Source organism: Canis lupus, chromosome 33, assembly GCF_048164855.1.
Source record: "Canis lupus baileyi chromosome 33, mCanLup2.hap1, whole genome shotgun sequence".
NCBI lineage: Eukaryota > Metazoa > Chordata > Mammalia > Carnivora > Canidae > Canis > Canis lupus.
This window is the reverse complement of record NC_132870.1, coordinates 27637236-27781414: the sequence shown is the minus strand read 5'-3', so window position 1 is coordinate 27781414 and position 144179 is coordinate 27637236. Positions and strand designations below refer to the sequence as shown.

The 144179-nt window shown below is 36.2% G+C and overlaps 1 protein-coding gene across 1 annotated transcript; it reads left to right on the top strand.

The window, feature by feature from the left end:
• Nucleotides 1–44953: 44953 nt before the first annotated feature.
• DKK2 (dickkopf WNT signaling pathway inhibitor 2) lies at nt 44954–143514 on the top strand. Its single transcript, XM_072810763.1, has 4 exons — nt 44954–45863; nt 137025–137175; nt 138391–138546; nt 141169–143514. The coding sequence occupies exons 1-4, from the start codon at nt 45642–45644 to the stop codon at nt 141417–141419; spliced, it is 780 nt and encodes a 259-aa protein (XP_072666864.1). The 5' UTR covers nt 44954–45641; the 3' UTR covers nt 141420–143514.
• Nucleotides 143515–144179: the final 665 nt, after the last annotated feature.

Below are 144179 nucleotides of genomic sequence, written 5' to 3'. Positions count from 1 at the left end.
TCTCTTTGTAGATATATGTAGATAATCAATTGATAGATAGAGGTACAGATAGATATAGCTATTCCTTAACCATTTAAGGGTAAGTTATTCACATCATACACTTTTTAAAATCTCTAAATACTTCAGTATATATATATTTAAGAGCAAGTAAATCCCTTTACATAATCACACTGCAGTTTCCACTTTAGGAATTTTACATTGATACAGCATTTCTGTGTACCATCATATTCCAATTTTTTCAATTGATCCAATAATGTCCTTTGCAACATTTTTTCCCCTCTAGAACTGGATCCATTTCCAGGATCATGTATTGCTTTTCATTATATATCCCTTTAGTCTCCTTTCATCTGAAACGGTTCCTCGGAGTGTTGTCACTGTCTTCTTCTTTGTACGTATGTATATATGTATGTATGTATGTATGTATGTATGTATGTATTTTTAAAGAATATGGTTTCTTCTCCTCCTTTTTATAATAGAATATTTTCCATTCGGGATTTTCTGGCATTTTGCCCTGATTAGATTCAGGTTATGCATCCCAGGTTATAACATCACATAAGTGATGTTGTGTCCTTCCCAGGGTATTGCATTCAGAGGCAAATGATGTCCACCCACCTCTCATGGATGATGTTTATTTTGATCACCTCATCAGGGCATTGTCTCATTTTCCCACAGGATAGTTACTCTTTCCTCTTTGCAATTATAAGCACTTTATGAAGAGACACTCCAGGACATACAAATAAACATATGCTCTTCATTAAAATTTCTCTCCTCCATAATTTATCATCCATTGATGATTTTTGCATGAACCAGTTTTTACTATGTTGCTTACAAAATGACTTTCCAATTCCAGTGCTCCCTTCACATTTATCAGTTGGCATTGTACACAAAGAAGCCTCCTTCTCCCCCAAGCAATTGATTTACTTTTGACCTATTATATCTAAGGATCTGTAGATTCCTCTTTTTCAGTAGTTAATAATTCATTGCCATCTTTAATTATCTTGATTCTCAAATTGTCCCATATTTGGCCAGCTTAAGTTTTTGTTGTCAGCTAGTACATGTGAATTCTACTTTTACTGATATTTATTTTAGAGCCTAGCCTTCTTTTTATAAGTTTTTTTTTAAAGATTGATTATTTATTTTAGAGAGAAAGAGAGAGAGAACCCATAGAGGAGCAGAGGGAGGGGATAAGGAGAGAAGCTAATTCCATGCTGAGCATGGGGTCCAACGAGGGACTCCATCCCATAACCCAGGTGATCATGACCTCAGCAGAAATCAAGAGTTGTCTGATTAATGGACTGAGCCACCCAGGCACCCCTAAAGCTTGGATTTTAATGTGAAATTCTTTGTGACGCTGACTCCTACTGATGAATTCAGTTGTGTACTTGAGTTTTAGTTGTCTGTAGGACATAGAAGTGGAGATGTCCAAAAAAAAAAAAAAAAAAAAAAAAAGAAGAAGTGGAGATGTCCAAGAGATTGTTGGATTTAGGGATCTAGAAGTTAAGAGCATAGTTTAGACTGAAACAATTGCCTTGAGAGTTCTCAACTACATTGATAGTAATTGAAGTCTTAAAGGTAGAAAAGATTGCTGAGTATCGGAGTAGGCAGCAGTAAAGAGCAAACAATAATAACAGTAACCAGTACTGAGTTTATTTTAAATTATAGAAGTAGTATATATTTACAGTAGTAACTTTAAAAAAATCGAATAATGAAACTAGAGGCCTTTAAGAGACGTTTTCCGTGTTGCCTAATAAGTAGTGGCACAGTCAATGTGAGAATTCTACGTTACTTATTCTTTCTTTCTTTTGCTTATTGTGTATTTCCCACTGAATGTTACCTTAAGATGTGCTTGGAAGAAGCTTGCCTGTAATATTTGTACCGATCCAAATTGAGTCTAAACTTACCTCAAAGAATCATGTTGAAATATTTAAGATTCAAACCAAATATCAAGAGCAGCAGAACTCACATCTGAGAGCTGAAAGTAAATACTTCCCAGTCTGTCTGTTGAAATGCTATCTTTTACTGCTCCTTGTGGAATGGCAGAAATCAGGTGCTCTCTGAAGCTGCATTTAACGATGTCCAAGAAGCACTAGGAATGAAAGGCAATGTGTTTAATGGAAGTTCCTCTAAAGTAGGCTCCACAAAAATTAAAATGAAATAAAATCATTAACTTTGGTGATTATAAATTTTATGCCTGTATTTATTTACCCATGGGGAGGAGGTGAACAACTTATGCCGTGTGAGGCTGAGAAACTTGAGGTTAGGAGAGAGTAAATTCATGGTACACACACGATAAAGCACTCCTATGGAAAATGAACTGGCTGTAAGGGTAAGAAAGAAATCAGCAGAACATGTGTTTTTAGTCATGTGACTGAAAAACCACAAAAGTTTAGAAAGAGAGACAAATTATACTCCTCAGAGGAATTCACAGAATTCTTGGGCTGGTTGTCATTCTCAGATGAGTTGATGGATTGATATGGCAGAGGTAATATTAGATTGAATCAGCATTCCAGTTCAAACCTCCCAGAGAGTGATGGTGTGAGTCAATAATAGTTGTCCTTAATGTGCCTTATAAATCTGTCACTTAAAGTGCTTTGTAATTATAGTTATCATGGTGAGCATTTCATGATGCATAGAATCATAGAATCACTATGTTGTACACCTTTAACTAGTATATTATATGTCAACCCTCTTGCAATTAAAAATTAAAAAATAAAGTGCTCTATATTTGTAAAAAGAGATTACTTTTCTTAAGAATTCACCATGTGCTTGAAACAGTTCCAAGCGCTTCACATGTGTTGAATTATTTAATTTTCAGAAGAACTTCTAAATTATGCATTATTGTCATTTCCATTTTTCAGATGAAAAGACTGAGCTAGAGAAAGGTTGAGTAGTTTGCCAAAAATTGTGCCACTGGTCAGGTAAATGCTATCCTGATTGATAGAGCTTCTTTTCAAAGAAGTAAACAGAATAATTAACTATGTTCTAAAACTTATGTAAATGAATTGATTAATTCATGCTTGGCCAGTCATTTTATAGCTCAGTTAACTCTCCAATAAACAGTACTAACATGTTCCACATCTATTTTGAAACACAAATTGTCTAATCTGATAGTGCAGTATAAATTCATATAGAAGGATCAATGTATTTTTATTTTTGCACACTGCAGAACATACAGGAACTGTGTCAATTCTCAGAGAGTGGCACAATTTATATATAATGTAAATTTGCTGAGAAAACTAGTGATAATTATCTCCATACTAATTAAATGAATCTAATTTACCTGTAGTTTTAGAGCAATGCCATTTAACTTTTCAACATATCTTGGAGATATGTCACATTATTTCTTAATACTACAATTTAATTTTAAAACTTTAACCAATTGAATAAAAACCTACAATAATATCAAATTTGTTACAAAAATTCAATGAAAAATGTTTTCTATAAAGTGTGTTTTGGGGCAGCCCGGGTGGCTCGGCGATTTAGTGCCTGCCTTTGGCCCAGGGTGTGATCCTGGAGTCCCAGAGTTGAGTCCCACATCAGGCTCCCTGCATGGAACCTGCTTCTCCCTCTGCCTGTGTCTCTGCCTCTCTCTTTGTGTGTCTTTCATGAATAAATAAATTAAATTAAATTAAATTAAATTAAAAAGTGTGTTTTGGAGAGCCCCTTAATTCCATATGCAGAGTATAATATTTAAATTATTCTCCAGTATCTACAGTTTATAATCATTATTCACAGAATCATCTTAATTTCTTTACTAAAACTAATAATAATATTCATTATTTTGTGGACCCTCTCACAAAGATTCTTGGAGACCAATTGTTGCTATACATAATGCAGTGAATTGTTAAAACATCTGTTGCTACTTTTTAAAAAGTTGGTCATATACATAAATTGCCTGTCAACCATAGCCTAGGCTCCATCTATTGCACAATGTATACCACTGGGAAATGTATATTTTCCAAGAATTAATTTTTAAGGCTTCCAAACATAAGTGACCCTTTTGTATAACATTGTATGTAATTTTGAACAAAAGAGATCTATTAATACTTTTGCATTTCTTATGAACTTTACATTATGAGCTATGAAACCTCATTATCAAACAGGATGGTTTAATCCATGGTAATCAAAATTTGCTTGACTGTAGTTCATTACTTAGTTAATTTTATCTACCTTTCTTCTTTTTTTTTTTAAATATATACCTTTCTTAATGTTCATCTTTCTTCAAAAAGAATCATGGCTTACAGAGGGAAGAAATATTTCATTTTTTTCATTATCCTACTTAAAACTCTCATTCACATATTAATTTTACTTTAGTGTAAAGTAAACACATTTTTTAAAGATTTTATTTGTGTATTTGAGATAAAGAAAATGCAAGAGAGAGCAGAGACAGGGGATGGGTTGAAAGAGAAGGGGAAGCAGACTTCCCACTGAGCAGGGAGCCCCACTCAGGGCTTGATCCTGGGATCATGACCTGAACCAAAGGCAGATGCTTAACCACTGAGCAACCCAGGTGTCCTTCCTATCACATTTTGTAATCATTTGTATTCTTCTGTAGGAAACAACTAATTAAAAGACTTTAAAAATAAACCCAATCTTTGTGCTGTGACTTTCAGAGTTTCTCTCTGAATCTCAAATAATATGATACACATTTGCCAATTTTAATTTTTAGATTTTTCCTGTCAACAGTTCCTTCCTTTCTTTCTTCTGCTTTTCCTTCCTTCCTTCTTTCCTTCCTTCCTCTCTCTTTATTTCCTTTTATCTCTTAAAAACTCTGTGTACAAGTAACAAAATAATAAAAACAAGTGGAACAACATCAAACTAAAAAGCTTCTGCTCAGCAAAAGAAACAAAGTGAAAAGACAATCTACAAAGTGGGAAAAAAAGATTTGCAAACCATATATTTGATCAGGGGTTGATATCCAAAATATATAAAGAACTCAAACAAATCAATAGCAAACAAAACAAAACAATCCATATAAAAAGTGGGCAAAGGTCCCAAACAGGACCATTAAAAAATTTTTTTTGAAGATGATATATGAATGGCCAGCAGGTACATGAAAAGGAAAATGCAAATCAAAACCACAATGAGATATCACCTCACTCCTGTTAGAATGGCCTTTATCAAACAGACAAGAGAGAACAACTACCAGCGTAGTTGTGGAGACATGGAAATCCTTATGCACAGTTGGTGGGAATGCAAATTGGTACAGCCCCTATGGAAAATAGTAGGAATCTTCTAAAAAAATTAGAACTATCATATGATCCAGCAATTTCACTTTTGGGAATATATCCAAAGAAATGTAACACTAACTCAAAAAAATATCTGCACTCCCGTGTTGATTGCAGCATTATTTACAATAGCCACGACATGGGAACAACCTAAGTGTTCATCAGTGATTGAATGGTTAAAGAAGTTGTGGTATACATACAATGATATTATTCAACCTTTAAAACAGAGGAAATCCTACCATTTGCAAGAACAATGCATCTTAAAATCATTACACTAAGTGAAATAAGCCAGACAGAGGAAGACAGATACTGTATAATCTCACTGTGGAATCTTAAAAAATAAATAAATAAAACCCAACAAAACTCATATTAAAAGATATTAGATTTGTGATTAGCAGAGATGGGGTGGAGAGGGGGAATGAGAGGAAGGTGGTCCAAGGTACAATCTCCAGTTATAAGATAAATAAGTACTAGGGATATAATGTACAACATGATGACTATAGCTAAAACTGCTGTATGATATAAAGAAAAGTTGTTATGAGAATAAATTCTGAGAGTTCTCTCATAAGAGAAAATTCTTTTCTTTTTATTGTATCTGTATGAGATAATGGATGTTAACTAAACCTATTTTAGTAATCATTTCATAATATATGTAACTTAAACCATCTTCTTGTACACCTTAAATTTATACAATGATGTATGTCAGTTATTTCTCAATAAAACTGGAAATAATATTTGCATTTACAGAAAGCAAAAATAAAATGGAAAATAGAAACAAAAACAAATAAACTGTTTATAGAGGTGAGCCATGTTTAATTTAACTCATCCTCCAAAATAATTGTTTAAATGTATCTTAGGTTTTGCTACAAAAATTAACATCATCTTAAATGTATCTTTGCAGATTTTCTTAAAGTAAATTTATTAAAAATTCCCAAATGTAGGATTTTTTGCCACAAGGGACATATACATGTCTTTGTATTAGGGTGGAGATACTTGAATAGGGCTCTCACTGGTGAACAGATTTCTAAATTCTCCTATTTTCCTTCTTCCTCATTTTTGGTAGTGTTTAAAAACATTCTTTAATTATACAAATGACACATAGATATTTTTATGAAAAATTGTCTGGAGAAGAAAATGTTATTCCCTTTTTAATCTCCGCCAAACCACCTGGGGCAGGACATGCATACATAAACACTGATACAGATTAATTTCCTTCCTATGTAATGTAAATTACACGATACAAATTCCACTATGAATATGTCGGTTCGTTAGGTCAAATATTTTTATGTTTTCTTTTTAAACTCAATGATATACAATAAAAGGCAATCATTTAAAATGTACAATTTGATGAGTTTTAACAATGTTTACACCCATGTAACCATCACCATAATCAAGATTTGGAACATTTCCACTACCCTTTGAAGCTCCTTTGTATTCCTTTGCATTTAATCCCTTTCACACCGCTGGTGCCATGCAATCGCTGCTCTAATTTTTATCATTCTAGGTTTGTTTTGCCAGATTTTTAATTTCACCTAAATAGAATCATGCAGTAAGTAGTCTCCTGTATTCGGCATCTTTTATGATACCGGGCATTCCTTTTCAGAGAGTCATTCATGTTGTATGTGTCAGTACTTCATTCCTTTTATTACTGAGTATATATATCTGTATATGCATTTGTTTATGTACTTACCTCCGATGGACATTTGAGTGTCTAGTTTTTGGCTATTATTAACAAAGCTGCACTGTACATTCAAATACATTTTTTTTGAAGGGAACATTATTATCATTCATTTTGGGTAAATACTAGGAGTGGAATGGCTGTGTTATATTCTAGGCACATGTAAAGATTGTGAAGTTACTTTCTTTGCAAAGTAATCTTTTCTTAACCTAAGGGATGAAGATTTTGTTTTTTTTTTCTATAAGTTCTATAGTTTTAGCTTTAACTTTTAGATTTAAAGTCATTTTAAGTTAATTTCAGTATATATTGTCAGATAAGCACAGAGCTTCACTTTTTTCCTAAAGGAATGTCCAATATTTTGGCACTATTTTTCTTTCTTTCTTTCTTTCTTTCTTTCTTTCTTTCTTTCTTTCTTTCTTTCTTTCTTCTTTCTTTCTTTCTTTCTTTCTTTTTCTTTCTTTCTTTCTCTTTCTTTCTTCTTTCTTTCTTTCTTTCTTTCTTTCTTTCTTTCTTCTTTTTTCTTCTTTCTTTCTTTCTTTCTTTCTTTCTTTCTTTCTTTCTTTCTTTCTTTCTTCTTTCTTTCTTCTTTCTCTCTTCTTTCTTTCTTTCTTTTCCTCTTTCTTTTTTTCTTCCTTTTGAGAGAGTGAGTGAGGGAGAGGGGCAGAGAGAGAGAGAATCTTAAACAAGCTCCATGCCCAGTGTGGAGCCTGACACTACAACCCGGAGATCATGACCTGAGTGGAGACCAAGAGTCAGATGCTTAACCAACTGAGTCACCCAGGTGCCCCTATTTGTTTTTACACATTTTGCTTAATTGAACTTCTACGTACTTTTGTTGAATATCAGTTGACCAGATACATGTGTGTTTATTTCTGGACTCTATTCAGTTTCATTGATCTATATGTGTATTCTTAAGTCAACCTGCTCTGTTTGCTAATAGCTTTGAAAGAGCTTAAAGCCTTCAACTTTGCTTTTTTCAGAATGTTTTTGCTATCCTAGATTTTTTGCCTTTTCCTATAAATTTTAGAATCAGCTTGTCTTCTTAAAAAAAAAAAAACCTAATGGAACTTGGATTTTCTATCACTGGTTTTCAAAAATTTAATTATAATTTCTTTTAGTATAGTGTGGTGTGTGTGTGTGTGTGTTTGCGCATGCACAGACATGTTTATTCTGCTTTGGACTATTTGTGCTGCTTGGATCCATGATTTATACTTTTCATCAAAATTCATAAGGTGCTGTCCATAATTCCTTCAAATATTTTTCCAGCCCACCTCATCTTAGGATGCAAATTGTACATTTTAAGACCCTTTGATATTGCCTCACATGTATTGAGGCTTTATTCATTTTTTTCAGACTACCCCACAATTCCCCATCCTTTAGTTCAAGTGTTTTCTATTGAACTTTTTTAATCTTTATTTTTCTTGCATTGTCAAATCTGATGTTAAGTCTGTCTAGTGAATTTTTTAATTTCAGGTATTATACTTTTTGCTTCTAGAAGTTTCACTTGGTTTTTAAAAAATGGTTCCTCAAAAAAATAAAAAAAAATAAATAAAAAATGGTTCCTCTCCTCATTTTATTCATATTTTATTTAAATCCTTGATCATATTATGATAGTTATTTAAAGCCTATTTCTGCTAATTCTACCATATTTGCCATCTTTAGTCTGATTCCAGTACTGATTTTTTTTTCTTTCTGGTTTAAGTCACATTTTTCTGCTTTTTGGCATTCACTAACTTATTATTATTATTATTATTATTATTATTATTATCGATACTGGTGATTGTGAACATTACATTGTTGAGAATGTTTTCCTTTGTCTTCATTTACAGAACATATCTTTTATTCAGGCAGGCAGATAAGTTACTTGCAGATAACTTGATTCTTTCAAGTGTTTTTTATTTTGTTAGGGATCGTGTACACAACAGTCTATGTACTAGGTCTAGTTCAGCCTTTTCTTCTGGGGTCTGTGGTGAATATACTGGTTATTCAACAAGGTGACCCCACTCTTGCTCACGTACATGTGTATATCTCAGTCTTGTTTATCCTGAGTCATATGTCTGGCTTCTTTGGGGTTTCACCCTTTTCATAGCAGCTTTAAATTCTTCCAAATACTCAAGGAGACCCCCCTTTTTAAAGATTTATTTATTTATGAGTGAGAGAATGAGAGAGAGAAAGAGAGAGAGAGAGAGAGAGAGAGAAAGCAGGCTCCATCAGGGAGCCTGATGTGGGACTCGATCCCAGCCTGGGATCACATCCTGAGCCAAAGGCAGACACTAAACTGCTGAGCCATCCAGGCATCCCTCAAGGAGACCCTTAATCAGACTGCCAAAATTCTTCTGGGTAGCTCCCTCCTTTCCCTCCCTCCTTTACTGATCTGCCTCCCAAATTTCAGCCACCTCAGCCTCCCTGCCACTCTGACTTCTGCTTTCACTCAGAATATCACCATGTTCCTCCTGCACCAAGACCCAGGGAAGTACCTCCAGGCCCAATACCCAGGTGTCCTTACTGATCACTTCAGTTCTTTCCTTTTTCTTGAAGATCAGTCCTGTGTTGGCTTCCATCCAGTATCTGAAAGCATTCACTTCATAAATTTTGTACAGTTTTTCTATTTGTTTCACTGGGTGGGCCTATCTGATACCAGTTAGACTATCTTTGCTAGAAGTAGAGTAATGAGCACATTTTATTTTGGTAAATCTTCTCAAATATCCCTTCAAATAGATTGTACCAGTGATAACTTCCACCAATTCTGTATAAAAATGGGCATTTATTTTTCTATTCATTATCGAAGCTGAGTTTCATTCAATGTTTTAATATTCGTCTGTTTGATAGGTAGTAAATGTCACTCTATATTATTTTTATTTACAGTTCTTTGAATATGAGTTAGGTTCAGTCATTTTTATATATACCATCATCCATTTGCATTTATTTTTATTTTTTGCCTATTTATGGGCCTTAGTCATTTTCCCATTTATATTGCTACTTTTTAATTAAATTTTTAGTATTATTTGCATATTCATTCAGCTATTCTTTCATTTAATCTTTCAACAAGTTTTTATTGCATACCAGCCATGTTCCAGACTTTCTTCTATGGCAGTAAGTTGATTCTACACCGATAAGGTTTATGTTCTAATGAGTAATGAAGAGTGAGAGAATTAACACAGCAGAAACACATTTGATATATCACGTGGTGATAAGTAAGTAAAGAAAAAAATAAAGCAGGGTATGGGAAATTCAGTACCATGGAAATATATTATTGGATGGGGTGGCTTCTGTTTTATAGAATATCTTTACAGAAAGATTCCTTGATAGATGATATTTAAGTGAAGACTTGAATGGATAGAGGGAGTAAGCCATGTGGATGTCTGGAGGAGGAACATTCCAGTTAAATGAAACAGCTTGAGCAAAGGCCCAGTGATAATTGTTGCTCAAATGTCGGAGGAAGTGGAAAGAGGCCATGGTGGCTGAAAGGGAGATGGGAGAGGTGTGGCAGCAGTTGTGGTCAATGAGATAGTTGGGGAAGGTGTCTAGATTACGCAGAAATTGACAGGAACTTAGGAATTCATTTTTAATTCATTCATGTGAGATGGAAAGCCATTGGAGGGTAATGCACAGAAGATGGACATAACTCATTTTCATTCATAAAGAATCCTTCTAGCAGCTTTGTGAAGATACTATAAAAGAGCAAAATGGAAACAGAACAGCAGTCATGTGTCTCAACCTATTATTGATTAATGTATTATTAATTGTTGTGAGTTGTAGTGTTACCTTGATTTTACATTAAATTCTTAGATGCATTTGGCTTCTGTGGTTCTTCTCCTTTAACTTGTCTGCCATTGTCAGTATTAAACTTCATCTTGCTATTTGTAGGTCTATAAGTAGGGTGATCACACTACCAGGAAACCAGGAAAGTCCCAGTTGGTTAATACCTGTTAATTACTTTTAATGTGTGTCTTCCCATCAAATGTCCTGGTTTGGATGATGAGCTACGTGCTTACTCTATAATCTCATTCTCTGTTTTCATTCCTTGGTTTCTAGATCTTCTTGTATATTTATTAAACAAATAAAACCCCTATGGTTTATTTTCTATCATATCAGTAAAAGGTCAAGCTCATGTTTTGTTTGGGTTAAAACTGAATTTTAAAATACATTTTAGCATAATTATTATTTTTGTAATATTTGCCTTTTCCTAACCCCAAAAAGACTTCTGCATTTTTAAATATTGAAGTCTTCTATACTCTTCAGTATATTTTAAGGCTTTTAAATATGATTTTTGTACAATTTTTAATACTTGGGTCATTTCATAATATGTTTTCTTATGAAATTATTTTTAGAGATGGAAAAGTAATGATTATACAATATTGGTCCCATATAATCACCACCCAGCTTCAACTATCATAAACATTTTCCTAATTTTCTAGTTGTTTTAACATTTTTATTGCTATTATTATTGAAGTATTTTTTATGGGTGTATTTTCTAAATAATTGTTCAAATACTATTATAAATTGCCATATTTATGAAATCTTTTATTGTTTAAAAATATTTTTTGCTTATGGTATTGTCAGGTGTAAATCATGTCAATTACAAATGATAAATCTGATTTCCTTCTCTCATTATTTATACCAGTCCTTTGGTATTCTCATCTTAGGTTAACTGATTTCTTATTAACTGGCATAGATTTAAAAATAACACTATAAAACTTATCCTAATAACATTATTCATGTTTTAAGGAAACATGCTGATAGAAACTTTCAGACTTTCAAGAACTACAAAATATTTTTTGCTGAAATTAGGTCGTTAAATTTGCCAGCATTTTGATACAGATTTTTTGTAAATATCAACAATTTTAATATTATAAGAGCAACATCTGTTTATTTTGCAAATGTTGAAAAATATGGACAATTATAAGAAAAAATCCAAATTTTGCCACTGAATATAAGTGTAAATTTTGGTATGTCTCTTTAGAGATTTTTATGAATTTAAAAATTTATATCAAATTTCTTAATACATGATCATTTGAATCCAGATTTGGTACCCTTAACTTTATAAAGTAAGCAGCCTTACACATTTTAAGAGATCTTCATAAATTTTCAATAATGCTTAATATTCCATTGGCTCCTTATATCACTCTGTGATAGGCTATTACCTCCGGCACTGTGGGAAGGATTTCGCTCAATTGCAGTGTGCGTAGTGAGACCACGAAGCCAAATCATACCAAGCTACAAACCACCTAAGTAGAATCTGCATGCCTGACCTTCTTTAGATCACATTCTATTCTATAAGTTACAGTTAAGCTGCCCACCAATCTCCTACTTTTGAACCTTAAGCAGTCTTATTTATTTTTCCTACAACAATACTGTATTGAATTTCTGTGTCCTGAGATCAAGAATGGATTATCTTTTTTGTAAATGGTCTTTCTCCATCAGTATCCTGCTGATACTCTAAGAGTATCAGCAAGGCTCCCCTAGTACTCTCAGGGCTCATACTAGAGGCTGTTCCTAAATAACCTAGGTGGTGTACGTATTCCCCTCCCAGTCTGAAAAAAAGACAACCTAGAGCCAGAGCTGCTCCAGAACTACAAAGGCTCAACCTTCCCCATTTTTTTCTAATAGGTTCTGAAGATCTGTCTATCTGTTTGACTAGACATAGTTTCATATTTTTTGGTCATTTTTATTTCCAGTATTGATGACTTACCCATGTTTTCTTGGGTGTTTGTATTTTTCTTATTGATTTATAGAAGTATGATTTTGAATAAGGCATATCAACCATTTTATCTTCATATATATTATTCCTCCAGTTTGTCTTGTTTTGTTGTTTGGAAGTTATAATTAGTAAGTTCATAAATCTTTTCCTGAACAGCAAAAGTTTCCATAAAGCTTTGTCTATGGTTTCTCATTTGTTCTTTAGTAGAGACGCAGTAGAGTCTAGTGCCAGGCATCTGCATCCAAATCTTGGAGCTGTTCTTACCAGCTTCTGCCCTGGGGGGTATGGATCCTGCTCTCATTCCTCACCTCTTGCCTCCTCACGCTTTGTGCTCCAATCCTCTTCTCTGTGTTAAAATTTCACTTGCCATGAGGCCTTTGTACGTTACGCAACACTTTCTTCCAACGTTTCACCTTATGATTCCTCAAGTCTTCAGTACTTTCTGATCCAAAAACAAAGGGTAAATATTGGGGCCAGGGACTTTAAATTAGCTCACCCACAAACCATTTCCAAACCCCTTCACATTTGCCTTCCTTTAACGTAGAGAAGGGGTTATCAAAGTGTGATTTTGGGACCAGCAGTGGCAGCAGTTTTTTTTGAAGACTTGTTAAAATTGCAAATTTCCAGGCCCCTTCTCCATACCTGCTCAGTCTGACCTCTGAGAGTGAGGTCCAGCAATTAGTGTTCCACTTCCAACCCAAGTGCTATTGAAAGTGGAATACTAAATACCCATTCTCCAGCATTCCTTGATCCTAAAAGTGACCATGTGATGCAGTTCTGGTTAGTGAGAATTAAGAAAACTCAGTTGCAGTCCTGGGAAGGATTTTTCTGTCTTTAAAATGGAAGGAAGGAAGGAAGGAGGGAGGGAAGGAAGGAAGGAAGGAAGGAAGGAAGGAAGGAAGGAAGATCTATCTTGGGATGCCTGTTTGCTTTTCAAACTCTTTACTGTCTGGAACATGTTTGAAATGAAACTAAATTAGTGGCTGAGAAAAGTTTACAGTGTCAAAGGCAATAAAATGCAAATGTTATTGTCATTATATCCGTGACCCCATTTAATTATTGCTAAAAATGTATGACTTAGTGCTGAGACCTCCTTCCACGTTAGAATAGATAGTAATGTGGGGAGTTTGGGTATATATTTCTTTTCTATTTGTTCAGGATAAATCTTCATTGTCTTGGTAGAGAAGAATAAACCCAATAAATGTTTCAAAAATATCAACTATACTTTCAGGTTATACTCACTTATGTGCCTTACTCCAAACACTAAATTTTGATAGTTGATGGTTTCACAGTATCACAATAAAAGTCCGGGTGGGCTTAAGAAAAAAAAATGAAACTTTCAGAATGAACATTTGTTATTGATTATGAGAATGTGTTAGATATGTGTGTGGGGAAGAGGGGAGGGTGAATGGTGGGTAGCTGCATGATCTATTAATAAGAAACAGTTTAATGTAGGAGATCACTAAAGTATGGCTAATTCTGAAGCCAAAACCCACACATTCTTAACTTTCCCCCCAGCTTTCGAACCAGTCTCCACACACTCATGTACAGGAACTGGAACATTATTCTTTGAAAGCAAAGCCAGTGTTTAGAAAATCTGAAGTCGAGCTAACAACACAGCATATAGAAATCACACAGGATGTTATTTTAAACTGTAATGCAGAAATGTCAGTTCATTTGATATCTTTATTTGTTACATATGGGCTTGAAGAAAGCATGTTATGTACATTTTTGCTTTACAGATACTCTTTTACAGGGTATATTCAACTGTCAGGGAAGTTTGAGGTCCATCAAGGAGACAAGATCTTTACTAAGAAGATTTTGGAGCTTGGAGAAAAGAATATATGATGATTTCTCTGATCACCTACCCTGGAACAATATGTATTTAAAAATATCGTTCAGGATTCATTCAGAGAGGATGTTTGGGTGAATCCATTGAAATGGTTATGCAATTTAATCATCTAACTCCTATTCTATCAACATTCTCGCTCTCCATTGCACATAATTTAAATATTTAAACACAATTGGATCTGAAGAAAGAGGTAATGAACACCATGCTTAACTGGTTGCACTTGACTAATGCTTGTGCTATCTTATAAACACTACAGTCAAAACATCTCATGTAAACCACATCCTACAATTACATTTTCTTTTTTTCCTTCATTACCAGCTTTATTTGACTACTTCCCAAATGTTAAATCAGATGGTTAATTGGTGACCTTCTACTAATTGATTAGCTGAAGAAATGAAAAAAAAATGGAATGTGAAGTTTTCTATCAATAGCACATGCTTTCATGTTCACAGCAGTCTGGAGATTATACATCTTTGTTTTGTAGAATTAGATTAAAAATTAGTTGAAATTTTTTATGACTCTATACTAGAGATGAGCAGAAAATTCTTTTGGATACAACATTAAAAGCAATCCTTAGGAATCTGTTTGGAATTGTTTCCAAAGGAAAATGAAAAGAACAAACTTAATTTTTTCTCTAGCAAAGATTAAAATAAGATAATAACAAGAGAAAAACGATGGAGTGAGAAAGGACCTTACTTTTATCAGTAGAAAAGTTAAAAAGAGTGTCTGTAACTATAGCTATATCTGTACATTGTAGCGGTAGGGAAACTGGAAACTATAGTTGAATAATGAGCCTTCCAAGTGGTGGTAGTGGTCTTGCATCTTGTTGGAGGCCACACGAAGGGATGTGTGAGGGATCAGAGTACATTGGAGATAATGTACTACAATATCTCTCCACTCCAATTTCACTAAAAGGAACTACATATCAGTATAGATACTTCCAAATGGGAGATGGGATTTTTAAAGTATTATATCATTTTTAAACTTTATTACCATTAACAAAAGATCTTTTTTTAAATAATAAATTTATTTTCTATTGGTGTTCAATTTGCCAACATACAGAATAACACCCAGTGCTCATCCCGTCAAGTGCCCCCCTCAGTGCCCATCACCCATTCACCCCCACCCCCCACCCTCCTCCCCTTCCACCACCCCTGTTCGTTTCCCAGAGTTAGGAGTCTTCATGTTCGGTCTCCCTTTCTGATATTTCCTACCCATTTCTTCTTCCTTCCCTTCTATTCCCTTTCACTATTATTTATATTCCCCAAATGAATGAGAACATACAATGTTTGTCCTTCTCCGACTGACTTACTTCACTCAGCATAATACCCTCCAGTTCCATCCACGTTGAAGCAAATAAATGGTGGGTATTTGTCATTTCTAATGGCTGAGTAAAAGATCTTGATAGAACTACATCTCTTTTATAATAGTTACCAGAGCAGGAATGTAATAATTAATGTGGAGAGATTCTATAACTATATATATTCAAAAAAGTAAGCACACCTCTTTCAATATGACTGTCTTGATTAAAAACTACGCAAAGCTAAAGATATTGAACAAACTTTATTAAAAAAATTTTAACCTGTGAAATAGGAGAGGAAGGTGTTGTATACTCCCACAAGTGCATGTTGCAAAAAACTAGGGTAGCACTCAGAAACCATTTTGTTGACAACCATTGAGTTCTTTGTATTTTTAAAAAAGATTTTATTTTTAACTAATCTCTACACCCAGTGTATGGCTCAAACCCAGAACCTTGAGATCAGGAGTCACACATTCTGTGACTGAGTCACCCTTGTCACCCTTGTCACCCTTTCATTGATGTTCTATATTTCTATGTTTTCACTTGTATCTAATTATCATTTACAATGATGTGGATGGTATTTTATTATGATTTAAATGACAGCAGGCTATATAAATCCCCTCTGAAAAATACCTTTTGACAGTGAATGCATATTTATCCAAGAATCTAAGCAACTCTTGTCTTTAACATTATTTTATTGGGGTGCCTGTGTGGCTCAGGTTGAGTGTCTGCCTTTGGCTCAGGGTTCACACCTACACTCCTGGGGTCCTGGGATCAAGTCCCTGTGGGGAGCCTGCTTCTCTCTCTGCCTTTGTCTCTGCCTCTCTCTGTGTCTCTCACAAATAAATACATAAATAAGTAAAATCTTTTTTAAAAATGATGGAACAGTGGAATGACATTCCAAGCAAAGGAGACCACAGAGATAGAGTGGGAAGGACTTACTTTTAGTGTAAGAAAAGATCTGGGTAGCTGAAAGAACAAAGTAAAAGAGGTGGAGTGTGGTGGGAGTGTGGAAGAAGATGTAGGCAGAAGCCAGGTCATGCAGGCCATCTTGTGGATTTAGCACTTTATTCTAAGAACAAAGAGATACCATTGAAAGGATTTACTTAGAGGAGCAACTGGAATAAAAATAGCTTGAAAAGTCCAGTCTGGCCACATTGTGTGGAATGGTTTGGAAGAGAACAAGGAAACTAATATGGGAATTAGAATAGACCAAGAGAACCATCAAGGACTGAAGTAGGATAAAATGAATAAAATAACCAATAATGGACAAAGCTAGGATTAATTTAAGAATAGAAATGAGCTGGTCTGCAAGAGGTGGGAGGCCATAACCCTATGGCTAGCAGATGAAACTAACAAAGTTTGTTTTTATAGGTAAACTCATTAGTAAGAAGTAGTAAAGTAGAGGGAGATGACACTCAAGGAATTCAATAATAAACTGAGATTGTCAGTTGAGGATAAGACAGGACAAGATTAATAAGAGATCTCAGGAGAATGATAACACTTGAAATAGTTACCAATGTAAAGAAAAATGACAACAGCTCACGATTTTGGGGCACTAGAGATTGTTTCAAGTGCCTAATTTTTTAAAAATTCAGAGCGGCTGTATAAGTCAGGGAATTTTACCAGGTCTACTTTGGGAATGAAGGAATTTAGATACCAGAAAAAAAAATTCCACAGTTGATAGTTGGTAGCACCAAGATCAAAATCCAGGCAGTCTGGTGCCAGACTCTGTGTGCTGAACTACTCTACGTGGGCAGCACAACTAATCAACCGTGGCAACACCACCAAGAGTCCACATCATAAGTGTGTAGCAGGGCATATCTGCCATGACAGTGCCAACATAGCCTGGGGTGATTCTTATGCTTCCTGAGTGTTTTCTTTTCACATTGAATTAAAATATTAAAATGGGTCACATTTTCTGAAGCTGTGTTCTCCTTTCACCCTTAGTCCTCTCAATTTCTGTATCTAGGATCTCTCTTACTGTTTTCCTATGAAAGATTCTCAAAAGTAATACAGTGTATTTTATTTTATCATATAATTTGTGAGTTAAATGTACATATGTATATGTAAATATGTATATATATGAATATATATATACATATATGTAAAATTCTCTGTCTCTGTCTCTATTGCTTTCTCTCTGTCTCTCCCTCTGTGTCTCTTTGTCTCTCAAAACTTCCATGCTTTGGGGGGAATCCCTGGGTGGCTCAGGGGTTTAGAGCCTGCCTTTGGCTTAGGGCATGATCCTGGAGCTCCAGGATAGAGTCCCACATTGGGCTTCCTGCATGGAGCCTGCTTCTCCCTCTGCCTGTATCTCTGCCTCTCTCTGTGCGTGTCTCTTGTGAAAAAAGAAATAAAATCTTAAAAACAAACAAACAAACAAACTCCATGCTTTGGCAAAGTCCATGAACAGCTGAAAATGTAGTCAATGATACCATGATCTATTGGGTTGTTGAAGGGGACCTTGAAGAAGGCCAGGATTTCAAAACTTTTCTCTCTGAAAAAAAAAAAAAAAAAAGTAAGGTGTTAATTCAGAGAAGGTTTTATACATGACTTATTTGTACTTCCCACCAAGTTTTTGCAGTGTGTATGTAACAGTTATATGGCTTACAATCACAAACTCAAATATGCAAAAACTGAGCTTTTTAAAATTGACCTCTGACTATGAATTTAACTCCCATACTCATGTTCAGTGAAGGTGGGAAACTGAAGTCTTGTTCAAATCAAAGTAAACTCAATCATTGCTAGATATTTTTCAAAAAATCAAGGGAGTGGTTTTAATATAGAAAACATGAAGAGCTCACAAACTATCTAAAAGATGAAAAATTTAGTCATGTGATTGTTTGTTCTCTTCTGAACAACCTGAAATCCCCCCACCAAGACATGAACCCCTGGAAATGACTGACAACAAACTCATCAAAATACATTAATGAGAGAATGTTCTAGTCCCTGTGCTCAAACACTGCCTAGAATATCCAGGTCATTCAACATATATTTGTCAGATTCATAAGTAGATGAATAAATAAAATAATGTTACTTTTTTAAAGATTTTATTTATTTATTTATTCATAAGAGAACCACTAAAATCACACTTACTTCTGTTGAAATTAATTGGAATGCATGGATGGTCATGTTGTGAAGAGGCTCCGAGGAGTATCTGAGCCCTGGTTACCAACAAGGTCAGCTATAATTGACATTCTGGAGCTATAAAGTTAGGGTGACAACCCAAGAGGCAACCCTGCTTTTGCGTTTATATTTGTGCAAGAGCAAAGAGCTAAGAAGTGGGATTAACATCACATAGGCCAGAAGTCACAATTATTCTTAGGAGAAGTCCCCAGACCTGTTCCTGTGATAGAACCTTAAGACAGAAAGGAAAAACTAGGTGTAGATATTACTGGTGCCACTTGCATCTGTATTCACTACATGTCCCCTCCACCCTTGGAAAATAAAAATTTAAAAGGCCTATTTGCTAAGTGCTATGAGCTGAACAAAGTTTGTGTGTCCCTCAAATTTATATAATGAGACCCTAATCCCTATTGTGATGGTATTTGGAGGCTGAACTTTTGGGAGCTAATTAGATTATGAGAGTGGGGACTTCATGAGGATTAGTTCCTTTATAAAAAGAGGAAGAGACATAGACTCTTTCTTTACATGCATGCACCAAGGAAAGGCCATGTGAAGACATAACCAAGAACGGGCCCTTCACCAAGATCTTGACCCTGCTGGCACCCTGATCTCCAGCTTCCAGCCTCCAAAATCATGACAAGTAAATGTTTGCTGGTTAAGCCATCAACAGCCCAGATTGACTAAAATACTAAGTTTCTAAGATGGCCCTATTCAAACTATCAAGATCATTTTGAGGGTAACTGCATTTCCAATTGTTGAGTTTCTTGGGAGCCATTCTGAAACTGTCTCAGTTGGATGAATGAAAATGTTAGACTGAAACCTAGCCTTGAAGAATATTGGAGAAGTCTGAGTGTACACCACGGTGGAGAGTAGGAGGTGGTGCAAATGACATTTGTCAGGGTTTCTTACCGCTAAATAAGTTCTACAATGGAGTTCCAAGGGTCATGGCTGCACAGCACAGTCATCCACAAGAATTTACAAGACAGAAAATGCAACTGTTACAAAAACTGTGGGATTTGGAACTGACCTTGCCAGCTCTCCAATCCTGTTCCAACACTTAGAATTTATGTTGATTAAAAGCAATCTAAGTAAAAACTTAAATAGCAAAATGTGGAAATTGATGGGAAGAGAGCGCAAGCGTATTTTTTATTATAATAACTTATCACTTCATAAAATGTTTAATTAGAGAATCCTTGTTAAAAGAGAATGCAAACATAAAATTACAAATACTGAATGTTTTAGTAATGAATCTATTGTCTATTGTGAGATTCTTTCTCTTGTGCAAAAATATTCACCTTCCTATAAAAATTAAGAATAATAACTCCCAACCAACACATTTCAATTCTATCCCATGAAATTGTGGAGTTTGAATAACAATTTAAAGAGGTTCATTGAAATACAATGTGGTCACAGAAGGCATGCTTTCACATCACCCCTCTGGGGGCTTGATGCAGACAATGAAAGTACAAGAGGGAGAGAAATAAAACTGTCTTCTCTGGTTTGGGGAATTTAGAGTTGTGTTAGGGAAACAGTTACTAATTTATAGCAGGTATTTAGAGAAGAGATAGTCTGTCAAAATAAATGTGTCTTTCCTCTCTTCTTGAGAGAAAGCAAGCTGTTTTATGGATTTCCTTGAAATCCTAAAAAATAGCAGAAAGAGAAATATTTCCATTATTCATGGAATGCTTTATACCTTCAGGTTGAACAGGCCAAATATTTATACTTGTGTAGGTGAAACTCAAAAACTCCACATCATGCCTGCTATTGAGCTCTTTGTGTAGGATCCGTACCCACAGCTTATATACCCTTTATACAGGATCCTTCAGCTTCCACAGTCAGTGTCTGACTTTAGTCTTACGTGGACTTTGAAAATTAGGAAAGTCAAACACAGTGGGGAGGAGAGCAGGGCATAGAGTGATCTGACTGTAATTGCCTAAGAGTGCTTGCTGTCTTTCTGGGTCGAAAAAATGCTGCTGGGCAGCATTTACACTTCAAATTCCTTGGTCATCTTTCTTTAGGCTATTTAATCTACATGTAAAGTTCCTCCATTTTTCATTCCCCCATCCTGATGAATTTAATCTAAAGGCAAGTAAATCTGAGGTTCATTTTCCCTCTCATCTGTAAATTGGATATAGTATCAGTTACCTGCAGGGATGTGATAAAGATTGAATGAAAAAATCGTATGTAGCCCTTAATAAAATGCCTGATGCCATACATAATAGACACTCCATAAACGATAAATTTAAATCAAAGATATAAAGCCCTGCATCCATATTCTTTGGATGATTGTCGTAGCAATATTATCCAAAAATGATTTTTCCCTTATTTTCAGTTACTTCAGTGAGTACTGTGTATACTTTTCTTCCTATGATCATACAGATTATCTGTAAAAAGTTTTACCTTAAATTTGTTCTGTGATCATGTATTTTTCTAGTGTGGTTATAAGTTTAATTAGGTTGAAAAGTAATCAGTCGACTTTATTTTATCCTCAGAGGCTATCTTAGGCACACAGTAGGAGAGCATGTGATAGGTGCTTGATTCTGAAACTAAATTTTGAATATTTAATATTAAAATGAATTAAAATGAATTTTGAATGCATACCAGTCATGCTCCTGACTATGTATCGAAAGAGAGACAGCTTACATAAACAATTTTCACTCTACTAGAAACAAATGTGCAGGATAAATTTGTGTGATTGTATTTGGCAACTTTAGATTCTTTTGGAAGATAAGGAGGAAAATAATGCTTCATAATGATTGATTGTAAATTCAATTTAAAATTGATTTAAATGTCTTCCTCTTTGGTTGTTATGACTGTTTAAGTTCTGGCGCTCCTCTTTTAATTACCATGATTTCTGGCCCCTTGTACTCCTCCTTTATTTCTTGCCAAGGAATAAAATCAAACCCCGCTGTGATGATCCTTTTTAATTTTCCCAAACAAGCATGATCTTTTCAGAAATACAGAGAGTGAAGTAGGGGAAAGTGAACTTCTGGTTGAACCACTCAGCTTAGAGCTCCCCTCCTCTGGGAAGCCTTTCTCTACACCTTCCTTTCCCCAGATCCCCATAGAAGTAATTACTCTTCATTGTGACTGTTCTGTACTATCTCTGTACCCTGTGCGTATTGTGAATCTTTCACTTTACTGTCCCACACTGTAACTTATTTCTTTGCACACCTGCCTCCCTCTCGAGACTGTGAGCTACTTGGGAGTAAAGACTGTGCTGTAAACACCTTTGTATTCTGAGCTGCTGTTTGAATTATCTGTGGCAATTACTTCTTGAACTGAACTGTTGACTTCTTGAATCATTACTATTATTTTTGGTTGACACCTTTTGAAAACATGCCTACCTGTCTATGTCCACAGTAAGTGATCAATGAAAATTATTTGGCTAAGCCATGATTTTGAAAAAGTTTTCTTTGTAAAATGCTCACATTTTACTTTTTGAAGTTAATGTTATGGTTTTTAATTGTTAAACACTTGGCAGTGAATTACCTCTGCTTTACTGTGCAGCGTTAAGATCTTGGTGAAAGGTTTCCTGCCTATCCTGCCTTTTCTGATGAATGTTTTCCTGTTAAGTGTGTTTCAGTTATTTACTTTTCCTGTAATGACACATTCTATCCAACTATATGGTGCCTCTCCATATAGAAATATCCCATATTTAATTGCCCCTTAAGGAACTAGTCTAATAATTAAAAGATTGATTTTCTCTTGGTTGTTCCTCTGATAAATAAATTTGGCAAATACAGAAAGGCTGTTCTTTGGAATATTATGTACCATGTTTTGTTTAACCACCTTTTATTTTGGAAAAGATAAAGATGAGAATATATAAATTAATAACTGAATTCTGTTTATCGCTCTTCCTTATCTTCAACTTCTTATTTTGATTTTTCACTTTATAAACTTCTAAATGTAACTGCATTAGAATATTAATACTTTTTTCTATATTCATAAGAGAGAGAATAAAGTAAGATATATATCAAATATATATATTTATATATAATATCAAAATGATTAATAATATGACCACATAGTAATAATAACAGTCAAATAATTTTCTACATGCAGTTTGGGCAAAAGGGCAAATTAATTTCCCCATCCAGAACTAAATTATGTCCTGAATCATAGCAAAAAAGTGAGATGAGTAAATATTTTGTAAATGCTTAAAATTATATTTAAAGTAAAATGATCTCTGCACAGTTGTATTACAGATTTTAAGGGGCTATTAATGTTAATTGTCATTTTAAAGATGAGGTTACTTGTCCAGGGTCACATACCGAGTTAGTAGCCATGTGCTCTTGATATGCAGACCAAGATCCTGTTATTTTTAGGCAAATAAATCAGGAAGACATGTTGACTCATGAATGATCAGTGTGTTTCCATTCTCTCCTTATTAACCATGAAAATTATATAATGGGTAATATTTTTATTAATTTTCAATGCAGGTCCTACTATAAATATGGAAAAAAGATGCTGCTTAGAGTTTGTTTCCTTCTATATTCATTTAACACTTTTTTTAGTATCTTCAGTGTTCCGTATGGTATTAGGAGCTAGGGATAGCTACTTGCTGAGACATATCCATGCCCTGGGAAGGCATTCTTTTAGCAGAAGAGCCAGCCACCTGAGCACATGCTCTGAACATAAGAAGTTCCTTTAATATTTGGTGAAGAATGCGTTTGGGCAAGAACACATGATATTCTTAGCTTTGTCCATATTTAAGGATATATAACTTTTAGAGGGACATAACTAGACACAGCTGAAGCTGGGGAAGAGGTCTGTGGGGCTCTCTTGCCCAGTCCTGAGAGACTGTTTCCCTAGGATTTCTGCTTTTACAGCCACCTCTCATTTGGCCCTGCAGGTTCTGTGTTCCATCTGCTCAGCAGTCCTTGCTGTTTGTTCACTTCCTGTATGCAGCTCGACATCTCTTGTTTCTGTGGCCTGTCACCTTCCTCCGATTCGCTATTCATTCCTTAAACTGCAGGTCAAATGTCATCTCTGCTTGTAAGCACCTCTTGGCCCTCCAAAAACTATTACTCAGTCTTTTGAAATATTTTATCTTGTTAAAGTGACCACTACTATAAAATTTTGAAATATCTACCTGTGCTTTATTGCAGTCTTGCATTTTATTATAACTGGTCACATTTTTCAAGCCTATAAAAGATAGGTGGCATTCATTAGAAAAAATAGATCCTCTTCCTCAGAAATTGAATTGTCATCATTTAAACAGATCACGGGTTATTGCCTACAGTGATTATTTAAATGCTCACCTTAGTATGGAAAGAGTTTACTACAGAGGTTTCTTAATTTTCTGACTTGTCATTATAGGGATGAATCAATTCCTTCCTATCTCTCAGTGTGGTCTCTGAAAACATTGATCTAAAAAGATCAAGGAAATCAAAGAGTGCATGCAGTATGTGCTTCAAGGAATAAGAAATTTGAAACTACTTTAACCAATCTATTGCTTAAAAATTTTATCTATTTTTAGACATAAGAATCTTTTTATGTTCAAATCAAATTGCCAACTTTCTTTATTAATAAAATATTGTTATAAACACCTTTGTAAGTTTAACATACCAAGCAGTATAGGAACCCTAATCAGTTATAACAAGTATGAAGCAGTCTGTTTTACATGGTTTATATGACTGATTCCTCAGTATGTCCTTTGCCTCTTTCATCTTCTGAACTTATATCGTTTACTCAATTGCCTCATCAGTACTCATTTTAGTAGAGATTATTTCAATATGTCACACTTCAGAAAAAATACCAGATCTTAGGGAGCTTGAATTTTTTTGCTTTAGTTTCCTCCAAAATTGTTTTGTATATTAGGTCATAAAGATTTCCTAAAACTAAATCAGACACATTCAATTTTGTATGGTTATAATTTCTTTGCTTTAGATAAATGTTATCTCTAGTAATATGAATATGTTTTAAATTACTTTATGATGTCTTGAGAAATTATGTCCATTGTAACATCAGAAACAATTTCAAATTTTTCAATTGATCTTATAGGTTAGTCGTTGATGTTTTTCCATTTCCCTTTTTCCCCTTTCCCCCTGCCGCCTGTCCAGAGCTTTCCAGTGAAACCAACATCACTAAACAATTATCAGAGTGAATGTAATCTCTGGTTTGTTTCAAAAATCTTTATCAAGTTCTGAATATATTTATACCACATACCAATGAATGCTAAACAGGTGATACTGTTGTAAGACATAATGGGCTGAATAATTTCAAACATGTGTAATCAGTCTTCTAAGATATTTTAGTTGACTCAATACAAACCAAGGTCCTCTGTCTGGAATACAAATCATTCAATCATACTCTTGAAGAATGCATTTATGATTCAAATCATTATGATTTATTTCTTGATGCCATCTCTTATGATTTTATTGTTTCCCCAGTGAAAAAGAATATGTAAGTATTCCTGTGGTCATCAGATAGCTTTTATATTACTTTTTGCCAGAGAAAAACTAATCATTATCTCTCTGCTCATGTTCTTTCTGAAAAGTACCTGTTCCCATTCAAAGCTTCCACTATGGGGGCCGGTGAGCCCAGGTAGCTCCTTTGTACCAGGTAACTCTGCCCCTGAAGGGATCCAAACAGATTTCTTTTAGCCAGGAATTTGGAATTTAGAATGATCAAACTGAGTGAATCATCCAGCTAAGAAAAACTGAGTCCCAAGATCATAAAGAGATGTGAACGGAAGTTGGCTCTAAAGAAAAGCCAGATCTGGTTATAGAGAGAAGACAGCTACAAGTCAGCAAAGAAAGGTGGTTTTCAGAGAGGGAGTAGTGGTCTGGTTCTTAGCTCTAAAGTCTGGATGGTGGAAGCAAGCTAAGATAGGCTTTGTTTTTTACCCTCAGATGCTGGGGGGACTGCCTGTTGTGCTCTTACTAATACATTTCTTCCACTACCTGCTTCAAATTTTCTGTGCACACTTGAGTAAATTTTTGTTAATTGCAACCTAACAATCCTGAGAACTTTTTAAAAATCCAAAGGTATTTGTAGATTTAATAATACCTGAGAGGTCTTAGAAGTCAAAAGAGTAAAAGAGAATCTCTTATAGTTCCATTTCATTTAAAACGACCAGATCCAAAGTATGTGAATAATAAAATATATGCATATATGACCACGCTGCTGAAAAAGAACCTTTCAATCTTCAGATATACTTCCATATTAGAAAACTATAATCACTTTTTCTACATGATATCTATCAAGCAAGATGATCATGTCAGTTATTCTCTAATAAATTCTCAAATACCTTCTTGTCTCCAGTCAAGCCCAAACTCTGGCATGCGTTAAGCCCAAAATTAATGGAAAGTAGGCTTATTTGTTTCTAGACTGGGATTTTTCCTAATAGTGTTCTTATTTATTCTAAATTTAGTATAATACATTTTTACGTATTAGGAATCTTATGGTTGTAAGTGAAAAAACCCCAACCTTGAAATGGCTTAGGAAAAGGAAATTTATTTGCTCTTTTTTTTTTAAATTTTTGTTTATTTATGATAGTCACACACAGAGAGAGAGAGGCAGAGACATAGGCAGAGGGAGAAGCAGGCTCCATGCACCAGGAGCCCGACGTGGGATTCGATCCCGGGTCTCCAGGATCACACCCTGGGCCAAAGGAAGGGGCTAAACCGCTGCGCCACCCAGGGTTCGCTCTTATAATAGAATTCTCTAATCTAGGTTTCAGGTCTGGCTCAAACAATATGTAGTAATCTTTCTCTTGTCTCTTGACTTCACTTTCCCCTGTAGAGCTTTCTTTCTCATGTAGATATTCCCCTATCTTATATCCTGCCAGTTAAGAAATCTTGGCAGAAGAAGAATTTCTTTCTTAATGTTCCTAGTAAATGTCTGACCATGCTGCTAAGAAGCAACTTCTGTGACCAGGGTTAGAATGCTCTGAGTTACTAGGTCTGGGTCCATTTGTCTGCCAGGGAGGTCACATGAAGTAAGAATAGGGCAATCGGGGTGAATGGTTTCACAAAAGATAACCCAGATGCTTTTACTAAAAGGAGGACAGATGGTGCAAAGTAAAGATAAGTAAAGGCATAAGTAAAGATATCTCCTAGATCTACCCAACATTTCATCCATTTCCATCTTTATTCTGACTTTGCCTGCCTTCTTCAGTTATTATAGTCAGTTGTTGTCAGTTATGGCCTGCTGACCTGTAAGTTCTTAGGCATTGATAATCATTATCTTCCAATGGGATCCTCTGATTAAAAAATCATTCATCTAGCACATAAAAAGTCTTAAGACCTGAAGACTTTTTATAAGCTATGACTCAGAGTGCCTGGCAATTTCCTATTTATTACAAATATTCCCTCCTACTACCTAACACAGAAATGTATTTTTTTGGATCCCAAGGGTCTTGGAGTTTTCTAGTTTTATTTAAATACAAATATCCCCTTAGAGCAGTAGTATCTTAAGCTCTTCAGGTTTGGTGCTCTAGCAGGGATTAGTTGATGGCTAGTGATAAAACAGTTTTCTGAGGGGCAATGTCAAAGGAAGGTAAAATATTAGATGATTTTTGTTGGCACAGCATCAAAGATTTACTTGGTCTAATGTCACAATTTTGCTATGGTTATTCCGGCTCTAAGTCATCTTTTATATTTCTGCAAATCCAATGGCAAAACACAAGTAAATTAAAATGGATATAAGGGAAGAGAAAAAAAATGACAAAAGGATTTCTTATTCATAGATGTTGAGAAACTAAAGGTATTTCAAGTTGCAAATGACATGAAAGATAAAATATGATAGCTACCCATCAGTGTTTGTGGAGTAAGACTCTATGTCAAAGAGAGTTAATGTTATTATCTTCGTACGTTTTTCTGGGTAGGAAAATCTCACATCAGTAGTAGGTACTGCAATCATAAAAAATATTATTAAATTCAAGTACAAAGCAATGTTTTATTGAACTGAATTCATGAGGATTTAATTAAGTCTTTAAACAGTTAGTATCATTTAAGCATAGACACTGATCTAGGTGTTTGGGATACACTGATCTACAAAATAGACTAAAATCCTCATCCCCACTGAGCTTACATGTTAATAGAGGACATAAAAAATAATCCACATAATATAAAAATAAAATACATTGAATAATAGAAATTTATAAATGCCATAGGAAAAACAAAATATAGAGTAAGTTAACAGAAACAAGGAGGGCTATGTGGTGCAATTTTAAGTACAGCAAACTTGACTGGGAAGTTGACATTTGGGCAAAGACTTGAAACCACTGAGGGAATGAGATACATGGATGTTGGCAGGAAGTTGTGGGCACAGTGACCAGCCAGTGAGGAGTTCTTAGGTGAGAATGTGTCTTGTCGGTTGAGCAACAGCAGTGACATTGGTGTGTTGAGATAAATGAAAGAAGGAGAGTAGGGCAAAGGAGAACACAGAATGTCATTATATATTTTCCACCAAAATGCTTTAGTACAAATTGATTATATCCTCTGAAGCTTTAAAATTTTAGCTATTATTTTTAGAAATGTATTTTGCTTTGCAAATATGATTATATTAACAAGGTCTGAATTGTGGTCTACTTTGGTTAGATATTATTTTTACCTATTTTAATAATAAATCTAAATTTATTTCCATTTAGAATCTGATTTTATAAATGAATGTGAACTATTTTCTAAACTGGTGTCTGCCATGTATATTAAAAGAGTGTTTTTACGAATATTCTTGCATTTTCTTGATAGGACCTTAAGATAGAAGCTGCCACATATAACTGTATAGAGCCACAGACTCGATGATGATAAAAGGACATAGCCATGCTAAGAAATATGCCTGAAAGGCAAACAATCTCCCTCTAGTGTCCAAGAAGGAAAATGTGCAGGCCTTTATTGAGTGGAATTTGTTGGAAACAATGCTCAAGTGAAATCCGAAGGTGGAGTTCAGTTTCTGCCTTTCCACTGATGTGGAAAGCGACTGCAAACCATTTATTGATCAGAATCTTCAATAAGTGAAGAGATTTTATTGCATCATTGTAAGCAACTTAGTAGCTGATAAAATTTATTAGAGATCAGTGTTTATTAGTGTGCTTGCCAAATGGCAATTGTAATTCTATGTATGATCATTTTTTCTATAAACATTTGTCAGCATCAAACCCTGTGGATGGAGCTAAGGTATTTGGGGAAAAAAATTACAAAAACAGAAAATCGGAGTCTTTACTCTTGATAACGACAATATATTTTAGGTTTTCTGTCCTGACTATTTATTCCCAGCCATGCCTCTGCCACTAAGTGAAACAATTTATGGCTTCTTTCTTCCAGGGAATGTGAATGCTTAGAGAATAGCAATTCATTTAGTGTCAGCTTAAGTAAACACAAGAAAGCAGTCTATGAAAGGAAATAAAATATTACATTCTGAAAATGGGTCTTGTGCTATTACATGTCTTTTTTAGTGGTAAAGTTGAGAATTGATAGAATTTTTTTAATTGATCTAATTTTAAATCTTTTACTGAATACTTTTAAAGTTAGATTTTTTTCCCCTTTAGGCTTTGAGTTCTTGTTCAGTGTTTCCTGGATATCAATATTTTGTTTAATTCTTATTTATTTATGATAGTCACAGAGAGAGAGAGAGAGAGGCAGAGACATAGGCAGAGGGAGAAGCAGGCTCCATGCACCGGGAGCCCGATGTGGGACTCCATCCCAGGTCTCCAGGATTGCGCCCTGGGCCAAAGGCAAGCGCCAAACTGCTGCGCCACCCAGGGATCCCTATATCAATATTTTTAAACTTGGTTTTTCTCCTTGCTCGTGTAATACTTGAATATATCTTTACATTTACATAAATGAAACAAAAATACAAATAAGCTGTACAAAAATTAAATATTATTGGAATATATGTAATAAAAAATCTACTTGTCACCAATCTTATTCCTTCACATACTCCTATCTCCCTGCCCATGGTAAGCCAGCATTAAGAGTTTGAATTTTATTTAATATTCAAACTGTATACATATGTGGTTACACACATGGTTATACTACATTTATCTGCATTATGCTTTTCTCATTTAACTGTGTAACTTGGAGATATTTACATGTTATAGCTATTCATTTATCTCTATTTCTCCATCTATACCTCTCTCTTTATATCAGCTTACCTATTTATCCATCCTTCCATCCATCCATTCAATCATTTCTATCATCATCTAATAAACCTCCTCTCTCCATCATTTATCTCCACCTCTTTCTGCTCATCTGCTTCAATCTCTCTCACTGAAGACTGACTTTCTTTCCTTCCTGTCAACAAGGCAGAAAATACTACCAACAGATTCTTATATCAAGAACAGAGGTAGACTTAGACTGTTATTTCTAGTGCTAATTCCAAGTTTCACAGGGAAGGAAGCAGGCTCAATGGCTTTATTGGGTCAGATGTGACACCAAATCATCTACTGTAGTTTGGGAGACAGATGGTGTTTTAGCAACATGACCACCAGAGACCTTGCCCTGCAGCTAAGAAAGCTGTGAATGAGAGGTAATTCTCAGGCAAAAGGGGCCTCTGAGAAAGATGTGGGGGTCTGAGCATCCAACTGACTATGTTTGCACTTATAAACTTCTTCTTAAAAAATTCAATTCAATGGGAAAACAAACTCTAATGCCAATAGCAATTACTTTGGACATTTGTATAGAAATGATCTTCATATACAACTCATATACAACTATTTCTGGGACATCCTCTTATTTTTCTCCAGTTTTTGAACCTGCATTACCATTACTGTTTGATACTATAAAATGCACTGCCTTGGGATCTAAGCCAATAAAAGTATACTGACTATTTTTCCCCAAAAAATAAATCAGGGCATATCATCTGAAGTGTTATTATTGAAATAAAAAGATAGAATTTTTGAAATCAAATGCCATATAAAAGGAGTCAAAACATGTTTATTCTAGGTTTATCTCCTAGTAAGAAATATATCTGGATAGTGGCACTGAAGCCAACTTACTGCAGAAGAGTTTAAAAGAAGTTAATTCCTTAAGAGGCCTTTAGGACATTTATAGATCCAATGTGTTAATGTTTTCAACTCTCTTGAAGACTTTAGAGGAATATAAAATGCCATAACCAATATTCACGAAGACATTTTGCTTCAAAGGCCACCTGCTTGTATAATTGGAGGGTTTGCCTTAAAATTGTTATTTTATTGTTGTTAATAATAAAAAAAATTTATTGTTGTTTCACTTCTATTTATAGACATTTTCAAAGCGATAAAAATAGAGAAGCATATAATAATCCACATATACACATTATCCAGGTTCAACAATTACTATTTTGTGACCAACCAGCTTTAACTTATACCCCAACACACTCACTCCTCCCCCAGATTATTTTGTAACAAATCTCAGACATAAAGCCATCTCATCTTGTAAGTATTCCAATACATATATTCTTGAGAGATAAGAATTTTCTAAGAAAATTCATTCACAGGAACCATGATCACACCTTAAATTTCAAAATTTATCAAATATTTGTCATGTAAGTTTTTCAATTTATTTGCTTGAATAAAATTCATACATGATCCATACATTACAACTGTTTAATGTGTCTCTTAATTGTCTTTTATTTTATGGGTTTCTTCCTCATCACCTTTCTTTCCTTGCATTTTGTTGTCCTTGCCACTATTTATAAAAACTGAGTCATTTATTCTGTAGAGTTTTGCACATTATAAGGATTTTACTGATTTCATCTCTGTGTGCTTTTAAAGAATGTTCCTCCATTTCCTGTATATCTGAAAATCCTTACTTTGATTTGGAGGCTTAGTTAGATTCAGGTTCAGTTTTTTGACCAGACAACTTCCATCAAGCAGCACATGTGTTCGGTTGCCTCAATTTCTGTATTTTTGTCAAACATTGCTGATGATTCCCTAGATTCTATAATTCCTTAGGGATTGCCAAATGATGATATTCTATCATTTATTTTTCATATATTAACCCCTATATGAAGATAATCTCTTGACAATTTATTTGGTTATCCTGAGATATAGTAAGAATAGGAAAAACAGAACAAATCCTTATTTTTTCTTTTTTATCAATTTTCAAAATAATAACCTGGTTACTTTGCATCATCTAGAGGTGACCAGTGATTTTTTTTAAATTGTTATGAATTGATGGGTCCAAATCTACTTTATGAGTTTCAGTATATTGCAATTAATTTCCTCATTGATGCACATTTGTCGGTGGAGAATCTTTTGGACTCCTAAATCCTTTGGACATCCTAATGTTTTATAATTTCCTTGTTATCTGATTTTTCAAGGTGATAAGGCTGATTTTGTATATTTCCTACTTCAGAATTGCAATTCATGTTTTCTGCAAAGAGTCTTGGATCCTTTCAGTAGGAAGTTAATAGAGATACTGCAAATTTAAATTCCAGTGTATAAAGTTCCTTTATACTTAACCTCATGGATCTTACATCTGTTTTCCTTCCTCCAATATCAAAAAGTCTGGTCCTCCATCATGCAAAAGTAATTACAGTACTATAGAAGCAAGCAGCACAGTCTCAAGATAATGATACCAACCCTAACACTAAGAATCTGGTTATTGAAAATAATTAAATAATGAATAATTATTTTATAATATGTAAAATATTTATATGGTTACATAGTGAACTTTATGAAATAAAACTAGTTTATATCCATGGTCCTTTCCATCTTATTCCTATTCTCTATTTTGTTTTTGCGGTAATTTGTCTTTATTTAAAAATCTTAGGCAAGGACTTAGAGATAAAGTCACAGATATGTATTTGTATCCTGCCCTTTCTTAGTTTAAATGACAGTACACCTTTTTCCATCTTGCTTTTTTTTTCACTTACTTCTATATCTTGGAGATTAAAGTAATATAAAAATATATTTTAATTCCTTTTTATAGATATATAGAACTTCATTGTGGATATGTCCTGAGTTTGTTCAACCAAGGCCCTCCAAATGGACATTTAGATTCCTTCTAGACCCTTGATATTATAGTGACTTAATAAATACTTACTTCTGTGTCTATGTCTTTTCTTATTTTTACTAGGATATCTTTGGAATAGATTCCTCAAAATGGGATTACTCACGGAGTCAAGGGTAACATGCATGTGTAATGTTGCTAGATTGCCAAATATCCCTCCATATGGGATAATGCCATTTTGTATTCCCATTAACAAAGTATGATGGTGCTTTGTTTTCTGGCAGCATTGCTGTAGAGTAATTGTCAAACATTTGGATTTTTGCCATCTTAGAGATAAGAAATAATATATTGGCATAGTTTTTAATTTGGATTTCTTTTATTATAGATAAGCATTTTTCCACATTTTTAAGAGCCATTTAATTTTTTCTCTAAACTCTTTCTTCTTTAGGTTATTTTCTTTATAGAGTTATTGGATTTTTTCTTTTCCATTTTTAGAAATTCTTTATACATTAGGGATAGTCACCATTTGCTTCTGATATGAGATGTAAAATTTTTTTTCCTGTTTGCCATTAATCTGGCTTTACTTAAAATGATTTTTCATATAAAAAATTGTCTTTATGAAATCGAATTTTCCAATCATTCCCTTTATTAGTCCTTGATTTTAAATTAGAAGAGTATTTCCCTGGTTATGGAAAAATCATTTTATGAAGGAGTTCATCTACGCATTTTCTAAACCCTCACATCATTTTATTTATTTTTACAATTAAATTTTCAATCCATTTGGAGTTTATCTGTTAGAGTGTGAAGAATAGATCCAGTTTTAGTTTTTTTTCCAGATGACTATCTGTTTAAACAATGATTAAAAAGTCTATTTTTTAAGCCACAGATTTGAGATGCTGTTCTTTTCATATACTAAATGTCCATATACAATTGAGTATACTGTTGAGTTTTCTATTGTGTCACATTGGTCTGTATGTCTGTTTATGAACCAATAACAAATTATTGCCTATTTTAGAGGTTTTAATTTATGGTAGGTTTATCCCCATGTTTCTAACTATTTCTCTTTTTCAGAGGTTTCCTGACCATTCTTGTTTACTCTCCCAAAAGAATTTTGATTCAATCTAATGCATTTTTTAAATCAACTTTCCCAATCTCAGGGGAAAAGAAACGTGACATATTTTTATGGAGATTATATTAAGTTTATTAATTAATTCAGGTATAACTGACATAATGCTGAATCTTCTGCTCTAAGAATATTGTATAACTTTTCATTTGATTCAGCCTACTTTTTAAAATCTTTCTGGAGTAGTTTTAGTTGTTTTCACTTAGATTTTGTACATTTTAGGTTATGTTCATACCTAAGAATTGTATTATTTGTTTTTGGCTACTGACAAGAGGCCTTTTCTTCTATGACAACTTCTAAATGATTTGTTGTTAATTATATGGACTAGTGATTATGTGATATTAGGGTTAAAAACCACTACTTTAGTAAATTCTGCTTCAGAGATTTTCCAGTTATATACTTGTATTATATGCAAATAGAAATAGTTTAACTTTTAAAATTCTTGTGGCTATAATTGATTTCTGTTGCTCAATTGAATAGCTATTACTAATAACACAGTGCTCAAATAACTGGAGATTTGGTCATTCCTGTCTTATTTCTGATTTTCTTTTTTAAGCATCAAATAATTCTCTATTACGTAAAGGTGCTAACTTGTGTGGTATATATGATATATATACATATATTATATAATATAATGTAAAATATATAATTATATTTTTTTCCTATTTTATTTAGTAATTTTAATGTGAATGGTATTGGTTTAGTGTTGCCAAATGCTTTTTCTGCATCAATGAAGATGATTATATTATTTTTCTCTTAGTTCAATCATACTGATAGAACATGTTAATGGATTTCCTAAAATTTAATTTCTGAATAAACTCCATTTAGTCAAAGTAATTGTTTAAAAGGACATTTGGATTTTGTTTACTGCTACTTTAATTTCTTTACATCAATTTTCACAAGATTTGTCTGTTATCTCTCTCTTTTTGTCTCCTTCAACCTCTCCCTTATATAATCTGTTACTACATATAGCCATTATATAATAGTTTCTCTGAGACTATCAGGTAGTCTTAATTTCATAGATAACTGCCTATTTAGTACCGCCATCATTGGGTTTGTCTAAATCTTATTTTCTGGTAAGTTTCTAAGGGAGGGCTTATGTAATAATATTCTCTGACTTTTTGGATTCACAAACTCTTTTGTCTGGAACCTTTGTACATGAAGGTTAGTTTAGCTGGATTCAACAAACTTGGTTCACATTTTCTTTCTTTGATCATCTTAAATATTTTGCCTAATTGTATCCTCACATAAAATTCATTGTTGAAATTGGCATGATCTTTTTCCTACTAGCAAAGGATATTTTCTTCAAGTCCAATAATTTAGAACAGGTTATTGCATTGTCCATTCTGGATTGACTTTCTCCTGTGTAATTTTATGATATATATTTTCAAATCTTTTTGGTTTTGTTCATTTTATTTTCAAACATTTTCTTAAATTATTTTATTTAGTGGGTTTGTTGTTGTTGTCTTTGTTGTTCCATAGTTTGAGTTTCTTATTTGGGGAAAACTGTTATAAACTTGTTGGATCTTCTTTTCCTATTTTTTGTATTTATTATTTTTCTTGAACTATTTTTACTCATTTCCTTATATCTTCTTATTTATTGAATGCCTCTCTTTTTCATCTGATATTTCTCCAAAAGCATTATATGTTGCTCTGTTTTTCTTTCCAATTCAGTATCATTTCTGAAATAATTTTTCTTTTTTTAAAAAAGATTTTATTTATTTATTCATGAGAGACATGGAGAGAGAGAGAGGCAGAGAGACAGAGGCAGAGGGAGAAACAGGCTTCATACAGGGAGCCCAATGTGATACTCGATCCTGGACCCTGGGATCACGCCCTGAGCCAAAAGCAGATAGATACTCAACTGCTAAGCCATCCAGGCGTCCCTGAAATAATTTGTCTTGTCATCTTTTGTTTTTCAGATCTTTCTTTTCTTGAAACATATATTAGAGTTTGTCTAATTCTGTTTTATGATATTCTTTCATAGATTAAATTTTTAAAATTTCCTTTATCATGTTTTAGGAGATTAGTACACTGTTTTATGTGTTTATTGGAAATTGCTTTTTGGCTATTCTAGTACTTATTCTCTTTTTTTCATATATTAAATTTGCACAGGACTGGGCCACAATCTTCTTTTATTGCTTATTTTTTAAGTCAAGTAAGTTTTTCTTTGCTGTTCAAGAGAGGATTGGGCCAAGATAACCTTTCCAGCTACATTGCTCTAGCACTCCCCTTCTACTGTGTTTATAAAGCGATTTAAGAAATGCCCTATATTGTTGATATGTACTTCTTTCCTTTGCTCATTTTCACCTAGGCTTTTCTTTTTGTCCCAATTGTTCCTGGCCAGCTCAATTTGGATTCTATTTCCTAAGTTTTTCTTCATTGTGGAACTTTGTTATTTGATTTAGAGGCTGCAGCACCCATTCCTTCCTGGTTATGTCTACTGTTCTTAGATTGGCTGTACTCTTGCCAAATAGGACCTGATGGAGACTTTGGAGTTCTCTGTTTTTAGAGCCTCATTTCTTCCCTCAAAATCAGTTTTCACAGAAATTGATATTATGTGGGCCTTATATCCCTTGGTGATTTTGTTCACTCAGCTTATTGCCTGATTTTGCTCTAGATGTCATCTGTGAAGCTTATTATTGTGGTTGGGGTGGTGGTTGGTTTCTTTGGTTTGGGTTTGGTATTTTAAGCGTCTTTTTTTTTGGTTTTGTATAGCAGGAGTTTGAAAACTATGCCATCATATATTTATTCCTAGACTCTACCTTCAAATTTTTACCTATAGGCTTTTTGAAGAACACTAACCCCTTGTGAGGGCTTATTTGTTTGATGTTTATTGCAAGCAATAGAACATGGGACAAAATCAGGACAGAGTGAATGAAGAGGGAAGCAGTTTGTTGAAGCACCATTTTAGAGAGCCAGGAAAAAAGATGCAAATATTGTTATGGTGGTAAGCAGTCACAGAAGCTAAAAGAAGGGTAAGAACTGAGGTCCTTGGATTTTGTTGCAATTTTTTTTCAGCTAGGCAGAGACAGTTTGAAAATAAAGTGGTAGTAAGATTAAATTGTGTGGCTCATTTCCAAAGCATTCTGCACATTCATTAGACTATTCATGACACTGTTTATCTGCCTTTGTTTCTGAGTGGTTTGGAAACGTTTTTACAGTAGGCTTTGTTGCCACATAAGCAACCTCTGCAGGACGTTAACAAAGAGAGATGGCTCCTGTATGGAGTTGGGTAAGGGAGAACTTTTGTTTTTGTTTTTAAATCCTTGCAAACTAGGAGTAAGAAGTATTACAGCATCTGCATGGGAAGAATAGATGAATTCTTTTGTCAGGTATCTCCCACTCAGTTAACATTGGTATAGGAAAGGTCTTTAAACAATTTTCTCCAGAAAAGTTATTTTGTAATAATCTCTAATTCTTCATCTTTCTTACTATTGATAAGTATACATTACTGCCCTCTGCTGCATGAACTTAGACTTTTTCTAGTCTTTGGATTTTGATAATAACTGTGTAAGATCACTGATTTTTTTTAATCCATTTCTAATAGTTGACAGGAATTCTTCTCTTGTCAGAGAATAATATCATGATGGGTCACAATTTGCATTCCCCATATTTTTGGATTTACTTAAAGACATTACTTAGAGTGGTTTCCTTAGAGACATTTTCGTATTAAGTGGCCATTGAAAAAGAAAAGCAGATGATCATGTCTGCTATATTCAGAAAATGGTTTACAAATGAGTGGCAGATAGTATACAAATTAACTTATAATTAGCGGTCTTAGTATCTACAATTGACTAAAAAGAATGAAAAGTGGTTGACTTTCATAAGCATAACTTTTAACCAGAACTTACAACTGTGGGCTTTTTAAATGAATCATCTCCTGGAATTATGCAAATATGTAGAAAGAAAATCAGATAATTCTGTAAGTTTGAAAGTAGTACTCAGGAGATTAGAATTATATCTTGCCTTTTCATGTTAGAAAGGGACCATGTTAGCTCCAGTATTAAGTACAGGAAAGAAATATATTCAATATTGTAGAAAAAAAAGGATAGTTTTCAAAATTTAAATAATTCTATTCCATGCTAAGATCTTATTTATAGAATACATTTTGATACCTAATGGGCCAAATGAGAAGAGACTTGAGAATTTCATTTTCTTATTAATTAAAATACAACACTGACATTGGAAAACAAGGCTAACCCAATTTTAGAATATGGAAATAGTTGTTAAGTTCTTAATCTTATTCGATTTTAGATATATACAAATCTGCACATATATTCTTGACACTGACAACAAAAATAGCATTTAGTGGATTTCAGAAAGAACAATAACCAAAACTAAACCAAATCTGAGCTTATTCTCAGATTTCTTGATAATTTAAAAGCTAAGTGGTCAAAGTGCACATATATTAAAGTATGATTTCATGAGCAGTTTCAGTGAAATTAGATATTCCCTCTGCTTCCACATATTTAGCACTGCCTTGAATTAATTAAAGGTACTGTGATTCCAGCTGACTATTAATTTACTGAGTAAATGGAACAAATCAAATTAAATAAATGGACAAATTAAGTTAGTAACAGAACAACTTGCTGATTGCTAGACCACTCTATTTTTGATTGCCGCTTCCTTTTTCTTTGATCTACAATGATTTCATTTTTGTATCATATACTCCTGTATCTTATTGTTTCCATCTTTCATTAACAAAGTGCTCCTTTTGAATGTAAAAATGACCTTATCTTCTTGGCAAATAGCTTGTATTCTTTGTTTTCTTTTTCAGGGCCCCAGGGGAATCTTGACAATCATATTCAAACTCAGTCAGCTGGGTTCATATTCAGCCATAATTCACACACAGAAGGATGGTGAGGAAGTTAATATCATTAACAAGGCCAAAGGTAAAATGTAATAGGACAAATTTAAATAACATTTTTAAGTAGACCTATGACACATCTCCCACATTAAGTTTAGGAACTCTGGTAGAGTTCCAGAAATGTTACTCCTTCCCCAAATGTTTTAATATGCACTGTGTCTATAAATCCATCTGTTATAGGCTGAATTATGTTTCCCCCACAAATTTGTATGATGAAATCCTGACCTCCAGTACCTCAGAATGTAACTGCATTTGGGGATAACGTCTTTAAAAGGGTTGTTAAGTAAAAACGAGGTCTTTAGGCTAGGCCCTAATCCAATGACTTGTGTCCTTTTAAGAAGAGGAAATCTGGACAAAGGAAAAAAGGGACAGCCATTAGAGGACACAGAGTGAAGGTGACCAACTGCAAGCCAAGGAGAGTGGCCTGAGAAGAAACCAAACCTACCAGTACCTTGATCTTGCACTTCTCACCTCCAGAATGGTGAGAAAATAAATTTCTATTGTTTAAGCCACCCAGTCTGTGGTATTTTGTTAGAGCAGAAGACTAAGTGCAAATTAAGACACCATCTTTAGAGCAGAGAGCCTTTTCTGGTTCTCTGATAAATGATTACTCAGGTTCCAAACGGCTTTACTACATTGGACAAAGCTGCAATGTATGTGTTCATCTACTTCTATTCTTGATGTTATTTGTAACCATGTACTAAGCTCCGCTCCTGCAGAGGAATCAGTGTTAAGTTCTGTTGCAATGATAGAACTTTCTCCTTTTTTAGGTGTGCTCCACATTGTTGCCATAACTGGGCATTATATCTAAAATGAGAGTCTGCTGTGCTGCCAGTTACTCTGCTCAGTATTATTTTAATATTGGACATCGTTTTAAAGGCATGAACTAAGGGACCCAAATAAGAGATAATACATGGAATGCATGTAGAGTACTTAACAAGCTGGTACTTAGTAAACATTTAATATATTTTGCTTATTACTATTGTTTTTATTACTACTATATATTCCAAGACAGTTATCTATAAAATGCCTAAACCAATTGTAGTTTAATATCTTGACTTTTCACACCTCAAACTGTTTTCTGAACATTGCAGCCTATTCGTACAGTATCAAAAGGTATGATCTATCACAAAACGATTACCCAAAAGTAAACTAAACACAGTTTACATTCTCTGTGACCAAATCTTAGTTATGCTTCAAACACAGGTTTTAAATTGCCCCTTGGGAACTTATTTTCTTATTTTTTGCAAATAATCTTCACATTATTTTTCAATCTGTGCCACAATTTATTTTATAGCTGAAGTTTTTCCATGGTCATTAGTCATAGGTTCAGATAACTGACAGGAACAAACACACTGTACCATGCCTGGAATAGCTACACTGCCCTTCCATTTTTTGATACTCTCTACTTAAATTAACCAAATCGTTTCTGACTGAATATATCACCAGATTTTCAATAGTTTCCCCCATTTGAGAAATGTTTGTTTTGGAAATAATCTGTAATAATAACAGGGTAGAAATCAATCCATTTTGTTGTTGGCAGTTTGAGGGTTCATAGGATATTTTGCTTAACTCACTGTGGCTTCCAAATCATAGCAGTTAACAGTTGATTAAAACTAACCAATCAACCAACACATCTCTCCCCCTCTCCCCCCCCAAAAAAAACTATAACAAAAGCAGACATTTAAAAAGTCATGTTTCTGGACCCCTTTCTGTTAAAAAAAAAATATGGCAGCTTTAACTTCCTAGAGCTCTGGAGACCTAAAGAACAGAGTTTGGAAGCTCCTGGTCCAGATTATTGGGAAGTTGTTTTCTTGCTCATCAAGATGAGATTTCTTACAATGAACTTCTCTTAAGAATTAAATATGTTTCTCCTTCACAGCCACATGTAGTAGTTTCCAAAGACAAATCTTGAAACAGCCTGCCAGAATTCAGCAGTGGGAATAAGTGGACCACCAAGAAGGATCTGTAGTGTATAGGACCAGCAGAAATTGTGCATCACAAAGGGAAGGCCTGGTGTTCAACTTTTGGAGAAGGTTTCTAGTTTCCATTTCACCAAAGGTCTCTCACATGCACAAGAATCAGAATTTTATCCACTTGAATTTTTTGCTATAATATTTATGCACTTTTTATTCGTTGGGTTCAGGTGCTAGGGGAGGGATCTGTTCAATAACTCTCCTTTGAGTGGCAGATAAAGTATTAAGAAGATGAGTAGTATTTCAGGGATCAAAAATCAAGCCTTTAGCTAACTAAGGAATTATGATTCTGACTGTTTCACTGTGAAATCCCTTAAACTCTCTCACTTGTGTGTTTATGTCAAGTATAGCCAGTGCCTCAACTGTGAGTGATTGAGGCTTTTCCTCATTAGCTGGTCTTGTTGTCCAGGAAATCAATATAGAAAAGAGTTAATAGCTGAAAATATGGCAGAAATCAAACAAGAGATACAAATTTCATATCTGGTATGGAAATTAGGCTTATCAAGAAAGAAAAAATGTTCACAATACCAGTGCTACTTATATTTACTAGAGGTTATGTAAAATGTGATTGATAGCAATACATGGTACTATTATTTCATAATAATAATGAATAATAACTTCAATTTTATAGAGCAGAGAAACATGAAATTCTAATGTGATAAGATCCAAAGTGTAAGTACTACTAGAATAGAGAACCAGGTATCCTTGTTTACCGTGGAGAGAGGAAATCCTCATAACCATATTTTCCAAATCTTTTAACATCCAACAAGAAGAAGGTATATCATGTCCATCCTGTGTGGACAAGGTGATTTGAGATTCTAAGGAAGCTACTAAACTATACTCTCCCTTCCCAAATTTGCCATAGTACCATACTTCTATAATTACTAACCTAAAATGACCACAATAGTGGCATTTCTTTTGGGTTCTACTACAAATGTAGGAGTATTTGTCTCCTAGTACACTACAAAAGTGTACATGTAACTTATGAGAAAAGAAAAAGCTATGGGGGACATCTCTAATTTCTTTTATTTGTGCAGTCACATGAATTCAGTCCAGTTCAGAAGTTCTAGATACCCTGTGAGAGACCAAGATTGGCAGGATTTAGTAGCAGATGAGAACAGAGGAAGGTTCCTAATAGGGGTGAGAGGCAGATTTCAGTAAGGTAAGGCCTTGACAGTGGACCGCAAGCCTCTCCATAATCAAGGCCCTGACTTACGCACTTTTGTATTCTCAAGACCCTAAACTTAATAAATCTACAGTGAAGTTCATGAAGAACTGTTGAACAAACTTATGTAAGGAGTGGTTACATACGATGTATATGCACTTAGCTCCCCTTGGGGCTGAGTAGTCAGAAGGAAACAAGGATCCAGAAACAACTACTGAGACAGTTGTGTTTTTGTTTTGTTTTTGCTTTTGGATGGAAGCAAGATGATTGGCAGAGCACAGAGAAGAGGGAAAATATGGCCAAAGGAGAAAATGTCCATAGAGGTACTTTCTTTTGAATAAGAAAACCGGATCCTTACTTCTGTACAGTTTTGTTGCTTTGATGTATTTACTCCCTAATGATGTTATTGCAAAATGCATAAAAAATGTTTTCCCAAGGAGAGTATGAAGTTTGTATCTTCATGCTTATAAAAACATACATGAGAAAACACATGTGTGGCTATGACAGTAATCCAAGGATTATGTTTATTTGCAATTAGTTGATTTTGTGTATGCATATCTCCTTGTCTACATGTGGGTTACGTGTGTCGGTTTCTGTCTGCTGTACAATTTTACAGAGAGCATTTAGATCATGAATGCAATTAGTTTTTACCTCCTTTTCAGGTGTAATTGTGTATGTTGTAACATTTGATTCCATAGTGTGATTTAGTTTTATGTATGTGGAAGAATGTTAGTGCACACAGAAGTGAACTTTGACTTTCAACTTTGATTTGTAAAAATTTGCTTGTCAGGTATTGTGTAAGCCTCTGAGATAATCTCTATCATGATACCCAGAGCTGAGGGGTTTCTTGAGAGTTTGCTGAGCTTGACATCATTTTTCTTTTCAGCAGAGCATTGACAGGAGTTAGGTATGACTATATGGCAACTTACTTTGGTTGGAAATAAGGAAAGAGGGAACTGATGGAAATAGGCAAAGACTTTTCAAATTCTCTCTTGGTTCATTTGTTCTTTCTTTAGCGCATGGTGGATAGTTACAACCTTCAAAAGGATGTAGAGTGTTTTTTTGCCCACATATATAGCTCTCTTTTGTCTTTTCCCTTTGCTTTAAAATACTTTTGAAAAGTCCTAAACCAATAGATTCCTAATCTAATTTTCTCCTTTTCTCTAATGTTTTCTGATGGGCATATCACAAAGAAGGCAAAAAATATATATACTTTCTTTAAGGTATAAACCATGAATCACAAGTACTTATTAATAGAGTTTCCTTGCCCTCCACTTGTGCCTGGAATGCTTCCTTTGTCCTTACAAATCCATTCCTAGGCATATTTTTAAAAAGTAGGAAAATATTGAGCGTGAGAATCTCTATCCTAAGAAAGCACAAAGGCAATTCAAAGATAAGAAAGATGCCAGAGGGTTCTTTAAGTTTTAATGCCCTTTTGCTTGTGTTGAAAGAAAGAAAGAAAGAAAGAAAGAAAGAAAGAAAGAAAGAAAAGAAAGAAAGAAAGAAAGAAAGAAAGAAAGAAAGAAAGAAAGAGAGAAAGAAAGAAAGAAAGAAATGAAGCATTCCAGGCCAGAGAGATTCACAGATCAGGGCAGGAAATATGCAAAGCTGGTGCTGTCTGGGAGAACCCTGGCATAAATTGACACTTCAGAACTCGGTCCTTTCTTGGGGGAAAAGAAGAGTCACTATCATTCTCCCTTAGCGACATGTTGAATGTATACTCCTGTACACCCTGGGGTGCGTCTGCATCGGGTATGGAAACTGAAGAACGAGGGTCCGAAGATCAGATCTACAGTGCGGTTCGGGAGGTCAGCCCCGTTCTCTAGCTGTTAGCCGCCAAGTTGTGGCACTGCCTCAATTTCCCTGAGCGCAGGCGTTAGAGCCTGAGAAGGACAAATACAGCAACTTCCAAACAACCCTTCTCATTGCATTAGAAACACTGGCGCTGCACGGCCGAGCCGCTCCAAACCCGAGCCTCGAGCTTGCCCGGGACAGCCAGTCTCCTGCCGGCACCTCCGCGCCCCGCCGGCCGCTGCCACTGGCGCCCCCCAGCGCTGCGCGCCCGCGCGTCCCGGCCCCTCTCCGCACCTCCTCTCATCTTCTCAGAAGCAGACCCGACCTGGGGAGTCGGGGGCTGGCAGGAAAGGCTTCCCTTGGAATTCCCAGAGGCTGGGGGCAGGAAGTTGAGGAAGGCAGGACCTCAAAGGCTCCCCTTTGCCTCAGTTCATTCTCATTTGGGATTTTCTCTTCGCAAAGGGGACGGTTGCCTGGTATGGTAAAGATGCCCTGTAGAGCTGTAAGATCGAAACCTCGGAGCCTACTAAGGGCACCCCATTTCCCCAACTCCTGGGAGCCAGAAACTTACCAGGCGGGTGTGGTGGGGGTTCAAGGGGTTGGGGGGGGGGGGTAAGGAGTGGTACAAAAGGCGTAGCCTAGAAAATCCTAAAGTTCTTTCTCCCTGTCTCTCGTCGTCTTCTCCCCAATTCCAAAGCCCCCATCCGCGTCAGTTGGGCACCCCGGACACAACGCGGCGCAGCCTTACACACCCCCCGGGAGGCACTTGAGCGTCCACAGAGCACAGCCTTAACGCCCAGATGCTCGCTTCCCCCAGTCCTCTCTAGGGCTTTTCCAGGAGTCAGGCACAGGAGAAGGGGGGGGGGGGGACTTCCAGAAGTCGTGCTGGCGGTCCCCAAGGGCGGGGGCAACCTGCCCCGCTCCACTTCCACTTTTGCCCTCCATCTGTTTCCAAAGGTCTTTCCACCTCCGGGGCTGCTGTCTGGAATCTGGAGGCCTCGCGTTCCTCCGGGAATGAATCCCATTTTCCCAATTGTTGTGGAGAGCAGAGGGGTGTGGGAGGGGGCCAAGAGGGAGAGGGGCAGGAGGGGGAGCCGCAGAGGGAAGGAGAGGAGTGGGGCGGGAACGTGGGGGGTGAGAGGAACGTTTTCACTCTTTGTCACTCTTGAATTGGGGGCGGAGGGAAAAAAAAAAAAAAACACAACCCCACTGTGGGAAGCTATAAAAAGCAAAGGGGGCGGCGGCGAGAGAGCAAAGGCAGAGAGCGGGACGGCGCGGCGCGCACGGCGGCTGCTGGGGCTCTGGGCGTCCCGGGCAGCGCCGGGCTGCGGGGTGGGAACCGGGAGCAGCGCTTCGCGGAGACGGTGCTGCGCGCGCGGGAGACCTCTGCTGGCCTCGGACTCCGGGGCCCGCCCGGGGCGTTCCCGGACCCCAGTTACGGCGCCCGCTGGCATTGCGTCCTGCAAAGGTTGAGACGGGGAAGGGAAAGAGGAGAGGAAAGCAGCTGAGGCGGAAGGGAAAGCACTGCTGTGGCCCTCCGGAGCGAATTCGGAGACTTGGGGCGCGGAGACCCGCGGGAGCGCGGTGGTGCGCGGGGCAAGGAGCGCCCGGAGCGGCGCGGTCCGCGGGGCCGGCTCTTCTAGCACCTCGGGTCACGCCTCCTCGGCCAGAAGGCGCCTCGCCTTTGATTGCTTCCAGTTACCGCAGAACTTCCTGCCCCGGTGGAGACGCGGGGCTTGCTCGGGCCGCTCTCGCTCCGGGTCCGAGGCGTGAGACTGAATTCACACGGTGCCGGGCGCCCCCCCGCGAGGCCGAGTGGGGTTGGGGGGAACAGCCGCTGGCCCCCGCGCCCCGAGAGAGGGGCCTGGCGTTGGGGTCCTCCGTCGCCTTGCGTCCAGCCGCACGCCTCCGGGCTTTGCGCCCCCCGGGGACCCCTCGCCGGGAAATGGCCGCGTGGATGCGGGGCAAGGACTCGTCGCGCTGTCTGCTCCTCCTGGCCGCGGTGCTGATGGTGGAGAGCTCGCAGCTCGGCGGCTCGCGGGCCAAACTCAACTCCATCAAGTCCTCTCTGGGCGGGGAGACGCCTGCCCAGGTCGCCAATCGATCGGCGGGCACATACCAAGGACTGGCTTTCGGCGGCAGTAAGAAGGGCAAAAACCTGGGGCAGGTAGGAAAACACTCCAAATGCACTCTACAGCCGAGAGCGGTAGCTGCCAGCGCTCCCGAGCGCGTCGTTTGCCTTTGCACCCCTCAACCTTTCAAGGGCGCCCCCAGGTGGGGCGCGTCCCACGGCTGGGGAGGGGTTCCCGGGAGCAGATCTCCCTGGGTGGGGAGGTGGCGGTGGCTGGTGCTGGAGGGCTGGGAGCCGGGGGGTTACGGTTCCCCCACCTTTGCTCTGGTGCGTGGGCATGCACAAGATCCAGTGCGTACTGGTGGGGAATGGTCCTTCTCCAAAGTTACCAGGGCAGTGCTGATGCGAACGGAAATCGCAGCCAACGTAGAGCAACGATTCTGCGTCAGGCGCCGTTCTAAGCGTTTACCTCTATTTAGTCTTCACTGCCCTGTTGTGAGGGCGCTTTTCCCCATTCTGCCGATGAAAAAAAAAATTGAGTTACGGAGTGATTAAGCGCTTTGCCCAAGGCACGCAAATTAGGGTTTAGTGGGAGTGGGATTCCAATCCCAACAGTCTGGGTCCAGGTCCTGGTCTCTGAACCGTTACGTTTTACGATCTTGAATTGAGGGGGCCGTTTGCCCCCTTTGGGTCCTGTTTCCGTCCCAACCACTTTCTGCTTTCAAAGAAGCGAGGTCCCAGACAGAAAACTTCAATAGACGCGCCATTTCTCACTTCTGTAGCCTGGTGAATAAATCATCCAGGAGGCAGCAACATGATGAAGCCACAACCGCAGCATCGTACCGCGGGCGATCAGGGTGTGTGTGTGCGATATAGCAAGGTGGATGCTGGAGGCGTTTTTGCAAGAGGGAACTTTTGGAGCGCTTCTGTCCCTCTGTCACACAGACAGATTGACAGTCGCTTGCAAAGAGTCATGCAAACCTACACACAGGGTAAAAGGAACGTGAACGTTGGGCACGCAAGGACCCGGGTGGGGTGGGGGTGGGGGTGGGGGTGGGGGCTTGTGGGCACCCGGAGCTATGACAGCTCCCCCTTTCTGCTCCTTTTGTAGGAAGCCAAACTGAAAGCTAGCTCGCCAAACAGCACGCGCACCTCTCAGCACAACTGTCACCCCGGGAAAGTGGTTCATTGCCCCACAGATCCTGGGATTCCTCGTTTCATCAGAGGAGAGAGCTCGCTGCAGCCTCTGTTCAGGCTCTCAGTGTCGTCCACGGCCCTACCCCTAGCGCGGGCGGGAGGCAGGGTGAAGGGTGAGAGCAAGGGACAGTCCTGGGTGGGCAGCGAGGGAAAAGTTGGCCAGCGCTTGGCCCCCTACTGCCCTCTCACGGGGACAGTTTTGCTAGTTTTGTAGTTCTAGAATGCTTTTTTTTTTTTTTTTAAGATTTTATTTATTTATTTGTTTGTTTATTTATTTATTTATTTATTTATTTATTTATTTATTTATTTATTTATTTATTATGAGAGACACACAGAGAGAAGCAGAGACATAGGCAGAGGGAGAAGCAGGCTCCTCTCAGGGGGTCCAATATGGGACTGGATCCCCAGGCCCAGGATCACGCCCTGAGCTGAAGGCAGACGCTCAACCGCTGGCCCACCCAGGCGTCCTGCTTCCTAGTCTTTAAAATGCTAACCATTTCAGCTATCTTTTCAAAGGAATAAAGAGTCTATAGTCAGGTTTTTTTTTTTTTTAAGGTCTCGAGGGAAATAAACTATATATACTACATACATACATACTACTTGCATACACATTCTGCACATTCTCACACAAGTGCACATACCTCCGCATGTATGCAACCATTCTCATTCCGTTTTACTCTTCCCTCTGAAACACCCTGACACTTTCGATAGTAATGGGCATAACGCTCAATTTTTAGATATCCATCATGAGATGAGGCAAAGGTTAGAAGAAAAGGATGCTGCCAATCCAAATCATAAGACTTTTCTCTAATGCTTTTGACTTCAAATTCCATCTCATCAGTTGTTAAAGAGAGCTAGATGTTTATTTAGTTTAGCTAAGGACAGAGGGATGGATCCAATGATCTTCTGAGGTTTCTTTCGATTCTAATCCATGTACATTCTGTGAGTTTCTGTAAAAGACTTTCTCTTTCTGTCACCACTGGGCCCCAGCACTTGATGTTCCTGAATCAAATTATCAGTTATGTCAGAACTGTCATTAGCCATGGGGTTACATGGACTAAATTTAGGGTTGCATCCCAAAATCTAGCTTATGCCTTATGTTTTGATATGTCTATTTTGCTCTCTTTCCAAATATCTGCTCCTTAAAGAGATTGCAACTCTATTTGGATGTCTTCAAATGGAAAATGTATTTATTTTACAAATGAGTTTAATGTCTTTTTTCTTTCTTTCTTTCTTTCTTTCTTTCTTTCTTTCTTTCTTTCTTTCTTCTTTTTCTCTTTCTTTCATTTTTTTCTTTCTTTTTGAGTTGAATTTCTTATACACTCTCCATAACTTAGTGGTTCTGTGGAATATATTTCATTGTATTTGCTTAACTGTAACACCGTATCCTTCAGATTTGATGCTGGATCTGTAAGAAAATTGTAATTTATGAGAGATAATGGTAACATAAAATAAAACACTGAGTTGAGTAGAAGTAATATAGCTGGAGAATGAGAGGATTATCTTTTTTATTTTCTGGCTTCTTGCTTTCATAACGGGTGATCTATAATGTATGCTATTGAGAAGAAACTAATAGAAAAAAATCTATCTTCTATGAAGGAGAAAGGAATTCTTTGAATATTTACAGGTCTCTTTACCTTCGTTATTCTACTAGTTATGTGGTTTCTGAAATTCTTAGGACCCTCATTTTCAATAACTGAATGGAAGCTAGAAAGACTATTCAAACAGGAAGAAGCTGCATCCTTTTTTTGGAGAAAAAAAATCTAGAAGTGCAGCTTAGCTGAATTTTTATGCATCAGAATAGAAAAATATGATTGATTGAGAAGATTGGAAATAAAGTGCCAGCTGATCAAACTAGCTAATTAGGTAGTATTATCCTGAGGACTGTTCATTGGATTTTTCTCCCTCTCCCCCATCCTTGATTGCTGATGCTAAAATGTATGTTTCTGAGATATAGGAACAGGAAACCGTAGGATACAAATTCAAGTAGGCTTTTTAGAAATTTAGTCTTTGTTCTTCTTGAGTGAAAATGGAATAATTGTCAATTTTTTACTTTCCAAATAAAGAATTAAAAGTTTTATTGCCATTGCAGAAAGATAACTTATTGAAGGAATTTATTAATTCATTAATCTACGAAAGTGAAAATGAGACAAAATGGGCCCAAGGTTTTCTTGATTCAGTGTAGTCTGTTTTCATTTGAAGAAAGCATTCTTATTTAAAGGAATTCTATTTGTTCTGTAGGGAAGGTGGATTATTTGTAAATCACTCCTGAAAAAGATGCCTTTGAGTTTCAGGAAAGACTTAGAGAGCCCAGAAAGAGAATGTACTGTTCTCCAGAGGTGCTATAGTTCTCATTTTTAGGTTTGCTTTCAAAGACGGTTATAAGTTATGATGGAAAATGACATAGAAAATTGAATATGGCAGTATTCAGGTGATTGAAACAGAAGCAGCGAAAATGATTTTGCTGAATTATTCACATATGTGTTTTCGTCTGACTTTCTGTTTCCATCTATTGCTTACGAGTTTAAAAGATAGTGTATGTACGTATATATATATATGTGATAAATTAAGTTGTGGACTGTTACTAATGTATATATATGTCAATATATTTCGATTTCTAAAGAGATTATTTCAAACATTCTAAATTAAAAAAATTTTAAACAAAATCCTCAATATCACATGGATACATATATTCTGAATAAGTACACTGTTGCTCGACATCACCTCTGGAGTTTGAGGTAATGAACTTTTATGGGCCACCCTTAAGAAGAACTTAAAAAACAAGCAATTTAAAAAAATCAGTTTACCTTTGCAGTTGTCACTCTTTCTCTCTCTAAATATATATATATATATTTTATAAATGGAAAAAGACATTTTGGATTTTTTTTTTTTTTTTTTTTTGTAAATGGAAAACCTTTTGGATTTGTGCTTGTAATTACTTCTTTTAGTCTTCTTTACTCCTTGCTTTGTCTTTTTGAGACAAGGTTAATTTGAATGCAATGCTATAGGGTTTTAAAATATTTTTAAAAGTTATGATTAGGACAGTAGAAAATAATTATGTTTTACATGTAAGTAAGCTTCCTGGAAGGTGTCTCTACAAAAAAAGTTGGAAACTGGTATAACATAAATTTAAATTTCTTGATTTTCTCATATAACTTGGACATTGAGACAGGTTTGGAGGAAGTGGTGCTGTAAAAAAAGAATGCTTGAAACACATTGAAACAGAAGTTTGAGGGAGTTGGTTAGAAAGTACTAATATTTGTGTATTGCATTTTCTTTAATAAAAGTGCCACATCTATTTGTATGTGTTAACACTCATGGAAGTGCTCACAAAAATCAACTATACATAAACTAGATAATCTATTTTTTATAGATAATCGCTTCACTTTTTGAAATTATCCATGACTTTTTTTTTAACCCCAGCCCAACTTTCTCCTGCTAGAGAGTAAATATCTGTGATTTCCTCTGGACATCAACTGATGCTATGTGTAATCAGAAAAGCAAATCATTTTCAAAATTTGATATTTCTAAAATAGATTTTGAAACGATCCACAGTAAGATTCCTCTTACTTCACTGTGAATAATAGAGAATTGATAGTTGATACAAGTGGAAGGTGACCTTGTGAATAGCAAGAAAAGTATTTTAACGATAATATAACTATGAGCATCCATCATTTTATTTTTGTGCTAGAATAGAGAGAGCAAGGGACAAGTTTACTTAAACTCACTCCAGCTGTGACTTTGACCCTACCAGAGTCTTCTTTAGTACTCCCCTCTAATGCAAACTCCTTCCAGGATGTTTCAAATCTTATAGTTTTTAAAGTAGAGAAAGTAATGTAATAGAAAGGTAACTGATATATTCTGTTCTAGGAGAATACTGCCATTTCTTCTTTTCCCCACACAATCATTTTGAATGGATATTAAAGCAACCTGTTATATAGAGAGGTTTTTATAACACTCAACATATTTACCGTTTTAGATTTATTCTTCTCTGGCTGTTTCTTCTTTGATATTGATGTAACATCAAAATGAATTACAATTTATTTCTATCGGTGATTCCCTGATAGCCCTTTAAAGTCATTTTACTTCGTTAGACTTCTAGTTACTTGTACTCATCAATAAAGGAAATAAAGCTGCTTGTAGTTATTTGTTGGAATAGTGAAAAGATTTAAGCAATAAGTGTGTCCGTCCATGACTCTTACGGAGTCTTTTTTTTTTTTTTAATTTGAGGCAGAACCCAAGAGGAAACAAAATTAATAATAGTTAATGGATAGATTTTTGCATTGTGTAGGACTGCTTTAAGACAACACAGAAAAATTAAATATGGAATGAATAATGAAAATTTAGTATTACCATGTAAGGTAAGCAGAGGTTAATTTTCTCTTCTCTGTCCACTCTTGCCAGGAACTAGAGAGCAGCAACATATTTTTCTCTAATTGTTGTTTTTTTTTTTTTTCAGGACAAATATAAATCATTCTCCCAAACGAAGAGGTCAACTGATATAAAATATGGGAGATTTTTTTGATAGGAACATCTGTCCACAGGAAGAAAAGTCACCACCCAAATATTTTAAGTAGTTGTTTCCCAACAAGTCTCTCATGCTAACAACTTTGGGTCACTGCCCACTTCTTTGGGTTCAAACCAATGATGGAAGGTCATGAATGATACCAACATCTAATCAAATGTCCCTAGGGAGAGCTTATCCCATAAATCCTTGTAAACTGAATCAGAGAAAAATTTAACGCAGAGGGAGTTCAATATCAGATCTAAAACGCTGTATTTTAACTCAAGTAATTAGCTTGTGTAGCACTAAAAAACTGAATTATCACTTCAATACTGATTCCACATTTACTGAATCTATATAACAGATTATATTTGTGGGATCTTAATACGACTTTAAGTTTATCTATGTGCTCCAAATAATAAATGTAGAAATGAAATCAGAAAAAGCACAAAAGTAGTAAGTTTGTTAAAACCTTGTTACTTCTCTCTTCTACAAATAAAAAGGACAAATGTACATCAGATATCCTTTTGAATATATTACAATCTAATTTAATTTATTCCACTTATGTGCTATGATTTAGTATAGAGAATAGTTACATATTTCATAGTTGTACATATTTTAGCTATCTCACCCTATCTAAAACAAACAAGTATATAAAATCAATGAGTGAATAAGTACAGTATGTGGTAAAACAAATCAAAGCATCATAATTAGGAGGATTGATTTCTTAAAATGGTAGATCTATCCAAACATTTCCTAAAAGATGTTAGCTCTCCATCTTATGCTTTATCATTCCAAGTAAGAGTATTGTTTTTTCTTTTTTCTTTTTTTAAATTTTATTTATTTGAGAGAGAGAGAGAGAGAGAGAGAGAGAGCACAAACAGGGAGAGCAGCAGAGGGAGAGGGTAAAGCTGGCTCCCACTGAGCAGGGAGCCTGATGTGGGGCTCAATCCCAGGACCCTGAAATCATTACCTGAGCCAAAGACAAAGGCTTTAACCAACTGAGACACCCAGGTGCCCCACCATGTTCTTTTTTCTAGGGACTGAAGGAAGTGTGTGATCTTCAGAGATATTGTTTCCTTAACTGGCTTACAAGTACTTATGAGCACACATTAAATTATAGTAGGAGGTTCCATTTATTATTTACTCTGTGGCATGCATTGCTCCAAATGTTTCATTTTAATTAACTATTTTGAACCTCTTAACATCCCTTTAAAGAGCAAGTCCTATTATCATCCTTATTTTTAGAAATGATGAAATGTTTTTGAAATGATAAAACAATAATTTTCCTGAGACCCAGAGAGGTTATGCAGTTTGCATAAGTCACACAGCATTAAGTGGAGAAAGGCAAAACCCACTCCCCAGTATCCATCTCTCTGCATCAGAATGCTACCAGGTGCCTGCTGACAGCAGGCAGGGGCCTTCTCAGTGACTCTGTACAGGTGGACTGTGAGGTATGGCATCACTCATACTCTGCTCAAATAGATAAGAATTATTTAGGATGAGAATCTACTATTATTTTCACTTTTTCCTTACTTTTGGCTCCGTCTAGCTGCCTTTGAGAGAATCAGATGATCTGTAGCAGATAGCAGTAGTTTCCAAATAGGTTCTCACCTCTGACTTTCTACTAACCAGCTTAATGTTTTTAGAAAAGTCATTTAAATCTCTGGTTCTTTTTTCTTAAAAATATGTCGAATAAGATACAATAACGATAGCAACCATAAGAGTAATGATACTAATGTTACTGAGCCAGAGGGAGAGGAAAGTACACTTATTTACTGTGCTAACGTCATTATTACTATAATGGAATGGAATCTTCTTCCATTACAGAAATAGGTAAGGTGAAGTGCTCACGCACAAAATAGGAAGTGGCTGCTCAATATTACCCCCAAATTGGGCAGGGGTAACTAAATAAATGCATGTAATGTACATGAGGGAAGCAAATGAACTCAATTTCACCAAGGCCAGGAATTGTAAGACAAAACAAGACAAAATAAATACACACAGAAATATGTTAATCAATGTTAATTGTATCGAATGTTAACATTAAGAGGGATGGTGAGTCAGTCCTGTCTTGTACAAAGTAAGCAAAATAGCATATAATTGGGTAATTGGTAAAATTACACAGAAGCCAGGGTACAGCAGACATTAAAATATAATCACAGTAAGTGAAGGTCCTAACTGCCATGGCAATATTAGTTATTTAACCACAGGAACCAAAGTAATTGAACAACATGTTAGAGCCTGCTGCCAACAGCATTAATTTGATATTCTCCAAAGTAAGAGTCCTTGCAAGGGCAAGTTTCTTGACACTTTCTGCACAACTCGGGGCTCAGAGAGCTTACTGAGAATTTGGAAGGTTTACAACCCTCTCTGAGTGTCAGCTGTCCTGCTAGGACGACTCAGAAATTTGGGGCTCATTATTCCCATTTCATTCCCTCACTTTCTTTGTTTTATCTGAGCCATTTCCTTTATGATGCAGGTAATTTGGAAATATTTTAACAATGTTAAATGAAGAGTGAAAGTCATCTCATTGAAATATGTGATAAATTTCTTTTAATGTATTAGAAACAAGCTGTTTGCCGATAGGTGTTTCTGATGATGAGCTAAAAAAAACTGCATTCAAATGGGAGGATGGGTGGGGGAGAATTGTCACTTAAAACCAAATGACAGCTCACATTCAAATAATGGTCTTCATTTGCTCATTCTAGCTTCATTTCATCTTAACCCTTTGAAACTTGGCTCAACAGGCATTGGATTAATTTATCTCTTGAAATCCAAGATCATCCTTCCAACAGTCATCCTCTATACTCTGTAGTCTTTGTACTTAATTTACCCCTTATTTCTGTTGCTACGTATTTCCATGTTCCTTTCTGGGTTATTCCTTTCTCTCTGTTTCTTTTCTTTCTCTCTTTCTTTTCTTTTCTCTCTTTCCTTCTTTCTTTCCTTCTTTCTTCCTTCCTTCCTTCCTTCCTTCCTTCCTTCCTTCCTTCCTTCCTTCCTTCCTTCTTTCCTCCTTTCTTTCACTGGCCCTTCTACAAACTTCTGACCATAAATGTGGACATTTCCTCAAGTCCTTTCCTTAGTCTTCTTCTTTTTCTGTTCCACTCTCTCTCCATTGCTGATATGACTTCCTTCTTTGGAATCATTTGCCACATAGGCAGAAATCTACCCTTAGTTTGTTTTGATAGAACTCCTAAGCCCCTTTACCTGCTCTGTAGTTTTAGAAGACTTTCCAGAAACAAACAAACAAATCTCCATAAAAAATATACATTTTGTGTCTAACTTTCAATCGTCAGGAGTTAGGCAACCAATTCTTTATGATTTCTCATAGCTATCAATAAAACCTGGTAAAAATTGCCTTAGGTTAGTCTAATGAAGGCCACAAGAATCGAGGATGATGCCCAAATTCTTCTCATACTCTGGTCTGTTCATCACTCACTGGTGATGAAAGAAAGCTGTGTAGGTTCCCATGAACCCTACATATTTAAATGTTTGAGATTTAAATAGCTTCCACTTTTTTCTCTGTGATAGACCTGTTGTTAAAACAACTCATGTCTGATTAGAATGTGCATAAATCTATAATTTACGCTTATAAAACATTACATATTATGATATGTACATACACATTTTAAGCAATATATAATGTTTATTTTTATAGCTTGAATACTTACCACAGTAATTCTTTGTCATTGTTATTTTAGAAATAATTGTTAATTTTTAGTGTGGAAACATTTCCTTAACATTTACTTTCAACCTGGCAAATGTTCTTTCATAACTGTGTAAGAGGATTCTTCAAACATACCTATTCATTGTTATTCAAGACAGAGAACTTTATAGAAAGAACCAAGAGAACCTTTTATCATCTACAAATTTCAGACTTTGTACAACAGACTAACGTGGGCATACTTGAAGCTGGCAGATACAGTAAAAATCACCTAATTTAACTCATTTTATGTATGAAAGAACCACACTAGGTTCCTGATCTACTCCCATGAACTACAGTCAGTGCCTGCGACAAAAGAACTTCTCCTGGAATTTGGATTTTCTGACTTCTAACACAGGTCTTCCAAATAATCAAAAGCAATGTTTTCTGTTCAATACATAATAGCAAAGCTTTACAGAAGAATTAAATTCAGTTGATTCAAAGCTAGTGGAAGATAAATTATACAGGAAGCTCTTTTTCAGCTCTGAATTTTGTATGTCAAAATGTATTATCAAAGAATACGATGTAATGATGACAACTGTGTCAGTAGGATTTAAACAAAATTAATGAAAGGGAGTGGCTTTGCATGTATTGCCCTTGCTCATTTTTTTCAGCCATGACACTTAGTGACATGATTAGCAAGAAGTCTGGCTGAAGAGAGTTTGTACTGGAACAGCAGGAGCATATAAAAAAAAAGGAGGAAAATAATGGGCCGCTGAGAACACAGATTGCTTGACCTTTGTCCAAGCATCATCTAGGATAGAGGCCAATGCCTTTAAAACTTCTGACAGCGATGCACAGAAAGAGAAATACTTAATGTTGTGATCCAGTACACACAAACACACACACACACACACACACACACCCCTGAAAAAAAAGTTTCAAAAATAAATATTCTTATGATGAGTAATGCAGGGAGACATTTTAAAAATATTAGTCCTTTCCTTCTGTTCTGTTCTATGCTAGTCCCTTATTCTGTTCTATTCTCTTTCTTTCTCTGTTTCTTTAAAATGCTGGTCATGACTCACTGAATTGATTGATCAAAACCTGTGTTTTGAAAACCTCTCAGTCATTTGATACTCTGCCCTGAACTCAAGGTATTATGCTTGAAGATCAGCAGTACTTTAGGATCAGCTCCAGTGAGGGGAGGTAGAAAGCAGAGACAGGTAGGTCTTCATGGACAGAAGCATACATTGTCTCAGACCACTCCCACTTTCTCTTCTGCAACAGCGTGTCAGCCTCTGGCCTCAATGAGATCTCTTCATTGGAGATGTGCTTAACCTCTGCCTTCCTCTCCACTTCCAGGAATAGGTGACAACTAAAAATGCTGTACATGGTACTTGGATGTTATAGACATGTTTACTCAGAATCTGTTATCCTACATTAGTATTGCTCTTTTGGGTGTATGCCATGTGCACCGTCTTACTTTATTTCTAAGAAAATGCAGTTGAAGATGGTTACATTTTCTACATGGGACAGCAGGTGAACCTCAAAGAGCATGGGATATAGATTCAGAAGACCTGGTTAGCCTATCTTTGTATATACTTGCCCTTGAAGAAATTCTGACACCTTTAAACCTTAGTTATATCATCAGTAAAATGTTAGTTCATATCATATTGTATTTGCCTCACTCTTTACAAAATATATTGCTTATTTAATTAACATCATTAGAGGCTATTTTATTAAAATTAAGACCTTTCCACTCTTAATTTATGACGGACAAATATGAATTAGTAAGAATCAACCCAAGAATGAAGTAATCTAATTGGATTTTATGATTCTGGAATCACAAACTCAATTTTTGTCTTCATAGATTACTTTTTTTTAATAAGTGGGAGGATTGAAAGTGGAAGGTATTTTTTGGTTTGTGTTCTTTTTCCTATTTGTTTTGATTTTCTTGGATTTATTTAAAAATTTTAGTGCCAGTAGTAATACTTTCACCTTTCTGCTTAAAACTTAGTTTTTGTTTAATCCTTGCATACCACAAACTGTTCTCTTGCTTGCTGTTAGAATATCCTGTCTGTGATATTAAAGGAGAGCTCTCTCCTTTTTTTTTCCTATCACGTTGGAGATGTATTACTATTTATATGTTTTTAATACATCTTTAAAGGCATGATAAGGGTCTTAATAATAGAAGTGGGTGTATTTTTAAAGCTCTGAAACTAAACTTGTGGGTCATATTTTGGACATATTATAGGATATAGGGTTCAGAATGGATAAAGTTCAGGGAAATAGCCAATTGTAGTCAAGTTGTATGATGTGAAATCACAGGGACTGTGACAGAGGAAATGCATTTTGTCAAAATTCTTCAAACAGGAAAATGGGTATTTTCATAGCTGTTAGAAGCTTATTGTATTGCTAAGGAGGCATTTCCTAGTGAACAATGTAATAACTCTGATCATTCATGTTACAAGGGCTGGAATCTCACCCAACCATTTGTCCAAGCTAAGAATAGTCTAGACTTCCTGCTTTCTATCCCTGCTCCAAAGCAATTATTCCCTAATTTATAGAATTCTACTTCTTCCTTAATATTGATCTCTTTTGCTGCCTTATTGCCATCCAATTGTCATTGTTTTCACTCAGACCATAATCATTTCCTGATGGACTATTACAGTATTGTAATAGTTTTGTACTTCTGTAAGTCATCCTCTATACTACTTCTAAAGTGAGCTTTTTAAAGTAAAAATCTAATCAGGCTATTCTCCATCTCATGTCCATTTCTAGAGCATGAAGTCCAAACTTCTTGACATGGCATACAATGTCATCAATTTTTTTTTTTTTTTACTTTGTCCCTGAGGCCACACAATTGTTGAGTGGAAGAACTGGGATTTATACCCAAGCAGTCTTACTGGAGTCTGTCTACTCAATCACTGTGCTGTATGGTTGCCTCATATAAATTGGAAGACAGAAACCAACTAGGGAATTTTTATTGGTCCATTTCAGAATTCAGATGTGACTAAATTCTTCAGTCCAACTTGCTAATTGCTTACTTAAATGTACTAGATGCTATAATCACAGTAAACAAACATTTGTTTGACACATATGCCATGCTCGGTCCTTGGAATAGAAAGCCATAAAAACAAATATGGACTTCTTGTGGAATCAGTTGGAATTTTAAGATTGGAAGAGTTATCCAAAAATTATACAGTTCATTCTTCTATTTCCAATGCAATGTTAAAGTTGGACAACTTGCTGTGCTTTCCTTTTTATAAAGAGTTCTGAGAATGAACACTTGTATTGAATTGCTTAGTTATCTCATTATCTTAACTTTAATTATGTTAAGAAGGGAAACATTCTGAATTCTGTTTTAAGTGAAGCATGAATAAAACAAATCTGGATATCGATTTCTATGTAAGATCCCTTCCTTATTAACAGAAAATGTAATCAAATTATTTTAGTCATTCTTCACAGATTATACTCTGATTCTCCTGATGGACAGTCAGGCTGACCTGGAAGAGTAAGACCATCTCTATAAACAATGAAGAAAAAGGTCTGTTCATGCTGGACATTATGGTGATAATGTAAAGAGGTGGAGTCTGCTTTTTCTTTTCTAAATATTTTAGAAGGAATTAAATTTTTATTTTTTTTCCTTTGTAAATGCCTCACTATTCCCTGAGGAGGTCTGATCCTAATTTTATCACTTGTAAAGCACTGAAGAAACATTAGTGGGAAGAGGCAGGCTTAGGAGGAATTAGAAGAATGGTAAGAAATAACAAAGTTGCCCTAGTTGGAGGGTAGGAGTCTGATGACCTAAAAATGGAGTTACAGAGGGAGTGTGTTCCCTCAGGTAGGGAAAAGGGATGGAATTTGTTCTAACATACATCAAAGAAAGAAATTAGATAAAGATACAAGTTTAAAATGATGTTGTAGATTTTTTTAGACAACCATACTTGAAATATTATTTTTCCAAATTAGTCACTGCAGAAAACTCATTCTTTTGATGTTGTCACTTAGATTTTATGTTGGAACTAACTTCGGAAGTAGTTTACATGTTTATTTTAGGCTATAACTTTATGACCACAAACAATGTTATACTTATTGTTTAACATACCACATTTAAAATACTTGGCTCTGAATGACTTTATGTTGTTTTCATAAATCAAAAATCCCACAGAAGGTAAGGATGTCAAAGAAATGTGGTGTAGTTTCTGAAAGCAATTCCAGAAAGTTCCAAAAGACATTCTGAGTCATGGAATCAGTATTGTGGTTTCAATTGTAAACCCTTCAATGTTGATTACTTTAAGGTGGAAAGCCATTAATCGGGTTTATGGACTTAAAATTAAAAAATATATATATATATGTAATATTATCTTGTAATTAGGTCTTCTCCATTAGAAGAACCTGGTCAGAATTTATGTAATATAGTTACTGTTTCTCAAAGGAACATGGTGTTCAGGAAGCTGTTAATGAGTGTGAGCCAGCAGTACATTCTCCACCTAAAACCCACTCTTTTCCTGAAAGAAGAGGCAGGAACAAATCAAACCCAGGGCAATTCCCTAGAGTCCGTCTGGTGACACGCATTACTTTATATGCCATTTAGTTAAAGTGTGTGCACTGAAGTTAGAAAAACAAAAAGGACTGTCAAAAGTTATTTTTTAATGCAAACATATTCTATTAAACTGAGAATAGCTAAACTGCTTAACTCAGTAAAAATGTTTTTGCAATTGTTCAAATTAATCCAATGCTTCCAAAATGTTTTTTGGAAATCCTTGTAAATTTCCTGCTTGCCTATTTGCCCTACTGCTATCTTCCCAACACTTTTCAGAGGGAAAATTTTCTTTTTAACAAGAAAAATCTTTTTGAAATTACATTTCCAGTGAGGTCCTGGCCACACCAGCTGCAACACATTGTAACTGAATTTTAGTCTCTGATGGCTCTTATTGTTAGAAGCACAAGTGACCAGCACTCAGGTCTTATGCCACTGGCATCTGAGTGATTGATTACAAATTGGATTGGAGTGTGTGCTGTGAATTTTCCTGTTAGTAAAATACGAGCTTTCAACACAAAAGAGCAACTATATTTGATGGCCTGGCACTTAAAAAAATTAAGTTAGACCAAAAAATATAATTCTGGTTCTTAGTAAACATCAATAAAGAAGAATGTAACCCAACCTCACCAGTAACTTTGTTGTTATTGTCGTTTTTTAAATTCACTTCTGGGAGAGTCAGAGACTAACTGGACGGAATGCCCTGATAGTTGGGGCCAAGATGTTCTGAATTTTCAAGGGCTGTTTAAAATGTCTTAGGGAATCAGGGCAGAGTGATCAAAGCAATGAACAAAGTATTGAATTTGAATACGTGCTTTCAGACTTAAAGACTCTCACACTCAATGATGAGCCCATTGCAACCATCATAGTGAGGTTTATTATAAGGATTTGAAAGAGTGATGATCTGCAGCTAAAAGGCATAAAAAGAAAGAGCACGACTCAGCTACTTGTGACTCACAAAATCAAGCAGCAAAAATAGGTTGACCTTTCAATCATAGTCATTGCCTATCCATGGATAAGGTAGTCTGATATTAAGTGTAGTATTACTATACTTCTACAGTATACTCCTAGCAATATCCTACAGCCAGCATTAGTGAGGTCAAATAGCTAAGCAATACACGATACCTTACTTCTAGAAGATAGGGCAACTAACATTTGATAAGAACCTACTTCATGCCAAGAACTTTATATCATCTCACTTAATCTTCTCAATGCCATATGAGCTTCTGTCATGTGCAGAGCACTCAGTAAATGTTCGTGAAAGGCAGTAAGGCAAAAAAAAAAAAAGATGCTGGAAAAGTGAACATTTACATTGTGAGCAAGCTCAACATATGGTATCTGTGGTTCTGTGATGGTTTAGCTTCAAATTCAGAGTTATTTGATTACAGTTTTACTGTAGAATAGTTCTGCCTTGCTGAGTTAGTAGGGGGAGATCACTTAATTTTTTTTTTAATGAATGAGATTTAGATGGCTATCAGGTTATCAGGCCATTGTATACATGGCCAAAAAGTACATAAAAGGTGCCCAACATCATTAATCATCAGGGAAATGCAAAACAAAATCACAAGGAGTTATCCCCTTACACTTGTTAAGATGGTTATTATTTAAGAAGGCAAGAAATAACAAGTGTACACGAGGATGTGGAGAAAAGGGAACACTTATGCACTGATGAATGTAAATTGATTCAGCCATTATGGAAAACAATGTAGAGGTTCCTCAAAAAGTTAAAAACTGAACTATCATGTGATCCAACAATTTCACTTCTGGGTATTTATCCAAAGAAAACAAAAATACTAACTCAAAAAGATATATGCACCCTATGTTTAATGAAGCATTATTTACAATAGACAAGGAAACAACCTAGATGTCCATTGATGGGTGAATGGATAAAGAAATTGTGATATATATATATATATCATACATATACATATATATATTTATGACATATATATATAAAATGAAATAATAATCAGCCATCAAAAAATGAAATCCTGTCATTTGTGACAATATGGATAGACCTCAAGGGCATTACGCTAAGTGAAATAAGTCAGACAGAGAAAGAAAAATACTGTATGTTATCTTTTATATATGGAATCTAAAAAGGAAAGAAACCAGCAAGCATACAAACAAAAACCAAGCTTGTAGATACAGAGAACAGATCAGTGGTTACTGGGGGGGTGGGATAGAAGAATATTTTAAAAATTGAAACACATAGTTCAATCACTGAGGCTGGAAACTGGCACAACTCCATATGCAATTAGTTTAGCAAGTGTGTCTAATTATTTTTTATGTGCTTCATGTCTTGTATAAGATATTTTTTAATTATACAGGAACAGATTAGCATGTTTTACTGTAACAGGCCCTACATGGACTGAGAAAGAAAAATAGTCAGTGGCATTAAATCTGAATTGCAAATAATTTCTCAAGTCGATCTACATTATTTAGTTTATGAGTTGGTTCCTGTGCCTGAAATTTAAGATAAATGCTCTGATCTGGGTCCAGTTGGAATCTGTCAAGTAGGTTTTGTAAAATCCTTGTTATAGTTACTGCATTTTCAAGATGATGCTGCAACTATATTTGTAACTATATTATATGTTTATAACTATATTATAAAATCTAAGTTTTCTTGCCATTTTCCTAACAATCTTTTAAAAAAGTGAATGATTTTATTTTGTCTTGTTTTAGGAGTTTAATAACTTTATAGAGCTCTGCCTATAAACTCTAGAAACATTATCAAAGTGCTTGTCTTCTCATCTGAAGAATAAATCAAAATTGCCATATTCTTTAAGAGGAGTAGACTATAAATATTTATTAAAGGAAAATAATAAATGTTTAAAATTATCTGATAATTACTAATGGCTGGTGAAAGATAATGGATTGCTAAACAAGTACTTAATAAAGATAATTTGTGGGAAATCCAGTCCCCCAAATTTCAGAGAAGTGTTAATTTATATTCTTTTAAACATCAGTTTTATTGGGGGGGGGAAACACAGGCAATTAATACTAATTGTTCAATAGATTCTGGATTATCCATCATATTTTCTCTGACTAGATTTTCATTAATGATCAGGAAGTCAAGGTGTGGGCCAAATGTCTCATTATGTTTCAGAAAGACTAGGGAAGAGAGATATTCCCTTGTTGGTCTGATTGTTGCAAACCCAAGGACAAGAACATAGAGCATTTTTGGAATGTGCACATGCTTAGCACCTGGAATTTTCTGAGAGTTACAGTCATACTTCATCAGTCACCAGAATGAAAAGCCAAATGCTGATCTGAAGGGGAACTTCTGAGGCAATTCTTCTGGAGCTAGCCATATACCCTACTTGTCATCTCTCAGACATAAGCCTTTAATCCCCTCTTCCTAAAATTGTTTATTTTAAAATGTGAGAAAGGCTAAGGATGTCACAGTCGAGCTGTGAGCTTCCTCTTTAAAGAATCCCATCCTTCAAACCCATCTTCGGCAAAGGAACTGGCATTCCATGTGCTGAGCAGATGGCGTCCTGCAGCCCTGGCCAGCCCACATGTGCAGCTGGGCCTATCTGGCACACAGGTGTCCTGATTTGGACCTTCTTGAAATTCTGACACCACACTTTCCTCCATGGGGAGGTATGACTTGGCTATGCTGTTTTCCAGTGACAACAGATATACTGGCCTAACAATAACAGCTCTGACTAAGGTGATAACATAACCCTCTAACTCTTATTTAGCTGGGACTCAGGACATAGGGTTTGTTCTAAGAGTTTGGGCCAACTTTTTGGTTTTGATTTCCTCTTTTATATTGTTTTCTTGTCATTCATGTCTCCTCCCTTCACCTCTTCGAATTTTGGGTACTTCTCAGAAGGGTGGGAAAGTCCCTTGGAGGGGAAAATGCTGTTGTAATAAGCAAACAGAGCTAAATGTTCTACATCAAATGGGTGGCTTTTCTAATCATTGGCAAATATCAGGCAACCACATTCCAGTGTTAAGTAATCTTCAGCGTTTAAAAATGACAAAAACTAGACACATTCATTAAACTTTTCACAACATTTGACAAAAACTACTGTGAAAGTAAAAGGCAATTTCAAAACTGTAGGCAACAAAGAAGTTTGGTTGATGTTCCTTCTGCATAATCTCTTACATAATCATTTTGGTCTCACCAAACATATTTGTCAGTGCAGAGCCCAGATGTTTTGAAGTTTGTTTGTTTGTTTTTAAAAGAAAGCAATATTTAAGAACTTTCCCATTTCTTTCCATCTTAGTAACAGCTGCCTTTAGTAACTGCTTATAATGAATATGGCTAGGTAGGAAAAACATTTGGGGAAATAATAAAGGAAGTAGGTGATATCACATTATTGAGCTTTAGATTGTGTTCTTGTTTTCTGTTTCACAAAACATAATTTTGAAATTTATGTCTCATTTATGAAAATCTACTCATCTTCACTCAAGTATGCCCTATAAAATGGATTGGCCTTGCCTTTAGATAAGCAGATATAATTATGCAGCTCAAGGGGGAACTAAAAATGTATTACCTAGAAGTGATTTTATTCCACTGTATTAAGATAATTCAAGCATTCCTGTTGATCTAAAAGGGATAATATAATATGGAAGAGAGATTCTGATTTCCAAGAGCTAAAGGCTTATTCTGTAAGGATGACTGGCTTGATCTTGATTCTGGACGCATTACAAAGCAGATTGTGAAATTCAGTACTTAGGGAAATAGATATACCCAAGAAATAACACAGGTTACTTAGAAAATATAATGGCAGACTAATTTTATTATTATTTGAAAAAGGGAGCTGGTCTGGTATCAGTATGATGTTTAATCCTTACCAGCTACAGTCATTCTGTTCGTGATTTAATGATTTTAGGATGTTGCATACCACTCTATGCCAATGACTCTTATATTTGTATCTCTAGGGAAAACCGCTCTTGAGCTTTGGAATAATATATCCAAATGCTAAGTTAACATTTCTACTAACAGATATTTCATATTGACCGTGTCAAAATCCCATCTTTTCCCTCTTGCTAATCTGTTGCCCCCATGAACTCCTCATCTCAGTTGATGGTAAATCCATTTTTCTAATTACTCAACCAAAGGTCTTGGATTCCTCTGTAACTTATCCCTTTCCCCCATATATCAGGAAAGTTCCTTAACTGTATCTTCAAAATATATCCATAGATCAAAACAGGCATCTCAGCAAAGGTATGAGTTAATAGTAGTTCACAGAAAAGTGACTTAGGAATTTAAATTCAGCTGAATAAGATACATACGGGGCAGAGCAGACCTTCCAAGGAAAATAACTTCATACAAATGTGAGAAACATACTTATTTTATATTCCAGGAGGTGTTTTATCTCTGTAAATTCAGAACTTTAGAAAGATTTGGAAACCAGGGTGCCTGGGTGGCTCAGTTGGTTAAGTGTCTTCCTTCAGCTCAGGTCATGATCCTGGAGTCCTGGGATCGAGCCCTGCATGGAGATCCATGCTCTCAGCTGGAGAGTCTACTTGTCCCTCTCCCTCTGCCCGCACCCCAACTTGTGCTCTCTCTCTCTTGCCCTCTTTCTCTCACTCTCTCTCTCAAATAAATAAATAAAATCTTTATAAAAATTTTGGGAACCAATTCAATCATCAAATCTGCCTTTGCCAGGGCAGGAAAAATTACTCAAGTGGCACCTATTAGCTACACCCTATAAAAAACAAACACTTTGTAAATCCTGTTCTTTGTTCGTAAAACTGGATACCTCGATAATTTTTTTAGTGATTATATAAACACCAAATTAGAGAACATATATAAGCTATTTTGTCTTGATATCTTCCAAATGTTTTTGTTTATTTAGTTTTTCTCTTCATTGAACTACACATATAGTTAGCAGTAGACACTAAACAGACCAGGAGAATGATTTCTTAGATTGGCCATGATGTGCTCTGTGGTATGTTCCAATGAGAGATGAAATGGTTACTTAAGAGTCCAATATCTTGGAACAAAGAGAGGCCCGAAGGGGTTACACTGTCAGGCACCGCCAAGAAGTGCAGGTGCCGAGGTGAAGCCCGGAGTCCGGGTTGGCTCTAGGTTTTATTACTGTAGGCTATGAAGTATGTGGAAATAAGGAAGGAGAAACAACTCAGGAAACCAATCACGTGAGGGAACTGCATAGGTGACTATCAACACAGATCTCAGAGGAGCATTAACTAGGGGGTTGCGGGGGATGAGAGAACTGACCCCAGCAGGCCTGGCTATCTATCCACTATCATTGCCGTTTTCATCATGTACTGCTATCAGTATGGACGATAGCAGGAATAATTGGCTTCTGCCGCATGCATAAAGCTGTTGCCATTTATGCGGGTCCCTGTTCTTATTGTTTCTTTTCCCTGCTGAGGTCTTGCTCTCCCACAATGATGTTTTTTTATATTGAGATGCGACTTAGCTTCCCAAACTCAAGAGTTTCAAATCACTTTGCTTTAAGAGGCTTTTTGTGAGGGCAAAGCTTATTTATTGTCTAGGGAAAGGGGAAATAATGTCACACAAGTGGTGTTATGATATGGTCACACCATTTCTCACAGTCTCAATTTTTATCGTGAATATAAATATTTCTCCTTTGTTGTTCACTTGTATTACCAATATGATTTATCTGTCACACTCACACACAGACATTTGTGGAACACTGTGTTTCATTTCCGCAACTAAAAGTTTCTTCTGGGCAGCTCTGGTGGGTCAGCGATTTAGCGCCGCCTTCTGCCCAGGGTGTGATCCTGGAGTCCCTGGATTGAGTCCCACTGAGGCTCCCTGCAAGGAGCCTGCTTCTCTCTTTGCCTGTGTCTCTGACTCTCTCTGTGTTTCTCATGAATAAATAAATAAAATCTTTTTTTTTTTAAAAAATAAAGTTTCTTCTTTGGTCTAAAATTCAGGTTATTCTGTAATCCCATTTACAGGATTTAGTATCTGTGTCTCAAAAAAATAAAAAATACAAACTTAACATCGTGGTATTGACAAATTAACGAAAGAAACAGACACTAGAACCTAGATATAGATTGGAACATCAATCATTAAGAGAAAGAGGGACTATTTAAAAACTAATGCTGGAAAAATCAAGTATTTATATGGAAAAACCCTGATATTGTAATACTACCTTACTTCATATAAAAATCAATTCCAAATGGATGAGTGTTTATAAATAAAAAAGAAAAAATATGTAAAAATTATAGAGTAAAATACAGTAAATATCTTTTAAACTCTGAGTAAGAAGAGATTTTCTTAAGGCAGTAACCAAAAGGAAAAAAAAAGATAAATTTGGCTGTATTAAAAATAAGAACACTGGCCTACCTAATGACACCATAGAGAAAGTAGAAAACAAACCATTGGCTGGAAGATATGTGAACATATACAACCAGTAAGGATTGGTGTCTGGATTATTCAACAAATCCCTATAAATCAACAAAGAATTAAAAGGGAGGTAAACTATACTGGAAATTAAATTAAATTACATTAAATTAAATTAAGTTAAAAAAATAAAAGAAAAGGGAGGTAAACAATCCAATAAAAATAGGAAAAACACATGAACAGGCAATCGACAGAAGAGTAATAAAATGGCCAAGAAATATTTGAATAGATCTCAATCTTATTAGTTGAAAAGAGAATGCAAATTAAGATATTGACTTTCCATTTCATACACATTGAGTGATCAAAAATTAAGACCTTAGTGATATCAAATGTGCAGAAATATATGAGGAACTTTATTCTGTTGTTCATGAGAGTATAATTACTACAACTACTTGGCAAGATATTGTTAATTCTGAACATTCATACATGCTCCAATCTAGTAATTCCATTTCTAAGACTATCACTCAGAGAAATGTTTTTTTTTTTCACTTGCATCAGAAGATATGTATAAAAAGAATCATAACAGAATTGCTTATAATATCAAAAAAACAGGAAACAACCCAGTTCATCAACAAGAGAATGCATATATAAGTGATGGTAGATAATTGGAATGTTATAAAGCAGTGAAAATATATAAAAGAACTATAGCTAGAAGTAAGAATGAATGAAGTTTTGATATATGATAGTGACAGAAAAAATGATATAAGTAATATTGAAGATGCTGTTTATTTTGAAGGGAATCAGGGAATCAGTATATCAGGGAGACAAGTTATCGATATTGTTCTAAATCTTGGGTTGGATGATGGGTTTGCAGTTGTGTTTGATAACTTCCAAGTACTTAAATATATTTTGCATGTGTCAAACATATTTTAAACTATTTTAAAACAAAACATTAAAAGACAATACAAAGGAAAAATGAGAATCTTAATATAACTTAAGGATTTTCTGTTCAGGTAGGATACCTGCAGATGAAATTCAAGAGAAAGCTAGACAGACATCTTTGAGCATGTCCTCTGAAAAGTGTTATTACTCTAAAAGTAATATGTTGGCAACAGTATGCTAAAAGTACTAGGGAGGGATCCCTGGGGGGCGCCGTGGTTTAGCACCTGCCTTTGGCCCAGGGCGCAATCATGGAGACCCGGGATCGAATCCCACGTCGGGCTCCCGGTGCATGGAGCCTGCTTCTCCCTCTGCCTATGTCTCTGCCTCTCTCTCTCTCTCTCTGTGACTATCATAAATAAATAAAAATAAATAAAAATAAAAATAAAAAATAAAAGTACTAGGGAAAGTTGTGTAAGAGTGTTAAGCTACGTGAAATAAGTCAATCGGAGAAAGACAATTATATGGTTTCACTCATATGTGAAATATAAAAAATAGTGCAAGGGATCATAGTGAAGGAGGGGAAACTGAATGGAGAAAAATCAGAGAGGAAGACAAACCATGAGGGACTCTTAACTCCGAGAAATAGAGGGTTGCTGAAGGATTGCTGAAGGGGAAATGAGTGGGGGATGGGATAACTGGGTGACAGACATTAAGGAGGGCATGATGTGATGAGCACAGCATGTTATACTATATGTTGGCAAATTGAATTCAAAGGGAAAAAAAGAGTAGGACTCACACCTTAGAGAATGTAGATAAAACTTTTGTGAATTTTCCTCAACTAATGATGAACCCCTTTCCAACTCTCCATATCCCTATCTCCTAGAATATGCCCCTTATGTATAAGCTTGGATATCTCTCAGCTTACTCATCCGTCTTTGAAAACATCATGGTTTTGGACATTCTCCCCCTAATTCAGAATGTAGAGGGTTTTTGTTTGTTTGTTTGTTTTTTCAGAAAAAGCAATAAACACCCCTTCAATAAACCCCCTTTCTGTAAAACATATCTCTATCTTATTGCTGTCATTTCCAAGATAGTCAATAGAGATGAAATTACTTATAATGAATGAGAAGAATAATGAATTTTAACATCTCAGCCTGGAACTAAAAATACTAGATGATATTTATTTTAGCCACATTTACAAAAAATTGTTGCTGAATGGTTCTACTGGGAATGTTATTAAACTTATTCACTCCTTGGGTACCTTGCTTGTAAAGTAGCTTATAATTCTTAAGCTGCAGTAAGACAGGTTAAAATTGCTTTAAAAGCTGTGTGTAAACCTTCCTTTCAGCAATATATATGCTGGGATATATATCCTATATATGCACGGGATATGAAATCTTTCAGTTTAGCTTTTGATGCAGTCTGTATCTTGGAGAGAGTAGTTTAAATGATTTGTTATTTAAATGGTAAGTTATATCTAGTTAGCAACTTCTTGATCTAAAGATGATGGGGATGCTATAACTCTTCTTTAAGAGCAAAATAGGAAATTAATTTTTCTAATTTATTGACATAAAAAATTGCTTTATGCCAGTGGTGGTTCTCCAAGTTTGGTCCCTGGATTCCTGGGTATGTCTCAGGACCCTCTCAAGAAGTCTAAAAGATCAAAATTTTTTTCATAATAACACTAAGATGTTATTTTCTTTTTTCACTATATTAACAATTTGTTATTGACAGTACAAAAACAGTGGTGAATAAAATTGAAGGTACTTTAGCATGAATTATGATAATAGTAGCACCAGACCGTACTAGTAACCATTGTATTCTGCAACAATACCTTCATAATAAAATTATATGTACATAAATACATATGCCCCTTTCCCTTAGGAATGTTCTTGATAAAGCAGTAAAAATTAATCAATTTTATCACATTTGGATCCTTGATAAGCCATCTTTTAAATATTCTGTGTGAAATATGAAATAGAAAGTATGCATAAAGTACTTTGCTGCATACCATGATATGACTGTAATATATGAGTTGCAAGTTGAACTAGCTGTTTTCTTTTTATGAAATATTGTTTGTTATTATTATTATTTTTTACCTAGAAGAATGACTGAAAAATCAACTGTGGTTATTCAGATTTAGCAAGTATTTGGCAAATATTTTCTCAGAAATGAACAAAGTGAACCTGTTACTTCAAGAAAAATAATTCATGATATTTGTTGCCATGATAACAGAGCTGTCAAGGACTGCATAACTATACAAACTATCATTTTCTAAGTGATCAAATGGATAAAATTGCAAAAATCATAATGCAAAATAGACCAAAGGGTTTTAATATGATAAAGTATTAAAGGTTCACTGACATGGTTTCAAATTCCATACTGCAGCTAACCTTTAAGAAACTACTGTCAAGTTCTGGTGTAGTAATCAAATAGTCACAATTATATGAAAAAACTATTAAAATACTCCTCTTTTTTTCAAATTGCATATCTATGAGAAGCCAGATTTTTTTAAATGCATTTCAACCAAAACAACATATCACAAGAAATTAAATGCAGAAGCAGATAAGAGAATCCAGCTGTCTTCTACTCAGATGTTAGATTTTCAAAAATGTAAAAATGATGCCATGCTTCTCACTACACTTTTCTTCTGTTCTGAAAAATACAGTTATTTTTCATTAAATATATAATGAGATTATTATTATTGGTAAATGAATTAATAATTTTTAAATATTTAATTTCAAATATGGTCATTATGGATAGATACAGCAAACATTAAAAAAAGCTTTTTGAAGACCTCAAAAGACACCAGTAGAGTCCTTAAACTCAAAACTTTGAGAACTTTCTTATGTAAATTCTCGGTTATCAGCAAAGTAAACAGAATACTTTCAGGAGTGTCAGAATTTAAGAGGAGAACCAAGAAGACAACTTGATTTATTCTCTTTAACATTCTAGTTTCTAAGGCTTAATGCCTTTTACTTAGGTTGAACCTCACATTTACTCTCTTTACCAAAATTTATTGAAAAACTTCTATGGCTTAAGTATTGCCCTAGAACTGGAAATACAGAAAAAAATTATAAACACTCCTGTACTCTCCTAGAAAGGATGTTTAAATTCAATATTGGGTTTAGCTTTAATTGATAAAAGTAAAAGATTAAATTATATATTTGATTTAGCTTAAACTAATAACAGTGAAATATTGTGTTAAAACATTGATATGTACTTAGTAGATTATTTCAAGTCAGAAACTAGGAATAAAAGTATTTATCTTTTTTTTTATTGCCCACCCATTATTATGTTTAGCTGTGTTATTAAAGAGTTAACCTATAACTCTAAAGGGAATCATTAAACATTTTATATTTTATTTTTAAAAAATATTTTATTTATTTATTTGTGAGAGACACAGAGAGAGAGGCAGAGACATAGGCAGAAGGAGAAGCAGGCTCTCACAGAGAACCTGATGCAGAACTCAATCCCAGGGCCCCGGGATCACGCCCTGAGCCGAAGGCAGACACTCAACCACTGAGCCACCCAGGCCTATCTCATTAGGCATTTTATAGTTTTAGTAGATGTGTCTTTAACCAAGAATCATGCTGTACTCTAACTCAGAGCATATGTACTCTGAGTATAGACACCATCCAGTTACCCCTTTCCCTAGCCTACTTGTAGGTAAATAATTGAACTGGAAGGGAAAAAAAACCCACAGGTTTGTTTTGTTTTGCTTTAGTGTAAAAAGCAGCTCCTTTAAGTCTATGATGGTAAACTTTACAGATGGCAAAATGCTTTGGGATCCTGAGGGGAAAATAAATCTTTTTGAAGTACAAATTTGAGGAATTGAGGAACCGTCACCTGGGGCCAAATTCTTATTCCCTGTAATTCGAGATGAATTCCCATAGAATTAAAGAGATTTAGAAACTGGTTAGCAAGTACTCATTTAAAGAAAAATATCTATTAGCCAAGGAGCCTACAACTGTTTTTTGCGTAACAAAATGCCTTATTCCACTTTGATATTGATTCAAGAATGTCCCTTCCAATAACTATGTTGAAGTGAGGGCTTGCATATTTTATTAAAGTGACTTACTTGAAAAATATTGCTGTCCCTTTGCCCTCCCCCAGCTGCAAGTTCCCCTGCTGAAGCATGATTTCATAAATTTATTCTGAAACAAAATTTTATTTTTCCTTTGCTCTATCCTTTCCAGCTGCAAACTCCTACCTGCCTTTGTGAAATAATTAATACATATGTTTAAAATAAGAACTCATCTTCTCCCCTCTACTCTTCCAGCTGCACATTTCTAGCTCTTTCGTGTTTTTTTTTCAGTTTTTTACTTGTAGTAATATTTCATAAATACAGAACAAGTTCAGATTCTGCGGTACCTCATTCCAAGCCCACATGTTGTCCTGACTTTCAGAGGTTCTGATTCTTGCCAGTGAAGAGGAGCCCAGGCTTTTCCTCAGTTGCAACATTTCTTTTAAATTCCACTATTTCTTATTTTATTTTTGAATCTTTCAGTCCTCAAAACATTACTAAAGGAGTGTTAGCCAAGGAAGGGCATGTTATAATATCCTAGTTTTGAAATTAAGTGGAATTTTTTGTCTGTGCTTGAAGACAATGGACATCCTACTTTTTGAACTAATCCTTTAGTAGGCAATCTACAATTCCTTCATATTAAAAATTTAAGTATATGAAAGCATTTCAGTTGTTGAGAAGACATGTTTGGTTCTACTTTGATAACACTTGATGTTTATGTTTGTTTTCACTTGTCAGATTTGCAAGTTTTCTGTTGCTTGGCAGTTTATGAAAAAATATTACAAATAATCAATGTTCTTGATCATAGAATAATGGACTGATATTTCTTTTTTACAGCCTAGTTTTGATTATATTTGTCATCTTTCTAAGTATCTTGAACATTTCTGCTTAGTAAAATATCAAGTCTAGAAAATCCTTCTATATTATTACTATATCATTACTATAGTTGACCCTTGAACAACAAGGGTTAGAACTAATGGCTTCACACATATGTGGATTTTTTAAATAAATATAATACAGTACTGTAAATATATATTCCCTTCCTTATAATTTTTTAATAACATATTCTTTTCTTTAGCTTACTTTATTATAATAATACAATATATAATACATATAATATACAAAATATGTGTTAATTGACTATGTTCTCAGTAAGACTTCTGGTCAGCGAGAGGCTATTAGTAGTTAGGTTTTGGAGAAGTCAAATGTTATGTGTAGATTTCTGACTGTGTGAGTGTTGGCACCCCAATCCCCATGATGTTCAAGGGCCAACTATACTACTATTTTTATTTGGCTTTTAATTTTCTGAGGCTATTAAACCGTAAACACTTGGAAATAAGCGTAAACCTAATTAGACATTAAATAAATCATTTGAAGTCTAGAGAATTTTTAATCTGCGTGTGTGTTTGTATATGTGTGTGTGTGTTTGTAAGATATTGCCTGTATGAAACATTAAAAGAGCTTTGGCTTTCTACCTTTGCTTTTCCACTTCATGGCTGGTTTGAGCTTTCCAAATTACAAATTTGATGGTGCCTCTTCCCTTTAATATAAAGTTCTAACAGGACTCACAAGCCTATGATTTACAGGAGCACTTATCTTTACCTAGTATGTGGTACTTCTTTTTTTTTTCCATTACATGATTTACTTGGATAACTTAGTCATCTTTCATGCCTTACTGAACTTCTCAAGAGAAATAATGTTACTAGGTTCCAATAGCACCCTATTTATGAGTATTTATTCTCACTGTAACTGTTACTATTCTGAGTATCTTGGGTCAGTATTATCTCTCACTGCCCCCATTCCCACCCAAACCAAAAGATCCTATCTTTTCCATCATTGTATACCCAGTGTCTAGCACAATAACAGACACATAGTGGATGTGTAGCAAATATTACTTGAATGAATGAATGTTGAATTATAAATCCTTTGAAGTCCCTCTCAATCCTATGCAGTGTGATTCTATATTGCTTTTTATGGAGTCCATTTAGCTTTTAATGGTGGTAATTAGAGAATACTTACTTTCTTTTGACCCTATCTTAGCAGAGACTGAAATATAGGTAGGGACGTAACTAATGGAGCGTTTTGGAGTTGAATCAAAAAGGTGCAGCCAGAAAAGGAGAAAGATAAGGAGATGATATGGGGGTCTAGTTTGGGAAGTTTCTCATTTTGAGAGCTACTGTTTCCCAAGGAATTAACAAAACTGTATAATGACATGCAGTTGCCTCCTGCTATTTACCTCAAGTCTTAACAATATCAAATATGCCATTATATGTCTATACTTAGCATATGGCATGACTTCATCCACTCATACACCAGTTCCTAAACTTAACTATACACTAAAACTAGCAGATGCTCAGGCTCCCCTTCAGACTAATTAAATCAAATCTCCTGGTGTAAAATCCAGACATTCTTAGTTTTTAAACCTCTTCAATCAATTTCAGTGTGAAGCCAATTTGAGATCCATTGTACTTGAAAATGATGACAACAGAAATGTTGATTTGGAATCACTGTAAACTCCATGTGCATGCTCAAGGAAAGGCATCTGGGTTAGAAAAGCACCTCTAGGAGTGAGCCATGGCACCACCACATGTCCGTATAGTTAGTTTGATTTCTTAACAAAACATTTCTTTTTTGTAGTGGTACAATTTAAACTTATGTTTATTTTAAAATACTAATGAAGCCTCAAATAAAGTCACTTTAATTACTTTCAGGAGTGCTGAAATATATTGCTACGTTGGCAAGGAAAAGCAATACATCTGAAAAAATAATCTGCTTCCTTACTGCCACCTTCCTTAAACCCACGCTAAAAAAGAACTTCAATTTTCTGTGACTACATAAAGAGGAAGTAGAGCTTCTGTTACTCTTGAGTCCACAGACACAGAAAAGATATTGAAGTTCCATGCAGGAGCATCAATTTAAGCACAAACTTAAAAATCAGTGCAGACCTCCTATTTTTAAAAATGAATTCAGGATTATTCTACTGAGGAAAAATCATTAAGCTCAAAAAAGTAAAGTTACCATGATAGCCATTCTCATAAGAAAATTTACCTATTTATTTTATCCATTAGCTATGGACTTTTGAAGTGAAATTTTATTTTAAAGATTTTTTTCTCTTTACAACATTTAAAACACTATCCCTTTGAAAAGTTTTCACAGTCCATCAATATTTGATGTACCTATCATATTAACACTCCTTATTTCCGTCCACTTTCCCCTTCAAAATAATTACAATGAAGAAACTTAAGATTTCATTTCAATTCACTCTCAAAATGCTGTACTTCTCAATCAAACTTAAGAACAATATTTTTGCCAAAAGTTTATTTAAGTTACATGTTTTCTTAATTTTCATTTGGTTTTGCTTTGTACAAAAGCAGGACACAAGCCAGAGATTGTCACTGGCTCTTTCACTTCTCTCTCTGGGGTCAAATTGGCAGGTACACAGTTTGAGTGTGGGGTAGGGGATGAGCAGAGATTAAAAGGAAAAGTACAAACCACTTGTACCCAATTCAGCCCATCTAATGAATCATATAGAATTTAACACTTGACAAATACTGTGCACTTAACATGATCTGGGAATCACTAAAGATTTCAACCTGATCCCCGAAATTCGATCCAGACAAACAAACTTTCTTGGTTATTGAGAGATGGCTGAAGGTGTTCTTTTTTGTATAACCAGCTGCTGCTAAGCATGGAAAGAGGCTCTGAAACCAGAGAGGATTTCCTGCCCAGGGTTTAGTTAGATATATAGAAAAATCAACTGCTTTGAAATTACTGAGACGTTGAAATTTCTCCATCTGAATCGCACTTTAACACTCTTACATCACCAAAGTTATAGATTCAAACATGATTATCATTAATAACAGAAGAAAACTGCTTTTTTTTTTAAAAAATCATAATGTTAGCCCTCAAACCATTCCTTCTAGCCCTTTAATTTTTATTTCCTAGCTCATTTAGCCACATTCTAGCTTTTTGATTACCTTCTTAGCTCTTTAGTTTTTATTTCCAAAATTCTCTTATATGGTGGAATTGCCCTTTGAAGCCACAACTGTTTTGTTTTGTTTATGCAGAAGGGTGCTATTTATTTTAAACTCCCATTGGCATTGTGATTCTAGTGTCCGTATAGTTAGTGCTGTTTTAAAACGGGAGACTTGGGGCAGCCTGGATGGATGGCTCAGTGGTTTAGCACCGCTTTCAGCCGGGGTGTGATCCTGGAGACCCGGGATCGAGTCCCACGTCGGGCTCCCTGCTTGGAGCCTGCTTCTCCCTCTGACTGTCTCTCTGCCTGCCTCTCTCTCTCTCTCTCTCTCTCTCTCTCTCTGTGTCTCTCATGAATAAATAAATAAACTCTTTAATAAATAAATAAAACTGGAGACTGGTCTTCCCCAAGGAGTTTCTGCAGTGATTCTGGTATGCTGCCAGATTTGAGAGCCACTGCTCTAAAAAACAAAGGTGTTTCTTAAATGGGATTTAAAAACTTCGTGTAACTAGTGTGCTTTAATCACCGGAAAGAGATTCTTCATGGAACTCCACTAATTGTATGATCATGAATATAATTTGTTTAATAAGGAGCTATGTGTCCATAGAAAATAAAACCAAAATAAAAAAATAAACCTCTGCATTTTATCTCCCCACTTACAAAAATCTTTGAAAATACCCTCTACCTCTTTAACTGCAAGTTCAAAATAATAATGCAAATGAGATGCATGGGGTGTGTAAGCAAATTAAAAGCATGGTGGACACCAACTACCATGTAAGGAAGAAAGAATGAAATGATAGCACATCATCAAAATATCTCCACCTATTTCAGGAGAACTATGTTAAAGGCATTGAGATGGAAGAAACAGATCTCCTAGGTCTTTCTGCTGTTTCACATTTTCAAATTTTCACTTTACTATTTTTTGTTTTCTCTTACTGCCATAACAAATGAACAAACTTAGTAGCTTAAATAAACATGTTAATTATCTTACAGGTCTGGAATTTTGACATGGTCTCATTGAGCTAAAATCAAGGTGTCAGGGCACCTGGGTGGCTCAGTGGTTGAGTGTCTGTCTTTGGTACAGGTGGTAATCCTAGGGTCCTGGGATGGAGTCCTGCATTGGGCTCCCCGCAGGGAGCCTGCTTCTCCCTCTGCTTATGTCTCTGCCTTTCTCTCTGTGTCTCTCATAAATAAATAAATAAATCTTAAAAAAAATTAAAATCAAGGTGTCAGTAGGCCTGATTTCCTTTCTGGAGCTCTGGGGGAGAATTCATTTCCTGAACTTTCCCAGTTTCTATAGACGTCCCACATTCCTTCATTCCTGGGATCCCTTTCCTCCATCTTCAAAGCCAGTATCAGAAAGTCTTCCTTTCACATTGCATCTCTCTGACCTTCTTCCTTAGTAACAAACATCTTTAAGTTTTATAGTCCTTCTGACTCTAGCCTGGAAAGCTTTTCCAGTTTTAGAAGCCTATAGGATTGGATTGGGCCTGCCCAGCTATTCTAGAATAATCTTCCCATCCCAAAGTCTGCAAAGTCCCTTTTGTCATGTGAAGTAATATATTCACAAATTCCAGAGATTAGGATGCAGACATTGTTGTGGGCCTTACTTCTGCCTACTACAGCATGTATGACCTTTAGGCAGATGTATACCACATCTTCTATAATTTTATTGGATTATAAGAATTGTATGGTGAAGTAAATTTAAAAACTTGATTAGAAGTATATTTTGTCAACTGCTGATGATTTGTGGCTAATGGTAGAACAGATGTTAATAGATTCTTAATTGGGGCTTTGGTCTAAATCATCCTTGAAAATTTCTAAGGAATACATTATTGTAAATCCTAAACTAGGTCTATCAATAATAACCAATATAATCTGTTTTTTATTCACTACTGGAATAGATCACCAGCATTGTGATCTAAGTATCGGGTACAGTAGTTAGTAGATGAAAACTGTATATTTCTAAACATTTGAATCATGATGAAATGAGACACCATCATATCACAATATAGAGGAACTTTGGAACTGAATGAGTAATCCAATAACATATTCACACACCAATCCCTCCCTCACTCTGATTATGCGGTCTGGAATGGTGGGCTTAATTTAAATTGCTCTCTCTTGCATTCTATTTTATAGATTCTCGCGGTCTCTCTCAATACACATAGTATCATAAATACAAGTTATATTGAGCCATGTTGCTTCATCAATTTTAATTTTGGCCATTGCTCATAAGAAAAGAAATAAGTAAAACAAATAGGGAATATGAACTCCATCCCTGTGAGTTTTTCCCTGTTTAATAGTTCAGTTTGGAATGTAAGACTTAAGCAACTTCTAAAAAAAAAAAAAGACTTACACAACTTCTAGAGCTGTGCTTCCCAAATTATAATGTGCATACAAATTACCTGGGGATCTTATTAGGATACAGATTCTGGTTCAGCAGATCTGGAGAAGAGCCTAATATTTTTTTATTTCAACAAGGTCCCAAGTGATGTGATGATGATGATGGACCCAGTTTGAAATATATTAGTTGTACCTTGTTAATGATGTGTTGTTGTTATGGTAACCCAACTCTGTAAGAAAGGAAGCTGCAGGTACATGTATTTGGTGTACATGGTTGGCTGAGGAGCCAAAGGGGCAAAACTACCATCTGTGGGATTAGGACTGAATGCCTCTCAGTCAGAACCCAACCAATGCAAAGTTTAGGGCAGTGTCACCAAGCCTTATATAGCTCTTGGCTCAATGATAGCGAAGGCCAGTGGCATTGCTTTCTGAGATGGAATCTCAAGGCCTCTCCATTTGGCAAAGGGCACCTAGGTGATCTGGGAGGGAGGGGGCAGGGTGAGGGACTGAAGCATGAACACTTCTATTAGGACTGGAATGATGGCAAATGATACCTGGGCGGAATGAAGCCAGAGGAAAGTCTAGTGGAGAACAATAGCAAGTTCTATGCAGATCCCTCATTTGACCTGGGCAAAGGGGAGAAAGATTGAGTCACCTAGTAGCTGGTTCCCTTCTAATTTTCCCTCAGGATAGCAGGTACCATGGAGACTGCCATGTGAAAAGGAAAGCAGAGATCTACAACCCAAGGACTTTAAAGATTGCCAATAACCATCAGAAGTTATTGGAGAAGCAGAGCAAATTCTCCCTCAGCACCTTTGGAAGGAACTAACTCTGCCACCATCTTTAAGTAACAAGATTTTAGTGGATGTGAGCTATGAAGGATCTTACCTTCAATCTATTCATAATCCTGTAGTTAGTGTGTGACTTATATCCAATAACCATTTATGGACTGTGATAAGTTATCTAACCTATACTAAGCATTTAGTATGTTATCTAATTTAATCCTACAATGGTGCCAAGATATAGGCATTATCTCATTTTAAAGAAAAGGAAGCAAAAGGTAAAAAAAAGTCAAATTATTTGTCCAGGATCACACAATTTGTAAGTGGCACATCTGAATTCAAACACCTCTATGTTTTTCTAGGATCTGGAATTTTAATCACTGTGCTATGGTAAACATTTCAATAGGGAGTTGACCCAGAACTTCAACTCCAGACATTAGAATATTAGAATGAGATTGATTTTTAATTTTTTATACCATTTTTAGGCCATATCAACTTTGCTGTTGGCTCAACATTTGTTCAATGACTAGTAGTTTTCTCTCCCTTTTTCTTTTTCTTTCTTTTTTCTTTTCTTCTTTTCCTTTTTGGCAGTAGAAATCATTGAGCCAGCAAAGCAGAAGCATGTGAAGCCCTCTAGCAGATAAACATTTTCCATTCACATTTTGAAGAGAATAAAAAAGCCAAATAAAAGAACCCAAATGGCAAACACTGTAAAGCTATTCCTTCATAAAAATAAATTTTTGGTGAAGAGGTCTTTCATTTGGAAATTAGATCCAGCTTCTGCTTATGGAAAAAGCAAGTAAAAGGCAGGGAGAACCAGTAGGTCTGCTAACTGTATAGCCACACGGTGATACTTAGAGTTCCAGAATGCAAAAATGTAGACTTAAAAGATTTGAACAATTTGTTTGCATATCTATGCACTGTGAAATCAGGCATTGTAAAGAAACAGTGTCTTGTAGCTAGTTCAGAATGATATAATTCAGGACAGATTTTTTTTTTTTCTCTCCAACACATGGTTTTGAAATCGAAGATTTCTTTTCTTTGAAGGAAGATGGAAAAGTCATTATGGACCAAGTGCAAAAAATTAAGCTCAGAGTAAGATTTTCATGGCACGTAACATTTCACTTCCTGCTTATCTTTGATTGGATGGGGATATTTCTTGTCAGCAAAGACCAGTAGGCTTTCCAGAGCTGAGGTCTCTGGTAGTACACTGAAGGTAATATAATGATAAGGCTTTCCTGTTCCAAAGGACAATAATGATTTTTGTCTGTTATGAATTTGAAATGTTTTCCTAATTATTCTAGCAATTGTCTTTATGCATTACTATATGCCTTGCCTTATGGAAGAGAAGTAGCTTTTCGTTCTTTTAAGTTAAAAAAAATAGTTCATTCTCTTGTGTGCATAAGCAAGACAAGGCACTGAGTGGTGCCTTGACCTCTGCCCTCTAGGACTTAAAACCTGCAAATAATCTGGGTTAAGAGAAATGAAAGAGAATGCATTACTATTCTTTACTGAGCACAAGACACTTGCCAGATTTGGGACTAAGAGCTTTAAATATATTACTTAATCCTCACAACAATCAGTACTAATTGATTTAAACCCCGGTTCGGGGGCATCTGGGTGGCTCAGCCAGTTGGTTGACTGCCTTGGGATCAGGCCATGATCCCAGAATCCTGGGGTCGAGCCCCACATCAGGGAGTGTGCTTCTCCCTCTGCTCCCTGCTTGTGCTCTCTGTCACTATCTCTGTCTCTCTAAAATAAATAAATAAATGAAATCTTTTTAAAAATACATAAACCCCAATTCATTGCCTCAAAAGACAATTTCCTTAATTTAGTCTTTAAAGTATAAATATCATCATATTAGAGTTAAATTGTTTATTTAGAAGATTCTTGGAAGACAAAAGCCTTAGGATTACTAAGATCTATCTATTAGTTTCTTAGGACAGATGTAACAAAGTATGACAAACTAGGTGGCTTGGAACAACAGAAACATATGCACTCATAGGTCTGGAGGGGAGAAGTCTGAAATCAAGGTGTTGGCAGAATCATGTTCCCCAAGAAGGCTCTAATGAGGCATTCTTTCCTGCCTCTTCTTAGCTTCTGACTTGGCAATTCTTGGCATTCCTTAGTTTTCTATGGACCTTTGCATGTCATTCAGGCTGGGAATGCTAGAGAGTTATAACAACCACTGGTCTTGTTGGGGCTTTATGTTTCTACACTGAGAATAAGTTTTTATTTTTACATTTTTGTTTGTTGCATCTTTAGCAGAGAAAAGAGCCCTGTCTATATAATATGGGAGAAGAAAAGAGAGGTCAATCCACAGACCAGTCATACCTGGTTTCTCCTCCCAGGAAGCTTCAAGTCTACGATCTTAGAACCAGTTGCAGTTACTACAGGTCAGGTAGTTGTGGGACTAAGAATAACTACTTATGTCAACTTATGGATCTAACCTTCCTAGTTGTGTTACCATGGATAAGAGACTTAATTCAAATTTCAACTCCTTCATCTGTAAAATGGAGATAACATGCATGGAATATGGATTTTATGAAACAATACATTTAAAGGGTCCAGTATCATACCTGACACATAATGGGCCATAGAAGTTTGTTCTCTTTGTCCTTTGGCTTAGGTGGGTACAGTATATGTCAAAGGGATCACAGTGAAGGAACTCTGATACAGGACACCTTTCTTACCATATAGATGGAGGATAGAGGTAAATTGAACCACGATTAGCATATAACACAACAGAAAATAATGAATTGTTACCAAATAACAAATTGATCTACGTGGGTCCAAATGCCCTTTTGGTCCTTGAATAGAAGCCTCAATTAGGTGCAAAAAGTAGTGACGTGTCCAGTGTTACAAAACTGATGGTGTACATTTTACGAAGATTGAAAAACCTGTAATCATTTTATCCAATATTGTAAAGAAAATTCTTTATTCTAATTGAAACAAGTGCTATACCATTGATGAGTTAAACAGAAACACTGTAATTTAATCTCTAGGCACTAACATCATTTCAAACCTATTGAGCTGTGGTTTTGCAGTTTATAACACTAGCAAAAAAAATCCATAATAAAAACAAATTTCCCATTCAAATAGGAGACTACTCTTCTTAAAAGTAAGAATTTATGAGATGCATAACAATATATGTCTTTGATTATTCATAAAACTGTGCATTGTTTTAAATATTTTAGTCTGTTGATCTTTAGATTTCTATTTTATCAGCCCTTTACACACTTTCCTTTTCTCCAGTTACATATGTGTTATCATCCCTTTAGGTATTTCTTTTTACATTACGTATTTCATCATCACACTTATTCATTTTCTGGCGATAAGATTTCAAAACATTCTACTTCCATTCACAGACACCATTCTTTCTACCATAATTATTTGAAGGGTTGAAATCTTACCAATTTAAAATACCCCGGTTTATACTTAAACTTCCATGATACATTTGTCTACAGAATATTAAAGTTAAAAGGATGAAAAAATACAAAAATTTGAACCTACAATTTTTTAATTAGCTATTTGTCTTTCATGTAGCCATATCCTTTCTAACTAAGGAAACAAAGATTGAATTAGAAAAAGAAGTACCCTTAAAAATAGATATATACATATATATGTATGTTCCCATACACCTACCCTTCACAAAACCCTTCATAAAGCAGGGTGACATCTAATGCATTCTTAAAACCCTACAATCTGCAGTGACTCAGGTCTTGTGCTAGGTGATTCACATATTTCGATGATTATTCTTATAGCAAATCTAAACAGTATGCATAGGGTTATGGTCAGGAGACTGAAGTAATTTCCCTAAGAACACAAAAGCTAAGCACTGAGGTCCAGATATTAATCCAAGTCTTTCTGATTACAAAGTTTCTTTTTTTCTTTTTTAAGATTTTATTTATTTATTCGTGATAGACATGGAGAGAGAAAGGCAGAGATACAGGCAGAGGGAGAAGCAGGCTCCATGCCGGGAGCCCGACGTGGGACGCAATCCGGTGTCTCCAGGATCATGCCCTGGACCAAAGGCAGGCACTAAACCACTGAGCCACCCAGGGATCCCCTGATTCTAAAGTTTGTATGCTTTCATGTAGCCAAATCTACCTTTTTTTCCCCCTAAAGAAACTTAGAATGGATGACTTTAAGAAGCCACTTTACTGGCATTTTGGTTAGGTCAGTGATTCCCGTTTTTTAATGCTTCAGTTTTTCCTCTGAAAGTTTTTCACATAGTATTCAGGAAGCTATTTTTATTAGTTGAAAAGTTACATGCTTATTATAATAGGATCAATTTATGTGACAACAAAATTACTTGGGATTTTATTGCCTCAAACATAAGCTTTTTAATATGGTCCTCAATATGAACTACTATTTAATGCTTTCTGTAATTTGCATAAATAAATTGATTTTTCTTTTAAACAGGATATAGGGTAATTTTTCTGATTAGCTATAAGCCATTTGATACAGCTCATCTTAAGAAATGCTGACAACAAATTTATCGAATACATTCTTTTAGAAAGTATTATTGATAGATTTTTAAAAAGATTTTATTTATTTATTTGACAGAGAGAGAGCGCGCACAAGTAGGGAGAGCAGGAGAGGGAGAAACAGGCTCCCTGCTGAGCAGGAGGCCAATGCAGGGCTCTATCCCAGGACCATGAGGTCATGACCTGAGCCAAAGGAAGACCCTTAACTGACTCAGCACCCAGATGCCTCATAGAAGTATTATTGATATTTTGGGTAGCTCTGGTGGCTTAATGGTTTAGCGCTGCCTTCAACCCAGGGCGTGATCCTGGAGTCCCAGGATCGAGTCCTACATCAAGCTCCCTGCATGGAGCCTGCTTCTCCCTCTGCCTGTGTCTCTGCCTCCGTCTCTCTCTCTCTCTCTGTCTCTAATAAATAAATCTTAAAAAAAAATAAAGATCTTTATCTTTAAAAAAAGAAGTATTATTGATATTTTATAGAACTGTTCCTTTTATGGGAGAATCCATTGAAGATTTTCATTGAAAATTATAATTTTTAAAATCACTGTTCTTTTTTGACAAGAGCTATTGAATTAAATGAGATTTATTGTAAACTGCTGTTGGCATCCATTCCAGAGATTGCTTTTGGAGGACACGTTGACTGATTGTCTCTGCTCAAGTAAAGGAAGGGCTGAAAATATACCTTTATGCCCTTGTATAAGCCAAATTAATTATAATAATTTGACAGAAAAATGTGGATATACTTTATGTAGTCTTCTTCCAGAAGAAATTTAAGCAAAATAATTTGTTTGGTGGCCAGATGGATGGCCACCACATTGTGAGATTGAAACAGAATGGACTAGAAAATCCAGAACATTCAAAATAGCTTAGAAAATATGATTCATTTTATTTTGTGGGAAAACAGGATGTCTTGACAACTGAGAAGAAAAGAAAGTGCCCCTTTGCTTGGATGTTTCAAGTTCTCTATGCCAGTTGCTTAGCATTCTCCTGCCTCACCTACTTAAATGTTCACAATAAGGGTGTTTCATATGCCGAAGGAACTCCATATCATTCTTGTTCTTGAACAGTCCTGACAGCTTTAAGAGTGTAATTCTAGAAACAGGAGCCTGGTATTAAGCATCTGCACATGTTCTCCATTATTACCTCCAGAAGAAAACAATAGCTGGGTAAGATTACGCTCTAATGGAATCCATTTTCACTAAATAGGTACATTTAGTCAGATGTAATTTGGTAGACCATAAAAGAGAAAAAGAAGAAATTATTTAAGATGAGAAAGGCAGGTATAATACCCGTTGAAAAGTGTCTGAGTAACTGATTATGCATATGTGCATAACTACAGACATGAATATTTATTTCAATACACCTGAGTCTTGGAGATTTTTCAGAACAAAAATCAGTATTTCAGCTACCACGACCTTTGTCAGGGATGATTTTGTTTGTCCACTTATTGAGTTTCCATCTTCCAATAGCCTTTTTGAATGAAATTACAAAAAAGGTTTTTCAGTTGGCATGGTGAAGGTAAAATTGAACTCCAAGGAGATTAAGGAAAATAACTCGAGGGTATCTAGACAGCTGATTGGCCCCAGATAACCTTGATACTTTTGGTAATTTCCTATATTTCAGGAGGAATTGATACTATTCACTTGAAATCTTTCACTTGAAAGTCATATAGAATGTATAAAGTATATTTGTCATTCTGGATCTTCAAAGTCACAGCTGGTAAAAAAAAATCTGAAAACCATTTTACAGAATGGAGGAATAATTGAAGCTTTGTAATCTGGAAGGAATGTATAGCAATATTTTAGTATTGCCATGGGGTGATTGTTTATTCATTCATTCAATCATTTATTTAACAAACATTCCTTGAGAGCCTACTGTGTGTCATACCTGAGTTAGATGTTGAGGATATAGAAACAGCTCTTGAATTATAGCTAGTATGATGGGGATAGTTATTCTTGGTAACTGGAAGAAAGAACTGAGAATAATGGGGTGATATTACAGAGATTTAAGCTTGCATTTTGCATAGGGTAAACATTTCTAAAAATCAGAGATTTTATGAAAATAATGGGCTACTTCATGTTATAGAACTATGTAGGTGCATCCTTAAGGTAATTGTGTGCCAATTTGTAGGGAATAGTTAATATATGATAGTTGGTGAAAACTTCCATGCTTCCTCTCAACTCAATGATTTATTTTTAAAATCAAGTATAATTTATTATTAGTCAGATTAAAATTAGCTTTTCAGAGTTAACCTTGGCTTACAGAAAAAGCTAAACTAGGTGTCAGACAGACACTTCAGAGAACCAGGAAACAAACCTACCCGTTGTACTGCTCTCACACCTGTCTTAGAAAGTAGAGAGCCAATGTTGTGCAGCTGTTTTCCCGCCCATCCTGTTAGTTTTTAGACTAGCAAAACAAGTCACCAAGGGAACTATGAAAACTTGTCTCCAGCCCATGACCCAGTAATTTTGTGTGTGAGGTTAATCACCAGACGTTGCCCTTTCTTTGATGTCTTGGAGTGTGAAGGTAGTTGTGGTCTCCAAGATCTGTCAACTTCAACACCCACATAATTTCATAGTTTACCTTAGAACTCTGACCTCAAAATAACTTCATTCAAAAACCTTTCTTCCTAAGGTACTAAACTTAAAATCTGCTGTCTAGGAGAAGTGTTTGGTTACCTTTCCTAGAAACAGAATGGAATCCTATTAGAATACTTGAAATAAGAAATCTCTAATTTTATACTTTTCCCCCTACATTTGCATATTCTGTCCTCCATAAGTCAAATCATAGGGTATTTTCAAAAGCTGATCATAAGGTATTTTCAAAAGCTGATCTACAAATTATTGTAGGTGGGGCCAGGTTTGTATTTGAACACTTATCACTTAAGAGATTGTGACGTGGAAGATCCAGAATGACAAATATACTTTCCTTCTATACATTCTATTTGACTTTCAAGTGAAAGATTTCCAAAGTAGACTTTTTTAAAAAAAAAAAGATTTTATTTATTTATTCATTAGAGACAGAGAGAGAGAGAGAGAGAGAGAGTGTGCAGAGACATAGGCAGAGGGAGAAGCAGGCTCCATGCAAGGAGCCCGACGTGGGACTCAATCCCGGGACTCCAGGATCACGCCCTGGGCCGAAGGCAGGGGCTAAACCACTGAGCCACTCAGGGATCTCACTTTTATGTTTTTTAATGCATTCATTTAATGCTTCATGATGCTCCCTCCATCCCCTTAAGAGCTCTCAATATCGCAGAATTAAGAGTTTGGGACAGATATTCACGTGGCTAAGTAAAAGTATGAAAGTAATTTTTAAAAAATTTCTCATGGCAAAAGGGTACTTAAAGGTACATAGAGTCCTGTTCCTCAGTGACCTCATCGTACATGTGAGAATGGTATGTTTCCACTACAATATTATGTAGGATTATGAAAAATCATATTGACAAATTTATTTATTTATTTTTTTGGGGGGGCAAATTTATTTTTTAAAGACTCCTTCAGCAAAAAGTGAGTAAGTAAGAGCAAAATAAATTCTTTTTTTGTATTTTATTTCATGAAAAACAATAGAACAAATATCCACTGAGATTTGTATCTAATCTGAAAACGAAAAGAAAAAGACAAAAATAGGACATTGGTGAAATTTCTGAGATAAGGTTTAATTTTAACTTATACATTCTTATATAAAGTAGTTGAAGTAGAAAAAAGACTTTCAGAACTGTAGTCAACATATTTACAATAATGCGTATAACTATAGGAAAATGAAATAAAATGATCGACAAAAGTACATATATTTTAATTCCTGAATCAATAATTCTCAAGAGTATTGTCTTAGAAAATGAAATTAGGGCTATAATTAATCTTAATATAACATTTAATAATGTTAAAATCTTGAAATATGAAAAGGGAAATTGGATTATAGGAAATTAATATCTTAGGTAATAGTTCTAGTATTATATGTAACTAATACAATACTGTTAATGATGTTAATGTTATCTATAACAAACCAATTTTTAAATAAAATAATATGCCAGTCTTGAGAAATTTTCTGTGGTAGAATAAGCATACTACAAAATTAAATGGGGAACTTTTACTACAAAAATGAATGCGGAAATAAGAGCTAACATCTCCCTAAAGCTGTTTGAGCAGAGTTAACTGCATGTGCCCATGTGTGGGTCAAACAAGAGCCCTAGTATTACTTGCTGTAGTTTCAGGTGTGCAAGACAGTCCTTGGAGGGGCACCATGACTTCAAAGGAGAGCAGCTGGGGGCCAGATGGGGCCAGGGGTAGCCATGAAAGTGTTCATTTGGTAAGTTCCTTAGCAAGGTCTTCTTATTCTTCCCTAGTTACTTTCCTATTATTTACACAAGGAAAGTCATGATAATGAATGATAACAGAGAAAAAAAGAATATATCTCTAACCCTCAAATTATTTTTTTATCTGCAACAGTTGGTTCATTTAGAATAACCCACTCTTTGAATTATTTAATTCAGAATTATTACAAACTTTGTGAATTTGCAATAAGAAGTCTGTGTGTGTGTGATTGTTTTGAGAGACTTCTTTATGGGAGAAAGAGGGATGGATGTGTCTAAATGCTGGACTGAAATTGTCTAAATGGACTTTGGAAAATTGTCTTAAGCAAATGTAAGCTAGCTTTCAGATGTGCGGTGTCCGCTCTGGTGTTTGGAAGTAGCCAGCAATTCATGGACATTGCATTGCAAGCTTTGAAAGCTTGGCTTTTGTCCTTAAGAGATCTTGGATGGATTGGTAACAACTCAGAGATAAAGAAAGCTAAATGGCCTCACTTGGTGAGAAGGGAAGAAGGCATGTAAATTTAAGAGTGGAGAGGCTGCTAAATACAGTGTCTGCTGGCAGTTTCCATAAACCACAAAATACTCTTTAAGTTCTTCAAACCAAATTACCTCAACCACTAGATAAGGTTTCAATGCATGATATTATTATGCCGCAGGCTTTTTCCCCCCTTCCAAGTTAATATCTTTGTTTTGATTTTGGCTGGGGAAGTTCCTTTGTTGGTCAGCCACAACATTTCCATTAACTCACAAAAATTCCCCATCTCACGACGTCTGCCAGTTTTCTCCCTTCCCAAACAGGATAGATAACATTAGCAGTGTTGCGTGAAACATCTAAAATTAAAATTATTTTTCCCACAGCTTCCGACCACTGGATTGTGAATAACTTCAGTATTATTCACTACCTTCCTAATCAAAGCAATGAACTTGGGAATACTTTTTTATTTTAACTAGGAGCTAAGCCTTTTTGCATGATACTAGAAATTGCTGACAGGTTTTTAAAAGAAAGGAGGGACGCCTCGGTGGCTCAGCAATTAAGCATCTGTCTTTGGCTCAGGGCATGATCCTGGAGTCCCAGGATCAAGCCCCAAATCGGGCTCCCTGCATGGAGCCTGCTTCTCCCTCTGCCTATGTCTCTGCTTCTCTCTCTCTCTCTCTCTGGCTCTCTTATGAATAAATAAATAAAATCTTAAAAGAAACAAAATAAAAAGAAAGAAATACTAGATTTGCTTCCAAGATTTCCTTTTGGTCTTGTGAAATCTAGTGTACCTGTCCTGGCTGCCCAAAGCAGTGATTATTGAGAGCTTGTATGGCTTCCCCGCTCAGCTCCTAAAAGCATGGAGTTACCCTTTCCGCTCAGAGGCCTAATCCAGTAATCCAATTAGTCCACAATCCAAGTGGCTGACATATTTACTAAATTGCTATTGGATGAGAAGCAAATTGGTTCTGTGGATACTGTGGCAGTGACTATGGGGGTAAAGTTAGCTAGCTAACTAGCATTTCATGGCTTAAATTAACTTGAGGAATGAGTCTATTACTGTGATATGTGGGAACTTCCATTTGTTGAGCATTTCACCATGTATCGGACATGGACCCAGTACTTCAAATACATAATCTTTTGAGTTACTGAAAATAAGCCAAAGAGATTAATATTATTTTTAAAATTTTATAGATTTATAGGCACAACTCCTTTAAACAGTTAGCCCAAGGGTATATTATAACAATAAAAGAGCCAAGATTTAAACAAGACACCAAAGGCTATACTCTAAAGCATTACTCTGTGCTATTTAATTGAATCCCAGATAGCCAGGCTTTGGGAAGAATGGAAAAGAATAAACTTCTTTGCACTTGAACTGGTTTCAGATTCAAAAGATCCCAAGGAGAGGTTCATACTGGTTCTGTGCAATATTCATGTGGGATCTTCAAAACTCCTGAAAAGATCCTCATTCAATTTACATACAACTTTGTTTCTTTCTTAGAGGGACAGGGACACTTGGTGAGGTCTCGGTTACCCATGTTTGTGACAACAATGTTGGCAGTAAGCCCAAAGAATTTTCATCTCCTGCCAGGTGCTGTTCTAGTTGTTCTCCATGAATAACTCATTCAATCTTCCCAACAACCCTGTAAGATAAGTTCTTATATTCTGGGGGCAGGATATAGTGGAGGGACATTTTCCTATTCAAATATGTTTGTGAAGTGAGACCTACAATATTCTCTTCTTAATTATTCACATTCCACATCAGCCTAGTAAAGTCTCTTACAAGTTCTGCAGTAAAGAAACTTTATCTTTGTTTTAGCTAGCATATCCTGAATTTATTTTAATATATGCCCCCATCTCTACTAACATCTATTAACATCTCAGAGTACAGATTGAGGATCGCTAGTCCAGATATTTGTAATAGCCTGAATTCAGAAGCAAACCTTTGGGCAAACTTTTTTTGAAGATATTACTTATTTATTCATGAGAGACACACTGAGAGAGGCAAAGACATAGGTTCTGCTGGGAGCCTGATATGGGACTCGATCCCAGGACGCCAGGATCATGACTTGAGCCAAAGGCAGATGCTCAACCACTGAGCCACCCCAGGCCTCCCTGGGCGAATGTTTAATGGCAGGAAGAAGGGAAGAGGCAGCAGGTGGGAAAGAATGTTATTCTAGCAATTCTAGAGACCATACTAAAGACACTGGGCTCAGGTGACCAAAGTGGCATTCGACATGTCAATCAAAATGCTGTCAATCAAATGCCAATGCTAAAATAAATTTAGGAAAAGTATGGCACTTCATCACAACTTGGCACTTAACCAACCCAAACCTTTAGTGTTTCTACTACTTCCTAATTCAAATCTTTCATCTAATAATATGGTGTTTCCAGGATTTAGGGCAGGCGGGCATCACACATGTAACTACTGATAATAGGATCAATGTGTTCAAGCAGAAATCATATTATTACATTTACTGGTAAGAGTTGTTGGTCTTTTACTGTTGGTCATTTCATTTCATGTCATTGTTGGTCATTTCAGGCTTGCTGCTTATCTCTGAGGAGAAGTTCAAAATCTGGTCACCTTTCTGGCTCCTTGGTATCACTTTAGGGTGTAGTATTAGGATGGAAATGAAAAGGAGTGATGCAAGGTCCTTGGAAACAACTGGAGAGAGGAGCCAGGTGGCAAAGCGAGTGAGGGATTTAACTGTCACCGGAGTTCAGGGTTTGGAGCTGAGGAGATGGGTCCAATGTTTATGTAGGCTTTGAACAGTTAGAGCCTCAGTGAAGAACTTCAGTAATGGGTGGGATATGGAAAACTATAGATGAAAAAAAGTAGGATATTGGTGTGTGTGCATGTGTGTGTGTGTGTGTCTGTGTGTGTGTGTGTGTGTGTTAGAGGCCAGGCAAAAAGGAGTCAATATGGAACAGAAGCACTGTGGCAAACTGAGCCTGTGTTCCAGAGATTGCAATGATTTGATCCAGCTACATGGAAGTGCTCACGTGAAACTTCAGAAAAGTAGGTTAAAATCAAGTTATGGGGTTCTTTGAAGGCCAGGCCGAGATTTTGGATTTGTTTTGATAGTCAAAAGAGAGCCCCTTAGGTTCTTGAGCAGTGAGGATGACATAAAAAGTGATGTCTTAGGAGGAATCACCTAGTGGTGCTAGGTGGAGTTACCTGGAAATAGAGAAGGCAGATGGCCATGTAGCCAGCACAGGCACCAGTGAAGCATGATGAAGACTTGGATTCATAATTGTAGAGGAATGGAACTAAAAAGGAAGGATTTGAAAGATTCCTGGGTATAAGGGTGAAGGCAGCCATAGGAGAATGCAGGCATATCAGCCTGCATGATTCCTAAAATGGAGGCTGAAATAATTGACTCTGAATCTCACTTTAAATGCACATCAATTTTGTCAGTATACTGAATAATTATACTATTAATATACATAAGCGCATTGTTTCATACCCCAAAAGTAACATTTCAGTAATTGTCTGTATAAATTCTTTTCACAAAGGAGTTTTCCTAATCCACTGCAAAAAGAGAAATGTGCTCTCTGATAATTTGTGAGGCTACATTGTTTTTCCCAAGTGGTATCCTCCATAGGTTTATATTGGAAGGGCATTTTCCCTCTGCATAAATTCTATATTACCAGAGGGCAGAATTTTTGAATCTAAAAAATAAATAATCTGATGCCTTTCCTTTTTTTTTTATCTGATGCCTTTCCTTTTTAGCATCCTACCTTCAAAGTCTGTGCCATAGATTTCAGCTTCCTGGTGGTCATTTTCTTTCTATATGTGCAGAAATAAATAAAGAAAAAAATGTAGACAGGTCTTTTTTTATTTAAGCACTGAGTATATTTTCCACTTCTTTCTGATCCTTCAATAGCCAGTTCAGTGCCCTAGGAGGCTGACCTGCCAGAAGTGTATTAGGGGCATGCTTGCCTCCAGTTACCAGTTGAGTTTGGTCATCAGAAAAAACCAGCAGGACACTGAATGACAGGAAGAGATTCAGTGGTATGTTGGAAAGAGCCAATTTTGCACATTTACCCCCAATTTTGCTTACAGTGGCATCATGCTGTTAGCTTGAAATTAGCCATGATAGTCCTATCCATTTATACCATGAAAGTGAGCAAATGTTATAAATCAGGATTTTCATTTTTGGAAAATCAAGTTACCAGCATGTCACTAGAAGAGTGTGGGTCTGGGTATTTTTCCCTTTCATTCCCTCTGTTTCCTAGCCATCTGAGTTGTCTATGTACCTCAACCAAAGGTGGATGAAGGAGTCTCGCTCCATATAGCAACACTATTTAGGTTTCTGTAACCATTGTTTCCTCTTCAGGCTGCAAAGAGATGATGGTTTCTTGCCCTGCTCACCTCAGACTACTGCACCATCTCCTTTGCTTCTCTAAAGCTGCGCCATCCAATATGGTAGCTACTAGCTACATGTGGTTATTGACCATTTGATGGTGTGTGATTATCAAAATAGTATATTATGATACTGATGAATTGAATTTATTTTATTTGGTGAAAATTAACAATTAAAATTAAAATTTTAGAAATAGAAATAGTATAAAACATTTTTCCTTTAAATATAACCTTATTGTTTTGATAGTGCTTCATTTACTTGAGACATTATTTGAACTGAGATAGGCTGTAAATATAAAATACACACCAGATATTTTTTTTTATTTTTTTTATTTATTTATGATAGAGAGAGAGAGAGAGAGAGACAGGCAGAGGGAGAAGCAGGCTCCATGCACTGGGAGCCCGATGTGGGATTCGATCCCGGGTCTCCAGGATCGCGCCCTGGGCCAAAGGCAGGCGCTAAACCGCTGCGCCACCCAGGGATCCCAATACACACCAGATATTAAAGAATTGATATGAAAAAAATGAAACACATTTAACTAATGACTATTTCATATTAAAATAGTATTTTGGCTATGTTGGGTTAAACTAAATATATTATTAAGAGTAATGTTACCTATTTTTGTTTACTTTTATAATGTGGTTACTAGAAAATTCTAAATAGTGGCTCCTCCTACTGTTAGACTTTCCTACTTTCCTACCTTGCCCACACTGCTGTAAATAGCCCCTTTATACTCTTTTCAAATACACAGCTTAAACATACCATTAGCTTCTGACTGGTGGGATCCAACTGATACCACCACCACCAAAAGAAAAAAAATCTGTGATTATTTCATTTTAGTCTTTATGATCTAAATCACCACTCAATTTTTTAAAGAAAAGAAATAGGCTTACTTTAGAGGATTATATTTAGTGGGCACTATTAGATAGGTGATACTTCCTAGCTTCTAATGATGTTTCCTAAACAATTTTTACAATATAGTCTGGTGGAATAATCCTCAAAAATATTTCCCAAATGGAAGTAAGTATTAATATTGTTAAGTAGCTATCATACCAGATAATTTTTGTATAGACTGTCTAATTCAACTCTCTCAATAATCCTAAGAGATAGGAATTTTGAGATACCTTCATTTTACAGACCAGGAAATTGAGCCATGGAGAAGTTACCTGCACAAGATCACACAGCTGGTTAAACATGGAGGCCACATTGAAGCCCAGATTTACATGACTTTATAGCCCAGAGTCATTCTAACACACTAAATATGAAATATTGCTTACTCTAAGGCATCTTAAACAAAATTTAGAGGACAGAGTTGTTGATTTTACTTGATACTGATTTTTAAGCTTTCCCTGCAATGCAGATGGTCTTTAACCTTCTTTTCCCTCCTACTCAAACTCTCAGACACATTCCACTTCTTCCTCAGCTCCCAGGGTAACCATTTTCAAACAGTTCTAGAAAAGGCCATAGCTCACAATATTTCCATGAAAAATTGCTTCTAGGGGTGGCTAGTCAGGTCACTTGCAGGGAGAACCAGAGGTTTGGTGGAATAAATCAGACTAATTTGGGTAGGCTGCATTTTGCTGAACCCAGCCCCAACCCCAGGTGCTGTCTTGTCTCACCCCCTCCTGCTCTTTATCCTTAATCAGAGTGCTACATGGACCCTTAGATAGTCGTACTTCCCTTTAATGACACTGGGAAAGGATGGAACAGAGGCTCAGAGGTGGAAATGGTATCCAAGTCATGAAAGGGATGAAGGTCCTCGACTTGGGGTTGAGCTATCAGAGTGCTGCCTCCCATTCTTATTCCCAATCTATGCATAATTTGATCCTCCTGCCTTGACTTCAATTTACAATGTAGTTCTTCTTGGGAGTTTTAAAGTGATGTTTACACACATGTTAGCACTTGTTGCATTGGACTTCACATATCCTCTCTTGCTAAATGGGTGTGAAATAAAAATATTTTTTAAAATGCAGGTAGGGACTGTACTTAAACCCATGTTAAACCTAGAATTGTATACAGCTGTATGACATTAAGCACTAAAAAAAGGAAATGACAGGAACCTCCAGGATCACTGCAAAATTGGTCATGGTTTTATATTCCTTATTTAGTGAAAGGAATCCTTTTGATGCATAATAAATACCAACTACCTGATTAAATGTAAGAAAGGGATGCTTCCTCTATATCCATTTTATTCTTTGGTTTGATCTAATATAACTGTGTGACCACCTAGATATCCTCTCATCTAAACTCTTCTGAAGATGAAAACAGAGTCAATGTTACCTGGGATCAAAAGCCAAGCTCAAAACCAGACGTGTGAATTCAGCTGCGTTACCTAAATGCTGCAGGATTGTGGACTAGCATCTTTGTCTCTCAACACCTCGATTTCCTTATCTGCAAAACGAGGGTAACATCATATCACTTAGATTATTCAGCTGTAAGCAACAGAAACCATCTCTTAAGTAACTTATACAAAATATTTTTTTAAAAGGGAGTTTATTATGAGAATATGAGGTAGCTGAAAGAATCCAAGGAAAGAATGAACTGCGCCTCAGAAGAATATGAACTGATGAGTAGAAAACAAGGCTTGATGGGTTTTATTAGGGTACCTCTACCAGAATGAAAAAGCTTTAATCAAATTTCATCCTTGGCCTTTCTACCAAGATGCAAATTCCCACGAAGGGTTTGCATGGCCTGGTTGGGGTCCTGCATTCCTTTCCTTGGCCAACAGAGGGCAGAAGGTAGGGTGCAATAAATAAGAGACTGAGGTCTCTCTCTTTCTCTCTCTCTCTCTCTCTCCCTCCCTCCCTCTCTCTCTCTCTTTAAAAAAAAAAAAAGGTTTTATTTATTTGAGAGAGAGAGTGAGAGATCTCTGGGAGAGGAAGGGGGCAAAGAGAGATGGAGATGCAGACGCAGACACCGCCCCCCACCCCACTCGCTGAGCAGGGAGCCCAACTCAAGGCTGATCCCAGGAACTGGGATCACGACCTGAACCGAAGGCAGGTACTTAGCTGACTGAGCCACTAGTGGCACCCAGGCATCAGCCAACCTGAGGCACCCAGGTGCCCTGAGAGACTAAGTTCTTAAATAAAATATCAGAGTGATGTTACCAAGGAAAGGGACCCGAGTATTGAATGAGTTAAAGAAATGAAGTGTTTTACAGACTCTTGACTTATAGAATCATTATGCCATTCAAATGAGATCATTGGCATAAGTACACACAGTGGCAGTACATATAAGTTGTCAATAAAGATGATAGAAAAATTGTCATTAAGAAAGAGGTTATAATCCAGTATATTATTCTCTATTTAGAATGGTCATGTTTTCAAAGAACATTATTTTATACACACACACACACACACACACGCACACATACAGCAGTCCCTTAAGTTATACTAATGGAACATTGTAACAATTTGCTATCTAACCAGATGGAAATACATGGAAAACAAAATAAGTAGTAATTATGTCCCAAATAGTTAGCATGCAATTATTTAATTCAAAAATCTGCCTTTGCCATTTCAAACACAAGCCAACAATAAATCCCACGCCATCTATTTTAGTTATGGTAAATCATAGTCATGTGTGGTTATGATTATGGCTAATTGTGGGATAAAGGATTTAATTTTAGAGTATGAATGAAATACACTCTTGTTGACATTTGTGCATGACAGTCTGGGAACAATAGGGGAAGAGCTAACAGCTATGTGATATAAATTCCCCAACAGAGGGAATAATAAAGGACATTAATTTAAATCAATGATTCTGATTCTTAATGATGGTACCAATGATTCTAGAAGCTTGGATTCTCCGTATTTAGAATACTAGCAGCTGCTTCAAATTAGAGAGACTGTAGACTCTTCTGCCATGGGTTCATTGATGGTGTGTGTGTGTGTGTGTGTGTGTGTGTGAATAAGTCTCTCCAGTCATGTGCAAACAGAAAATCTAGGACACTTACTTTCCTGAAATAGTTTATAGAATATATTCTGTGGTACACTGCTATGCCATACTAAGATTGCCAATGTGTGTTGATATTTGTAACTTTTAAAGAACATTAAGAAAGACTCTAGTTACATTTGGCCTAAAATTGCTTAGGGACTGCATGATACCACCAGGAACTTAAAAGGAACCAACTCTGTATTTTTTTTTTTCATTTAAACTTCTGCTTTCACTTCACAACAATGTCTTCCATTAAAACTAAACAATTAGCGCTGTCAAAGCAAGGCCTCAAACAATTAACATGAGATTCAAAGTTATTTCCCTCATCATAAATCTTCAGTAAAAGACAAAATATGTATACAATATGAAGATGAATAAAGTGTGTTCTTTGCTTCCATAACTGGCCTTCCCAATAAGAGAAACTCCTCTACACTAATGGTAGGTGTTTAGTGTCATGATATAGCTCCTGCAAAAACTTGTCAGGAAATTCTTTAAATAAATGCAGCTGAAAGAAATTTAAAATAGTGTTGTTTGAGGTACATGGGTGGCTTAGTCTGTTAAGTGTCTGCCTTTGACTCAGCTCATGATCCTGAGGTTCTGGGATCCAGCTTCACATTGGGCTCCCTGCTCAGCGGGGAATCTGCTTCTTCCTCTTCCCTCCCGTCCCTCTTATTTTCTCTCTCTCTCTCTCTCTGTCTCAACTAAATAAAATATTTAAAAATAAAATAAAATAGTGCCATTTCATAATTGTACTGGGTGCAGTTAACTGTGGGTATTAAACTGAAATCTATCTGAGTCATCACCCTTTCCATTCTGAAAAGATCTTAAAGTTCACACAGCATCTCTGGGCCTCCATGGGGGCAATGTGCAGGGGACTTGGCTGATGGATCTAAACTGTGTCCCCATCAGAGACTCAGGTTGAATTTGCATGTGTATTTGTATATCTGAACGAGATTTTTTTTCCTTTCTCTTATCCTCCTTCCTACATTCCTTCCTCCCTCCCTCCCTCTCTCTCTCTCTCTTTCTTTCTTTTAGTTAAACATTTTGTTCTGTGATAATTGTAGATTCACATGTAATTGTGGTAAGTGACCTGGAGAGATCTGGGATACCTTTTGCCAAGGTTCCCCCAGTGGTAACATCTTGCAAAAGCACAGTACAGTATCACAACCAGGTTTTGACACTGATGTAAGTCAAGATACAAAACATTTCCATTCTGCAGTTATCTATCATGTTGCCTTTTATAGTCACGTATACTTCTCTCCTAATTTTGTCACTTCAAGGACATTCCATAAATGGATGCATATACTATATAATATTTAGGAGTTGGGTTTCTTACTCAACATAATTCTTTGGAACTTCATAACAGGCTGTGTGTATCAATTGTTTATTTTTTTATTGTTGAGTAATATTTCATTGTCTGGAATATCTGTTTAACCATTGATCTGTTGGAAGACAGGTTTGTTTCCCATTTTGCCCATTAAGAATAAAACTGTTTCATACTTGCATACCAATGTTTATAGCAGTGCTATTTCCAATAGTCAAAAGGTAGAAATGAACCAAATGTAAAAGGGTAAAGAAAATGTGGTATATGCATTGCATGAAATGTTATTCAACCTTAAAAATGAATGAAATTCTGATACATGCTACACCATGGATGGACCTTGAAAACATTGTGCTATGTTAATGTGCCAGACACAATAGGATACATATTGTATGATTCTACTTATATGAAGTACCTAAAATATGTGAATTTGCAGAGAGAAAAAGGAGAATAGAAGTTACCAGGGACTTAAGGGGAGGGGAAGATGGGAAGTTGGTATTTAATGGGTATGGAGTTTCCATTTGGGTTGATGAAAAAGTTCTGGAGATGGATAGTGGTAATTGTGAATGTACTTATATGTCATTGAATTGCTCACTTAAATATTAAAATGGTAAAATTTATGTTATGTGTATTTTACCACAATAATGAAAAAGGAATATATAACCATTTGTGCACAGTTTTGTGTATGAACAGAAGTCTTCATTTCTCTGGAATTATAGCCCAGGAGTATAACTCCTGGGTCATAGGGTAGTTGCTTTTTAAAATTTTTTTTTAAGAAAATGCTAAACTGTTTTCCCAAGTACTATGCCATTTCAGTCTCATCACCAATGTGTGAGTAATTCGGTTTCTCTGCATCTTCACCAACTCTTGGTGCTGTCACTAATTTTTTTTTGTCACTAATTTTTTAACAAAATTTTAGCCATTCTGATAGGTATGTACTGATAATCTCACTACGGTTTTAATTTGCATTTCTCTAAGAACTAATAATGTTGAACATCTTTTCAGATGCATTTTGCCATCTGTCTTTTTTTTTTTGCCATTTGTATATCTTCTTAAGTGAAATGCCCATTTATTTCTTTTGTCTACTTTCTAATCAAAATGTTTGCCTTTTTACTAAGTTTTGAGAGTTCTTTATATACTCTGTGTACTACACTTTTGTCACAGTTGTAATTTGCACATTTTCTCCTACTCTGTCACCTGTCTTCGAATTTCATAGAACAAAATTTTTAAAATTTTGATGAAGTCCATTTATCATTTTTTTCTTTCTTTGGATTATACTTTGGTATCAAGTCTAAGAACTCTTTGCCTAGTCCTAGATCTCAGAGACTTCTCCTGCTTTTTTTTTTTGAAGTTTTATGGTTTTATAGTTACATTTAAATCTATGACTCATTTTGAGTTAATTTTTGTATAAGGTATGAGATTTTGGTTAAAATCATTATTTTTTTTTCTCATGGATATCCAGTTGCTCTTGTACCACTTATTGAAAACACTATCCCTTCTCCACTAAATTTTTTAAATTACCCTAAAATGATCCTTTTTCCTTCCTTCTTCCCTCCCTTCCTTTTTCTCTTTCTTTTTGGTTACTGTTTTATATGATGTACAGACTCTCACTGTGGCTGGTTTTTCTTTGTGTAAACTAAGGTTTCAGCACCTTTGTGCTATGAAGTTTGATGCTCCACATGTACACAGAAGGCACGAATTTACATTTTCTTCTATCTTTACAAAACACCTACACCTACATCGACATTTTACTGGTTCAGTAATGTACTACCATAGTTGTCATGTTAACTCATGAGCAAAAGAGAGATGAAAACAGGTAGAATATTTTAGTCCTCTCTTTATTACTCTGTGTACCCAGTGTTAGCAGCACCAATTCCTCTGGGTTTAGTACTGTTCTGCTGTATTAGGAAGCCCAGAAACTAGGAAATGGGACACAGGAGACTTTCCAGTCAACAAAAGTGGTGAGAACAGTAACTGAGCAAACAGCTCCCGTACAGCTCTGTCCTTCCCTCCCTCCTTACCTGAACAAAGTAGCCAGGTCTTTGCTTTCATGGAGGTCTTATTCTAGTAAAGGAGGAAGAAATTAAGTACATAATGAAATAATTACAGACTAAATGCCATTATTGAATTTATGGATAATATTTTATTGATTCACCCAGTATTTTTTGAGTATGCCAAAATTGTGGATAGCTCTACAACAATTGTCTTGTTAAAATTAAAACCATTCCAAAGTTCTTATAGCATTCTAGATGGGAGAAGCTTTCTGTAATATAGACTGGTGTACCAGAAACCATAATGTAGATTGCAAAATGAAACTTTATGTGTAGGTCTGTGGATGAATAATTTAAGACATGGTAATAAACTTAAGTGACTAGTTTTATGAATTTCCCCCTTATGAATCTATTTGACCACGTATACAAGTCTTATGTGGTTAAATGTCAAAGTTTAACAAACAAACAAACACCTGGATACTGTGATGGATGAGAAAAGACAGAAGTGCCTCTGTGCACAAGTGCAGTGAATGCGAGTAAGTCAGTAGTAAGGCTGGGAATAGCACAGCATTAGCTGAGTGTGTTACACACTTAGCAGAGCAGATCCTAAACACGTGCGAACTCTTATGGTTTTGGTCAGCAACACTATCCAACAGTGACGTGGGGCTCCTTCTAGGATAAGTCACAAGTATGTAATTTACCATGGAGAGGCCTATTTACGGTACACAAGAGGATAGCTTGCTGGTTGTTTTTTCTACAGTTATTAAATCTTAGCAGCAGTCACAATCCCAAATACTGTATAACTTTGCACAAGATGACAAGATGCTTCCTACAGTCTTCCTGTCTTTGAAAAAAATGAGGTTAAGTAGTCTGATCAGAACTCGGAATGAGAAAAATGTGCCAGATGAACTTGTCTTCAAATCCTGGCTCTTTAATTTTTGTTGGCCCACGTTTAAGTTTTCTTTGCACAACAGACAAAACAGTATGTACCTTGCATGGTCATTTTGAGTAGTAAGTGAGATAATGGATGCAAATATACAATATAATAATGACCAACATCTATTAGATGGTCACATTTCCTCATAGTCCAGCACCATGTCTCCTTTCTATTTCCTATCATACCCAGAGAAATTAACAAAAGAATCTTAGAGTTTTAAAAATTCTAAAATTAAAAACTTTAAAGCTTTTCTTATTGAAAGTTGATGCTAATTTATTGAGAAGAATGCAACAGCTTCTCTTATATTGGTACCAATAAAAAAAGCTAGCAACTATTCTGAGAACTATATATATATATATATATATATATATATATATATATATACACACACACACATATTTTAAGATTTATTCATCTTGGGGGGGAATTAAAGAGAGCATGAGTCGGGGAGGGGCAGAGGGAGAGACTCTTCAAGCAGATTCCCCACTGAGTGCGGAGCCAGATGCAGGGCCCATCTCACAACCCATGAGATCATGACCTGAGCCGAAACCAAGAGTTGGATGCTTAACCAACCTAACCACCCAGGTGCCCAGGTGCCCCATAACTTTATATATGTTAAGATTTGAGGGATCCCTGGATGGCGCAGCGGTTTGGTGCCTGCCTTTGGCCCAGGGCGCGATCCTGGAGACCCGGGATCGAATCCCACGTCGGGCTCCCGGTGCATGGAGCCTGCTTCTCCCTCTGCCTGTGTCTCTGCCTCTCTCTCTCTCTCTCTCTCTGTGAGACTATCATAAATAAATAAAAATTAAAAAAAAAAGACTTGAATACATACATTGATAAATATTCCATCCAGTAGATATTATTGTACTTTGCAGATGCTCATAATAATCATGAGGGAAAACGTACCAACTTACTTACATTGGCTTTATAACAAGAATGCAAGCTCCATAAAAAGAAGACATGTTTACCCTATTTGTATTTTCAAAGCACTTTGTTTTGCCCTTAATAGGCAGTCAAGAAACACTAGTGATTTTTTTTTCTCTTGAAAGGTTTCATTGCTAAATCCAGAAGAATGGCATGATAAATTTTTTTTTTAATTTTTATTTATTTATGATAGTCACACAGAGAGAAAGAGAGAGAGGCAGAGACACAGGCAGAGGGAGAAGCAGGCTCCATGCACCGGGAGCCCGATGTGGGATTCGATCCCGGGTCTCCAGGATCGCGCCCTGGGCCAAAGGCAGGCGCCAAACCGCTGTGCCACCCAGGGATCCCAGGATGGCATGATAGAAACTCTGCTTCTCTGATCCAAGTACTAATCAAGAAGCTCTAGTTAGTAAAGGTCTATTTAGGTAGCAAGTGAAAAAGCAAGAATTTTGCTCTGTAATTTGTGAATAATTGATAAATTTTGCTTCTGTGAACTGGTTTGTTCATTGATGTAAAGATGGGGGTGAAAAAGGAGAGGGAGAAGAGAGAGCGGGAGGGCGGGAGATGCCACAATTCTTTAAATTCTCAGGTGTGAGAAATTACTAGTGAATTATCCTTGATGTGATCAGATTGCATTTCAGGAGGTTGCACTGAAAAAGGTCTATTAGTAAAAAATTTATTATAGCATTACCAGCCTGAGGCACTTACTTCTTTGTACCTATTAACTAGCATCACAAATGAATGGACGCTCCATTACAATGGATTTAGAGTACCAAAGAAAGTAGTCTCAGGTTGCTACATCTGGATTTTTTTCAAGGGTAGAAAATAAAATAATGAGGATACCAACTGGGCCACCCACTGCAAAATGTGGGTGACCAAATGAGCCAACAGAACCTCTAATGAGTATTTACTCCAAAGGACTCTACATGTAAACTACTTCCAGACTGATGTAGTGCCAAGCTTAAGGGATTAAGTCTTTCAATGGCTTTTGTTGATCAGCAGCCATGGCATCTAGGAACAAAGGAGGGGTCTCCTTATTAAACATATCAGGAATATTACTTTCAGACAAGAGTAATGCAAAGGATGGATCAAAGAACACTATAAAATAGATGGAAGACAGTAGAAATAAGTAATAGCAGCATCTTTCATACTCCAGATTTAGGGTGATTTTATTTAGTTAAAGCATTATTTTTCAGAAGACTTTAAAGCATTGCTTAACATTTATGTGGTCTGGCCTCCATTATAGGTAGTTGTGTACAGGTCTTTGGTTTTGATGATCTTGGGAGCAGGAGTTTCTCTGCTCTGTCTCATCAGTGTGTCTGACCAGACCAGTGTTCTGGTCTTTTACTCCTCCAGCATTAAGCAGAGTAGAGACATCAGGTTTTTAATAGTTATTTTGGAAACATACTATATGGAATCATACATTTACTATTGATTTAATAATATAGAAAGCATGAAGAGTAACATAACATGGTTTTCTTTTACAGAAAGAAATCTGTGATACAAAGAAATTGGATATCTGGAGGGAATAGCTCAATATCACTTAGAAAGTTAGTGGCTGGGTTTTTCCTGACTCAGGGATCTTGCATATCTCAGACAAATCAAATCCCTCAATGCAATGCAAATGACAGGGTATGTATGGAAAATCACATTCTCAGTATGTTTACACAGAGAAAACACAAAACAAGAAAATGTTTGCACACTGTGACAAAAGTCAGTGTTACAGTTAGGTTCTAAGATGGCCACCCAAACAAATGTTTACTTCTGTAAAGGAAAACAAAGCAAAACAAAACAAAACCTAATTTGGTATTTTAAAAGGTTGAAACATAATAATAGCAGCTATTTTATTCCTTTTTCTTCCTGTTTCTAGATAGTTGTGTTAACATTTTTAAAAACTTTACTTTTCTAGTCCTTCTCAAAGAAGTAGTCAGGTTGCATTTAAACAGCAACATTTCCTAAGAAACACTGTCAGATGTAAATTGTGGCCATGTTTCCCCCTCTTCAGGTACCAACTAGTTCTATGGGTATAGGAGTTGACCTGCAATTTTGGAACTGCACTATTTTGAATAAAGATTTTCCAAATGATCAGCAATGCCAATTTTGCCACAATCCTAACATTCTGTGAGTCCAGTAGGCCCCGTGCAGATATAGCAGTTGACAAACTAGTAATAATAAAAATAATACATGATGGTATTGCATGATATTGGCGATGATGGTAATAGTAATAACAACTGTTAGATTGCTTTCAGGAGATTTTCACATATACCATCTCACTGAATCTTCAGAATGATAATGGCAAAGCTAGATAACCATTACTCATTTCTAAATGGCCTACAGTTGTATGCTTGCTTACATATAGTCAGAAGGCTTCCAAAGTTTCTGTTTATTTACATTCTTAACTTAGCAGTTCTATAAAGTGCCAGAAAATGTTCTCATTTCTTTATGTTAATTGATTCATTTAATCCTCACAATAACCATATGAAATGTATAGCAATAATGTCCCTATTTTATAAATGTGAATAGGGGAGCTAAATTAACCGTTACAGGTCATATGTCTGAATAGTGGTAGAAGTGGGATTCAAATCCAGGCCATCTGACTAGAGCACACTGATGTTTGACCCAAACTCAAAAATACATGTTCTAAGGAAAATAATCAAAGTGGCTGAGTTTTTGTAAAGTACTATCCAACTCAATACCTCTGAAACGGGATAATAAGCATCTCTTCCTTTGTTCTGCAGCCAGCTCTGTAGCAGACACAGGAAGTACCCTAGGGCTTCCATCCCTGGGGTCCGGTCCCCCATCGTGGAGCTAACAGGAAGATTGGAATGAAGGTGGGGGAGACTTCTGACCAACTTAAACTCCTGGGGATATTTCTGTGCTCTTGAGGATTTTGCATCTTTCTTTGTCAGCTCCTTCCCATTGCCACCATGAATCATTCCAAGTTGTTTTTTTTCCCCTGCGTTCTTGAGTTCAAAAGTGGTAGAGTATTTCCCACACCTGAAGCAAGCATTCAAAGTAAATGTCAAAAGCCTTCAAAGGTGGTATGGCCAAGGACCAGAAAACAAGAGGGGTTGACAGTATAACACAGGGGAAACATATTCCTTCTTTTTTTTTCAGCTATTCTCCCCCACCCCCACCCTCCAGCCCCCTGATACACACACTCAAACACTATACTTGGTACAAGTTATGTAATTAATTTTCAGAGTAAAACTACATTTTGGAGTCAGCATGGGGCTAAATTTCCTGGGGGTAGGGCTAGGAAGTAAGGGAAGGGAGAGGTGTGAAAAAAGGGGCATCGGTACTTCTGATAGAATATGTCCTAAGAGTGAAGAGCCCAGGAAAATAGTCCTAAAGAAGGAAAAGTGGGAGTGCCTGGGATGACCTGGGCTATGTGGGACAAGACAAAGGACAGGGATCTCAAAGAGGAGGCAAAAGTTTTAGCAGAGGCAGAGTGAGGGAAGCCAGGACTCAATTCTAAGCAAAGATCATGGAACTGCTTCTTTGGGGTAATTGATTTTTTTAAAAAAATGCATAGCCTTATTCTCCAGGAACCTAGCACTCAACTTAATTCCAGAAAGGAACTGGGATTTGTTTTAGGTCAAATACTAAAATTTCTTCTTGAGTAGTTTTGTTTTACTCTGGGAGTGTCTCTAAGTTGACCAGTTACGCTTCTGTGAAATCCAAATTGGCAACGTGGGGAAGGGAGGAAGAATATGACCATATATCTTGAGGGAGTGTCTTTTTATCTTCTCTTCAGCGGGGGAGTCAATAATATTAACTCCTTTCGTCTTAACCTGAAGGAACTACAACCAGAGCCAACTCTTCAATTTTCTGTAAATCTCAAGTGTGACAACAACTCAGGAATCTTGCCAACACATTCAAAGCCAAACTGCCCAGAAAGCCATATGGAAAATGAGAAATCAATTACCTCATTATGCAGTCCATTTTATGCATTATGCATTTCTGCTATCTGTTGGGCACACTATGTTTCATACCAACTTGAATTAAAAATAAATATATTTGCAATAATTTTAAGAATATAAAGCATGGCCCCAGTATTTAGACTCTTACTTTAAATCTTAATCACAATTAAGACCTGTCTGGGTGGAGAGAGAGAAAATGATATATGTGTGTGGGTGCACATACACATACACACATACACACACACACACACACACACTTATTAAGATGCTGGAGAGAGGGCTGATAGGAGAACTGGTTATATCACCTTAACCAAGTTATTTAACTACCCTGGCTTTATCATCCTCATCTATAAAAATGGTGATAGCCACTTTTGAGACAATCTCTGGAAAAGTTGAGGGGCCACAACAGTGGTTGGGGGCTCTATTCAACTTAGTTATCTCCAAATCTTATATCACTTACTCTGTCTCGGTCTCTGATATTTCCCTCCCACTCTCCTCCTCTTTTTTCTTTCTTTTAAAAAATATTTATCAACTCTATTAAGTTGATAAGTGTCGGGCATTGTGTTTCTGGTATTTAAAAAGACCCCTGGCAGGGAAGACAGATCTGTGCCCTAGGATCATGTCATCCTTCTCCTCAAAATCCTTCTGTTACTTCCTGTCTCTACCTTCAACTAGTTAACTCCTAGGCATCCTTCAGATCTCAGTTCAAATATCACTCCTTTAGAAAAACTCTCTGACCGTTCATCTGGATGAGGTTCTTTTGCTATATGCTTCTGCAGCACTGTGCCACATTTACTCAGTCTTATCTAAGCTTAACATATTTATTATTCTCTACCCCAGAAAACAGCAAACCCCATGAGAAAATATTGTCTTCTTCCACCCTTGTGAAGCCAGTGGCTCCAACGGAGCCTGATTTAGGATTATTGCTCAATATTTATTATTTGAATGAGTGAGAGAATGAATGTATGAATGAGTAGATCCACCAAGACACTTCATTGTCATGAATTCCTGTCCCTATCAGTGCTTGTAATGCTTAAAATAATAATAAAAAAAAATCAGTCCTCCTTTAAAGTTAACTAAAATTTAAAAATGTGCACTTCTGCACTCTGCAAACGGACTCTAATGATGAAGATAATTCTTTGAAGACAGTTCCTTAGTGTGACCTTTCTTCTACTTGTAATCTATTATTAACCAGAAACCTATGGCTGAAAAGCCTGGTAGTTCTGAGACAGCCTCCAGAGAATTATGACTTGCAGGCTGTTCATTAACATGCATATTGCCCAAAGAAAAAGAACCCAGAGGCTTAACAATATGCTCTTTCAAACATGACTATTTGTGAACAATGGTCAAGACATTTAAATTACTTCTTAACAGATGAGATTTAAATAAAAACCACGCGTACATTCTTGGGAAAATTAGAATGGCTGAAAATTTAAAAGGGATGGAGAGTTAGCTACTAATGAGAAAACCTCCAGGATATTGATGAGGTTGCTATTCAGCTGCTGCTCTTGTGACTGGAGTTGAGAGTAAGGCCATGTACATTTTGGCCTATAATGCATATTCCCACATAAATTCCATTGTGTATGAAGAAAATGAATGAACTGCATGCTCTTCTTTAAACTTAGAGTCTCAGGACGCCTGGGTGGCTCAGTGGTTAAGCGTCTGCCTTCGGCTCAGGGTATGATCCTGGAGTACAGGGGTTGAGTCCCACATCAGGCTCCCTGTAAGGAGACTGCTTTTCCCTCTGCCTATGTCTCTGCCTCTCTCTGTATCTCTCATGAATAAATAAATAAAATCTTAAAAAAAATAAAAATAAACTCAGAGTCTCATTACAAAGTTTAGAAACATTTACTGTTTTTCTTTAGTGAAGGAATATCATGTCGTAAAAGGCAACTTCTTACTAGAGTCAGTATATTACCTACTGCTTTTCTGGCAAATTATTGTGTTAAATGACTGGTCATTATTTCATAATTTCAATTACCTGACATCACCTTAAATTAATTATCCATGTCTTATTACAAAGATCTAAACCTAAGTTCATTTGAAACTATATACTTAAAAGCCTTTGTATTTTTCCAAATTATTTTTAAATCTTAAATTACTATGTATCACTGGATTTTTTCACTGGACTTCAAATGCAATCAAGAACCTTTCAGTGGTATTAATATTCTTTGGAAAAAATTGAAAGAATTATATAAAAGATCAAAAGCAAGCAAAAGAGCTGCATTTATTAAATCTCATTTTTGGTGGGATGTTTCAAATAGTTTTTATTGCTTTTTGATTGGGAAGACCTGCATAACTCTTGACTTCGACATTCTTGGGAAACCTATTCCTGCCAAACTTAAAAATAATTCATTAGGCTCACAAAAAGATATGTTGCCATAGTTTTAACACAATGATTGATATTACCTATTCCAAAAATATGTATATTAATTATCTAGATATTAACAAAACATGATAAGGTGTATTTTTATTTTGTGTCTTTAAAACTGCTTTTTCAGTGGTATTTGAATGTCAAGAAAAAATTATATGACATAAAGTAAAAAGAACAAAGAACATTTCTTATTTCCATAAGAAAATGTGGAAGAGAAAAAGCCTTCTTTTACCTTTATTCTATTTTAAATCCAGTAGGTTGAGTAGTAATAAACATAAATCAATCAAACAGAATAGGAGAGATATATAATATATATATATTTCCAGGTCCATCATGGTCTTTTAACTATTGTGTTATGTATGGTAGACCATGGTTTTGCTTTTTGTGTTTTCAGTTGCCAGCAGTCAAATACAGTCCAGCAACAGATGGTCCTCCTTCTGACTATAAGTAGCCTACCTAACACTATGTCACAATGCCTATATCATCACCTCCCTACATCTCATCATTTTGGCATTTTATCATCTCACGAGTGTGAGAACAATAAGATATTTTGAGAGAGATGGGGCACATAACTTTTATTACAGCATATTATAATTGTTCTATTTTATTATTATTTGTTATTGTTAACCTCTTACTGTGCCTAATGTATAATTTAAACTTTATCATAAGTATGTATCTACAGAAAAAACATAGTATTTATAGGGTTTGGTACTATCCACAAGGAGTCTTGAATGTATCCCCTGTGGATAAAGGGGGAATACTATAATTCATAGCTTGCTTCTTTGTATTTGCCTGAGTTTTATGGTAAATAATGGGCAGGATTATGTGAGAAATTTTTTTCAATAGAAAAAGTTATAAAATATTTTGAATATTTATAAACTTGCACAAGGGGCTTAGTGTTGTCTAATTTATAAATTATTGTGACTAAATTGTTCATGTCAGAAGCACAAGAAAGAGAAAGCCCATGCTTACAAAGAAGTCAGAGGCTGTTAACTATTAGCAGACTTTCTTCTTTTCTTTTAGTACAAGCTGTTAGTGGTTGCAAATGTAAGAGTTCGAAATTTCTTTGTAAAGTTAAAGCATTTTAAAATTTATTGTTATATGGTTGTTTGACTGTTGAAATTCTAGAACCACTTTGTTAAAATGTTAAGATCTTAGAAATTTTAATAAGATTAAAAATTAAAGAAAACTAACATGGTGTTAAAACATAGCTACTATAATTAAATATTAAATATTTTTCAACTCTAAAAATTTTGTAAAAGAGACAACCAAAAACATGTACCAACTTTTCAACGAAGTCAAGGTACTTTTTTTTTTTTCTGAAAGATTTAATGAGTTTAGGTTTACTGTTTTAGAACACATAGAAATTTAGCCAACTCTTAATTTTCTGGAGAAAGGGGAGGTGAGATAGCATGAGGACTCATAAGTACTGTCAAGCTAAAAGTAGTACTTAATATAAACATTCTCCTTTACCAAAATATTAGTTAAGCTTCTAACAAATAGATGAATTGTTTAAATGGAATTAATCTCTTCATTTATTAACTGGTCAAAAGAGAAAAATTTGTATAAAGTCAGGAAAAAATTAAATGCTTGGATTCCACAAATATGCATAATTATAATAAAAAATAAATATACAGTGGCGATAGTATTAAATTCTTTTCTTCATGTAGAGAAGGCCAATTGCAGGAGAATGGAGAAACCAGCAGGGAAGAAGAAAATAGGAAAAATATAAATCTGGCCATTTCCTTGTTTCTTTAAAATTTAATTAATCATTATTGTTAAGACTCATAGGAAAGAGAATTTAATTAGCAATAAGCATTTTTTCTAATTATAAATTACAACTGATGTGAAGAAAAGTTTACACATTTTATAACAATATGAGTCAATGTAAAACATTTTGAAATTTTACGCAGTGTGTCTTAAGGCTAGTTGGCCATTTATTTAATGAATAAATGAATCATTGTTTATAAAATAAATTTGTAATGGATATCTAGACATCCAAGTTCTTTCTGCACTTAACTACTTTTATCCTTTTGTTTAAGCTTGCGTTCCCCTCAGTTTTCATGCCAGTGAGCAAATTATTTCATAATTATTTTTAAGATTTTATTTATTTATTCATGAGAGACACACAGAGAGAGGCAGAAACACAGGCCACAGCAGAAGCAGGCTTCCCTCAAGGAGCCCGGCACGGGACTCGATCCCAGATCCTGGGGTCACACCCTAGGCCAAAGGCAGACGCTCAACCACTGAGACATCCAGGCATCCCAAATTGTTTCATAAATTGGTAACATGTTGAGCAAACTCAGAAATCACATTTTTAAAATTAGTTGAGCTTCATTGTGTCCGAGCTTAATTGAATATCTATACACTCTAGGGTAGGAAGGGCAAATTGGTTTCGCAAGGGACAGAAGAAATTGTTGAATGAAGGAAGGAATAAGAGAAAGAAGAGTGAACTTCTGCCAACCATAACTTTTTAAATATCCTTCCTTTTTGCAAACTACTACTGCCATGGATTTGCTCGTATTTTTTTTACCTTATTTTTTATTAGGCATATTCCATATTAAATTTTTAAAATTCCCATTAAAATCTGACCATTCTATTCTAGGAATGAAATTACTTATGGGAAATTTTTATAAATTGTGGTCTAGGTCCCACTTAATCTCTGCATCCTTTTAAGAGTCATTTGAAAAAAAAAAAGGCATAAAGAATCAAGTAGACTTCCCAGATAAATGAAGAAATTTACATAAAGGGAAAGGAGTAATTTCCTTGTGTTGAGTACTGCAAGCCAATCGTTTCTTAATAGCATGGAAGACCAATTTTCTAGAGTCCCTGAGAAAGAAGAATGAGATCAATAAAGAACATAAACTTATGTGAAGCAATCAGGCACTCATAAAAATAGCTTGATGTAATGAATTTTTGTGATGTGGATACTTGGGATATTTCATTCTTAATCCACCAGGAAAACCCTTTTATATGTTTGGAATATTTTCCCACACAGACAAATAAAATCTTTTTTTAGACATCTTGTGATTTTAGAAAGTAAAATACAGTAATTGGGCATATATTTTTGGCTTTTCAAAATAATGTCTGCTTGATATGATCAACTATTGAGAAGGGAAATATAAACATATATCTGTATTTAATACCATTTTTTCATCTTTTTAAAAAATATTTTATTTATTTATTTGAGTGAGAGAGAGCAGGAGTAGGGGAAGGTGCAAAGGGAGAGGAAGAAGCAGACTACCTGCTGAGCAGGGAGCCCCACTCCAGGTTTGATCCCAGGACCCTGGGATCATGACTTGAGCCGGAGGCAGATGCTTAACTAAGCCACCCAAACACCTTTTTTTTTTTTTTTTTTTTACCTCTTAAATTCTGAATAATAGCCTTTCCGGTCATTTTGTTTTATTTGAGGAATGGTGAGAACATGAGGAAAACTGAATCTATTGGACAGGAGAACTATTGGTTGAACTGGCTACCAAAAATTAGAAGCAGCATAAACCTGGACAAGTGCATAATTTTTGCCCTCTGTGATTACTTAAAATGTCACCAAACTGTAATCTTTAGAAATGATGCCAGGCATACATCCATGAATTCAGATTTCCATCACAGTGCCTACCACATATTTAGTCAGTATAGTAAGACTTTGTCCTTTTTAGTTTATATGTGTGGTTTGAGAAGAATTATAGATGAGGAAATTAAGAGGCACAGTATCACACTTGTTTCTTGAATACACATGCAAATCGTGCAAGTTATAGGTAATACGTAATCTAGGCATATTGTCATAGATCCCAGTTTTGCATTTATTTTATATTGATCCCTTAAAAAAAGGATTGTGATTATTATTTATACTTGAGATTGGGATAATTGTATTTTGTTAATAAAGCTCCCAACAATGATAAAAGTTAACCAATCCATTCTAAGGATCCTATAATACAATTGGTATATAACCTATATATCTAATATAGCTTTTAATGTACATTATCATGTTATCAATCATATCCATCCTAGATCATAGAAATTGCAAGAAAATTTTGCAATGCAGACAGTTCTGAATAAATTCTCAGTGTCTTTACTTTGATAGAAATGGTCAGCTAAATTTTTTGAAGAGTTCTTGCTCCTTTTAAAAATGCTAGGAGAGTATCATCTTAAAAAATATGGACTACAAAAAAAATACTCCTTAGATTAAATGATCTTCAGAATTCCTGTATCCAATAATTATTCACTGATTCTCTTCTGTACACCAGAAACTACATCATGAATTCACATATAGAGATGAGCTAAACACCTTACTTGCCTTTAGGAAAACTTCTAAACAACCACAGTAGATTGTGATAAATGCAATAAAGGAAAATGAGTTCTATTGGGAGCAGAGATGGGACTTCTGTTTCTGGGGTTGGGGTGTAGGAGGAGGACATGGAAGAGAGGGTTTCACAGGGGGGTAATATCCACTTAACTCTTCACTGGGCTATATTGTAACTTAAATGTAGGATTTCTATATCAGTATTCTGTGGTTAGTAGCAGTGGTTTACCACCAAAAAATATTTTTCATTTGCTCTTTGTATTTCTGATTATGACAAATAAAGCCATTTGACATATCTAGGTTCAGCTGTAATTTCACCAAAGTTTTCCATGGGTTGTTGATGTATACTGGAAAAAAAGTAATAATTTACTTCTCCCTTGGTATTGTTAGGTGTGGAAAGATGAATTGTGGTGAATTTATGGATGATGTGTTATTTGTGTTGGGTGTGATTCCACAGAAGAGAAAACAATTATCCAATACACACACTCTGGTGTGGTAGTTCCTTTGCCTACCCAATAAAACCTCCCCAAATTTCATGCTCTAGCCTAATAAGTGGAGCCAGTGATGAGTCTATTTTTTAAATGTATCCATCTTACATTTACTTTGAAAGAGTATTAGCCATATAGATGCTTTACTTTTCTGACTTTGGAAGGAAAGGAAGAAAATATGGGTAAGGAAGAGGGCATAAAAGCCACTCAACCTTTAGTTTTGAGGAGGGCATAAGTACAACATTAAAAGAGAAAATAAAACCCGTGACATTTCCAGTAAGTTATTTTAAAAGATAATTAACTTTAAATCTAGCACACTATATCTTGTTCATTATTACTTGATTTATGAATAAAAACATTTCCATTGAGAAGACATGCAAAGTTGCCTCACTGTGCAATTTCCCAAGGCTCTCCAATTGAAGCAAAGCAGTGTTATTAATTATGAACCTGTGAGGTCATATTCCACAATGGGGAAACCCCTCCACATTGTTCGGAAGTGTTTCCATTCCAGTTTGTACAGATGTGGCCTTTTATTTAACACTGATGGTGGTTTCTGTATACCATGAACTGCCAAAGACCTGCTTTTCTCTATCACATAAAAATGGGCATTTCTCGGGCAGCCCTGGTGGCTCAGCTGTTTGGCGCCGCCTTCAGCCCAGGTGTGGTTCTGGAGACCCCGGATCGACTCCCACGTGGGGCTCCCTGCATGGAGCCTGCTTCTCCCTCTGTCAGTGTCTGTGCCTCTCTCTCTCTCTGTGTCTCCAATGAATAAATAAATAAAATCTTTTTTTAAAAAATGGGCATTTCTCAATTTTGATTTAGGTTGTCATTTGAAATAATGGAGTGGTATTTTAGAGAATGTATTTCGTTTTGATTAAATGCAATTATAGCAGTCATCTCTTCTTCCTCTCTCATTTTCCTATGATAAAAATAAATTCTTAGGTAGTCCAATTGGAAAATATAAGAACGTGATGATAGTATTATGTCAGGGAAAATGAATCAACCAACAAAACAAGTCAAAACTTCAAAATTCATATGCACAGTTCTAGCACTTTGGGATAATAGCTTGCTTCCTAAATCTTTTATCTGTGACACTTTAGCTGGCACAGTGGTGACTTTGGTAACATATGGGAGAGGAAACAACTTTTCATGATTTTTCTATTTTAGGGTTTTTATGTAAATTGTTGAGAATACTAACACTTTTACAACATTTGCAATGTACTTTAAATAACAGGTTATCTCATTTGACCACTCAATAGTGTAGTAAACAGAAAAGTAGCTACTATTATACTCATTGTGTATTTGTAGAAACTGCAGCTTGCTGACAATTTGCAGGAGATATACTTAGACTCTATTTGTGACTTGGATTTTCCTCATCATACTGCACAGCAGGATTTTTATATGGTAAGAAAACTAGACATCAAGAGCTTATGAATAAATTGTCTAGAATCATAAAGTTAGTACAGATTTGAAGTCTAAAATATTTGATTTCATCACCCGAAAGTGATAGGGTTGTGCTACATAGTCATATGTCCTATGAGTCCATGATTCTAGAATGTCAAAAGGAGGCTCAAATATTCATGTTCCTGCAGAGAACACTGAATCCTCAATTATCTCTTTGCTGGGCTATATTGTGATTTAAATGTAGGATTTCTCTTTTTAAATGAGGAATTGCCTCTCATGGACACAGAAATCTCAGTAGGCTCTGAGCATCTGAGGGAAGGGAAGGTGGGATAGGAAATCTCTAAACTTTCCCTTTTCATCTACTAAGTGAGGCAACTCATCTATAATCATGAAAATCACTAAAATGTAATTGATTCTCCAAATGGTTATGGTTAAAGCCTTCGTCTCCCATTTTTCTTTATTAAACACTTATTACTTTGTTCTTTTCATGTAGAGCAGAATCACTGGGAAGGTATGAACAGGATTTACACCAGAAGGGTGTCCTAGCTACCTCTTTAAATTTATGCTACGAATATGTTTTTGTCTGTTTTATTTCCATAGAGAAAGGTGAAGCTCAATCCCCCCTTTGGAGTAGTGAATACAGTGATGGTGATGGCCAGCACTCAATGCTGGTTGTCCTGGTAACAGCATCTCAAATCTTACACTAACATCTGGTGTTCTTAAGCTTAACAGCTGGTTGTCTACAGAAAATTTTGAATAAGGAGTTGAAACACAAATGGGAATACCACAAAATAAAAGTGGTTACCTAGGAGGAATACCAAGAAATAACTAAGCTAAAGCAGGAAATTAGATGCAACTTGCAAAGGACAGAGAGAAATATATCAGAGATTTTAAAAAATGGATAAAAGATAAAATTAAATAAAATGAAGATTGTGAGTTTTAGTTTTATATTATTTTGTAAGCAAATTGACCAACATATTGGGAAGATGAAAGATCCTGAATAAATTTTAGAGAATTTGGACTAGCAGAAGCAGACTGTTTTTTGGAGTCTCTACGAATGGTAACAGAAGTGGTAACCATTATTATCAGTTCATTTAAGCCTCTTGAGAACTCATTGTAAGGTGTCCAAAGAACAGAAAATTCTCGAGACTTCCTTTAGAAGTGGTTGATCAATATCTTTTAAATTCTCATTTTTATTCATGGAATTAAACATGGTATCATTATGTTGGAAGGATTTGAGGCTCTTTTTATTTTTGAGGAGATTGTACTTTATGGACTCACCGAATACATAGTAAAATTGAAGTAGTGCCAATTTTAAATCATAAATCTAATACAAATAAAGAGTTTTGGTATCAACATTACTCTTCCTGTTAAAAGGCACAGAACCAGATTATTTACAAAAAGTTGTTAACAGAATCACAGTGATTGTTCTTCATCTTCATCTCTTAAATTGGAAAGTTCATTAAATTCCCAATTTCTTTGGCTAGAAAAATTTCTGCTATGCCTACTCTTGTACTAGGAGATATCAGAATATTTAAAACAGAAATAGGTCCTTGCCTATAAGGACTTTGACTAAAACCAAGTGGAAGCTTTCTTGTCTTTAAGATATAATTACAGAAAGTTAAATAAAGCGATGCCTGGGTGGCTCAGCAGTTGAGCAGTTGGCTCAAGCAGTTGATGCCCAATTGCCTTCTGCCTTCTGCTGAGGGCATAATCCCGGGATCCTGGGATCAAGTCTCAAATCCGGCTCCCTGCGAGAAGCCTGCTTCTCCCTCTATCTATGTCTCTGCCTCTCTCTCTCTGTGTGTCTCTTATGAATAAATACATAAATCTTAAAAAAGAAAGAAAGTTAAATAAAGCCACCAGACTAATAAGGTAAAGCTTACAGGGAGTAGATTTAATAGACAGAACCGGAAAAACTAAACAGAAACAGAAAAGGAATTAGAATTTTACCTGATACAGAGAGGAACAGTTTTGGAATTTGTTTCCAAGATGGAATGGACAGCCCCTTGAGGTCATAATTTCCTCACTGGAGCCAAGGCTGGATAGCCACTTGTCAAAGATGCTGAATAAAAGGCTTCATATTGTGTTAAATAATTGATAAGTTCACATCAAATCCAAGATTTAGTTTTCTTGTTGTTTACTGAATGCCACACCAAATATGTAGCTATTTCCAAACTTGTATTTTTGTGGACATTTAGAAAAAATAAGCAAATAATTGATTACATTACTTTCCAATTAATACAAGCAAATGTTTTCCCAAATGGTAGGCATACTACTTTTTTTAAGAGCCATATTTTTGGAGAAAATTTTAAAGCACTAAAAATTTTAAAGAATAATTAAATCCCTGATTTTCATCACCCAGAATTAGGAGCTTTTTAATGTTTTTCCACATTTGATTAAAAAATAAAATGTTAAGAGTTTAACATGCTTAACTTTATTGTTAAGGATACTCTGAACACTGCTTCCCTTCCCTCCCTCTTTCATCTCATCTCATACTCCCTTAGTCAAACATTGTACTGGTTTCCTTTTAAACATTTCGAACCACTCCTTGTACCTTTTTGGAGGATGTTTAAGGAAAAGTAGGAAAATCATGAGGACGAGATGATACCGAATGAATTTTAGTGAGGGTAAACATAAATACGAACACTTAAGGTACCAGAAGAGATCCAGAAGCTGTTCAGCAGTAAATGGAAAATGTCTGGAGTTGCGATAGACAAGTTTTAATCATCATCATTTAGAATGCCATCTGCACAAGACAGTCCAAAGCTGTTGACGCAGATAGGGTTCTGGAGTGAAAAAAGATTCTGTAAGAAAAATTGAAATTAGAGGCCAGAGCTATTTAGAATTACTATGTTAGGTGAGAGAATGGAGAAGATTCATGTAAGACAGGGTAAAGAACCATTATGATGTGTGCTAGAAGCTAAGAAAATGATTGTTTATAAAGGACAGTCCTGTCTTGCAGAAAAAGTAGAGAATGATGCCTTGGGCTGAGCCCTTAGACGGTAAGTACACCCAGGACTGATGAGCTTCTGCACATTGGTAGCATCAGGTTTGAAGTTACATGATGAATTAAGAAATATATTAGTGGCCAGAAAGAGAAGACTACAAGTGTAAACTACTCTCTCAAGAAATCTGCCAATGAGGGATGCCTGGATGCCTCAGTGATTGAGTGCCCGCCTTCAGCCCAGGACATGATCCTGGGGTCCCAGGATCGAGTCCCACATTGGGCTCCCTGCATTGAGCCTACTTCTTCCTCTGTCTATGTCTCTGCCTTTCTCTCTTTGTGTCTCTCATGAATAAATAAATAAAATCTGCCAATGGAAGAGAGAAAGAGCATCGTTAGAGATTTGGTTTTTAATAAGAGCTTTTCTCAAGGGAAAGAAAATCTGTTAGTGGGTGGGAAGAAAGAAAAATGACATCTCTTTTTAGCAAAACTCTCACTAGTCAAACTCAGGAAAACAATTTTTTCTGGTGGTGGGGCAAAGTTTTATAAGAGAAAGGAAAAGTAACTGGAAGAGGGAGACTCTATGAGGCCTAAAAGAGAGAGCGAGAGGGAGGAAAAAGACCTCTTTAATGCTCCATGTGCAAAACTATGTTTATAAAATATGTCCATTTACTCATTCATAAAGCATTTACCCTATGCCAGACATACTCCTAGATGTTGGAGATGCAGTCATAAAACAAAATAGAAAACATCTCCGTCTTCTTCATGCTTATATTTCAGTGTGGGGAGAGACAATAAACAAGTAAACATTAAAACCGTATAGCATGTTGGCTGGTACGAAATACTATAAACAGGGGAAAATAAAATGGTAAAGGAGGTGATAGATGGACAGAGTGGTGTATCAGGATGGCCTTGATAAGAAGGTGACATTTGGGTTTGTTTGTTTGTTTGTTTGTTTGTTTGTTTTGTTTTAAGAAGGTGACATTTGAACAAAGATTGATGGACAGGAAGGTGTGGGCCATGTGGCTTCTGGGGAGAAGCCTTCCAGGCAAAGAAAAGGGCTAGTGCTGGGCCCCACATTGGAAGGATGCCTGGTGTGGAGGAATGATAGCTGGAGCAGGGTGAGCCAAGGGGTGAGAAATGAACAAGAAGCACAGGGCTAGCTCATGTCCGACAGAAGGGGCCTGGGCTTCTGTGCCTAATGAGATGCAAAGCCCATGGACAGTTTTGAGCCAGTAACTGACAGGATCGAGCTTCCCTTTCAACAGGCCCACTAGGGCTGCAATGTTGAGAATAAAAGTGGTCTAAGAGAATTCTGGGATGGAGGGCAAGGATGGGAGTCTTGGAGAAGCATGCGGCAGCGCAGATGATGAGAAGGGGTTGGATGCTACACACTCTTTGAAGATAGAGCTGACTGGATTTGCTGATGCATTTGAAGTTAGGAGTGAGAGACAAGAATCCAGGCTAGCTTCAAGGTTTTCAGGCTGACCTCTGCCACTATCAACTTACCATTCACCGAAATGAGGAAGACTGCTGTGAAGAAGAAATAGAGCAGCATTTGCAGCATTATTTGAAGATCTGAACAATCATCACTACCTATGTGGACTTTCACAAACCTTTGTATCTACTGGGACTTCTTTGGCATTCCAGTTTGGAATGGAATTGCAACTCGAGACAGGTTTTGCACTATGCAAGGAGCCTCACATGCAAGTTGTTGCTTACAAAGCACTTAATACAGAGCATGGTATTAGCTATTATTAGAAATTTCTCATAATGCCAAGCTGGGTCAACAATGATGCTATTTTGTATTTATCAAATGTTTTGTTTAGATATCTAGTTTGTTTTACTAGATGCAAACAAACCACGAAAGGAAGTGTCATATTATTTCTATAAGGAAGAAAAAGAACAGATTAATGACAAATCGCCCCTGAGAAATTGGTCATTTTTTGTTGGTTGCAATGGATAGTTTGTTAAAAACAAAAACAAAGTAAAACTTTTTTGAGGGATGGTTTCCTTCATTCTACAGATGACAAACTAGAAGCCCACAGTGATATGTGCAAAGTCTATATGCTAACTGATGTCAAGAGTTGAACCCAGAATTGAATCTCCCAGCCCTCAGCTACTTGGACCACAATATATTATCTCTTTGGTTTGAATCAAAAAACCATTTGTATGAAGATTCTACGTGTACAACTGCCTTTTTTATTCATCGGAGTGCTCAAGGCGTTTTCCCACCTCCCTCCCCCAATTGTTTGTGCTGATAGTTGATGTATGGGCAGAAAATAAATAGAAGTCATGGCAGTGTGACCAGAGCTGTCATCTTTTTACCCAAAGTTAAAAAGAGTCAAAATAGCCACCCACCCACAGAGCAGAGATCTAGAAATGTGTAGGTAATTCAAGTCACCTGGTACCATGGGCTCTGCAGGTGTTTGTAACACACACCCTTTACTGGTAAATGGTTTCCTGGTGTTTCATTTAGTCCCAGTGTCACTGCATAAAGAAGGAAATCTCAGACATCAAAGGAAGAAAGAAGATTAAAGGATCCCAGCACTTTAGAAACAAGACCTTGTCAGCTCTACCGTTTACTCTCCTGCAATGCTCCTCCTCACCCAACCTCAAGCTAAGTGACCAGGAAAGCGTGCACAGATCTGGTAGGCAGATGTTGGAATATATGTTGGCTATATTACAACTTGTCATCTGTACACATATACACACATGAGGGAGGGCAGGCAAAGAAAGTGGTTTGGGGTTGATGCTGAAATACTGGCATCAACTCATGCAGAGATCCAGGAGAGGAGGGGTGTCCCCACTGGTGCCTATAAGACCTTTTAGAGCAGTTAGACTATGATACCAACCTGAAACCTGACTTGGCTGAGACTGTATGCATAAAGCCCTGTCTGCGGTGTCAATAACCTAGGTTGCCATACAGCCCTGTATTTCAGAAGTGCCTCAAGCAATGCTAAAGGAAGCCCTATTACCTTTGATATGTAAACTAATTCATTCAACATGAAGGACTACTCTTTTTGCCAGGCATTCTGTGTCAGAGCCCTGATAGGAGATAACTCTCATTCTGGCAGTTTGGAAGTACACAGTTTACACAGTTTTCATAGTTTCTGGGGCATGTTGGAAGAGAGAATAAGCTTAGCTAGTTAAGAAAAAGGATGGATTTTCAGGAAAGGAATAAGATTCAAATCTACATGGTAATTTTTAAGCTGACAGAGTGCTTTCACCTGCAGATTTTCATTTTGATGTTCATCCAGGTTGTGAGGCAGAGAAAGCAGACACCTCCTATTAGCCTACTTTGTTTAAATAGATAACATCCCGTTTTTTTTTTTTTAAGATTTTATTTATTCATGAGAGAAACCGAGAGAGAGAGAGAGAGGCAGCGACATAGGCAAAGGGAGAAAGAAGCAGGTAGCCCGATGTGGCACTCGATCCAGGGACTGACTCCAGGATCACACCCTGGGCCTAAGGCAGGTGCTAAACCACTGAGCCACCCAGGCATCCCAACATCCCTGTTTGAATTAGCAAAATCTATAATTAGAAAATAGGAGACCAGGCAACTCAGTGTAGCAATGTAGGCTCTGGACAAGCAATATCAGCATCACTTGGGAACTTACTAGAAATGCAACTCTCAGCCCGTACCCCAGACTTTAGCAAATCACAAAACTCCGAGGCTGGTGTGCTGCAATCTGTGGTCTAACATGTCCTCCAGGTGATTCTGATGTAGGCTAGTTTGAGAACCACTTGTCTGGTAAAGAGCGCAAAGTTAGAAAATCTGGGTTTTATTTCTGGATCCAAAATTTACTATCTACAGGTCACTTAACAGCAGCTGAGGAACTTCCTCCCCTGTGAAGCCAAAGTTAGTAATGCCTACCCAAACTGCTTAACGAGTTTGGGGTGGAAGGGGTGTATTTTGAAGTGATAGAAATGTTTGGAACTGGATGGAAGTAGTGGTTGCACAACACTGTGAATATACTAAACGTCACTGAATTTATTCATTCTATAATGGTTAATTTTATAAAATGTGATTTTCACATCAATAATTTTTAAGAACTGCCTACCCAACTCACCTCCCTAATCGGACGAGGAAATATTCCTGAAGGCTCTTTGCCAACCAGAAGGTGCTATACAGATGTGAGTTTGTGGGAAGGCTATTCAGAGAGTAACTATTCTTAGCTACTTTTATTTTTCCTGAAAAACAGAGAGCCCTGTCATTTCAATTAGACAGACATTCAGCAAGTGTTGCCAAATAATGTGGTATTTTAAAGAAAACATTTTATCTTTATAGTACCTCTCAAGCAGCTGTCATGGGATGAATTTGGGGTGGGCGGAGGGAAATACCAGCTGCAACTGATGTAGTTGGTGTCAAGAGATACAATCCTACACCTCCAGGTCATACATATCCCTCCACTTATTCCAAAACCAACAAGTTAAAAAATTCCATGTACTTAGAAAACTTCCACTCAGTCTGATATCAGTTCTTTCCTCTTGTTTGCCTTTTCTAAGATAATAGGGCTCCTGTGTGCTTCCCTGAAAAGATGGGCTGAGAGTGAGTTTATCATTACCACCTGGGTGTGACTACCCACACAAGCAATGGCTTGTTTCTGCCCTGTATGATTCTCTTAGGGGCAGGAACCACGTCTTAGGCATCTCTACCACCCCGAAGATGCCCACATTAGCAGCAGCTCATCAGTAAATAGTCAGTGGATGGCAATGGCCTGGAATGGGTATTTTCCTGTGGGCTCCTGGGATAATTTTCATTCTAGAGATTGGAGCATCAGAGGCTAGAGCACTAATTCATGAATTCAATGAATGCAGAGCCACCTCCACTTAGTAAATCATGAATAATCCAGTTTGGGGAAGCACAGAAGTTTATTCACATTATCAGAGGTCTTGTCAGCCTGATGCAGCCTTATCAGAGGGAGGAAAGGGGGAGAGAGAATCCCAAGCAGACTCCCCACTGAACACAGAGTGCAACTCTAGACTCAATCTCAGGACCCTGAGATCTTGACCTGAGCCAAAATCAAGAGTCAGCTGCTTACCTGACTGAGCCACCCAGGCACCTCAAGAGAAAAGAACTTCTTAAAAGTAAGTGCAATATTATTATTAAAACTAAAGATAGCAATACTTCCTTAAAACCATTAAATATCCAGTAAATAGAATTCTTGAATGCTTACAATTTTGGAAATTATCAAGGAGAAGTGATTACCATCAAAATTTGTGATTTGTAATGACGACCAGCAGTTGGTCTTCATTCGTTTATGAAGTGACATAGCGATCTAGTACCTAGGCAAATCATGAAATCACTTTTGTGGAAAGCACATCTGCAAAATATCTGTAGTTTCCAGAAGCCTATTATTTTCAGGGTCTAATGAAAAGTTTGTAGAGTAGCTCTAGCAACTGTGGCATCTGTTAGCAGGAGGAGTCTTTTTGGCTGATAAGATGGTGGATTTAAGGATCCACGACTGGGTTGAGGTTATGTGGAGAGTTACTGAACTCTAGTGAGAAATGTGAAAAGCTCATCCTCACCACACCCAGGTTATGCACCCAAATTCCCAGACAATTTTTGTATTATTTTCCGCAAAGTCTGTCCTCAATGAAAACCATACTGTTCTATCACTGGAAACACATTTTTGCCTTTGATTGGGTATTGGTTGAGGACTCAGCAGAAAACTAGACAGACAGTAGGACATGGGTGTGCATTCTTACCGCATCTCTGTACATCCAAACAATGTTTATCTAATAGCGGAATGATTGCCCTGCAGATATCACCAGAACAGAACACATGGATGTTAAATAAAATCCTCCCTCGAACTCTCCAAACGTACGTTGGCAGTTGTGACAGAAAGAGTTAATTTGTTAATACTTAAGGAGTTCACTACTTTGAAGACAAATAGCTCTATGTGTAGTTATTGTTAAATATTATTATTATTAAATAATCAGTAACTGGCTGGTTACTTTTTTAACTGATTCATTATGTGAAACTGTGTTTTAAAGAGCTGTGATTTCTTTTTGGAAGGTTCCCAGAAAGCAGAACTGGACTTTTTTAGCAAATTTGCTGTTAGTTATTAATGTGTTTCTATAAGAAAGGCATTCTAATGTTTCTTGGAATCATCATTTGCAAGTTGTAAACAGTTTTCAATGTACCATTTACAAAAGTACAGCTCCAATTCTCGTTACTATGGGATGAGCAGTCTTATTTCAAGAGCTTATTCTTGGCTTTTCCAGACCATCCTGTTTAAGATCCCGGGCAGAAGTTGATCAGTGTGTATTATTAGGCAGTGCTGTGCTCAAGGAGGGAAGATGAAAAGCAGCACATGACCAGATCCTTATGCTTTTGATCTGCCCTCAGAAAAGAGCCTGGCTAGTGGTGGGTTTTGTAATAAAAATCACTTCATCCAATGTTAATGTGGAAATGACTTGCTTGTGTGAATGAAGTTCTGGTGATCTCATTTAAACCCAGGAAATGTTACAGTCAGACTGTAATCCATCCTGATACCTGCTGTGCCCAGGTGTGGCTGTGTCTTTCCTCTTTCTACAGAACAAGGGGATCCAATCACTCTAATCTCTAGACTGTGAAGCTAAACCGTATGGGAATCTTACCGAGACTTGCCTTTTTTAAACACACAGTGACATCCCTGCCTGGACTCAAAACAGGTAGCAAACATGTCTAACTTAGAAAATTTTACCTAGAAAGTAGAATTCTTATTTCTTACCTCTTTGGCCCAGGCAATAGGCCCATCTCGTCATTTTATAAATACAAATTTGCACCTATGTTAGGCTGAATAAAATCCTTCATAAATTTCTTTAAGTTTTTAAACGTGGGTGTGGGTATGAAAAGTGTATAGGTTATGTCTCTAAAATTCTGATGTATGGGCATAATGAGGAGAGTTGGGTGGGTTTGTACAAGAATTATAAAAATGAGTTGAAATCAATTTGGTTCAATATCTAGAAACACTGTCCACATTTTCTGATAAAAATTGACATGCCCATAAGACTTAACTAATTTAACATGGCTGGTGAGAATTTATTTAGCTCCATTAGTTTTAAAATCATAAACAAGTCAGAAATCCAATAAATGTTTTGGTGAGGAATTCGATGAGGAACACATTTGGAAAAAATGCTTTAGTTGTTATAAGCTGGTTGCTATATTACTGTGACTACTAAGGTGTATCAAGAAACTGAATCCCCTTAGTATCCCATCTATGTACCTCCAAAATGTTTAAAGGAAGCCATCGTGAGCTACTCACTTTCTTTGCAAAAATATGTCATAGTGGTGGAGGTTAAGTAGAAGCACTATCAGATTTGATCCACCAATGAGAAAAATATTAAGAGCTAAAGGCAAAGAAAAGTTAGAAGCATTTAGGATGGAATGTCACCAGCCTCATCTGATCCTCAGAAGTACTCAGTCATAGTTTCCAACCCACCAATAGCCTTAAACAATTGCCTGAGGACAACTAGGAAAGAGGTGAGATCCAGAGCCATTGCTGAGAACAGCTACTAGGATAGCATTATGGCCCTGGTGGAGACCACTGATACCACTTAGAAATGAGAGAGTCTACTTTTCACTCAAGATATTTTACATGTGAAAAATATCATCAGCTATAGGAATGTAATGTAAAGGAGCTGATAATAGTACTTGGAAATGTGAATCTGAGGCTCCATATGAAACACGAAGCCAAGTTGCTGACTGGAAAATGACTCATCAACCAATCTCTGTTCTTCTGAAACACATATGATGTCCCTAGTTATGTAGTTCTAAGATGGTTTATGTAGAACATAGATAGCTGATTTCTAAAAATCCATTTCAAAATATGTAAAAAATCACTGTTTAATTTTCAATTCTTGTATCATCTTCTGACAGTACTTATGTGGGTGTTTTTGTCAGTCCATGGTACAAATTTCCAAACACTTTTACAACAAAACCTCATTCATTTATTTATCACTGGACAAAATATGGAATACTGTTATTCCAGGCATGATGTGACCATTGGGGATACAGAGATGAAAGATGATTTCTGTAATCAAACAGTATAAAGAAGGCAGAGGAAGAATGTAACAGAGCGTGAACTATACCATGCTATAGATAAGCATGAGGTATTAATGGGGTGCAGGTGAAATGGGACATACAAGTCAGCTGGAAGTGAGGAGCCAGCCCAGAAGGTTTCCCAAAAGTAAAGTTACTTGATATAGTTACTGGACAATGAGTTGGATTTATTCTGATGATGAAGTAAATGGAGGAATGGTCCTTTGGAAGAAGGAAAATGTGTACAAATGCCTAGTCATGAGGGAATGTGGCTAAAGGATGTACAAGTAGCCCCATATAGCTAGCATGTGTAATCCAAGTGCTGGGGACGTAGATGGGGATCATATGTCATGCTAAGAAAAAATGTTTTCTGGTCATCTTTATTGTGACACAGCTGCCTTCTTGAGTTAAAACAAACAGGACAGATTTCAGATAGCATTCCAAACATAGTTCTAGAAACACTTTAGCATTACATAGGGAGGAAAAATTTGAAAAAAGTATAGGATTTCAGATCAACCCTAGCAAAGATGTATAAAAAGTCTATTAGTCATTTGGCTAGTGAATTCTATTCCACTTGTTCTCCTCAACTTCTGACTAGCCAACATAGCACTGGGGTTGTGCTGAGGCAGGACAGCTCTACCATGGTCCCTGGGGGGCAGGTGTATGTGTGGTGGAAGTGGTCCTCCCTTTCTTACGTGCACTCCACTTCTCTTTCCCACCCTTCCTCCCCCATCTCACATTTTAAAGCCCCATATTTTCTACGGAGTCTGCTGGAATGTGAGGCCAGACATAAAGATCTTAAAAAGAGTCCAATGCCAGTACATCTGGGGATTCTTAGTAGCAAACAAGGGGCAACAAAGGAAGCAGCAGAAATACAGAGGAGCATACTCTTTGCACAGCCTGGAAGGACCGAGGGATGGAGGGGAAGTGATTTAAGCCTGGAGACAGAATTTCTTTTCTTTTTTTTTTTTTTTTTTTTCAGCTAGTAACAAATCATCTGACCTCCCTTGCACTATGGAGAATGTACCGGTCACCACAGTAAAGCAGATGTATGGGATGTGGGTGGCGTGGGGGACCAACTTCTTCAATGTGTTTTCTTTGGGATTACTAACACATTGAGCATGTCATCACAAGATGTACCACATTTCTGAGGCTGAGATTTGAACACTAGGGTCACACAAACCAAAGAATCTGTCATCTGGCTTATAATTTCCTCCCTTTCCAATCCTGTAACAAAGCATTTAAATATAATCTTTTGATAGAAGATTATAAGCCAACGAGTGATGTCTTTATGCCACGCTGTTTGCTTGACACAGGTTCCTTTGTCCTTGTGCTGAACTTCTCTCCCTTCTTCCACACAATAAGAATTTAAATTGGCTCATGGGGGTAGAAGGCTGGTAAGTAAGACCACTAATGTATTGAGTTATCAATTTTTTTTGGAAAAGTATTTTATTTTAACAAACAATGTGTGGTCACTTAATTGCTATTATCAGACACTAAAAATAAAAATACTCTCCAAGCTGGGGCTTTTGAACCCAGTTATCCTTCAAATGTCTGAAATAAATGAGTATCCTTGGCTATTGTAATTTCATCCATCAGGAAGTTAGGCAACTATTCTACCCAGATGCTTTAACCCTTTTGTTATGTTAGAGACTCTGAGATGGTTCCAACTCTCTCCAACACAGTTTTCTAATCTTTGGAACCCAGAAATGATGATAGGAGTCTATATAGAGTGCTCATTGCATGAATCTCTATATGAGACCTGTCCCAAAAACCGAACATTCCATAAAAATAAAAATGAAGTCCAGGCATGGGGCACAGATTCTTAACCGGTTGTATAGGTTATATAAATGTTAGCATGAGATAGTTAGATAAGGACTCAAGATGGGAAATGGGAAAGAGTAGGGATGGCAAAATAATAGATTAAATGATTTCTATTTCTTTCTCTTAGTAACAGACAAGTTGGCTTATCCAAAGCTTAGGAGTTAAAGTCCTTCATCCTGCTGCACATGTAACTTGCACTTTAGTCCCTACATATGTCAGTAGTGTACAATGTCCTAATGATTCTAGTCCAAGAGTCTTCACACACTATTTATTTTCTTCCAAATGACAGAGGCAGAAATAGATGAGTTGTTTAGGTAGGATTATTGTTAGAATTGTGAACCACCTCTGCATCATACTTTTTTCCTTCTTTTCCAATAGGTTTTTTTTTTTTTTTTTTTAAGATTTTACTCATTTATTTGTGAGAAAGAGAGAGAGAGAGAGAAAGTGCACAAATGGCGGGGAGGGGCAGAGGGAGAGGGAGAAGCAGACTTCCAGCTGAGCAGGGAGCTGGATGCAGCTGATCCCAGGACCCTGGAATCATGACCTGAGCTGAAGGCAGATGCTTAACCCAACTGAGCCACTCAGGCACCCCTGCATCCTACTTTTTTAATCAAAAGGTTTTTAGTCAAGTCGATCTTTGTGTCTATCATGATTAAGTAAACCTCTTGCTCCAATCCTCTGTGGAATCATATTGAGTCATGCCCATACTTCTTCCTTTTTTTTTTTTCCATGCCTGTACTTTTCAAGTCATTGCTTCTCCTGGCACACTTGGAGGTGGAGCCTGCCTTCTTGTTTCTGACTCTAAATTTGAATGATAAGATTTTATATTTTCAAGCAATATTTATGCAGAGCTTAAAGTAGTTCTTAAATAGAAATTGAATCTCTTCACTACAAAAGAACATTGAGGATTATATATTGCTGTGATTTTTTTTTCCATCTTGACAACCATAAAAGAACAAACTTTTCAATTTTATTGGCTTCTATCAACTGTTTCCTCAAAGTCAGAATAGAAGTAGCCAATTTATTATTAGTCTAGCCTAATTCTTAGAGGGAATGGAAGAGAATTAAATGAGAATAGAGAAGTGTAAAGTTTGCATGTTGCATACTAAATGAACAAGACAATAAACATTACTTCAATTAAGTAATTGTTGGAACAATGGGTTGTTTATATGTAATTTAAATGTATTAATAGTCTGATTCTGCTAATAAGGTAACATCAATAAAAGAAAACAGAAAATTTATAATTAAGAAACTTCCATCTGGATTCTTGATACTCTTGCAAGAAGTCCTGGCTTTAGGAAACCCAAGTTCTTCTAAGCCTTCCTAATGTAAAAACTATGAAGCATAAATTAGCAAGGAATAAGAAACTTCACTTTGAATCTCATAAGATTAGTTCTTTTAAAAATTGTATTAATTTTAATAGATAATGCCTTTATCTACTGCAAATTAGAAAATGTTTAAGGGACTTTACAAGGAAACCAAAATTTTCTTCTTTCCTCAGTTCTCAATACTCTGTCCTACCTTCCCATGGATAAATTTTGCTACACATTTCTTGGGTGTACTTCCTGAAATAATGCATTGGATAACTAATGCATGCACACAAATATATATATATATTGTATATAAGTAAACTCTTTTCACTGGATTGATTTTTTTTATCCTCATTTATAAACCATGATATTAGAAGTGAAATGGCTCAAACTCCTGTAACATTTAAAAATCACAAGTGTTTTCACTTGGGCTCAGATATAGTTACCAACCCTGACCTATTCTGTAACTGTAAGGAAGGTCTTTCATAATCAGAAATTTGAAGGTATGTTTTTATATCTACTTGGACATCAGTATTTGAATTTTGAATGTGATTTTTCACTGGAAAGGAATTTGATGATCTGCAAGAAATAGTAATAACACACACAATCTATTTATCATACTTGATATGGGGAGGAAAAGTACTTGTTTTGTAAAGACCCACAGCATACAAGTTGCAAAGAAAACTGCAAAGGTGTGTATTGCCAACAAGACACAGGTGTATACCACGTGAGGATATGAAACAATCCAACCACAATGAATGTGTTAGCAGCTCTGAGTCTATACTGTGTTTCTCCCAAAGTGCACTGATGTGTTTGTTATGTGTTACTTTATTTTTTCATATAGTTTCAGAAATTCTCAAGTCTATTCCTAAGCACAGTGGCTAAGTAGTAGGAGTAAAGATGAACCTACCTGGAAATAATTGTTAATGAATCTCTTACTTAGGCTCATGTTGATGTCAGGGAACCAATTTCTCACTTAGACCTCTGTCCCTCTGGGAGATAATATTGAGTCCATATATCATTTAGACCAGAAATTTTTTTATGAGATATATACAAGAGGCATCTTTAATCTTTGCAACAATTCCAGAGAGCAGTGTTTCCTATCTTACCTTATCTATGATCACCAGGACAGTATTTTATTAATCATACAGAATCCTGGACCATATCCAGTTCTGCAGAATTAGAATCTCTATGAGAAGGAGTCTGTGAATAAGTAGTTTTTAAAGAGACCCCATGAGATTTTAAAGATTAGGTAAGTAGGGAAACACTGCTGAAGGTAGGAATGATATCTTATCAAGGAGGAAACTGAGACTCTGTTAAGTAACTTGCAACAATGAATTATTTTTATTTTTATTTTTTTTAATTTTTTTTACAACTATGAATTAATTGTGGAAGCATAATTCAAACTGCAGTATGACTCCAAAATTCTTCCTACCACATTATCTTTCTGAAGGTCATGGGGTCAGGAAAATGTGGAAGGCTACATTGAAAATTTTATATTAAGCCATTCAATCCAAAATTTGGAAGAAAACTTGAAATTGTGTGGTTTCTTCCTCTGTTTTGGTTAAAACAATTACACTCCACTGATCACCAAATTACAAAGAGCTTTATAATTATATATGGAGTATAAAGAGCTCCAACCATTGCTGCAAAAGCACTCCCAAGATGCTGCTTTTTGAGCATGGAACAGAAGTGCTTTTCTCCTAGCTATCCTAAATGAGGGGAAAATGGGTCAAAACCAGGAAAAATATTTAAAAATCAGGTAATCTACAAAGTGTAGATTTCTCTAGGTGCTGAGACTGTATGGAAAGGGTTAGCTCTGCCCATTTGCTCCATGATCAATAGCAGCAATGTACATGTTACAGTTGAGAATATGGTCTGTGTTCAAAATAGAGAATTCCCTGGAATCTCCTTTCTGCATAATGATATACAGAGAACAGGGTAGAGCAACCCAAGTTAGTGAGGACCTTGCCTTGATTTCATAGAATTATTGTTTCTTAGAATTTAAGTGGGGCTATCCGGATACATTGAAGAAGTTAATGGACCACTGGCAGAGATCCAGCTTTCCTAACTTATAATCCAGGCAGCATTAGCGGAATTCTCTCAGCTCCAAACTTCTATGTCAAAATCAAATATCTAACAATCCCAGCCTTAAAATGAATATGTGGAAAAGGTACTCAAAGGTTTTCCATGGTGTGCACAGCATGAATTGTTTTAAGGAAATCAATTTCCATATCCTTAACTTCCATGAGTTTTTTTTCTTAAAATTGTCTGGGAATGTGCCTGTGTTTACAATAAGTCTTTTGCCATTTTATGTGGAAAGAAAGGCAAAATCGTCATGCATTCCAAATCTTGATATACTGCATTAACCCGCAGTATAAAACTTTTTATGGATGACAGACTAACGTAAAATTTGGAGCATTGGTTTTAACAAAGATATTTGTAGCGGTTGGTTAGGGCATCCTAAACACATCTTTCCTTGTCCTGTCATTAATCCTTTAAAAGTGAAGCTTGGCCCTGGTTGGAAAATTCTAGATACAGGACATTAAAATAGTTTTGATGATGTGTATATTTTAGAATTTAACTGGATGTTTTCGAAAATTAATTTTTTCAAAGAAAAACATCCATAAATATATTGTGGCTTATTTTAGGATCAGTATGCATCGATCAATCAGATGGGTAAAAGCTGTTTTAGTGAATCGTGTCAATTACTATAAATTTCATCTTATAAAATGTTTAATGTTATCTGCCATATTAATAAACTAAACTTATGCTAAAAAGTTTTACATTTACAAGTCAAATGTGTGAGAAGACATATACTTTTCAAAAGTATTTTAGGGATAGTGCACTGAAAGCATCTGTAGATCACAGAACTGGTTGTGTCTGAATTGTAGTTGGTGCACAATAAATAATTGCTGAATAAATAATTATTGAATATTGAATAAATACCCAAACGGCTGCCTTAATGAATCTATGGCACACATCCAGAACATCATGAAATATCTGAACTTCTCCCCTCCAATTTAATATAGCTCAATCCTCCTGGCCTTATGTTCAGGAATCCTCAAAGATACACCCTTATCCCTAGAGGAAATTGTGGAAAAGGGGAAAGATCCAATTGCACAGCCTTTGGCATGTAGTATACAACTGCACATTTGCCAGATTGAGTTCTACGTCCCTGCACCTCCTTAAGTTGCAATCTTATGGTTTGACTTTGAAATTACTGCCTTAAAGGCTAGCATACCTTGCATATACATTGAAACAGAAAACTATCACATGGAGCATTGGGTCAGGAGAAATTAATCTTCTCTCTAGGGACCTAGGGGAGGCCAGTCGGGCCTGGTTTCCCAAGTGTAATTGCAAATCTTCTGCTGTGTTCTCTTTGAGACCTCAGACATTCTAGTCCCCAGCCTTTTGCTGCTACCTCCTTCTATCCACTCGCCCCAAATGTTTTTCATTCCCACAGCTGGGTCGTCCCCCTGCAGGCTTTCTTCTGCCTGCCCAGCTGATGATGTTTTTCTGGCTCCAGAAAACTTCCGATTGTTGCAAACAGTGCTTGCGGGGACAAAGGATTGTCCCGATTAAAACAACAACAACAAAACTAGGACGGTCTTGCAAGAATCCGGATGGGTGGCCATCCCACGTGAACACTATGTGATGTTTCTCTCTTTTTTTTCCTCCCCATCGTTAAACAGGAACAGCATCATTATTTTGAAAACTCAGGAGTTAAACTGAGGTTTTAGTTGTGGCCAAAAAGGTTTGTTCTGTAGCCGATACTGCTGAGATCCCTAAAACACTTTTTTCTCATGTCATTATTCTTGGGGGTCTGATTCTGTCATTGTCACATTTTTGCGTGTTTTAAGGAGAGAAAATAATGAATAAGAAAATAAGAAAAAATTACTTCTGAAAAATAAGAATAAATTCCACCTGAATCTTAATCTCGAATTAGCAGGTCTTTTTCTCAAAACTGCGGTTTTGAGAATAATCGAAAAAAATAAAAAGTCTCAATTAGTTCAAATAAGATGCAGTAACATTTCATTTTATTTCATTCATTATAATGTTATTTAATTATCATTAATTACATGATGGGTTCTTACTTCTAGCCCTGATTATGCTGAGTTTAAGTGGACATAAAACTGTTAAGAAATGAAATGAAAAAATGTTGTTTACGGTATTGCCCGTGTTGTCCGCCAATATTCTATCTTTCCAACAGCTGCACCAGGACATGCTATTGGTATGTGGAGGCTTCTAGAGAGAGAAGTGGCCAAGTTTATTTTTTAATATCTAAATTCGGCACACAGGTCAGCACTGAAAACCCCTTACCTACGTGTGCATCAAACCATCACTAGCAAAACCATCACTACTTGCAGGAAGCCCTGAAAGCCAGAGCAGGACCCCAAATCCCAAACTCTCTGCTCCTGAGCACACTGGGCTTATTTGCAGAAGTTACTCAACCTCTCTTTACATCATCACTAAAATTTTAAATAGTGATTCCAAATTAGCACAGAATAAATGGATATAAAAACAAAATCCTTTATACTAAAAAGAAATGCTCATTTTTGATGGACTTTATTTTCAAGCTGTGTCCAATGTGTTCACTCTTTTTTTCAGTTCATGTCATGGTTGTAATAATAACTAACACTGCTATTTATAGAAACCACTCTATTTTAAGCCTAGAAAGGGGATTGGGCAAAACTTCTTTGGTTTTTGGCCTGATCATGGACAGACAGCTCTCAAACATTCTTAGTTCACGGCCCATCATCTGCTATTATTAGATGTCTCCAATGAATCTCTCTCCTAATTGTGACTGAGGCTAAGTTATGAATGATTTTGCATGATGGGAAGTATTCCTGGATGCTTATGCAGCCAAATTTCACTGTTCCTCAGACTGTTTACCTAGACAAGTCAATGAGGAACGATGCAAATTCACTATCAATAATTTCCATAGCAGGTAAAAAAAAAAATCAGTCTCCTTATTAATTTATACAAATAAGTCATAGGGAAGCATATTTATTGGCGTTGTTAAATGGAAAGTTAATACTCAAATTCATCTTTTGTTTGTCATAAAACCATCATCAGATGGGAACAGGAACAGGCTTTTGAGGCCAAAGTTAGTGGAAAATACAGATTTTTCTCTGGGAAAGTTTCTGAATGACACTTTTATGAATGTATATAATTGTCTTCACTGGTCTATGAATGTCACAGTCCTCACTTCTTCAGGATCCTCCATAACTACTTTAACCATGTGCTTCTCTCTCTCTTCTCTATCTCACTCCCATTCTAACTCCCTTCCTCTCTTTTCTACTGTGATACCATTTCCAGACATTTTAAAGGAAAAAGGTGGAAAGAAACAATAGCAAGCTGCAGAGCCCTCATCCTTGAGATTAAAATGTCTTATTTAAAAACTCTTTATTGAAAAACAAAATAAAACAAAAAACTCTTTATTAAAAACTAATCTATTAGGCTGAAAATCCAAGAATTGCTATTAATGGTTCAGATCCCTATTTTCTCATGTTCTGTGGTTTGTTGCTAATGGTTACACCAAAGGAAACTATATGTCTGAGTATATCTGGGGCATTGATTTCAGAAAGTAAGGAATGCCTCCATATTACTTGCTTTTCCTAAAACCTGATTCAATCAATTTATCCTATCATTTTTTATTTTATTTGTATTTGACGGCTGCTTATTGGAGCAAGGAGTTTCATAAGCATACTAGAAGCTATATAAGATAACCTTGCATTTCAATTATTAAATTTATTTTAATTGTCAAAGAATTGCTCTTAATGTTATGTTCTGGAATTCCATTTCAAGTACAAGATCACATCAACAATGATCTTGCACTACAGAAAATTTGGTATATTTTTTTCTGCCTGTGTCATTTCTATTTAAATTGGCTTTAAGTAAAAAAATATTGACAAAAAATAGCATAGTAAAACTACATGTTCTTTTTTTTTTTTAATTTTTTTAAATTTATTTATGATAGTCACACACAGAGAGAAAGAGAGGCAGAGACACAGGCAGAGGGAGAAGCAGGCTCCATGCACTGGGAGCCTGACGTGGGATTCGATCCCGGGTCTCCAGGATCATGCCCTGGGCCAAAGGCAGGCGCCAAACCACTGCGCCACCCAGGGATCCCTGCTCTCTTTTTTTAAAAAACGTTTATTTATTTTTTAAGATTTTATTTATTTATGCATGAGACACACACACACACACACAGAAGCAGAGACACAGGCAGAGGGAGAAGCAGGCTCCATGCAGGCATCCTGACGTAGGACTTGATCCTGGGTCTCCAGGATCAAGCCCTGGGCCGAAGGTGGTGCTAAACCACTAAGCCACCTGGGCTGCCCAACTACATGTTCTCTAATATATTTTATCTCTTAGACCAATGGAGCTTTCATCTGAAAAAATTGTGAGAATTTTATTTATTTATTTGAGAGAGAAAGATAGAGAGTACAGAGGAAGAGGGAGAGGCAGAGAATCTCAAGCCAACTTCATGCTGAGTGTGAGGCATATACTGGACTGGATCTCAGGACCCTGAGATCATGACCTGAGCCAAAACCAAGAGTCAGATGCTCAATGGACTGAGCCACCCAGGCACTCCTTGCATCAAATATTTTCCATTTCAAGCATTTCCATTTCCCACAAACTGAGAATGGGAAGTTAATGATATGCTTTCCACAATTTTCTGCAAAATGAACTGCTACTTTTAGCAAACAACTTGTTTACCTTATAGACTATTTTGCTTTTAGGAATGGAATCAAGTATTATTCTATATTCAGAATCCCTTGAAGATTTGTTTGTGTTGTAAATTGCACATGATGTTTTAGGTGGCACATGTTTATTTCCATTGAAAGAAAATGTCCTATTTTTGAGGAAGAAAAGAACTTGTAAGACATCAAATGTTTCTTGCAAAACAACTTGATGAAATAAATGTAAATGAATCAGAAACATGTGAATTGTATTTCAATTAAAGTAATGAGTTTAAATATGAAGGGAGTAAAGTGCTTGGGGGAAAGAGTGTGGCAAGGCGGGAAGTGACATTTGTTTTCATCAGTCTTGGATTCTTGAAAAATGGCCTAATACTCTGAATTTAACCTCCTTCAGATTCTCTCTTAAGCCTGATGATGGAGATCCAGAATGGGATAATAATATGTAAATTCATTTTATAGCTTTATCTGGTTCCAATTATAATGTAGGCATCAAACATGGCCACTATGCAATCCTTCCCAAAAGCATTTTTAACTCGAAATTTGTGATTTTCCTATTTTCTTTTGAGGGTCAACAGTAAATTGTAATGATGGCGAAAGTGTATTTTTCCCCCATAGAACATGTAAAGTTTTCAGACTCACATGTCAGCTTCACATTTATTTTCTCTGTCAAACTGAAGAGGATCAGATCTAAACAGGAAACATGAGGGCACTGAATGCAGCCACACATAGCAGGAGAAGGGCAGTGGGGGAAGAGAGTAGGAAAGGGTGAGAAAGAAAGAAGGAAAAAGAAATAGACCATGCTCACAAACCTAGGTCATCAAACCTCATTTCATAAGCAAAGCACTCAAATCACACTAATTTGAGAGCCACAAAAATTTTAGCCCAATGGTTTACATTCATACCATTTATGTGTGCTTAAAAACAATTACATAGCTTCTTTTTACTTTTCGTACTTCTCAATTAAAAAAAAAAAACATGCATTGCTCTGAAAACAGGAAAGAACTACAAAAAAAAATAAATAAAAGAACAACTTATAAACAAGTCTCCCTGTCAACATGCTTCAAAATATGAGGAAGTTTGATGTGTGGCATGACAATTCAGTTTCCCAACTTCCATCTCTGCAAACAGGGGCATTTTAAATGTCCCCCAAACTTCCAAGAGGCAAGGAGAACATAACTGGAAAATGTATTTTTATTTTGGGAGATGATCTAGGGCACTGCTTCAGTAGACTCAAATGGCGAGAAATGTAGGCACCATGTCTTTTCTGTATAAGTCAAAGGTGCAGTAGCCCATAGGACTGTTTTGTATGTAAAGAGCCTGCCTTTTTGTTTCCTGAGAACACAAAATAATTGGAGTTGAGCATTTCTCTGACCACTTAGGTCTCCACTGCTGCTCAGCACTGAGTTTGGAAAGAGGACCCTGTTCCTTGATTTCTTTTTGCCAAACAGCTCACTCCATCAAATGGTTCTAGAAGTGGCTCTCTGCTGCGCTCCTCATGGGCAGGAATTGTGGGGAGTCACTCTTAAAGTATTTGTTCCATAACTGGGCAAGGGATGTGTTTCAGCTTCTAGCACAGCCTTTGTTTTATTGAAACTTCCTCTCATCCAGTTTAGCAGATGAAAAATGCAATAGCGAGGCTGTTTCATTTACACCTTAAATCCCAAGCAGAATAACAATTGCGACTATTTCTGAGCCCCCAGAGTCACTCTTAGAAGCTCTACTGATCCACACAAAATGTAAATCCCAACTCCAAGGTTGTGCCAACAAAAATACTTGAGAAGCATCAACTTTATCTTCGTTTCTATCAACAGTATCTTATATGGTCCTTGATGAAGTCAGCATCACTATATAAGATCTATGCTCAGAACATGGATTCAATGGCATATTCCCTTTGATGAGAAACCTATTGTGATTTATTTCCCATCATGATTTGCCACACGAACTCTTCATGTAATGGAATCTAATCTACTCTGCTTTTGGTGTTGTTCCACTTTACAGGCCTACCCTTGTAGCAGTGATAAGGAATGTGAGATTGGTAGATATTGCCACAGTCCCCACCAAGGATCATCAGCCTGCATGGTGTGTCGAAGGAAAAAGAAGCGCTGCCATAGAGATGGCATGTGTTGTCCTGGTACCCGCTGCAATAATGGTAAAGCTCTAGTTCAGTGTTGATGGGCCTCTTTCCTTTTATGTAGGAGACTTGTCTAGTAAGTTCGACTACATTCTCCTTACTTAGACCTCTGAAATGCAAGGAGCCTTTCAAAATTGTCAGGGATTGGATCATGGTTTAAATATGTGTACCATTACTTGGATTGCCTCCTCAATCCTAGTTTTCCTGGACTCTGATCACCTTCTATATTTTATAATCTATGGCAATCTAGGACTTGCCATGCCTAGCACTTGCAATGCTGGATGTAAATACCTATAAACACATAAGTGAATATATGTAAAAGACCCAACAAAGAACTTCCTGTGAGTCCCTCTTCCAGTTTCATACCTCGATTCGATTCATATATTCGAGGAGTCTTCTTTTAAAGGCCCCACCCTGCACCACACTCATAGTGAGGGAATGATTGGTTCCTCCAAAAGGAGATACGAAGAGTCTATTCCCCAGCCTTTCCATAAGCATAACTTTACCCAATCTCAATGAATTTACAGGCAGACAATTCAGCATCAATGATGAGATGAAGAATCACACAAAACGCATGATAAAACCATTAAATCATTATAGAAGGTGATCAGAAACATGAACTTAGTCATATAAAGCAGTATCATCAGACTCCTATCCCTGTACATGCTCCTGACCTCTTGGAAGTACTTTAGACAGGTGAAGGGAAGAAGACCTCATACCATTAGTGATGTTTACAATGTAGACTAGAGTTATATTGTTAATTGAACAAAGGATCTTGAAAACTGGATCCTGAAAATGGATGTCTGGTCAGACATTTTATTTTTTTTATTTATTTTTTTTTTTTGGTCAGACATTTTAAAAGCTCAAATAGCTAATACTAATTTAATACTAAGTCACTATTCCAAACACTTCACACATATTCACAATAACTTAATGAAGTGTTTTTATTCCCTTTTTTTTTTTTTTTTTTTGCCCATGGCCACTTGGTCTTGAGAGAGACAAGATTCAAGTTAAGGAAGCCTGACTTAGGCCAAACTACTTGATTCTATTTAATATTAAGCAATATGACTCAGTATTATTTATGTAAATAAATGAATAGCTGAATGAATAGAGGCTAGATAGATTAGATAGAGAGATAGAAGATAGCTTCACACCTCTCATCAGCAGAATACGTGGCTAAGAATCATACTTTATAGAATCAGATCAATCTAACAGCTTACTTACCATCTCCAGGCATCTGCATCCCTGTCACGGAGAGCATCTTAACCCCTCACATCCCAGCTCTGGATGGCACTCGACACAGAGATCGAAACCATGGCCATTACTCAAACCATGACTTGGGATGGCAAAATCTAGGAAGACAACACACTAAGATGTCACATATAAAAGGTAGGCTATCTGTAGTTCTATGGTTACTTTTTCTGGTTTTAAAAGAAGTAAAATTAAAGTATAGGTAATTCCTTTTATTGGTTTTAGAAAAAAATACAAGGAAGATACTTCATTGATAAGATTCTGACTGAATTTATTAATTCTTAATTCTGAAGATGCTGAAGATTTCTAAGAGAGCTTAAATTGTTAGGAAATATATATTATGAAAATTGCAGCACCCTTGATCAATCATGCCATTTTCTAAACAGTCCTGCCTTCAAATGTTTGCAGTCATATGATTAAATCCCTAAGCTTTTGAATCTTTTTCTCACCTTTACAGAAATTTTATTTCACTGAACAACCGCATAATAGACTATTCATAAACCAACTTATTGGTTTCTAGTAGGATTATGTATGGTCATAAAATCTTCATACTTGCATCAAAATATTTGGGAAGCCTAATCACTAACAGTAAAATTTGAAAGCATGAAATTATTGAACTTTATTACTAACAGTAAAATTTTGAAGGCAAGAAACACGTCCATTTTTAAAGGAGGTTTTTCTCAAGTGTGTTCTGTGAAGGATTACTCTTTCAAGACATGCTGTGAATAAAAGTGTGCTGTATTCAAGAGTCTTATAATAATGCATTTCCTAGTTTCATAACTTTATATAATTGATATATTGAGGGCTCTGAGAATTCTGGCAATGAGGAAAACTGGTTTTTAAAGTATGGGGCAGCCCGGGTGGCTCAGTGGTTTAGCACTGCCTTCAGCCCAGGGCGTGCTCCTGGAGACCTGGGATCGAGTCCCACGTTGGACTCCCTGCATGGAGCCTGCTTCTCCCTCTGCCTGTGTCTCTGTCTCTCTCTCTCTCTGTCTCTCATGAATAAATAGATAAGATCTTTAAAAAATAAAAATAAAATAAAACACTGTATGTCCCCATATTTCCTGACCACTAAGCATTTCCCCACATTTTCATGTTCTGCAGAGCTAGTATCCTATAGAATATCTGACCTGTTAGACCTAGAATATTAATGTTGACATGGATAGCACTAAAGAGATTGACAATTCCTCTTCAGTTATCCTCTGTCTGTACTCCCTGAAGACCTATGTCTTTACCCAGTATCCTATTTCTATCCCACCAAATTCATATGCATTTATTATTACAAGAGTATCCTTCCTTATTCAGTAGATAGCTATGTCACGGTACAGTTCCAAATTTACTAACATTTTTACTAACATTTTATATAGTTTTAAGTGTAATTCTCTGATGGCATGGAGGAAGAACTCTCATGACATTGGCTAGTGGGTCATATTCACATATAACTACAGTGGGATTGGTTATATCTGGGGTGACAGATAATCCTTTAGACCATGATTGGCATGTTATGGCCTGTGAGCCAAATCTGTCCTACTGCCTGTTTCTGTAAAATGATGTTTTATTGGAACACATACTTGCCTATATTTAGGCATTACTTATGTCTGCTTTTGTGACAGCAGAATTGAGGAGTGACAGATCACATGGCCTAAAAAGCCTAAATATTTACAATCCGGCAAAAATACAGAGAAGTTTATTGACCCCTTCTTTATATAGGTTACACATCAACCCAGCTGTGATGTGTGTTTGCTGTTTGCTGAATCAGTCATTTTTTTCTGAATTAAATATCCAGATTTGTTCCTTTACATGTTTTTAATGATGGGTTCTTGGTTGACTCTGGGGTTGTCTGTCCCTTCTCTACTCCACTCTGAATCACAGCTCTTTACAGACTACCCGTCCTAGGCTCCCTGTCAGGTGACTTCTGGCCATGTGAGTTTGGTTGTAGTGAGAGAAGCATGGGCAGGAAAAAGCCAACATGGTAGGCCTGCCTCAAGTAATGTTTCTGGCAGAACTGTATCTTTCTGGGGCTTTGGCTCCTGCCAGGTGGGCTCATTGGGATTCTAGTCCCAGCTAGCAGATTCGAGGCTCCAGATTCTGACATGATCTTCTCCTTTGGATCCTCCTGCCTAAATGTGGTGGTGGCCTCCTACTCTGTTGCTTTATCATCCTCTGGTACTTCTTAGCCCTGCCACCACATGTGTGCCTAGTGCTCTGCATTAAACATTTTCTGTTTTAAGTTTCTGTTTCCCTGGCTAGACACTGATGCATGGTTTTATAAGTCCCTGAGAATTTCAGCTCTGTCTTTGAATCAGAGTTTATTTACATCTTCTGAAGGTATCAAATTAATTACCTGGAAAGCAGTTCTCTTTATTTACTTATTTTTCACTCACCTAGTTAAAAAAAATGATCAGAGAAATATCTAAAAGTAAAAGACCAAATGTAGTACAACCAACATGGTGTACAAATGCAGTACAACCAATGTGTTTCCATTATGCAATTTGTTAAAGTAAAGCGAAAAGGAAGCACAGTCCTAGCTATTCATGAAACTTGATATTCAGACAGCAAATAATCAAAATAGACAATAAATGATTGAAATGATTAGATGATTAGAGGGAGAGCTGATTGATATGAATCCAAGACTTTCCATTGTATATGATAACTTCATGGAAGACAGTATCAGTAAAAATATTGTACATGCTTCCAACTTCAAAAGAGAATTTGTTTCCAAAGTGTCATGGTAATATCTTTTGGCCATCATCTCTGCAGGGCACGAAGGAGACCCCTGCCTCCGATCATCAGATTGCATCGAAGGATTTTGCTGTGCTCGCCACTTCTGGACCAAAATCTGCAAACCAGTTCTCCATCAGGGGGAAGTCTGTACCAAACAGCGCAAGAAGGGCTCTCATGGCCTGGAAATTTTCCAGCGATGTGACTGCGCAAAGGGCCTGTCATGTAAAGTATGGAAAGATGCCACCTACTCCTCTAAAGCCAGACTCCATGTGTGTCAGAAAATATGATCACCTCTGAGGAAATTCATCACTAGCAGACTGTGAATCTGTGTATTTAATGCATTATAACATGGTGGAAAATAGGATTTGGATTTCAGAAGAATGGCTAAAATAAGGAATGTGATAAGAATATAGAGATCACAGAGAGAGAAAAAAGGAAAAAAATAAGCAGATTAGAAAGGGGTAACAAATGTAGTACAACCAATGTGTTTCCATTATGCAATTTGTTTATGTAAATAATGTACACATTTGTGAAAATGCTATTACTTAAAATCAAAAAGCACACAGTGAGAATTACTGACGAATACCATGTGACTTTTCAAGAGTTTAGGCTGTGCTGGAAGATTGGTTTCCTTCAGATTGGTGATTGCCTATAGAAATACACTAAAAGCCATGTTTCAAATTCAAAGTTATACTTTAACAAAATAGTCTTTTGGCTTACAATAGGCTTTACATAAAAAGAGTTTTGTTAAATAAGAAACGAAAGCATGAAACATAGTTCATTTGCAACACAGGATCACCTTTTAGTTTGAAGCACTATTCCTAGGACTCAGTGAAAGGCCTTGGTAGACAAGAAAAAAAAGCAGTCAATATTTTCCAAATAATTTCAAAGTAATTGCAAGACTTTTATGAGGACTTTAGGAGAAGCCAAACTTGTTTTTCTTCAAACTGCTTATTTAGAGTTTTCAAAAATTTACTTTCACCGGTAATTACTAAGAACCAGTATAAGATAAAACATTCTAAAGGAATAGCATTGTGCCTTTTCTTGATTGTATGTGATTCCTACCTTGAATATATTTTATTCTCCAATTAATTGTGAATAGTACCGAGCAGAATTTCACAGACTGCAAACATTTCTAAGGAGTCCAAGATACAGAATCAACACTAATAGACTGTTAATTTTTGAAGCTTTGGCATTCCTTGTGTTTGATAGAATTTAGGTTGGTAAATACATTTATTCTCTACACTTGCAGTGGTATAGTCAGGTAAAGCTGATAATAGAGACTTGATCTACATTTGTCCTACACTAAAGGACACAAAGGAAATGGAAAAAAACTTTGTTCAGTGCCCAGGTTTTGGCAACATGTCGATCATGTATCTGAAGCACAAACTGACTATTCATATTTGAAGCCCGAGGCCGCACAACCTAAATGGAAGTTTTCCACGGGATTTGCTATCACAATATTTACAATACAGATGAGTTCTGTGTAGGTCACTAGTTGACCTCAAAATATTTATTTTTTATTTTTGAGGTCCTGGAATAATATGAGGAGTTCTCATGAAGTGGACTCCCAAAGCGGGTAGTATAGTAAGGTTCCATTGCCCTCCATAAACTTCTAACTTGCCAATGGCATCACCTGAAATTTCTGTACCAATCTCTCTGTGCAGCAGCTTTTTTTCCCTCAAAGATATCATTTCTGGAATGAAATAACTTGCAAAATCTACGTATTGCTAACCTATAGAAACCACAGTTTCCAAATTCTTTGAAACCATTTTATTACTTTTTTTTTACTTTACTCAGTTCTAAATATTATGTCTAGAGCATAAGGCAAAAAAGTTATCTTATAGTTGTTACTTTTGACCTTTTCTTTTATAGACTGCAAGTCACTCCTTAATTTTCTTTTACTTAGACCCCTTCTGCAGTTTCAAATTCAAGTTTTCCCCATAGAAATTGAATCTGAGCCTGCATGTCTATTAAGAGTTTCAGCTTCCCATACACATTTACTAGGGTGAGTAAGATTTACATTCTTTCCAAATGTCTGCTAAAACAAAAATTATAAGCTGATCTATCCAAGAACCAAAGTCTGTGCAAACAGGTTTCTATAAGCTTGGCAACATGAAAATGGAACATTTCAGTCAAACATTTCCTCTATAGCAATCACATTTACAATCTGGTTTTTGCATTATTCCCCTTATGTACATCCCAAAATTATTATTTGAAGTAATTTATTTACAGGAAATGTTAATGAGATGTATTTTCTTATAGAGATATTTCTTACAGAAAGCTTTGTAGCAGAATATATTTGCAGCTATTGACTTTGTAATTTAGGGAAAATGTATAATAAGATAAAATATATTAAATTTTTCTCCTTCAAAAATGGAATTCAAATTTCCTTCTGTTTTGCTTGTGAGAAAAGCTTTCATAGGATCATAGATTCTCAGAGTTCAAATGGGCTTGATCTGATTTGACAGTTGGGGTGGGAATCCTTTGGAGGACATCACCATGAGATGATCTAAGGCAGTTTACTATTACTAAAGGCAGCTTATTCATGGCAGGACAGATATAATTATCAGAAAGTTATTTTTTCATTAAAATATCCCAGAATGTGCTCTCTATGCATTTATTCTTACTTTGTGTTCTGGAACGTATTGGAATAAGGGCTTTCCACAAACTTCTTCAAAATGCTTGAAGCCACTTAGCCTATTTCCTATAGTCTTCTACTCTGATTAAAGTTTCCCCAAATAGAGATTCCAACACCATTAGCATATTGGTTCATTCCCCTATGGCACAAGGAAGCTACAGAATATCTTTATCCCTATATGGATACAGACTGAGTTACCTGGCCCTGAAGTACACTCAAAGCCATTTTATGGGAAAGTCTTTTCTCTGCTTCCTAAACACAGAGATGTCAGGAGTGTTTGAAGTTTATCAAACAAACAGTACTCACCAATTTTGAGACTGAGAGCGATTATAGAACCTCATGTTGTATTAGAGATTTTAATGGGCTGGAAATGTGGAAAATAAACATTTGGTGACAGTGGAATAGA

Bases quoted from the DNA above. Each gene is read 5' to 3' on its own strand.
- DKK2 (XM_072810763.1), top strand. From the start codon at position 45,642: ATGGCCGCGTGGATGCGGGGCAAGGACTCGTCGCGCTGTCTGCTCCTC. The intron at 137,176-138,390 runs GTAAAGCTCTAG...TACCATCTCCAG, and splicing joins TGGTACCCGCTGCAATAATG to GCATCTGCATCCCTGTCACG. The intron at 138,547-141,168 runs GTAGGCTATCTG...TCATCTCTGCAG, and splicing joins TAAGATGTCACATATAAAAG to GGCACGAAGGAGACCCCTGC.